The sequence below is a fragment of the Bos mutus genome, chromosome 26 (genome assembly GCF_027580195.1).
Source record: "Bos mutus isolate GX-2022 chromosome 26, NWIPB_WYAK_1.1, whole genome shotgun sequence".
Taxonomy (NCBI): domain Eukaryota; kingdom Metazoa; phylum Chordata; class Mammalia; order Artiodactyla; family Bovidae; genus Bos; species Bos mutus.
Window position 1 is genome coordinate 10,466,967 of NC_091642.1, and position 142,954 is coordinate 10,609,920.

At 46.7% G+C, this 142,954-nt stretch overlaps 1 protein-coding gene across 12 annotated transcripts; it reads left to right on the forward strand.

Annotated features, from left to right (window-relative positions):
- Positions 1–6,472: 6,472 nt before the first annotated feature.
- Positions 6,473–113,811, forward strand: FGFR2 (fibroblast growth factor receptor 2). Of its 12 annotated transcripts, none has more exons than XM_070363274.1 (18): positions 6,473–6,926; positions 10,705–10,994; positions 34,683–34,949; positions 35,827–35,904; positions 45,920–46,089; positions 58,484–58,607; positions 75,404–75,594; positions 78,298–78,442; positions 80,472–80,674; positions 90,150–90,301; positions 93,143–93,264; positions 95,300–95,410; positions 96,753–96,943; positions 105,212–105,334; positions 105,894–105,964; positions 107,245–107,382; positions 109,043–109,148; positions 112,126–113,811. In XM_070363274.1, exons 2-18 carry the CDS (start codon positions 10,829–10,831, stop codon positions 112,288–112,290), a joined length of 2,523 nt encoding a protein of 840 aa, XP_070219375.1. In that variant the 5' UTR covers positions 6,473–6,926; positions 10,705–10,828; the 3' UTR covers positions 112,291–113,811. The 12 variants fall into 12 exon arrangements, with proteins under 12 accessions (XP_070219375.1, XP_070219378.1, XP_070219372.1 ...); XM_070363277.1 differs by having other exon boundaries at positions 80,472–80,668; XM_070363271.1 differs by lacking the exon at positions 78,298–78,442 and adding an exon at positions 76,709–76,856 and having other exon boundaries at positions 6,474–6,926.
- Positions 113,812–142,954: the final 29,143 nt, after the last annotated feature.

Sequence of the window (142,954 nt, forward strand, 5' to 3'; positions counted from 1 at the left end):
CCCTATGGATTGTAGCCTGCAAAGCTCCTCTGTCCATGGGATTTTCCAAAAATACTGGAGGGGGTTGCCATTTCCTCCTACAGAGGATCTTCCCCACTCAGCGTTCAAACACCGGTCTCCTTCCTGTTCTGCGTTGGCTGGCAGATTCTTCACCACTAAACCACGTGGGAAGCCCTGTTATGATTTAGGGGTCCCCAGTGAACTCTCCTATTTCTGCATTGTTGTCCAAGGTCAAATTCCACAGGGCTTTCTCCTTGGGCACTGCCATCTTGGTTCAGCTGACCTTTCTCCCTCTGGTTCACGGCTCTGGGCACACAGCTGTGAATTCCTGGGGGTTTGGGGGATCTTCAGTCCTCACAGGGAGGGACTTAGGGCTTGCAGAAACCCGCACTGGGACTGCTTCAAGTGGGTCCTGGAATGAGGCGGTGATGCTGCAGGCCGTTTCCATCCAGCCAACGGTAATACTGTATCTGTGATCAAAGACCATCCTGGCTATCTCTGACACTCTTCCATTCTGAAGAGGACCTGTCCCTAAACCCTGCTGGCAACACAAGACGATGGAATGCATGTGGGAGCTGGGGGGGAGAGGGGCAAAAGCAGCCCCTGGGGACACCCCTGGTTGAGGAGATCTTCTTGGAAGAGGAAGGGGAAGGCAGGGGGCCTCTCCAGTGAAGTCCATCCTGTACAGCATTCTGCCATGGTGACAATTTCCTCTAAAATCTCCACCGTCCAATGTGACACGTGTGGCTATTGAGTACTTGAAACAGGGCTTGTTCTATCAAAGAGCTGAACTTGAGGTCTTATTCAATTTTAACTTGAAATGATCACATTGGCTAGGAGCTACCGTATGGGACTGTACAGCTCTAGGCAGCGATGGGGAGGGGTCTGAAAGAGGCAGGAAGACCTGATGCTTGATCTCATCCTCATTTGCCCTACACCAGCTAAAGCCACCTGTATGCTTTCTCTCCAGTCCGCTGGGAGGCATTGTTGTGGTGGAGGTGGTGGTTGAATGTGGGATGGGAGTGAAAGGAGAGAATGGAGTCTTGCAGCCAAGCAATGGTGGTGGTGGTTTACCAGCTAGCTAAGTCGTGTCTGACGCTATGCAACCTCATGGGCTATAACCCACTAGGCTCCTCTATCCATGGGATTTCCCAGGCAAGAATACTGGAGTGGGTTGCCATTTCCTCCTCCAGGGGCTCTTCCTGACCCAGAGATCCAACCTGTATCTCCTGCATTGCAGGCGGATTTTTTACCAACTGAGCCAAATGCAGCCAAGCAATGGTGTGTGGTATGTGGTATGTTGCCCTTAAGCAGCTATGGACCAGGGCTTAGAGGACTTTTCTGGGAGATACCATCACTAGTAGATAGGGGTGAAAAGTAGGGTTCAAAATACTTCAGAGTGGATGTAGGCTTTCTGTAACCAGTTCGCTCTTCAGTGATAAGTAAATGACAAGTTTCTCTGTTTCTCTAGAGGCTAGGAATGTTCAGAGCTGGGAGGGGGTGGAGATCATAAACAAATTTGTCTTTTCTGCTTGAAAGGTGAAACCTCAATTATGCAGAAGTGGGTGATGCCAAGGATAGTGGTGGGCGTGGGGGAGGGGCAAGGTGCACATTCAGTGACTTTGCCAGAATCACACAGTCAGTCCTTGACAATGTCAGGATAAAAACCCACGTCTTGCTCTGGTGGCTGCTGAAATGAATCCTAGCCTGATGGAGAGACCAGATTTCTGGGTTTCTCAGCCATCAGCCGGCGTGGTGGCCCTGAGTCCATCATTTCCCCTTTCGGCATCCTGATTTCCTCCCCTGTAAAATTCAGGAGTCAGCATGATGGTAAATTTTTTTTTTTCCTTTTCTTTTTCGCTGCACCAAAAAGGCAGCATGTAGGATCCTAATTCTTTGACCAGGGATCAAACACATGCCCCCTGCATTGGAAGGCAGATTCTTAACCACTGGACTGCCAGGGTTTAATATATACTGCCTCATCTTTGGACACTGTCTCCCTAGAAAGACCTATCCATATCCCTCAAGCCATTTGGGAATCTAGTAAACCATCGGAGCAAGGCATAGTGCCAGTTTTTATTCAGATGCTTCTCCCATGTTCAAAGATGCTCTTTTTAAAGCCGTTCTCCAGTGTTAAAAGTGTTTTCTGCTCAGCACCATCCCCTCAACCTCCCTGCCACTCCCAGGGACTGCTTCTGGGCCTTGGGTACCAATGAGTGTTGTGATGCTTTCCAGTTGGATGGCCATTTGTATGACTCAGCCATTTCATCTTGGGCTGGGCCTTGGGTAGACACCACCAGGCCTTTCAGCGGGGGCAGAAGTTGTTGTTGTTGTTCAGTCGCTCAGTTGTGTCCAACTCTTTGCTACCTCACAGACTGCAGCACGTCAGGCTTCCCTGTCCTTTACTATCTTCTGGAGCTTGCTTGGATTCATGTCCATTGAGTCAGTGATGCCATCCAACCATCTCATACTCTATGGTCCCCTTCTCCTCCTACCTTCACTCTTTCTCAGCATCAGGGTCTTTTCCAGTGAGTTGGCTCTTTGCAGCTGCTGCTGCTGCTAAATCACTTCAGTCGTGTCCTACTCTGTGCAGCCCCATAGACGGCAGCCAACCAGGCTTCCTGTCCCTGGGATTCTCCAGGCAAGAATACTGGAGTGGGTTGCCATTTCCTTCTCCAATGCATGAAAGTGAAAAGTGAAAGTGAAGTCACTCAGTCACGTCCGGCTCTTCGAGACCCCATGGACTGCAGCCTACCAGCCTACCAGGCTCCTCCGTCCATAGGATTCTCCAGGCAAGAGTACTGGAGTGGGGTGCCATTGCCTTCTCCGTCTTTGCAGCAGGTGGCCAAAATATTGGAGCTTCAGCATCAGTCCTTCTAGTGTGGCAGAGGTGGGTTGGGGAATCCAGCAATGGTGGCTCCAGACTCTTTGAAATCCAGGTTTTCATATTATTATTTCATAATAATATCCATGTAGTGCTAGTGGGTTCTCAGCTCTTCACTTAATCACTTAACTTTTCCAGTAGTCTCAGGAGGTGGGAATAATAATTAACAGCTAATGATAATCATTGCAAACACACTGCATTTCTCACGTACCAAGAGTTTCTCCAGAACCACGGGCATCTGGATAAAAAGGTCTAAATGCTGTCACACCTTAATTCAGTGAATGCTTTGCATGACCCTATTAAATTACTACAAGATAGTGCTGCCAGTGTAAGAGACATAGGAGACACGGGTTCAATCTCTGGGTTGGGAGGATCCCCTGGAGGAGGGTAAGGCAACCCACTTCAGTATTCTTGCCTGGAGAATCCCATGAACAGAGGAGCCTAGGCTACAGTCCCTAGGGTGACAGAGTCGGACATGACTGAAGCAACTTATCACACACACACACACACAGACACAGACACACACACCATTGTTTTCTAAATTTTATAGCTGAGAACCTGAAAGACTCAGATAACTTAAGTTTTTCTCCAGGGAAGTCTTGGCTTGGAAATTCAAGCCCTGTTCTAAGTTTAGAATTATTGATGATGATCAGTACTGGGACTCATGATTCTGTTTAAATGTCATAAGCTCCCTGAAGACGGGTCCTGTCTCTCCTATCCTCCCACCCATTCTGATCAGCACATCCTAGGATTAACAACTCTTAACCATAGTCTTTGGACTATTGTAGATTTCTCCTTTCAAAAGCTTCTTTTATGCTACAGACATTCTTGAGATGTAGCTTAAAGAATGAAATTCAAAGTTTTGCAAGGTGCTCAGAATCACATTAAAAGGGCTCATTAGCACTTAAATGTCAGTAGCCTTTTTATTCCTCCAGCTTTTCCATCGGGTGAAGGGCCAGCCACCCATTAGAAAACAAATTATTAAAAGAGAAATTATAAATCTTTAAAAGAGAGAGGCCCGTGGCAGCCGGGGTCCCCCCACCCCACTGTCTTCTTCCCGGAACGAATGGGTGAGCAGCAGTTTGTTCTTTGAAACTTGTGGGGCATCAGAGTTCTGGTGTCCTCATTTTCCTTCCTTCCATTGATGTATCATTACTAGAGTGAAAAAAGAAGGACGTCTCGAGGGCTTTTGAAAAAAAAAAAAATGGGTGACTACTCAAGACATTTTGTAAAGGGGGGAAAATTGCTAGGAAAAGGGACCTCGGTGGGGGGTGAAGGGCTGTGAATGCGCCCTTGTCCAGAGGCTCTCTCAGCTGAAACCTGGTGCAGGCGTTGGTTGTCCAGTTCAAACTGTCATCTTTAGTTCTCGCTGGCTTTTCTGCCCTCGGCCCTGAACCTCAACAGATTGGGGCTTATTTACCTATTCACACTCGGCCGTGGAAGCTCATTAATAAGCTTATTAGCTACACCATTCACAGGAGGCCATTGACAAAAGGGGTTCCAGCCACTTGAAGAGGGAAGAGAAAAAAACTGTAAAGAGATTATTTTCTCATTCAGAAGCCTCACTGGTGTGAAAGCTTTCCTAGACCCTCTGAGGTCACTTGAAGCCTAAATATGATGACAGGATTGTTTTTTTTTTTTTTTTAAATTCCAAACATGGTTTTGCTTTTCTCTAAACCAAAGAGTTTGCTGTTGTGGGCTTGTGGGCTTCACTCACTTAAAAATGGACACTCTTAAGGGAATAAGGGGCTTTTGATGGATGGGTGTCTTTTTATTCCTATAAAGAATAAATTCTGCAGACTGCATCTGGACACTGAAGTAGGTGTTCTTATTTGTCATTATCAGCAGAAGGCTTCCTTTTCATTCAGGGTACACAGAGCCACTGATGAACGATGGGTAGGGATGGCAGCTTCCTGCACCAGTAATTTATGTGAGAACGTGTTAACAGCATTTTCAATGGCTGATGGATTCCTTGCAGGATGGGAAAGGAATCTGTCCTGAGAGACGTGAGTTCCCCATTGGTGGGGAATATAAAGTTGTAAGTGCCAGCCTCCAAGCAGGCAGACACTCAGCCTGGTCTGAGACATTGAAAAGCACTGATGTGGTCAGAACAACTCGGGTGTGGTAGATGGCTGAGGTCACCTGGCTAAGGTGTCTAAGTGAATTAAATGATTCTGGGACTGATCCAGGTTAAAAGACTTGACCAAAAACCATAGCCTGCCCCTAAGCATGGGAACTTATTATTTTATTTTGCTTGAGACTCAGACTATTACTTTTGCTGTCACATTTCCAGAACAGAATTTCAGAGCCATTTGCCTGAAGCATTTCAATGGATCTGTACTCCTGGTGTTTCGGTAATTTTACATAAAAGTTCTCTGAGAGGTATTGTGAAGAAGAATGATTTTCTAATGATGTGGCACCATGAAAAAATATTTTCGTAAATGTTGTGAAGTGTGCAGTGTCAATGACCCATAAGCAACTGCCTTTCTAAATGCAGGAAAAGTCGATTTCCCAGGTCAATTTGGTACTGCTGCGCCATCCATCTTTAGGACTCCAAAGCACTTCTGGGTTTAATGACCTTTTCTAAGGAAAAATAATTAAGGTTTTTATCTATATTGTATTGGACTTAAGGCACCACTTCTTGGGAGCTGGATGAGTGGGGAAGGAGAGCAAATATGTTAAAGAATAAATTATCCTGTAGACACAGCCTAGTGGAAAAGGTAAATGGAAGATATGAACTTTAACCAGTTACAGCTTGGCATTTAGTTGAAGAATCTTAAGATTCAGAGAGGAAATGCTTTGCTCAAGGTCATACAGCTATTTATAGCAGAGTTGAGTCCTTAGAATCTTCCGAATTTATTAATCCAAAATTTTTCCCCCTCAGTTTTGAACTTTTCCCTAAGAGAGCCAGATTCAAAGTCAGGCTCAGCTGCTGCCATTACTCAGCTGGTTAACCCTGGACAAATAACATCTCTCACCCTGTTTCCTTAGCAGAAACTGGGAATATTACTCTGCAGGGTGGCTGTGCGGTTGAAAAAGAAGACTCTATTCCGTGTGCCCTGCCTATAGCAGAACCTCCGTAAATACTCGCTTCTTTGCTCATCGTTATCGTTTTGATGGACAGGCAGGCATGCCCCAGGTTACTTTCTCTCGTCTCAAAGTTTCAGTTGCGTTCTATTTCTCCCCCACGCGCCCCAATACCACGCAGATGCATTTTAAAGTCTCGTGGCCGGGGTGGGGGTGGGTAGAGAGCAGGCTTTCTGTCATTTGTTTTGACTTGAATCGAGACAACGTAACGTAACCACCCGGCAAACCGTGGATCAGGCGAACTGCCCAGGGAAGGAAGGGGGCGCGGGCCCCGGCCGCATCCACGGAGGATGCTGCCTGCTGCCCCTCTGCGTCCCGGTGCTGCCCGGGCCCCCTCGCCCTCCCCGCCGGGGTCTCGGGCCGCTTGCAGGCGTCGAGAGCCGCGCCGAGTCGGGGCGGCGGGGCGCGCGGCGCTGATTGGCAGAGCGGGCGCCGCCGTCCAGGAAACGGCTCGGGTTTCAGCGGGGGCGTGACCCGCCGGGAGGGGGCGGCGGCGGCGGCGGCGGCAGCGGAGAACGCCGCGGAGAGCCGAGCCGGCGGGCGGGCGAGCAAAGGAGCGAGCGCGGCCGCCACAAAGCTCGGGCGCCGCGGGGTCTGCGCGCGGCGTAGCTGGCCCGGCGCAGCGACTCCTTTCCAGGCTGGCGGGGCCCGGGCGCCCCGAGGCCGCGGCTTTCCTCCGCGCTCCAAGCGTTCGCAAGTTGCGAGCGAAGTTTGGTGGAGGAAACGCCAAGCCCGACTCCTTTCTTCCTCCCGCTCCCCAAATCCGAGCGCAGCCCGCGGGCGTCATGCCCGCGCGCCTCCGCAGCCTGGGGTGCGCGTGAAGCCTCGAACTTTGGCGCCGGCGAGTACCACATTTTTTTTTTTTTTTTTTTGCGGGGAGTTGGTCGTTTGCTCCATCCCGACCCACGCTGGGCGCGGGGACAGACCCGATCGCCGGGGATCGTTGCCATTCAAGGTAATCGCCGAGTCGGGCGCCTCGGGGGAGCTTCGCGGGGCGGGACAGTGGGCGCGGTGGAAGCCCGAGACGCCCGGTGCACGGACTCCCGAACGGAGGGCTGGCACTGTGGAGGCGGCTCCCTGTGCCTCCTCTTTGGCTGCATAGGCGATGGGGGAGCTGGGTGCCTGCTGACGGCTGGCGTTTGGGAAGTTCTGCCGCTACCACCCCCATCCAGATGCTGACATCTGCCTCTGGCGTTGACACCCCCCCCGCCCCCGCCCGCCTCCCTGTCAAACTCTGGCTGGCGCACTCCCGCTGGCCGGGCGCGATCCTCCGACCCCGGAGCTGGCGGGCGAGCGGCGGGGCAGCCTCGCTGGTGGCACAGCCCGGTAGGTCCCGGACTCGGAGGGGGCATCTTCGAAGGTGCCTCGTTCCGAGGCCCGGGGAGCCCCCATTCCGTCTCATCCAGGCCCGGGCCGGGGACCCTTCCCCGGGAGGGGTCCGCTGAGGTGGGGCTGGCAACACCTCTGTAGGGTAGGCGAGGGCTCGGGGCGGGGGGTGGCGCTCTGGGAAGGGGGCTGCTCCGGTTTCCCGATTGCAGTGCCCTTCGGCCTCCCTGGCCCGCAGCCGCCGTCTCGGCTGGAGGGAGCGCGGCTCGCCTGGGGCTAGGGGGCGAACTGGACCGACTTTTTCTAGTTCGCTGCCTGCTCTACCGGCAGCAGCTCGGAGATGTCGAAAGCACAGGCGAGTTCTAACTTGCGCGCTCATTCTTTCAGCGCCGGGGCCGCGCCGGGGAGTCAGCCGAGGGCCGGGCCAGGCGCTGGCTCCGACCCTCGCGGCCACGGGGCCAGGCGCAGGGGTCCGGCCCGGGGCCGTGGAGCCTCAGTCCCCCTCGCCTCCCGCTCCTTTGCAAACTCTTCTCCGGACCTTCCTTTCTCTCGCCCAATTCAATGAAACCACCCTTAAAGGCAAACCTTCTTTCACCCATTATGTGTTTGGTGTGAAACGCTATCAACATTTAAAACCCCATTGTCCCCTGGGTCCCAAATCCCTGTAAATCTTCCACCGGCCTCGACTCATTTTCATCTGAAAAGGCTGTTTAGTTTGAATAGAAAAGCAATCGGGCGCCCCTCTCTCTCGCCCTGGAATGTCAATTAAAATGCAGATTTCCCTGAGCTCTTTAGCGCCCCGAGAAGGGGGAGAAAATCACTATATTTCTAGCACACAAACAACTGAAACCGGGTTGGTGGTGTTGAGTTCTCCCGGAGCTGCTGCAAGTCCTCGTTGGCTTGCTGGGGGTTAACGGGGCATAGAAGTGGTCCTGGGTCAGCCTGTATTTTGTCTTGAGATTTCAGTGTGTTGAGGAATTCCCACCCCCACCACATCTGACCCCTTGAGAGCCCCCTGCTCAGTTCAGGCCTGGGGGCCCTAGGGAGGCTTGGAGCCTAGAAGGTGGGTCTGTCCCCTGGGGGCCTGGGCACCCCTCACCTTGCCTGGCACTTTCGACTGATGGGAAATCTGCCGGGAACAAAGCTCCCAAGTGCTTGGGTAGAGACTCAGTTTAGGTGGGTGCTATATTGACTTGTCTTCTTGAAGGGTGGAGGGTTTGGGAATGTACTGTTAAACTGCATAGATCTGGTATAGGGACCACTCCCCAGCCAAGCCCTCTCGCTTGTCACTTTGCCTGTCTTTGGGGGCAGGCTTGTGCTGAGGTGAAAATGGACAGGGGGGTTGGGGAACGGGTGGCCAGGAAGAGCCATCCATCACTGGGAGGGTGACAACTCCTCCCGCGCCCAAGCAGAGAAGAGAGTTCCCTTTCAAGGGGAAAAATAAACACGCTGGGGCTTTCACTGAGGCTCAGACTCCAGGAAGGATTATGGTATTGAAGGCAGGAAGCTGGGATTGTGGCCGCCAGAGGCACGCTGGGCCTGTGTTCCCAACACTGAGCCTGGGGACCTCATTATCCCGCCCAGGAGGTCCCTCTGTACCTTTGTCCACTCGGGTGAGGAGTTGTGCAGACCTGCCACCCTCCACCTCCACTTTCCAGAGATTTGGGAAGGAAGGGGGGCGGCTGCGGAGCCTGGATCTGGAAATGGCTACATAAGTCAGTTGCTGGTGCAAGCTGATGGGGTGAAGGGATGGCTTGAGATTTTGCTGAGGTCACTCACTGTCCGCCTCTACCTGCAAAGGAAGCTCCTTAAGGCTGGGACAGGTGGGTGAGTCGGGCTGGGGAAGCAGTCTGGGGCCCACTCTCTTGCTGGGGTTTTCCTGGAGTTGTGTTAGAGGCAAAAAAATTCCCATGCATTCTGGAAATGCTTCGTAAATCAGTGAGAATGTTTGTGTGTTCTCCTCCCATGTGTATGTAGAAATAGATACGGAGTTATCTTTTGAGGCTCTTACCTCGAAGAGGAAAGAAAAACCGGCCAAAGAAATCCTTCAAGCAGTCTGAAAGCACGGGGTGGACGCACGCGCTCTTCTTTTGCTGTGAATCACATGGTTTCACGTGTGCTTTCTTTTGAAGAAGAGGTTTTCTTTTTTCCTTCTCTGAAAGTGGAGCAGCGTCCTCTTTTCCCCTTACCCACTCTAATCCTTAGTCAAGGCTGAAAGTTTTTTTCTGATGTAGCTTTGGGGACGCTCGAGCAGTATTGAAATCCTACGTCATAATCTGAAACATGAGGTCCGCAAGCAGAAAGCATGGGGTTTCGAGATTTGTATATTAAAGGTCTCACCTCCACCCTAAATCCTATAAAATGTGGTTCTTTCATATATAATTCACAGAATCTGATTGGATCAAATTCTCTGAAGCTTGTGCATTTTGGTTCTTATTCTTAGTAATTGATACCGAACAAATGTAAAGTCTTGGATTATCTTAAGCTTGGAAATTTCTCTTTGCTTTTGAATTAAATGGGTGAGCAGACCCATTGAACACCCCCTGGTAACTTCTGAAATTTTAGCCAATAAGTTAGCATATTGAAAGTTATTGGCCCAATCACCTACCCTGAGAATAATTTACATATCATCGTCACCATCATCATCATTAATGAACACCCGTGTTATTCAAGGAGCTTGCATCTGCTCCGTTTCTCTCTCTAGTTTGAAGACCTCCACTAGGCCTGGGCTGCCGTTCGTCACAGTGGAATGGGATTCAAGCTTTGAATCTCTTTTTGGATCAGCTGCTTTGAATGTATCACAGTCTCGTTCATTCTTTGTAAGTGGCTGCTTGGCGAAAAGATTGAAATACATTTCTGCATTTGAAAATGAATCTTGACAAGTGTAAACTGGTGGGAATTTTTGGTCGCCTTCCTGGGGTTCTTTTTATTTTGCTGGTCTCCCTTCCTCCCGAGGGCTCCAGAGAGGGTGGAGCAAGCCACTTAGCTCCAGCCCCCAGAAGCAGACGCCTCTGAAGCCCAGTTGGCGTGAAAGAAATTAACGAGAGGCTGGCAATGCCAGCCGGAGCATCGTTAACTTGGCTTTTGTAGTTGCCCTTGAAACTAAGGTCACGTAGCTTTGGCTTTTGGAGGGCGGGAGAGGTGACAGTGGGTAGGAGGAGAGAGTCCACTTGCCCAGCTGAAGTGGCTGCACGTATCTGGGTCCTATAGCTACTCTTTTTATCTCTGTTTCCTAAGAGTAGGCTTTCTCAACCATCAGCCTAACACGTTTTTGTGGACCGGTCTGGTGGAAACCCCTGGGACTCAGGTGTGGATGGAAGGTATTTTCAGATGATGAAAGAGAACTGGGTTGAACTAAATTGGTGTTGGGGAAGATTTCACTGACTCGCAGTGTCTCTCTCCTCTAGAGGCTGCAGCAGCAGCAGCAGCGGCAAGGCCAGCGAGCGGCCGCCGCAGCACCTTGGTTCCTGAGCCCACCGCCGGCTGAAGGCATTGCTGCAGGCAGTCCATGCTCGTAGAGGAAGGGTGCAGATGGGATTAACGTCCACATGGAGATATGGAAGAGGACAGGGGATCGGCACTGTAACCATGGTCAGCTGGGGTCGCTTCCTCTGCCTGGTTGTGGTCACCATGGCAACCTTGTCCCTGGCCCGGCCCTCCTTCAATTTAGTTGACGATACCACGGTTGAGCCGGAAGGTAAGTTATCTCATTTCGCTCTCGGGGTACCAAGTTTGTTTGGGGATTTGTCTGGGGGAAGTGGCACTGAGGTCAAGGCCTGTTTGAGAATCAGCTGCCCCTTGTGTTGTAAAGGAGACCTCCAAGAGCGGAGCTTGTGGCTCTCTGCCCCCTGCAAGCCAGGGATTATAAGAGAAGGTTCTCAGCTGTCACACTGTGGGCCGGGTGGTGTAGTTGGTGGTTTCTTGGCGTGTGCGTTTTTCTCTGTGCTGGGTAAGGGAGGCAGCTGGCAGTTCATCCAGTGCCAGGAGAGCCGTGGCAGGCAGCTCAGAGTTGAATACCATCTACCCTTACTTACCCGAGAGAGTTTTGCTCACAATGTAAAGGATTGCAATTTGCCGGCAAAAGGAGTCACGCAGGGAAATTGCCAACCTCTGAAATGCTGACATTTTATTTTCATTGTCTAAGGAGAGAAAGCTTCTGAACTTCAGAGTGGAGAGGGTTGAGACATTACATTCTTTTTAGCCCTTGTAATTCATAATACTTAAGCCACACGTCACAGAGCGGCAGATTCTATTTTAGGTCAATTTGAAATGTACCTGGGCCTTTCCTGAATCTCTGAGAACTTCCAGATCTAACAGGGCGTGCGTTGGTGTTTCAGCTATGGAAATTGTATGCAGGCAACACATTATGCCTTTTGGAACATGCAGAAAGGCATGAGGCCAGTTGTGAGCACAAAACTCACAAGGGCTGAATTTTCCCGCCAGGCAGACTTGGAACCTCTTCTCCCGGGTCCTTCCGCGATGTCGGTAGCCCAGCCTCGACTTGGTGCCGCACGAGATCTGTCATCAGTAGGGAATATTGGTAGCTGAGTTATTTTTCGAGTGGTAATCCGAGAATAAAACGGCAGATCCTAGCACTCATCGCCACTTAATGAACCTGTTTGCTGAGAGCCCACCTGGTGCCTGCTGAGCTCAGGGGGCCTGCGTGGGCTGGGGTCAGTCAGCTGTTCTGGAAAAGACACCCTGCTCGGAAGAAGACCGCAAGCCCATCCAGGATCAGACGGGGAGGGGAGGGCTGTGTCCCCAACCAGGGGGGCTCCCACTGAGACCCCGAGTCATGCAAGGATAAAGCCGTATCTTTTTTTTTCTAAAACGGAGGTGCTTCTTACCAAAAGCAGCTCAGCAGTCGCTAGTGGAGGCTTGTGCCCTTTTTCTTACCCCGAGTTACGGAGGTTTGTAGTAACCAGGTGTAGTGACGCTGCAGTGGCTTTCAGGCTTCCGGTAGGGAACGCGGTAGGAGTTTGTGTCTGAAGCGTTCACAGGCTCCGGCTCCAGGGATTATGGAACTGCCTGCTGGTGACGTGGGCGCCAGTGTCACTTGCGATGGGGATGCATGTTTAAAGGGCTTAACGTGAGGGAAAAGGTTCCTGGTTTCTGAAAGTCATGCCTGCACGTCTTTAATTTTGCTAATAATTAAAATGGATGTTTCTCTAATTGCCGGTTTTCCCTGGGGTGCATGGCTCAGTACACACACCGAGGCTGCTGAACGGGGGTGTTTCCTGCAGTGTGAGCCCAGGCATGGCCCAGGTTAGGAAGAAAATGTCATTTTTCATTTCGACTTTCAGGGCAGCGTGATTGGGAGTTTATTTCAACATAAAGTGTAAAATGGTCCTGGAGGACTTCTTTTTATCGTCTTTAATTATTGAAGGGAATTTAAAAATCTGTGTGCACATACTGGTAGGAAGAGGTGAGACAGAGATGGGGAGGGGGGTGGAGATGGACAAGGATGCAGTACCCTCGGCAGTTCTTTGTGTAGAAATGTGCATCCAACAATGTGAGTATTGTTGGAGGCTGGTCTTCCCAGCCTGGCATCTGTGAATGCACTTGGGGGTTGAGGGGAGGTGCCTGAATTCCCTGAAATGGTAGGTCATATTTTGGGGTTCACAGCTCCTATGAGGTTTGCGTCCAGAGTTGTGAGAGGTTTTTTCAAACAAAGGTTTAGTGGAAGCTGTGCAAAACCCTGCAAAGAGGTGGCGGCTTTGGAAAAAGCACACAGTCCCCTGAACCTCAGTCTCCTTTTCTGTCATCTGAGGGCTGGATTAGATCATCTTTAGGGTCTCTTTATTAATGTTAAATGAATACTAATATCTTCAGAAGCCTTCTGATGACCGCCTCAAGAAGGTTGCTGGGAGATTTAAGTGGGTCTGGATGCAAAACGCAGTTAGCACAGGTCCTGGTGTCTAATGAGTACCTGGGACAAGTTGTTGTCGTTCTTGGCGAGTTGGGCACGCCCATCTTCCCAGTCCCATGGGCTGGCTGTTCAGTTGCCAACACATCAGGAGACATCTAGGCTTTTGGAGACAGTTGAGAGGAAAGTTGCTCCCTGATGGAGGAGCAGCTGTGTTGGCTTTCTGTAGGGTCTGCACTTCCCCTGTCGACTGATGTGAGCCCTAAGATGAGTTCTTCCGGTGCAGGAGTTTCGCTTTGGTGTCAGAGGCTATTAGGAAGGTAATCTAATTATAGATGAGAAAGAAGAATTTTTAGCAACTGGAAGCAGACTGAGTTGGGCAGCTCCAGTTTAGGCTGTGGTCCTGGCGAATTGGAGAGAGACCGACAGAGTCCCCCATCCATGTGTGTCCATCAGTCGCTGTCTGTCCTCCATGGTGTGTTTTAACTGTAGCTTTGGATAAAGTAAGTTCAGCCTTGACTTTCTATCCTACAGGGCTTTATCTTGGAAGACTTTTTAGCTTGCTAATGTGGAAGCTCAGTTTAGATAAATGTGGCCAGAGAAAAATGTGACTAAGTTCCAGGAAGGGGCCCGAGCCCTCCCTCTAGAGGATCCTTTTCCAATTGTCTCAGCTTTGTACAGTATCATCTCATTGATCATCATCCCATCCCATCCATCATCTATCATCCTGTCATGTGTCAACATCATCTCATCTACCATGTATCATGATCATATATCCCGTCACCTGTCATGTATCATTTGTCTTCTGGACACGTTCTGAAGTGGTAGCTGTAGGTTTGGGTCTACTCAACTGACTTAAGAAAATAATCTCTAGAAGATTTTAGTTGTTAATATTCCAGACTAAAAAAATGAATATTTTCAGTTGGTCAGTCATTCTTGTCGGGGACCAGCTGTGCAGGGTTTAAACTCAGTTACTGACTCAAGGCGGCCAGTCCTCAATGCCAAGTACTGTTCTGTTGATTAAGGTTCTAATTATTTATAGTCAAGCTTGATTACCCTGTAGCAGAGAGGACTCTTGCTTTCAAATTCTTCCTGACATTGTCACCTACTCTGGTTAATTAAGTCGTTGTTGACTTTAACGACATCTTTGTTTACACCAGCCCAGTAGGAGTTAAAATAAAAGGCCTTTTCCAACCCCAAACCTTTAATTACTTTCCCACCCTCCAGAAAGTGTGATGCTGGGAAGTAACAACCTGGGAAGAAAGTAGTTTGCTTTTTTTTTGCAGTCAGTTTTGGGGCAACCTTCTGAGGTCATGCTGTCCTTAACTGATGTGAATTGGTCCAAAGTTCAATAGCAGAGAGATGGAGCAGGGGATCTACATGGAGACCTCACCACTGTCAGAGTTTTCCAGTGTGGGTTAGGTCTTTTGTTAGAAGTATTGTAAATGCCATAATATCAGCCATACGCATTTAATTGCAAGTTAAAAGGAAAGAAAAAAAAGAATATATCCGCATACCAAGAATGAATGATTTAAAATAATCTTCTGTTTTGTATTATCTGCATCTTTGTTCCTCAATATGAGTGTTAATATTTAAGAGTTGACTGTAACTTGATAGTTAGCATAGGAACAAGGACTTATTCTTAGTAAATTAAACCAAATGCAGGCTTGTGCAGTTAAATACACAATGAAGTACACATTCTTTATTAGTATATAAAGTATTTCACAATTCATAGACAAAGAGCTGTGTTTAATATTATTTCTAGAGCAAAAATTTAGCAAGCCCAGAGCATTGGTATTTGTATACTTTCTCTACTGGTCCGCTCTCATGCAGATTTGAAGTATGTGTGTGTTTTGCTTTTTATTTTAACCAATTAAAGCACTGAGTGGCGCTAGTGGTAAAGAACCCTCCTCCAATGCAGGGAACATGATGAGACTCCGGTTCGATCCCTCGGTTGGGAAGATCCCCAAGAGCAGGGCCTGGCAACCCACTCCCGTATTCTTGCCTGGAGAATCCCATGAACAGGAGAGCCTGGCGGGCTACAGTCCACAGGGTTGCAAAGAGTCAGACACGACTGAAGCGATTTAGCAGGCGCACACCTGCTAGGTGACTAGCTCCCACTAGGCCATCACTGAAGACTTGTTGCTTTCAAGTCTTTCCCATTAAGTTGAGGGTGAGAATTCATAGAACTAGAGCAAACCCTATGAGATGTTTTCAATATCAAGCTTAATGAATAATTACATGGTTATGAAATAACTGGGGTAGTGTTTAAACAGGAAGAGCTTTGTTTAATGTTTACATTCTCAATAAAATGTGTCCAGGAGCCTTCCCGTTTGCAGTCTCTTGTTTGGGTGTTTACTTATCCAGTATAATTGTTAAAAGGCTACTCCCCCTGGCACACCCCTCCCCCCAGAGTTTGGCTTAATTGTACATTTCCATTAAAAATCCTGTCTTATTTTAGTCTTTAAAGGAAAACATGGGAAATGGAGTTTGGGATTTTAGGTTCCATAGGAAATACAACTTGTGTGTTACTTTCTGCTGTGCTGGTTAAGATTTGTAGCAGGGTGACTTGCCTAGGTAGGCAATTCAGAAGTGATTGTTTGGAAGTTTTTCAGGCTATGCCACAAATGGTTTTCTGATCCAGTGCATTTTATGAGGCTGTGCAAAAGACGCATGGTCTTTATTATTATTTCGTTTTTCTGGAGAGATGACTTTAGCCTTCGATTTTGCATCCTTTTTGTGCTTTTGCTGTATCCAAGTGAGATTTAGCAATGGCTCTTGGTCCAGCTTCCCTGGCGTTGCAGGGCCTGGTGTGGTTAACCATGTCACACTCTCCCCATGTCCTCCTCTGACTCTGCTGTCTTTAGTAGTAGTTTCTTTAAACTGACGGCGACCGTGTTGAAGGCTGTATGTGCCGAATCATGGACCTAAAGCAAGGGTGGAATGTTTGACCTTAAGCCGAAGAGGAGAGGGGTTTCTGATCATTAAATCCACGATGAACAAACCCTGAAGAACTCAGCTCTGACTTGCTAGAGGCTCTTGAACTTGAGTTTATAAAGTTCTATGCAGCTCGTATTCCATTTTGGGGACAGTGTTTATCTTTATGGGAAGCCTGAAGGCTTTCTGGCAGCCTGAGAATCTGTACACACTGGCCACTTCCTCCTGGTCACTCAGGTGGAACTGGAGTGACCCCACTAGATTCAGTTCTGGTTTTCCTGGATCAGGGAACGCGAGGAGGTGGGGAAGGGAGGGAAGGCCGGTTCTGTAAAGAAGTCTGGTTGAACAAGTTGCTGGCCTTTTCATCGTGATGGTCCCCCATGTCCTGGAGATATTTCTTTCCGAAATTAATAGAGGTCACGCTCTTCCCAAGTTTTTTTTTCTCACTCGTTCTGATTGTTACCATCCCATTTTAGGGCATGATAGGAAATCCAAGATGGTAGCCACATCCGTGGTAGGTGGCGGGTGCCGGCTTTCACTGGCCTCTGTTTGTATAACTTCAAGCTTTTACCATTTATAGATTCATGCAAAAGGGTATGTAATGACCAGTTTAGACCACGGTCGTCCTTAAAGAGTGTCAAGCAAAATAGGCATGCTTTAGAGCTTCAGTAATTTGTGTTTTAGGAACTTTGTACACTGATGGAGTTTTAAGATGTTGGGTGTGAGTTGTTGTCACTTATTCCACTTCAGAATACCATAAGTAGTTACGTCCCATCCTGGACTTTTGCCATGTTCATGTGGATATTAAAAATGTCAGCTTCTTCTTGACTGTACTGAGTCAGGGAGCTAAGGTGTGGCCTTCTCTTTCCTTTAACCCCTGTCCAACTAAAGCATGGTAAATTCCAAGTCGTGTCTGAATGGAATGCGCATAATATAGAATGTCGAGTCGTGGTGAACATGTTTTATGAGGAGGTAAAAAAAATAGCTTATAAGGAAAATACCGATAGATTCAGAATTGAGGACAAGGGACGTATATATTTTGTGATTTATATGCAGCACTTTACTTGAAAGAAAGAGCCCAGTTCTGAGCTCTGACATTAGTACAATAAACTCTGTATAAACTGTGATGATTATTTTCTATGCGAGAACTCCTTCTAAGTTACTATGTGTGACCTCTTTTTAAAGGCCAATTTACTCTTAAGTTTTTCCATACGTGACCAGTTGTAATGTTTTAAAGATATCAAGACGTTGAAAAAGCCAGCGTTGTGTGTTGAGGGGAGTGGGAGGCGGGGAGGTGCTGTAAGGTGCATAGGAAGATCTTTGTGGGGGTGAGTTGAGGGTTTAAACTCTTTGAAAATCCTTAAACTTCAGATCGTGAATAGATGATGAGATTGCCACAAAGGAGTGTGACTGCCTTCAAGTCGCCACCTTCCCTTGGGAACTCCCAGGTAGTCCAGTGGTTAGGACACAGCCCTTTCATTGCCATGGGCCCGGGTTCAATCCCTGGTCAGAGAACTAAGATCCTGCGTGCCACACGGGTAGCCCCTTACCCTCCAAAGAAGCCACCTCCCTCCCATCCCTCTAAGCCTCCTGACCTTGATTGAAACATGTTGCCTTCTTAGCTGACCCAGGTGGGCACACAATTAATTATAGATCCTAAATATTATAAAGGTTTCCGATTGAAAATCACTCACTCACATCTGTAAAAGACCAGGAATCCTCCACATAATTAGCCTAAATTCTACATTTGCTTTTTTTTTTCATAGAAATGAATAAAATCATTTTAAATGGTATGTGATGTGCTTTCTGGGGACAGAAACTCTCCAAAAGAACTTGGCCTTGAGAGCTAGACAAGGCAGGTTTGACTCTATGATCTACTGGTGCTGTGACCTTGGATTTGTTAGACAACCTCTCTGAGCCTCCCTTTCTTTATCAAAAAGTCTATCTGATAATAAATATCTTGTAAGGGGTACCTTAAGGATTAAATGCAAATGGATGTAAAGCCATCACTGTAGTTCCTGGCAGATACTAGGTGCTCAGTAAGTGCTTGTTTCCTTCCCGCCCTACCCAACTTCCTCCTTGAAGTAAAAACCTGAGATAGGATGTCCGGTCAATATTTCAGGGATGTTTACCCTACCATATAGGATGACAAGTCTTCTGATGAGAGGTTTTTACATTAATTAAAATAGAAAGGGAGCTCTTGGCCCTGGTTTTAGCCAACCCTTTTTATTATCTGGGGCGTTTACAAATCTGGACTTTAGAAATTGGATCCTCTTGATGCTTGCGGTCCAAATAGTTCAGGGTTGACTTTTTTTTCCCTGTCGAAAGAAGTCATTCGCAGCTATGTAATAATAGCGGGATGTGCGCTTGACAAAGAGCAATGTATTTTCTCAGGGAGTTCTGTGTTTGCGGGCTTCCAGATGAAGCATTGTCAAAAGGCCCTATGAAGAAGAACGGGGGGAGACCTCCCTGGCAGTCCAGCAGCTAGGACTTCATTCTTCCACTGCAAGGGGCATGGGTTCGATCTCTGGTTGGGGAACCAAGGTCCTGCCTGCTGTGTGGTTTGGCCAAAGAGAAAGAAGGATGGAGAGAGGGTTATGGGATTGGCTGGTGGGAAGGAGGGGTGTTGCATTCTCTGCCTGGGTCCTGGCCCTTGAGGGGTGTACAAAGCATGTTAAGACGGGCTTGCCAGGTTGGTATGTGGTGGCTTCTTCCAGGCGGCCTGCTGGGCCTTCCTCAGTGCACAGGTGTCTGGACTTCCAGTCTTCATGGCAGGGAGCTGGTTATGGTATCCTTGGTACTGGGGGTGGAGGGGAGCTGAGTGGTTATTTGTATGTTACAGCCCGTGGGGGTTCCCTGACAGGACAGGTGGGGCGGGGGTACGAAGGATGAGGGTGTGAGTAGGGGTAGGCAGTGTGGGTGGGGTCATCGTCTTTTTAGCCCATTCATTCCTTGAGAGGATGAGAATGCAGATTGTTATCACATCTATTAAGTGCCTGCTGTGTGTTGGACCTTGTGCGAGGTACCTTGACATATTATCTCTAATCTTTTTTCCCTGGTTTTATTGAGATATAATAGACAGCACTGTTTAAGATGTACAGTGTTATGATTTGACTTATATGTATTGTGAAATGAGGACCACAGTAAGTTTAGCTAACATCCAGCACTTCATATAGACACACACAAAAAAAGAAAAAGCAAGTTTTTTCCCCTTGTAATGAACACACTCAGGATTTACTCTCAACAGCATTCATGTATACCGACTATACGGCAGTATTAACTGCAGTCCTCGTGTTTACGTTTTATCCCTGGGACTTCTTTCTCTCGTAACTGGAAATCTGTTCCTTTTGACCCACTTTCCTGTAGATCCTCCTCCCCACACCGTCTCTAATCTTAATAATGCAGCAGACCCCAGCTATTCACATTCCCTTTTATACGGACGAGACTCTTGACCTAGACTCTTGGAGATGAAATGATTCCTCCAAGACTCCATAGTTAGTGAGCATGGGCCCAGGCCTTGGGATCAGTTTATTGGTGCAGCAAAGATTCCCCAATGCATGCCTCTTTCCTGAGCAGGAGGGTCTTCTGTGGGATCTTTTGGGGGCCTGCTTATTCCTAAATCTGTCATCTGACTCTCAAACATGTAAGGACACTGCTGGTTAATGCTGTTTCTTTTCATCTGTCCACATCTATTCCCCTAAAGCTATTTGAAGAAAAGTCATGGCAGTAAAACCATTCCAGTAATTACTGCCTTGGGATTCTTCTGGAACGGCCTCTGGTGGTATGTCGCTTATCGGTAAGAAGCTAACCCTTTCTGCTGCCCAGGAGATCAGAGGGTGGCTGCTCTGAGTCCCAGTTAGTGTCCCAGGCTGAGTCACGTGGCAGGGAGTCAGGACGGCAGGACTTTGCCCCCAACACAGCAGCTCCAGGCCATCCTGTTCTTTTTGTCCCGAGTGCCTTGGGTGGTCTGCCCTGGGACCTGCTCAGTGTTCAGTGTTGGTTCTCCGTTTGACGTTGTATTAAGCTTTTCTTGAGCATCTTCTGATTTGAGATTGGGTCAAGGCCGACCTATGAGACTGCTGGTATACCCAGGGCTCCTGCAACCTGCGGTCGTGGACATGATGCATGCTGGGCCTGCTAATGTCAGAGACCAGGAAAGCAAAAACAAAGTACAAAGTAAAAATAAAAGGGGGGAAAAATTCCAAGAATGAAAGGGCAGAAGCTCCAACACCTACACTTCCTGCGGCCTTGGCCGGGAAGAATGTCCTAGGGGAAAAAAAGAGGCTGAGGAACAGAGCCCATTTTTAAAGCAAATGGAGTTCAGTTTGATGATTTTTTTTTTTTTTTTTAAATGCTCTCTGAGTGGTTCCAGCTAGACGTGGGGGTGAATCAGGGCTGGTTCAGTTAGCCATACTTTGCACCGATCACCTGCTCGGTGGATGCAGAGGACACCAGTGTTCAGCAGGTGTCTCTGTGTGGGGGAGAAGTTGTATGATGCGTGGCGGGGAGGCAGCACCACAGCGTGTCCCCTCTGAACCTCAAAGCCCTGATGTAGCCGCAGCTTCCAGACCCTAGTGCTGTGGCGTGGCTGTGGCACAGCTTTCACGTTGCAGCGTAATCGCTGTGGGTGCGTAGTTTGCCCCTCAATTAAGTTGAGACCCTACTGCTTCCTACTCTGTGCCAGGCTCAGTGGGGATAAGAGTGGCAAGCAAAAAGTCTCAAGTCCTGTGGAGTGGGGGATGGGGAGATGGGCTTTTGTCAAATAATTGCAAAAAACAAGGGGCCCCTTCCAGCCATTCTGAGGTGAAGGTCCTCAGAAGTAAAAGCGTGGCGTGTCTCGAAGGGATTTGGGGAGCCCCGAGGGGACCGGTGTGCTGGAGAGAAGACTACAGAAGGAGGCCAGGCCACGTGGGGTAGAGGCAGCCTACGTGCCATGTCAAGGATTTTTCTGGGTCCCCCAGCTGTGCAGCTTCCTGAAGCTGGTCTTTGAAGGCAGTGGGTACCCCCTTGACTCACTGGCAAACCCACCACATTGGCACTCTAGTCAGCCCCAGCCAGACATGCCGGCCAGGTTACTCTGTGCCCAGTTTGGGTATTGTCCTGGCCTCTCTGCCCATCAGGTGAGAGGTTTTGTTGTAGTTGCTATTTAGTTGCTAAGTTTTGTCCAACTCTTTGCGACCCTGTGGACCATAGCCCACCAGGCTTCTCTGTCCATGGGATTTCCCAGGCAAGGATACTGGAGTGGATTGCCATTTTCTCCTCCAGGGGATCTTCCTGACCCAGGGATCAAACCTGCGTCTCCTGCACTGGCAGGCCAGATTCTTTACCACTGAGCCACCTGTGCCCACAGTTAAAGTTATGGCGAGTGAGGAGGTCAGGGGCAGCCTGCAGTTGGCACTTGTATAGGTCGTTTCTTCTTTCCCCTTGTCTATGTGGAGCTGCAGTTTCTTGCTTGACCCATGTGGAAGGAGGGAGATTGCCCAGGAAGCCAGGGCCTGGACTGGGTAATGAACATGATTCTGCTCCCATCTTTGTGGCCTTGCCTGGGGACTCAGAGGTTTGAATAAGGCTCCCTCCTCATGCCCTGGAGAGGGGTGAATAGTCTCCACTTAAGAAAGGACCTGGTATGCCCTTGTCCACATTTCGGGAAGCTAAGATACTGGGGAGCCTTGCACAGCCCTTTCCAGATCAGATGCTCTTGAGGGTTTTGAAAGGCGCTCTGTTGGGAGGTGGATTTCCCCAGTGGCTCAGCGGTCAAGAATCTGTCTGCAGTGTAGGGGATGCTGGAGACTCAGGTTCAATCCCTGGGTTGGGAAGATTCCCCTGGAGGAGGAAATGGTAACCCACTTACCATTCTTGCTGGAAAGTCCCATGGACAGAGGAGCCTTGTGGGCTACAGTCTGTGGGGTCCCAAAGAGTTGGACAGAACTGAGTGACTGAGCACTCGCTCGTGGTGGGGAGGTAGAGACTCTTCAAAGTTTGTTTGTTTTCTTGAAGCCTTCACCTCCATGCAAATAGGCGGCTCAGAGTTGGGGAGAAAGGTTAACCACGGTGGCGCCTATCTTAATTTGGAATTTCCTGAATGAATGTGGTTTCAGTCCTCCAGCCCAGGATCCCCCTAGAGAGACTTTTCTCCGCAAATCACCGGAGAAAAGTGATCCCTGTCCCTTGTCTGGCCTCCCTGGGTCCTGCGGGGGCCCAGCCAGCTGGGGATGGGCCCCGCCCACTGCAGAGGCTCCCCGCCCCCTCTGACTTTAGGGGTACCTCTCCCAGGGGTCCTTCTGATCCAGCTGCCCGTTGGAGACCCTGCGGGCTGTGAATCTGTGCTTTTGCCCAAACGCAGTTGCTTCTATGGCCGGGCCTGAACTTGCAGGGCCAGGGCTGCCAGATCAAACCCATGCAAATGAGGAAGCCCATCTGTTTCCTAGTATCCAGCTGCTGTCCCTTCATTTGCAAATGGCTGGGATGCTGTTGGGGGAGGGAACCCGTCTAGGGATACATCTGCAGGCTCCTAACCGGTGTTGGAACTGGGGTCCTGCTGAGAGAAGAAAGGACAAGCCCTTTAAGTAAACTTGCTGAACAATACCCCCAAAAGGTCCCCAGTTACAGATGCAGGAGGCAGTCTTTCCCTCTGGGAAGAACTCTTCACCTTCCCTTCCCTTCCCTCTTGCCTCCCCCGCCTCCGCCCCCATTTGTCACTGGGGTCACTTTCAAAGTATTCGTGTATTCAGAATGTACTCACTGAGGGAGGGGCTGGGGAAAATGTCACATTTGGACAGTGATCTGACCATTAAGGGACTTCCTGGTGGCTCAGATGGTAAAGAATCTGCCTGCAATGCAGGAGACTGGAGTTCAATCCCTGGGTCAGGAAGATCCCCTGGAGAAGGGAATGGCAACCCATTCCAGTATTCTTGCCTGGGAAATTCCATGGACAGAAGAGCCTGGCAGGCTACAGTCCATTGGGTCACAAAGAGTCGGACATGACTGAAGCGACTAACACTTACACTTTAAGGGACTTAGAGGGCAAATGTATCCACTTGAATTGGCACTGGTTATTCACTTTATGTTAGTAATGGGCCCTGTGAGCCACAGATAATGCTAAGGTGGTAAGCTGACCAACCGCCCCTGAAAACTTGTTTCTGGAATGCAGTCAGATTGCTGGCTTTGGAGCGTGCTCTCTGGAATGCTGGCCAATTACCCTACTCGCTGGAACCCAGGGCCTCAGGCATTCAGGATTTTTTTGTGGCCCGCCATGGGGTTGCCATTAGTCATCCATGGGTCGAGCTGGGATCCTCTTTCTTAGGGAGTTCTGTGGGGGTTACTGTGTCCCCCCCATTACAAGTAACTCAGATTTGTTGGATGAATGAATAGTAAATGGTATTTTCATAAGCCACAGGCCTCTTCCTTTACGAAAGGAATCAAACGGGTGTTGTACACGGCTGTTGATAACGGTGACTCTTACAAGATCCTTGAATGTTTAGGAACATTCCCGAAATCCCTGCTGCAGTAACTTATATACATATTATGTGGTAGATTTGTTCTTTTGAAAGAAAACTCTGTTTTAAAGTCAGACAAATGCAAATTGAGGTTCCCTCGTGATTTTTTTGTTGTTCAGTCACTCAGTTGTGTCCGACTCTTTGTGACCCCATGGACTGCAGCATGCCAGGCTTCCCTGTCCTTCACCATCTTCCAGAGCTTGCTCAAACTCATGTCCATTGAGTCAGTGATGCCATCCAACCGTCTCATCTTCTGTTGTCCCCTTCTCCTCCTGCCTTCAATCCCACATGATTGGAAAAATATTAAGAAAATCTGCTGATCAGTCATATCAAGCTATAGCCCACAAGAGGAAGCCTGTCCTGTGCTTGAGGGTGGGCAGGGAACCTCTGCTGGGGTGGGGGACTTCTCTCAGAGGTACCCCCACTTGCCAAAGGCCTTCCCAGGCAGCCTCTGGTTTTGTCCCCATGGTGACCCTGACCCATCCCAGAGGTAGCCAGTTCTACCAAGCAGGACTCTGAGGCTCGGAGCTGTGAAGGGGCTGCCCAAGTGGACTGGGTTCATCACCGCTACAGCAGGCCTCCAGCTTGTCCTGGGATCCTGGAGCTGGGCTTCTCATGAGATGGCCCTTGGACCAGGAACATCAGCATTACCTGGGAACTTGCAAGAAATCCAGAATCTCAGACCCTACCTCAGGTCTCCTGGCCTAGGAACTTTGGAAGTGGGGCCCTGGAAGCTGTGTCTGGATGGTGTTTATGCAACGTCTTTATGCAGCGTGCCCGCCCCAAACTCTCACTTGGAATGGGTGGTGGATGGAGACAGACTGTATTCTGTAGGAATAGACTAGATGGAGAAACAAAGACCTGATGAATTGGAGATGGGAGCCATGCAGTCTGTCTTAATGGGAATCAGAAGAGTTTTCACAGATGAGATATTTGAGCTGGGCTTTGAAGGCTGAATAGGAGTTTGCCATGCAGGGTATTGGGACTGGGGTTGTAGGTAGAGGGAACAGTGCCCATATGAACAGACAAGCCTAAGCTGTGAGTGGGCGGGGAGAGGCATCTAGGGCCAGGAGCAACCAGGGCCTTAGCCTGGGTGATGTTCTTTGCGTTTTATCTTGTCAAAGTGTGGAGTGGTCTGTGCCCTCTGCCTTTTTTTTTTTTAAATTAGAGGTAAGATTTGCTTTTCAAAAGATTACTCTAGTGGCTCATGATGAACATGGGGCCTACCACAGATGGTGAGAACTGCAGAGATCTTTCAGAGAGATGGCAGAGGCACTACAGAGATCTTCCGGAGAGATGGCAGAGGTCTGCAGCAGTGGGCCCGTGGGGGTGACATCCGCCTTTGCTTTCTTTCCAGAGCTGTGAGTCGGGGCACAGCTCTGCAGAGGCAGAGTGAATAGGGGGCGGAGCTTTGGAGATGAGAGGTGAGAGGGAGCATAGGGGCTTTAGGGCAGACGTGGGGCTTGAGTTGATGTCACGTGGAGACTCTATTCAGCAAGAAGCCAGCGGAGGAGGACAAGGTGGAAGGTTACCTGCCTGTTTTGGAGAGGACCTCGGTTGGCATCCAGGTAATGTGTTCCCTCAGGCAGGTGGAAATAGGAGCCTGCAAGCAGGGACTTGAGGGGCACTGGCCTGTGGGGGTGGGAAGCGCTGCAGAGATGGAGATCAGAAAGTAGGCAGAAGGACCGGAGGAGCCGGGGATGGAGTTCAGGGCGCATCCACAGGTATGGGGGTAGAGAAGGGGCTTCCAGAAGGGCAGGAAGGCTTCAGTTCGTGTTCCTGTTCTTGAGAACATGTGTGTGCACACAGACGCACATACAGGCTGATAGAAAATAGAATGCAGCTATAGATAAACGTGCACTAAATTGTGTGTTAGGGGCTCTCTTTCTATCATCCCCACCCTTCCAAGTTGGGACAATCTGGTTTAGGGGGTGTTTCCTCCTTTCAGGGTTAGCCAACTGCAGCCGAGGGATAAGGATTTCAACGGCAAGGTCTTCCCCACAGCTGGTACCTCTGAGTTCTCGCTAAGCGCTGGCCATTGTGTGCGGAACTTTCCATGCTCTGTCTCATGGTCATTCCTGACCTGCAGGGGCAGAACGCTGAGTGATGAGGAACCCGAGGGCCCTGTCGCGGGTCCCACGCTTTCTAAGTGGCAGAGCTGAGATTCAGGCCTGTTCTAAGTCTGGTCTTTTTAACATCCCAGCCCATTCTCGCCTTTTCTGAAGAGTCACCAGAGAGGGGACAGGAGTGAGACCTAATGCTTGGGCTCAGGGAACAGCTCTGGGAGCTGGAGGAGCATCGGATGAGGAAGATGCCCCCCGCCAACTTTGTACAGGGAAGAGGGCTGCCTGGGGCCAAGGGCTGTCACCAGGATTCGGGGAGGAATGTGTTTTTTTGGGGGTGCAGAGGGTTCTGTTTTCAGGACTGGAGATGATGTGTGTTCATTTTACAGGTGAAGTGTCGGCAAGGCCACCCTTGACCTTAAAGAGGGGGCCGACAAGGCTCGGGCCAAGCCCCTTCGTTCCTTTATCCGTATACCTCCTCATCAGTTCCCCTCCCGCTCCCCTCGTCCCTCTTCCTGCTTGCGGTGACACAAGTACAAAGCCTTCCACTGAGAAAACGAGGGAGATTTTCCAGTGGTCTCGGTCAGTAGGCAGGGCCAGCTTTTTGATGATGTGGTTTTCCCTGGAACAGCGTGCCCGAGGAAGCCCAGGTTTTGAGAAGGGCCAGCCTCCTCTGCTGTGTCTGGCAGACGTGTCTCCAGAAGGCAGGAGGCTTGGGGCCTGGACGGCCAGGTGGCCGAGCACATAGGCTCCCCGTCTGTCCAACCTGGGCCGGGGGAGCCCCTCCGACATGACATAGCGCCCGTTTCGGCTTCCTGGGCACTAGATCATCTAATGGCTTATCTCTCTGGGAAATGGTTTTTGAAGAGAGGGCTCAGGTTTGAAGTTCTTGCTCAACCAAAGCTGCCAGTATCTGGAGACTTTCTGCAGATGGTTCTGTTTTGATACTCACCTCTTGGTGGTCCAGTGGGGATCTCCGGAATGTTTTTTTGCTCTAATGTTTGATGCACATTTTGTGTCCAGGAGCAAAAATATCTTTTTGTGTTGTTCTTTCTCCCTATTGGAGAGCACTATAATGAATAGTGTAAAACACTGGATCAAGGGATGCTGACAAATTAGGGAGTGGATATTTCTACATTTTGGGTCCAAATATTAGGCGATAATGGTGACTCTTAAATGGTGCTTTTTTTAAGGCACTTGGACTATTTATGCATTTATTTTCTCATAGGCAGCAACAAATATCCTTTCTTTTCAGACTCAGAGAGCTGTTTGCCCTGTTTCTCAAAGAGAGACCTAAATTATAGGAGGGGTGTGCCTAAATATATAATTTTTAATGGTTACCATATTGGAAGCATTAGCCATCATCCCGCCTGATCAGGGGGAATGCGAGCCAGGCTAGAGTTTCTGGAACAGTCAAGCTTCTGTGGCAGAGGCAGCTATTTATTAGTGGTCGTTCTGGCCCCCACGATACCCACAGGGAGAGTGTTAAGTCCTTACGTGAGTCTAGAAGACACCCCGACCATGGGCTGGAAAGAGGAGACTGCAGCCTGTTTACTTCTCCCGTGTTCCAGGGCTTTGCATTCCTTGAGGCCCCCATTTTTATGTTGGCAGTATTTCTTGAGGTAGAGAACTTTCATCTTTATATTGTGCAGAGTATTTGTGTCTCCCTTCCCACCCCGAAGGAACAAGTAGTACCCAGGCCTTATAAGGCCTCCGTTTGATGTCCGGATTTTGTCTTCTGCAAGCCCGTTCTTGTAAAGGCGAAGCTTCAAGGCTGTCTGAGCTGAAAACAGCCAGCTCTGCCGCTGCTCTCTGGCTGTCTGCAGGGCCCCCGTGCTGGGGAACACAAGGGTGGTCATTTCTGACTCCATGAGGGGGATCCCGGGACCTTTAGATCTTTGTGAAGCTAACTTTGGATGCCACCTAGATGGAAACCGTGCTTTAGAAAATGGGGGCTATGCTCTTCCAAAGTCCCTGTGTTCTAAGACACCACGGGTCACTGAAAAGTGATGCCAGGTGTCTGTCTGTCTGGACCCCATCCAGCTGGTGAAAAGCACTTTGGCAGTGCTGTGTATGTGAGGCGGTTCTGTATTCCGTTCCTATGGACAGAACGCAGGGTATTGGCCAGTTCAAACTTCTTGCCAGGACCGGGGTGTGGCCGCTGTGGGCCATAGTAAAGACCAGAGGGCGAGTCTGGAACAGACACTTGCCTGCTGTGTGCCCGTGGATTGCCACGTTCCGGGGGCACGTGCAGCTCATCCTGGGTATCTCTTCTGTCAAGACAGTGGCAGCCCCACCGCACGGATGTTTGTTCCTCTTGTGCAAGGTGGCAGAAGGGAACCAAGGCTGGGTTACTATTCTCGCCCCAAACGCCGGTGTTATAGTTCCCAAGGGAGCCCCCGCCGTCCACACCCCCTTGTAGGACATCCCGTCCTCTCTCTCCCTTCCCTCCTTGTCTCACAGAGGGATCTGTTTAGGCATTTCTTTCTGTTTCTTTCTCCCTTTCGTCCACTTTTTTGGAGGAATGTGTTAACAGTTTGGATGCCTCTGACTTTCTGAGATGGAGAGACCTCTTGGGGGACCCCTCCGCCCGCCCCACATCCTTGAAGCTGGAGTTTCCCTTCTTAGCTGTGATCATCCTGACCTTTGAAAAGACACCGGTCCCAAGGAAACCCCAGAAAAGGGTGCATTTGTGAAGTGACGTGGTTTGTTGTCCCTGTGGCATACGCCGTTTCTTCCTTAACAGTTTAAACCTGTCATCCATTCCGCGCGAAGCGATTGGACAGGGCAAGACGCGGGGTTCCCATCTGTTCCCTGTTTGCATTTGGGCGCCATTTCAAAAACCACACGGGCAAAGTTTATAGGCAAACATTATAAAAAGTGACAGTCTGAAGTGCTGCTATGGCTGGTTTGGCAGCGTCAAGTGTTACCTGAAATAGCTCCCCGTTCCAAACGCACTCGCTGCTTCAATTGTCTCAAGACGGCCTCCTGATGACACCGGGGAAGAATTCAGCCGGGCGAAGAATTCAGCAGCGAAGTCCCAGAAACCACAGCCTGTTCTGCCTTTTGCAAGACTTCCCCGCCACTCCCTGGACCCTGATCGCCTCCAGCAAGGACTCCTGTCCCCTTGTGGATTTCCTGAGAGGTAGAGCTGGTGACGTCAGCCCTCTGCCCTGTTGACGTCACACCTCTTCCCTTTGCAGTCAGCCGCCCCTCAGTTCTAAATTCCAGTAGCTCTCGTAGATCAGGGCTCTGGAGTTTCTTAGGGGCGGGAAGGAGATGGAGCTCCAGCAGGAATCACACGTTGACCATAAGCTGAGGCAGCTGTTATTCACCCTGTTCACTTTTTGCCAAGCTGTACGGGTGCCCATCTCTCTCATTTTTTCATATCAGATTACTCCATTTATTGGAAAGCAGCTGCGTGATAAGATGCCGCTGGCGCTTCTCAAGTGTTTGAAACTCATGGGGAGAAAGTTCAGATGATGCAACCTAAGACGCGCACAACTGAGCTGTCCCGGCTGGTTGTGCGCTCAGCAAGTAGGAACAAGTGCCTCTTCATCCTCCCAGAAGGTAAACTCGGCGCCTTGTTTGTCGGGCGCTTTTAGCTGCGGTGACGAAGAACGTCCAGCGCTGGTGCGAGGGTACCAGCCTTGTCGCTTCGTTGTGGATTGTCGTTTACATTACGAAAGGCGTGAAGAGACGTTTTCTGTCTATGGAAGCTTCTGGAAGAGCACTTGCTGTGTAGTAAAATGGCTTCTGGAACCTTCTCCCGTTGTGTTTTGTCGAGAACAGAGGAGGGACGTGTTGGACTACGTGCTCCCTGTGATTTCTCCCCTCCTCTGTGAAAAAGAGTAAAAAGTATGCTCCATCACCAGAAAAAAAAAAATGCAGGAACTGGTAATATTGCCATAAAAGATATCGTTTAAATCTTCCAGGGAATACTCTGCGCATGTCAACCGTCCTGTGTTATAGAGCAGGCGGTGCGGCTTGGTGATGTGACTTTGGAAGGTGGTCGCATCCAAAGGCAGAGGGGTTGGTAGGGCCCCGCAGGTGCAGCATTGGTGCTCTGGGGGATCTGGTCCATTGTCCCCTCTGAGCACGAGGAGGGCACTCCCACTGTGGTGGTGTCCGCGGAGCACTGCGGAGCATCTGGTGGGTAGTCACCTGGAGATGGCAGCCCCAGAAGGGAAGCAAGCCCCTGGGGCCACGTGGGAGGGGCAGGGTGAGAACTGCCTCCGCTGAGCCAGTCTGGGTCCCTGCTAATAAGTATAGGTGTTCTTGGCATCTTGGCCTGGGATGGCTTTGACGCAGGACCACGCAAACTGGGCCACAGGAGCTATTGGGTGGCCTGGGAGGGGCTGGGTGTGTCATTCCACCCCTTCCCACCGTAGACCCCACTCGCCCGCCCTCCCTGACTCATTAACCCCTTCTTCCCTCTTCTCCTTTCTAGTCATCCACCCATCCTCCCCAAAATGTGTCCTCCTACATTATGCGGGAGTATCACAAGATTCTGCTGGGGTTCCCCAAAGATGCCCCAGACCCTCAGATGAGCTTGTTGTGAAGTAATCAGCTGGGGAAGGAGGAACACACACTTTCTGAATTCCCCATGGGAGTAGTTAATGGTCTCAGGTCTTGAAGGTGGATGGCCCTATTTTATAAATGAACATCTTCACCCTATTGATGTATATTGGGGAATTATTTTACTATCCTTGAAGCTGATCATCTCAATGGAAAGCTGGGTGATAGTTTTCACGGAAATTAAAATCACTCTTAATAGCTCGTCACCTTATCAGGCCTTTTGAGCTAGGAGCCCATCATTAGTAACATCATTTTACATCCATGGGATGTAGCTCAGTTGGTAAAGAATCCACCTGCAATGCAGGAGACCTGGTTCAATTCCTGGGTTGGGAAGATCTGCTGGAGAAGGGATAGGCTACCCACTCCACTATTCTGGCCTGGAGAATTCCATGGACTACAGTCCATGGGATCGCAAAGAGTTGGACACCACTGAGCGACTTTCACTTTCATAAATCCAGGTAGTCTCTTGATTATCCTCTGAAAAGAGTGGTACTTGTGATCTTGGTAGTATCTTCAGCCTTGAAGAGTGATAGTGATGGTGACTGGCCCCATAAATTATAGTTGGAAGATCAGGTTCATATTGGATGGCTTGCTGGATTCTCAAAATAATATTGTGTTTGGGGGCATTCCTGAGCTTAAGCAGGAGCAGAGTGCACTTGGGACTCAGGGTGTCATCTTTTCTCATACAGGTTGTTGTTGTTCAGGCTCTAAGTCATGTCCACTCTTTGCAACCCCATGGGCTGTAGCATATCAGACTCCTCTGTCCTCCACCAGCACCCCTTCCACTAGCATCTCCTGTGTGTCCGGCCTGAATAGGATGTGACCCTCCTCCTGCAGCAGCAGGTAGTGATGTCTTTTTGGTGATATTGGTCCAGCATCTTAGATACCTAGGTTTCAGCAAGATTTTGTGGTTTGCCTGTTTTAGGTGAAGGAGAGGATTCTTAGTGAAAATGCTTTTCTTTGAGAAATCATAATTCTCCCTTTTATCTGGGAGAGAGATTTTTCTGCATCATAACTGCAAGTGTCTTGCCTTTTTTTTTCTTCTTAAAAACAAAAAACTGTCTTAGAGTCTTCCTGTGCCTCCATGAAGTAGTCACATGGCTTTCCCTTTTCTGAGGGCCAGGGGGACAGAACAGAGCAGAATGGGCCACGTGGGTCCCGGGCTGTCCGCTAAGGGAGGGAAGTGTTGCTGCTCTGTCCAGCTGTTTCCTTGCTGGGCCATCTCTTGATGACCAGTTCTGGCTCAGAGGAAAGCAAATTCCACAACATTCTTGGTGACATGCTGATCATGCAATGTTGGTCCTAATAAATAGCGATTATTTTATAACTCAGGCTGAGGCAGTGTCAATTCATTCTAACATTGTGGATGCTGTTTCTGTAATCAGTTGTGGGAGACCCAGGACTCAGATGACATCTGATCCTGGCTTTGACCAGCTGTAAAAGGGGGTGGGCCAGGTGGCTTTGAGAGGCTTGTCAATTGCAACATTGTGTGGCCCTGACTTTAGGATGCAGGTCTGAGATTTGGGGCCAAACTGACTTCTTTGTTCTCCTCCTCTTCCCCTCTACCCTGCATTTCTCTTCCCATACCTTTTCTGCTCAGGATCCAGAGTTCAGTACCTTTTTATTAGTCATTGAATTTAGCAGCATTATGACTTGAACAACCTCAGGAGGCCCCATTTGAGGACCTTCCAACTAAGTTCATTGCAGTATCTTTTAGGCATCATTTTGCCCTTCCCTTCTCTCTAAAGAAGCCTTCTCTGATGATCCTACACAACAGAAGCTGGCGAATTTTCTGTAAAGGGCAAGACTGTTAATATTTTAGGCTCTGCAGGTCACCAGGTCTCTGTTTCAACCACAGGCCTGTCAACTGTCATATCACAGCAGCCCCGGACATTATGTAAGCGATGAGCATGGCTATGCACCTGTAAACTTTGTTTACAAAAACAGGCCATGGGCTGGGTTTGGCCCCAGGGGCTTGTGGTTTGCCAACTCCTGTTCTGGAGTCCAGAGCCTGCCTCTCTGGATGTGCCCCTAACATGCTATATTTCTTCCTCCTAACACTTGGGACCACTCCACAGACTTTATAGTTTTGTAGATTTTGTATTTGTTATCTGTCACCCCTCGGTAATTAATCACCCACAAGTGCAGGGAGTATTTTTGTTTCTGTTTGTTTTATCTGTTTATTTTTGTATCTGTTCTGTTTATCCAGGATAAAAGCATGTGGCCCATAGTAGGTGTTCAGTAAAATAATTGTTGATTGCGAAAAAACAAGCATTCAAAATGTAACCTGCTTGTCAGTTGGGACTTTCTGCCCTTGTCTTGGGGTGTAAGTTTTTCCAAGTTAAATATGACTTCTATTTTCTTCCTTTTGCTGTGATTACCCCTTTATGTTCCCATCCTGTTCAGTGTCTGGGCCCTTGCTGGTGTGGTTGCCCTGGGGGGTGCCCCTCTGGGGAGCCCTGGGCCTCCACAGCGGGTGGTGGTCGGGGGTGGGGGGGGCATGGATTTCTAGAACCTGATGCGTGTGGCCCTTGCTTGTTCTTGGACCCTGGCACTGAAACATGAAGTAACTGTATTTCAGTCTTATGTGGGACCCTTGTCCAGACCACACTTAAGGACAAAACAATTGCCTTTTGATGCTGCCCAGATTGCTAGCCATCCCAGAGCTGGGAAGCTTTATGCTTTCTGGGCCTGGGCCTCCGGGTACCATTCATAGTGCTCTCTGTGAAGGCCAAAAGCCAGCTCATGGACTCTCGTGGGTCCCAGCCGGCGGCTCTGGCTGTTCTCCTTAAAGACGCGTGGTTCCTTCTCACTCGGTTAGCAGAGGCTAGGTCCTCCCGGGCCTGTTTTGCCCTGCATGTTTGTGGACCGTGTGCATGCTCAGTCTTGTCTGACTCTTTGCGGCCCCATGGACTGTAGCCCAGCAGGCTCCTCTGTCCGTGGGATTCTCCAGGCAAGAATACTGGAGTGAGTTGCCATGCCCTCCTCCAGGGCATCTTCCCAACCCAGACACACGTCTCCTGTGTGTCTCCAGCACTGCAGGTGGATTCTTTACCTCTTGAGTCACTGGGACCGTTATCCAATTTGTAACAGTCGCCTTCTGTGTGCCTGCCTGGGGCAGGGGAGGAGCTCGCAAAGAACCAGAGACATCAGCCCTCCCTCTAGCATCTTGGGCATCTCCTCGGGGGACGGGACAAGTCCGTCACGAATGTGGCCCATCCCCAGGAGCTGGTGAAGACGAGAGACCCACTTCGCTCTGGGCTGGGGTGGCTGGTGGCAGGCTCTCATCCAGGAGAGCGTGCATGATCGGGGGGGCGTGAAGGATGGGGGGGTTCAGTGGGGAGGCGAGGGAGAAAGGAAAAGCTCTAAAGGAGACAAGGCAGAAGAAGGCTGAGGAGACTGGAAGCTGGGCTGTGTGGTGGGGGCTGGGGAGCAGGGAGTAGCCCAGCTCTCCAGGTGGAGTGCCAGGCCTGCAGGCCTCCGCACCTTCCTTTGGATCCATTTAAGTGCGATCTAAGATCCATTTAAGTGGGCTTCCCTGGTGGCTCAAACGGTAAAGAGTCTTCCCACAATGCGGGAGACCTGGGTTCAATTCCTGGGTTGGGAAGGTCCCCTGGAGAAGGAAATGGCACCCCACTCCAGTATTCTCGCCTGGAAAATCCCATGGACAGAGGAGCCTGGCGGGCTACAGTCTAGGGGGTCGCAAAGACTCGGACACGACTGAGAGCCTACCACACAAGTGCGATGGGGACCGCCTCTCAGCTCCCTGGGGCGGCTTTTCTCTTTTGGGCTTTGACGTGAAGGCCTCCAGGCTTTTATCATTTTAAGGAAAACAGTGTGTCCGAGCTCAGCCAGCACAGACGTCAGTCTCCCAGACCAGCAGTTTTCTGATCTGAGCCTGAGAAACTGAGGCATTTCTTTTTAAGAAGCTCAGATTTGTGATAACAGGGGACGTCAGCACACACAAATAGGGAGAGGTATGTGTGTATGTGAGTGTGTGTACACAGCGCAGTCACGTGGAATGAAACCATTTGTGAAAACACACATTTTTACAAATTAAAAATGCCACAACGCTGGACTTCTTCGGGTGTTGGTGGTAAGCAGGCTTTGGATCAACAGTCGACTTTAAACTTGCACAGTGTCCTTGCCAGTCGGGTTTTGGGTTTGTGTTGGATGCTGTAAGGTTTGTTGGAGACTCAGTGGGGCAGCTTTCGCCGGGTGCTTCCTCTGGTTGGTTTCGGACACTCCTCTGCTCCTTGGTGAGGGCAGCTTCCTGGGGTACAAGGAGAGGCAGACAGACACCCCTGGGGCCATTTGCGAAAAGAGAAAAAAACCATGAACTGCTCTCCCGGGAGTCAAGGGGCCTCCACTGACCTTTGTTGGACGTTCTCTCCTTTTCCTCTTTTCCCATCTGTCTCCGTCTTCTCTCTCCCGCCTTTCTGCAGAGCCACCAACCAAATACCAAATCTCCCAACCAGAAGTTTACGTGGCTGCGCCCCGGGAGTCGCTAGAGTTGCGCTGCCTGTTGCGAGATGCCGCCATGATCAGTTGGACTAAGGATGGGGTACACTTGGGGCCCAACAATAGGACAGTGCTTATTGGGGAGTATTTGCAGATAAAAGGTGCCACGCCTAGAGACTCCGGCCTCTATGCTTGTACTGCTGCTAGGAACGTAGACAGTGAGACTGTCTACTTCATGGTCAATGTCACAGGTGAGTCAGCCTGCCAGCCCTCTGCTTTCTCTTCCCCGTAGTCGTTTTTCTGGGTAAAGTGTTATCAGACCAGTGAAGTCCACGGTGGGGTCTGCTAATTGGATGCTGGGCACAGAGCTTCACAGTTGGTGATTGATCTGTTTTTGAAGTTCTTCTATGGGACCTGGTATATGAGAGAGGCTGGTCATTAAAATTATGACAGGGTTCTCATGTGCAACATTACATTTTTAAGACCGCACACTTTCCTATAAGTAAAAAACACATCTTTTTTTTTTTCTTTTTTAAACTCCTGTACCACTGGCATCCTTGGCATTTAGAACATAGGATTGAAATTTGGATGCCAAAGATTTCTGCTTCCTTTTGTTAAAATTTGAGTTTCTCTCCTTGACTTTTCTTCCACGGGGCAACCAGGTCCCCTTTTGTGGCTGTGTTTAAAATTATTTTTTCAGATTATTAGTAAACAGTCAGAAGACCACAGGGTTAAGTTTTTCTAGGGACTAATTCCTTTCTTGAAGGAGACCCTGAGCGCTGAAAGATTGCGTTGGAAAGAATCTTCAGATATTATACAATCAGTAAATTTGTTGGGGACTTGAATACCATTTGAAGCTTAAAATCCCTTTTCAGTATATCCCATTTTATAGCATGTTTAAATAATGTGAAAGCAGAACACATGAAGAATCATAATATAGACCAACTGTCATCACGGAGAGAAAATTTAAGCCATTAAAACCATCTTAACTAAACACGATCTCAGACTTTTTTTTTTTGCCTGGGTTCCTGGGTTGTTGAATTCCCTTTCCAGGAGGACTGAGTTGTAGATGATTTCAACCTTTTGCTTTGCAAAAACACAACCATGGCTGTGTTCTTTTGAATACAGATGCCATCTCATCCGGAGATGATGAGGACGACGCAGATGGCTCGGAGGATTTTGTCAGTGAGAACAGTAACAGCAAGAGTAAGTAATTGCCGTCTCCGAACGTCCCCGAGAGAGGAGAGCTCGGTGGGAAGTCCTGACTCGTAGCTGTCTCCCTGGCGACTCCTTGGGATGCTGTTGACTGCAGTCCCCACTTCTCCACTGTGTCTTCTCTTCCTGACTTTCAAATCTGAGAATAAAGCAGTGTTACTGTACACCCTTCTGTACTGCTTGTCCTTTCTTATTGTGTCAGTAGCCACTTTCTTTTGAAAGCACTCACGACTTTTCTTTCCTTGGTTTGCTTTTCCCCTCTGGTTCCTCGCTATCTGGAGATGTAAAGCCAGCTGAATCATACGACATCCTGTCTTCTTCCTGTCGATGTTGCTTGGCCTGACCCAGTGGCTCTCTGCCTGGGGGGATTCTCCTCCTTCCCCCTCCCCTGGGGGACACGGGGCAATGCTTGGTTGTTTCACCGAAGGAGTGGGGTGATGCTAGTGGCATCAGAGAGCCCAGGGATGCTGCTCATAAACATCTTTTCAATACACAGGACAGCCCCGTAACAAAGAATTTCTTCTCCAGAAGGTCGATAGTGCAGAGGTTGCGAAATCTTGGCCTGCTAAGATAGTATTGCTTGCTGAGCAGAAATAAGGGAAGTGTGCCTTATATTGCCAATAGAAAAGGGGGACACCAAATGCTGTTTGCATGTTTAGGGACAGTCAGCACTGCTTTAACTGACCCTAGGACGCCTTTACTTGGTGAGTGAGAATATGGGCCTCTCAGAGCTGGGCAGCCTCGGTTCAAATCTTGCTCCAACACTGCTGAATTGGGCAAGTAATTTAACTTCTGTGCCTCAGTTTCTTCATCTGTAAAATGGAAATAATAACAATATCTTTGGGGGCTGTTATGAAGGTTAGTGAGTGCATATTTGCACACTGCTCAGAAAAACATTTCTGAGTGCTTATTCAATAAAAGATTAAATACAGCAAGTTGTATTTTCCAGTACCATGGCTGGAATATTTCCAAAGTGACCTTACGTCGGTCATTGGCATTCTTGGATGTTATAGTCTTAGATATTATAGTCTTCATTTTCTCAAAAGGATATTAGTCAGTTTAGTAAATTTAAACAAGACCTAAATAATGGGACAATTAGTTATTAAAATAGATCCAAGGCTTTTTCAAGGAAGAAGAGACAATCAATGTGGTTCAGCACCTGGGATAATGTTTTGCTTCAGTGGGGAACTGGATTTGTCTCTGAGTCTCCTAGCAGCATAGGCAAAAAAGGGAAATATTTTGGCTTATATTAGTTTTCACTGTCTGACAAGAGAAAGCTTGCAGTCTGGACCACTAGCATCATCATTATTTAAGACCTTACTAAAAATGAAGATTCTCAGGGCCCACCCGGGACCTCCTGCTGAATTAGAAACTTTGGAAGTCACTCTGATGCACAGTAAGTGTGAGAACCACTGGCTTAGGGATTCACACACACAGGTCTGCCTCCAATAGGAGTTTACTGTTAGAAGGCTTGTTGGTAAAACAGAGGGTGGCAGGATGAGGGAAAGTGTCTTCAACTATCATTTGTACCAGCCTTTTAACGAGGTTGTTCTTGTTATTGTGACTTTGTAATAACACTGGTAGATTAGAACATGTCACTCACTTCTTACTGTTGGCTCTGGCACGAGAGGCTGTGAGCCTGATGGTGATGAAAAGGGGCTGCTCGGGGCAGGCTCTGCTCTGACTGCTGGTTCCATCCGTGCCCCCAGCAACCTCTTAAGGTGGAGAGAGGAGTTGTTTTTGTGTTTTATTGATTGAGAATCTGTGACTCAATGAACACAAAGCAGAGCTGCAATTTCAGTTGTAGGCTTGTTGCCTGTCTAATCGCCGTGCCCCTCTGCCAGTTCCCAGGGTGATGATGCAGGTGGGAGGAGGATGTTCGCATAGCTGTGGGCAGCTCTAATGTGGTACCCACGTGTGGTAGCCATTGCTATTGACTGGGACATCAGACTCAGCGAGGTTCTGTTGGCGTGCCGGAGAACTTGTTCTGGTGATCAGCCCCCTGCCTGACAGCATGTTACCCAGAATATGCAGGAAGTAATAAAATGTAACTGAAGGTATAGGTGATGTAACAAGTAGGCTGAATGAACTACTTCTCTGTCTGATCTCCCTCTCTGATGACTCTCTTTGCATCCCGAACACTAGTGCTGACTGCCCAGTGCCCAGGTAGTGGGTTGTTCCATTTAATGAATGCCAGCCCACGTTGAATGAATCGCCGTGCCCTCACCTTGCAACCAGGGTTCTTCGTAATTAGCTCTCGAATGACACCAGCTTCGCCCTGAAGTGGGTACTCTGGGGTGATTAAGGACTGGTGTTAGCTGTACCAGGGAGATACTGCTGTCGGGAACTGCCTCTGTTTGGGGCCCGTGAAACATTAGACGCGATTTAAAGTGATAGCAGTTCTTAGCTGGCTGCGTGGCCTCTGCCATCTGTTACTGTGATTAGGCTGGTGTGATTCACAGGTGCGGCCTGGGGCGGCTGAGATTAAGCAGCTGTGGCCGGCGTGGACAGAGGAATGCCACGGCCAGGGTAATTGGCAAAGCGGGGAAGGGGATGTTGCCATTAAAACAATTTTTTGCCACCTCAAGTGTCAAATGCTTGACCTGATTAATAGGGAATACTGTAGAAGCACCAAATTCTTTGCATTTTCAGCCACCTGGAAACCACTCATGCATCCAAATGGATTCCTTCGGTGTCTTCTGATTGTCTGGAAATGCCCCTGGGGTGTGTTTGAAAGTTCCCCTTTAGTGAAGTTAACAAACGATGCTTCAGTGACCCTGTGCTGACAGTGATATTTCTGAGCTTCTCCAAGAAGAGTTTTTTGGGGCTTGGTCCACGTTAGTTGTCCATCATCTGACTTGAAAAATAGATGGCAGGTTACTCTGGTTGCTGATATTCTCGTTTATCTAATTCTGGCAGTGCACTCTAAGAAGGCAAGCTTATCTGCCTGGTAGAGTTCTTTTTTGGAGAAGGCAATGGCACCCCACTCCAGTACTCTTGCCTGGAAAATCCCATGGACAGAGGAGCCTGGTGGGCTGCAGTCCATGGGGTTGCTAAGAGTTGGACACATCTGAGTGACTTCACTTTTCACTTTCATGCATTGGAGAAGGAAATGGCAACCCACTCCAGTGTTCTTGCCTGGAGAATCCCAGGGACGGGGGAGCCTCGTGGGCTGCCGTCTATGGGGTTGCAGAGTTGGACACAACTGAAGCGACTTAGCAGCAGTAGCTGAGTTCTTTTTAGATTCTGTACAGAGTACAGAAAACATTGTAGCCAAATATAATGGTAAAAATAACAGTCAAAAATTAAGGCAGATTTGTTGCATTTTGGCCATGAAACTGCTATCCATTAACCTCCAGGTCTAGTTTGATTTTTATGGTAATGTTCTGCAGTGTTCAGGTATATCTGAACTTCTACTTAATCCTATGAGACCTAACTCAAAAGTGGGCTCCTCTGTAGATTTCCTTGTTTATACTGGCCGATTGAGTGGCTTTGAGTGTTTGCATGTTCCATCGTACAACGTATGGTATCATGTTCAGTATCAGGTAGCCTCTCGGACCTGCCTTTCCCCTTAGATTACTTCTGAAGGGCAATGACTAGCCCAGATGTTGAATGAATATTTTGTGGTATCACCGTCCTCCCAGAATCTCTTTTACAGATCCCATTAAAAACAGAGCAGTGTTCAGGTTTGGTCTGTACATGAAGAGAATAAGTCGGTCTTTCTCAAAGAATATCCTTGGGAACCCTGGTTCCAAATAATCCTCTGCCAAAAATCAGTTGTATTTTAAAATGAATTTGGAGAATATCTCATACCATAACCCTTTCTCAAAGACTTATGGTGTCTATCAGCCTAATACAAGCTCTGAGAAGTTCTGTAGTAAAACATCTGTTTCTTTTTGTCCATTCCCAGGGTTTTCCAAACTGATTGACCATAAGACCCTTTTTTAAAATATAGCATCTATTAACATCCTGCTGCACGTGCTTTGAAAATCCCTCCAGTGAGCTGATTTGATTGATCTAACCCCCACCCCGCCCCCCGCTTTTAAGTCAGGTCCTTCCATCACAGATGTGAAGGGCATTCTCCGGTCATATTTTAGCAGCTGACTTGCTGATGACATCACACTTTACCAGTGCTAGACGGTTCCCTGAGCAGAACAATCTTGTGATGTCATTACAAGCCTGGCTGCCAGGAAATAATGCTGTTACATATGCCCTTTGGTGAAAGAGACTTTCTCTGGACAGAAAGTTGCGATTTCAAATGCTAATTTTTGAAGTGCATCCAGGTTGAGGATTTTGAAAGGTTCAAGCTTTATCTTTTAGCTTAGAAAAGCATAACTTAACTAGTCCTTGCCTTCCCTAGGTACTCGATATCTTAATGGATTATCTGGCAGCAAATAAGTTTACACATCTGTCCGGTTTTTCAAGGTACTTTTATTACTGTCAGCTTGTGTTTAAGTGATGATTGTCTCCGAAGAGCTTGAGACTGACTTCTTGGGAAGAACATGATTGACAGAAGGTTCAGGTTGACTGCTTAACTAGAGGGAGTTGATAGTAAGACGGGTGTATCAAGTGGAGTGTGGTTCTTACTACTGAGTGAAGAGAGAGAAGATAATTTTCTATTTTGGTTTTATTCTCCTTGAGACCTGCAGCTGCCCATCTTCCATACTAGGGAGAAAGGGGGATTTTTTTTTTTTTTTTTTTTTTGGAAGTAACGGGAAAATGAAGGTTCTTGACCTGAGATTCTGAGACCTACTGATGGTAGCAGATCACAGTCACATTTGCTCTAATTGCGATTGTTCCTTCGTAGAGATGGTCTCTAAGATGGTTTCTTAGTTGTGTTGAAGTTTCCAGGAGTTGAAGAAAATGCATTTTTGAAAAAAACACATAAGCTGCCTAAAGTTTTTGAAATGCCTTTTCAGCGAAACCTCATCACATGGTTTGGGTGTTTCATCACAGAAGCCAGTGATGATGTTCCATCTACTCAGCCAGGCTGAATATCTTTTCTTTCTCAGCCTTCCTCTGGTCCAGCAGCGGTCCCCTTTTAAGGCAGAGCCTGGGGACCTCCGTGGGCAACTGGCCTCCCAGTACGGCTCACTCTGCCTGGTTTGTTTTACAGTGTATCTTACTGAATGCCTTGCTGATCAGCAAGTTGCCGTTTTTAATGAAACTTCTCAAATAAAGCCCTCCTGCCCCCTGCAGTCACACCTTCACTGACATCTTCATATTTTGTTGTTTGTTTTCTCTTTCTCTATGCAAAACTAAAGTCAGAGGAAGTGCAGTCTGTGGCGAGGATAGGGGAGAGCTCTCAGACACATACCCCTTCCCTCATCAAGGGTCAAAGCATTGAAATGTCCTGATTAGTGATATTTTTAAAGGCCCTAATTATAGACTTAAGACAGAGGCCTTAGTGGGGCTTTAGAGAGTTTGTGAGGCTTAATCTAGGAGCTGAAGCAGGCTGTGTTTTTTTTTTATTATTTTTACATCAATAAAAATACAGTTGGCAGTCATCAGCGGCCACAGCTCACATAAATCTTGAACTTTTGACTTAATTACCATGGGAGAGTTCAAAGGGCAGCATGGAGTGGTTGAAAGAGCACTGCTCAGGGAGTTGGAGACTTGGATCTAGCCTCGGCCCAGCCTCTGGCCGTGTGACCTTGATCAAATCACTTAACCTTTCGGAATGACATTGATCATACCAGCCGTTGGGCCAGATGGTCAGTGAGGTCTCTTTTGGTACGGTGGTAATATGAGTTCATGTTTTTCCTTTAAACCCCCAGGCTGTATTCTCTCTATTTGGTTTGAGAAAGAGAGAGAACACCATAAACCTTAGATGTTAGAGTGGAGATACATGAGTTTTTGTGGGAGCAGGCTCAGCAGTCCATGTTTTCTCCTTAGGTTTAAGTCACAGGGTCAAAACAAAGTCTCTGATCCCACCATTTGGTGACAGATTCAGTATCTGTGTAGGATATAGACGGATACCTGAAAAGAATGTTAGAACCGGGAAGGGCCTTATCAGAACTTTCAGTTCAACGCCCTCATTTTATAGCTCAAGCTTTGAACAGTTGTCCATCTGGTGTCCATCCATCCATTTATCCATCCATCCATTCAGTAAACACTGGAGTGTCTGCTCCATCGTCTGAAGATGACTTAAGCTGTAACCTCCAGGTGATCTACTCTTGCTGGTCAGCAGACATTGAAAGGGATATATTTCAGTATAGAAATGCCCTGGGCATGGAAACATGCACATAACTGAGACAATGGGGGCCCAGAGCAGGAGGAGGGCGTCTTTATTGGTGGGATGAAGGGGGTTAAGAAAGGCTGTGTGGAGGGAACTTTGAGGGACATTTCTGTGGGGTTATGAGTCTGCTTCACCAGACACATGTGAAGAGGCTTCTCTGTGTTAAAGTTGTACTTCCTTGGCATCGTTACTAACATACAATATCTGTTTCAGTGTAGAAGATGATAATGAGTAGTGTGCCTTGAGGATGAGATTGTACTTATTTATTTTGGCTGGGTCTGACTGTCCCTTTAAGTTGATCATCATTAGTTTTTAATGGCTAAAAGAATGTCATACTTTTGCTACATACTACATCAGAAGATTTGAGCATGTCAGAGCAGAAAGGGCCATACCTATGTCTAGGTCAACTTCTTTACTTCTGATTTAGATATGATCCATGTTTATGTCATCAGGGGTTTGTACCACAATTCCTTCTCCACTAAATAGATCGCTAAGATTATTCCAGGGAAGGTTTACAAAGTGGAGACCATACACTTCTTTCAGGCAACATGTTGTGGCCTTGGCCATCGATATTGAGTGCCCACCGAGTGCTAGAGTTGTCTCTGCCTTTGTAGATCATTAATTCGTTAACTGAATTCCTCCCGTGAATGGAAGTTGTTCATGCTGTTCACCGCCTTGGATGGAAGAAGGCCTCCTTAGGGAGAGGAGGTTTTTCATGGGCCGGTCCCTGTTTCTCTCCAGCTGCGTTGTAGTTTATGGAGTGGGGGCCCTGGCATGTCCACGTGTCCGACACTGCACACACAGTGGGAAACACTGAAGACAGGAAGAGTTTGCAGAGGACACTGATGCTGGAAGCACAGCAGAGCTATTCCTGTAATTATTTTTCTAGACCTTCCAGATTCTTCAAGTTTTGCAAAGTTAGTTTGTTTCAGAAAGAGCCGTTGTAAAACACTAAAATAGCCCCTCCCCTCCAGCATCACACCCTTAATAAAATCTGTGAGCTGGACACCTTGAAGGAAGGCCTCTTCACAAAAGCACATCATGCCTGTGTGATGTTATCACCCAGAGTGGGGTTGGATGGGGGTTGGTGGTGACCCATTGCTGCTACTCAGGGAACCTCGAAACCTTGGCTGTTTCTGTTGAGTCAAGTTTTACAGTTCCTCAGGGAGAGCAGATGTCGTGAATTCAGGTTTCCAGTGGTGGTCATGTAGGCGGTTGGCTTCTACTTTGTTGATTAGATTTCATGGTGCCCCACTCACCTGTGATCTCTGAGCCTTTAGAAGAGAAACACGGCCATGTCTGTTTTGCACGAGCAGGTTTTATAGGTGCAGTTTTGATGACTGAAATTTCACCCCAGGAAAGTGGCTACCTGCCAGAAGTTCCAGCAAAATTCTTTCACTCTTGTCCTTAAATCATTACTCCGGCGCCAAGTGGAAGGTGCTCATTGCCAATGTACTGTTGCCACAGGCTACAACCATAGGTGCCCATGTGGTGTGGGTGATCCCCGCCCCGGGCAGGTTGCAGACTCACCCACAGCTTAGCCCTGTGAGAGAGGAACAGAGCAATTTTCCTAGTGCCTAAAGCTCAGTCTGCTTTTTAACCCAGGGAACAGGGAAACCGTGCCTAATGGTACACAGCACGTATCTGTTGATTTCTTTTATATAAAAAAAAGAAAAGACATTCCATAGGATCAGGGCAGCTGTAATTGATGGTATCTGAAAGAGTGACTCCATTAATATTTAGCTAATTCATATGAATAGGCTATTGTGTTTACTTAAACAGATGACACGAATGCAGACACCTGACAGCAGGAGGTATGCCTTTCATTTAGGTCAGCTTTGTAAAAGTCTTTGTGTGGCGACAAAGCTCATTATTTATTTTGTGCTCTTAACGCTTTCTTTTTCAGTGGCTGTGGATGGACTTTGCCAAGTAGAAGCTTTTCCAATGAAAGATGATTGAAATTGTTTCGGGATATGCCAGGCCCTGGGAGACCTGTGATAAATAGAAATTGAGTACTCCCTGGGGACCCCCTAAAAAGACTCGGTGTGTGTATGGGCGTTTGACATCCCAGGTCAAGTGGCTACCAAGTTGCCTGCTCATTACAGAGGCAACTGGATGCAGAGGCGAGAACGCGGCTCTGGTCCTTCTGCCCGGGTTCCCCATCCACCCTCCCCTGGGCCTTCTCTCTCTGAACACAGACCGACCAGTTCTGCCTCACTTAGCTGTGCCTTAGCATCATGTCCATACCAGCCATACCTCCCCACGCCGCCACCCTCCACCTTGACACTTAGATAAGCAGATGGATAAAGAAGACACAGCACATTAAGAAACCCTCACTCCACCTTTTATAGCAGGTTTCAAGAGCAAGGTTGAGGCAAAGAGGGGTGGGTGTTCTGAATGCAGTTGTTCCACTTCCTCTTTCTACCACGACAGCCTGGCTGTTAAGTGAAGGGCACTGGTGCCCTGCCAGGAATGTGCTGCGCCATCCACAGAATAGGAGAGGAAATTTCTAAATCATACTGGAGACAAAGCCCCTTCTCCCCAACACTGCCTCTGGTTTGTGGGGGGTGTGAATTGTTGCTCAGTCTAACCCTTGTAAGCAGTTATGGATCAGTCTTCTAGAATTTCAGTGTTCTAGAATGTTCTTGGGTGTTCCAGGCCCTGTTGATGGACGCTGTAGGCAGAGGGATATGGGGGTTTTGGTTACATGTTTGCTGGGACAGAAACATGCATGTGAAGAGTTAATCGCCACAAAGGATGTTGTCACTGGAAATCCTGAGCAGTGATAAAGGAGGCAGCATGCCTCCAGTTGAGGCTGTCTGTCTCGGATGCTAGTCCTGCGTGTCAGAGAGGTTAAAGGTATGGATTCCAGTGCTTTGAGAGTGGGTCGGGGAGGCAGACAGTGGGCCCTAGAATCAAACTGCCTTGGCTCAAATCCTGGTTTCACCTCTTCCTAGCTCTGTGGCTTCGGGTAGGTTATTGCTCTGTGACTCAGTTTCCCCATCTGTAAACAGGGGTTATAATTGAATTGTTGTCAGGATTAATAAATTAAATGTGTGAGAACTTTTGGGCCCATGTCTGCAAATAAAAGGGCTACCTAGCTGGCTCAGTGGTAAAGAATCTGCCTGCCAATGCAGGAGACACAAGAAACTCAGGTTTGATTCCTTGGTTGGGAAGATCCCTTGGAGAAGGAAATGGAAACCCACTCCAGTATTCTTGCCTGGAAAATCCCATGGACAGAGGAGCCTGGCGGGCTACAGTCCATGGGGTCTCAAAGAATCAAGACATGACTGAACATGCACAGGTTGAGATGCTAAGCTATACTATTGATCACCCGTTAAAGCGCCAGCGGATGAGTTGATGTGGCTTTTGAACACAATTTGTTTATTTGTACGTGTGATCATTTCACAGGTGCGGCGATCTAAAATGATTTATTTTGGGGGGTGGGGGGAGCTCAGCTGTTCTTACTGTATGTATTGTCGCTTTGTGTCTAAAGTAGCATTTTAAAACATTCATGAATTTACATTCTGGCAGCAAGTACAAGGGAAAGAAAAGTTCCCTGTTAATAAACTCTAGGCAGCCCATCTCCAGGGACCTTCTGGGAGGCCAGCTGGATCAGACTTCAGAAAATGTTTCTCTAATGTATTGATAAATATTACCCCAAAGTTTTGGAAGTGTCGGATCATTCACATACAAACCTGTTAGGGGTTTATTGATGGAGATGCAGCTGTCCATCTATGTACATTATAATGTCGTTTTCCAAAACAGGAGCACCATACTGGACCAACACAGAAAAGATGGAAAAACGGCTGCACGCGGTCCCAGCAGCCAACACTGTCAAGTTCCGCTGTCCAGCTGGGGGGAATCCAACACCAACCATGAGGTGGCTGAAAAACGGGAAGGAATTTAAGCAGGAGCATCGCATTGGAGGCTATAAGGTAGAATGAAGCTTGTAAAATACTTACATGTTTAAAAATACTTAATACTATTACTTAAATTTTTTTTTCTTCATTTTTTAAGTAGTCAGAAGTTAGCAGGAAATAATAGAAGGAATATTCTCTTTTTAAAAAAGTCAGTAATTATCATAATTGATCGTTACCACGTTTGATATTTTAAAAAAGTTGCCTCGGACTTGCATGTGATTTTAAATCATAATCCCCGTTTGTGTTGTTCTTTATATGAAGAGAGTTTAATAAAAGAAGGGTCGAAAGTTGAGAGTCTGTTTTCTATATGTTTTATGGTCTGTAAAACTGGAGCAGAATTTGAGACGTACAGTTGCCCTGTTTGAGCAGGATTGTGTGAATAGTGGATGGACTTGGATGAGAGACTGGGGTATGAAATATTACTTATTAAGAGAGAATGCTTCCAAGATGACAGAGGCAATCTGTCTGTCCTCCATCCTCAAAGATTCTGAAGAGCCCGTTACAGGAGGTGGTGAAATTCAGTCTCATCACTCACTGGAGAGGTTGAAATTGACAACGTCTCCCCCAAGATGCCCCTTCAGGCCTCTGTTCATCCATTCAGCAGACATGGATCCAGTGCCCTCTGTGGCAGGCACCGTCCTAGGCTCTGAGCAAAACACAGCCTTTAGCTCATCAGGGTTCCTTGTCCAGCAGGAAGGCAGATAAAGATCTGGCCATCAGGACACCCATACGGTGAGATTAGAGGAGTGTACTCTCCGGTGGATGTTCAGTGACGTTGGCTCCTTGAGACACGAACATAAAGGAGATCAGAAAAGGATTCTGGGCCAAGCTGGAAGGAAGATTGTCTCAGAAAGAGTCGGATCTCCAGATCAGTTAGCCTGGAAAGGGAGAGCTTTGTCAATTTAGTATGTGAGGAAGACTTAAGGAACTTTACTGTGAAATTCTTTGGTGCATTTGGAACATGAGTGGGTGTATCAGTAACCCATTGCTGCGTAACAAATTACCCCGAGACCTGGTAGCTTTAACAACATTTATCCACTCACAGCTTCCATGGGCCGGGTATCCAGGTGTGGCTTTGCTGGCCTTCTGTCTCAAGGCTTCTTGCTGCTGCTGCTGCTGCTAAGTCGCGTCAGTCGTGTCCGATTCTGTGCAACCCCATAGACGGAAGCCCACCAGGCTCCTCTGTCCCTGGGATTCTCCAGGCAAGAACACAGGGACTGTAATTACGGTTTCAGTTAAGGCTGGGCTCTTATCTGAAGGATCAACAGGGAAGAATCTGCTTCCAGACTCACTCACGTTGTTGTTGTCAGGGTTTAGTTCCTTGCAGGTTGTTGGATTAGGGCCTCACTTCCTCACTGGCCATGGGCTGGAGGCCACCCTTAGTTCTTTGCCATGTGGGCCTCTCTGTAGGGCAGCTCACAGCATGGCAGCTGGCCTCCTGGGGGAGAACAGACAAGACAGAGGAGAGCATGAGGAAGACCAAGGTCAAAGCCTTTGCAAACTAATTGTGGACAAGCCATTCCACCACTGATAGCTGTTTTCTGCATTAAGCAAGTCACCAAGGGAGGTGGTGACTCAGGGCATGAATATCAGGAGACATGAGCATCACGGGACCATTGGAGGAACCTGCGCAGTGGGTAATACAGAGTGTGCACAGACTGAGAGGCCAGGTCCTTAAGAATCACGTGGGAGAGGATTCCTTGGTGGCAGCAAGGTGGTACCTAGGGGACCCTCCCTGGTGCCCTTCTCACTGTGTCAACACACCAGCATCACTCTGGATGACGCACGAGTCCCTGTGTCACCACGTCTGTGGTCAGGTAGGGCTTCTCTCCACCCAAGGTGCCCCGGAGCCCTTTCCTGGAATACCATCCCCACTGACTCATCTTGAAAGGGGTTTAGTGTTTTCATCTCTAAGAGTTTATGGCTTTTAACACTGAAAGAGGACTTTCTAGAAGCCAAAAGCCCAGAGGATAATTGGGAAAGCCTCCGAGTGCATTTCTGAGTGCACGTGTGGGCAGTTCCTGTGTGGAGTGCATCAGCTGGAAGGCGGATGCCTTTGAAGCCGTGGAGTGGACGCACTCCGCTTGTCTTCCACAACTTGCTCTTTGGGGGAAGCCATAGCAGAAGGGCGGTTTGTCTCTTTGTTCCATCCTTAGATGGGAAAAGTGAGGTTGGAGTTGGCTTTTTTTTAAAAAAAGGAATGAACAGACACAGATTTCATTAGGCAGTGCTGGTTGTAAAGAAAGGGTTAAACCACTAAAATTGGGCCCTTGGGCTTGTTCTTGGGCTTCCTGGCTGACACCAGTGGTAAAGACTTCACCTGCAATGCAGGAGACTCGGGTTCAATCCCTGGGTCGGGAAGATCTCCCGGAGGAGGGCCCAGTCTAGTATTCTTGCTTGGGGTATTCCATGGACAAAGGACAGGCTTTGTAACCTGGTGGGCTGCAGTCCATGGGGTCACAAAGCATTGGACAGGACTTAGCGACTGACCACACACACATGCAGGCTTGTTCTTACCACCAGACGTTCTCTGGAAATATAATGGATGCAGTTCCAATTATTATTAAAAAATTTTTTTTCATTCTTTCAAAGCATTTATTGGATTTGTTACCATATCCCTTCTGTTTTATGTTCTGGTTTTTTGACTGCATGGCATGTGGGATCATAGCTCCTCAACCAGGGATCGAACCTTCATCTCCTGCATTGGAAGGCAAAGTCTTAACCACTGGACCACCAGGGAAGTCCCTCAATGATTTATTTAAATATAGCTTAAGTATCAGAAAGGTAGTCAAAATCCTGGTGGTTAGCTCACTTCCTTCCTAGGAGATAAGAGTACAAAGGGTCGATGAGCCTCTGGAAATTCCAGTTCTCAAAATAAATAGGACCAACATCATTATTCTGCCTGAGGAGTGTTTTTGCAAGTCTGAATTAGTGATTATAAACACGCTGGAAGCCTGAGGGTGCCTGATGAGGAAGCGCTGCTTGATTTTCACCGGGTGCTGTTTGGTTTTGATTATTGATGATAACATCCCGCTAAATGAAGAGCTGCTGCTGCTGCTGCTAAGTCGCTTCAGTCGTGTCCGACTCTGTGCGACCCCATAGACGGCAGCCCACTAGGCTCCCCCGTCCCTGGGATTCTCCAGGCAAGAACACTGGAGTGGGTTACCATTTCTTTCTCCAATGCATGAAAGTGAAAAGTGAAAATGAAGTCGCTCTGTCGTGCCCAACTCTTAGCAACCCCATGGACTGCAGCCTTCCAGTCTCCTCTGTCCATGGGATTTTCCTTGGAGTGGGGTGCCATTGCCTTCTCCGAAATGAAGAGCAGCTACGTTCTAAAAGCAAAATGAGCAACCTTTAGCCTCTTCTCGTAGAGGCAGAGGTGTCCCAAGTATTTTGGTTGTTTGATGTTGGAGTCATTTCTGGAGTGAAAGAGGAGTGGAATTTGAGTGTATGGGGACGAAAGTCTAAAATCTGTTTTGCTTTTCTACAGAAAGGGGGAAAGGCAGAGAGTACCACACCTTTGGGCTTCTCTGGTGGCTCAGTGGTAAAGAATCCATCTGCCAGTGGAGGAGACTCAGGTTTGATCCTGGGGTCGGGAAGATTCCCTGGGGAAGGAAATGGCAACCTGCTCCAGTATTCTTGCCTGGGAAATCCCATGGACAGAGGAACCTGGTGGGCTACAGTCATTGGGGTCACAAAAGAGTCAGACAAGACTTAGTGATTAAAACACCACCACCACCACCTTTGGAACATGGGTGCTGGCTGGCTCTGATGAGGGTGTATCTCTTACCTGGATGGGTTTTCTCTTTGGAGAAAGGGGCTGGGACAGTGGCTTTGACTGGCCTTGGAGATTGCCGCATTATTGCAAGGGTAGTCAGCCTGGATTCACTAAGGGATTTTCCCAACAGTTAATGAATTGGTCATTCATTCTAGAAAATACTGGGCACTCCTAGAAATTCTATTGAGCTTCATGGGCTTCTGGGACTTGAAAAGACAGAGCTCTCTCATCTCCTGGGAAAATGTAGTTCCCTAAAGTCTAAGCCTTGCTAATGCTATATTAGACCCATCCCAGGTCTGTGGGCCTCCAGATTGTGAAGTCACTAAAGGTTACAGAGCTGACCTTCCCCTGAGGGCCACTCCCACTGGTCTGAGCTCCAGACCCATGGGGCTGAACAGGGCAGAGTGGGGAGCAGGGTCATGATGGTGGTCTTTCCCTCTGATGTTCTTTTTGTTGCCTGCATACACTTGGAAAGAACTGTGCCTCTGGGATTCCCTGGCAGTCCATTGTTTAAGATTTCACCTTCCACTGCAGAGGGTGTGGGTTTGAACCCTGGTCGGGAAGCTAAGATCTCGCATACCTGGTCTAAATGACCTCTCCTCTCATTCCCACCCATTAGCTCTTTTATTTAATGAAGAAACAAAGTATCAACTTTTCCAAGATATCTTTTTCTAGAAAGCAACTTGAAATTTTCTGCAAATGCAATTGTGTTATTTCTGCGATTTTTTTTTTTCCCTCCTTCATAAATCTCATTCCATAAACCACAGCTGTGCTCCTGTGGCTAACCTGTCTGTCTAGCTCTTCCCACCTGTTGATGGGTCAGGTGCTTTGGCCCTGATCTACTGCGTTAAGCCTATGTGTCCACTGAAGGGAAAAGGAACACAAAAAACCAAAGCAAAGTCGGAGAAAATTATGAAACAGGACAGAAAGCTCATTTTAATTAAAATGGCCCGTGAAACTCCTGGTATTCTGTGTTTCAGTCTTATTTATCAAAGAACTCATGCTGAGCCATTCTTAGGTGATTAAGAGTCAAATTATTGTTTTTCTTAGTATGTGGGCAAAGGCTGGTTGGATGTTATTAATTTATTTATAATGACAAAGCATACTTGAAGCAAAACCACATCTCCCTGATTGTGCTGACGCCTGGGCTTTTTTTTAACATCAGCTGAAAAGTTGGCTAAGCTCTGTACTTCACGTCATCTGTCCTTAAGATGGGAAGTTGGGATAGAAAATCTCCCGCGTTGGATCCTTTCCAGCCCTAAAACTTGTGATTTAGTAGCATAGCCATGATGTAGCATCAGGCATTTTTCATGTTAAATAACTGCACAAATTTTTTATAAGGAGATGGCTTTTTAAAAAATATGTAATTAATTAATTTGGCTGAGCTGGATCTTTGTTGCGGCACTTGGGATCTTTGTTGCGGCTTGTGAGATGTAGTTCCCCTGACTAGATATCGAATACCTGACCCCCTTCCTTGGGAGCATGGAGTCTTAGCCGCTGGACCACCGGGGAAGTCCCAGGAGATTGCCTTTAAGGCCAGATGTTTAGTAGGGCTCTGGACAGTTGTCACAGGTAAACGTAGGAAAATGAGAAGATGGCTGAGATAATAGGCCGTCTCCATCCCTAATTCATTCCTAGGTAATGATTTAGGCATAGAGGAGAAAAACGTTCTCGAAAACCATCTTTTGAGTCACCAACTGCATAAAACCCATGGAGAGACCATGGGATAAATCTCTCCCTCAACATGACCATGGAATTGGCACAAGAGTCCATGACATTCAAGAGGTTAGAATTTCCACGGAACCACTTGGCAGAGAGAAGCATTGTACAGCATAGACTATTAGTTTCCAAGTATATTTCAGGTCCAAGAAAAGACAACTTAAAAAAAAAATCATTTTCTTATGATCATAACTGAACTGGTTGTTTCGATGGGTAGATTAGATTTACATTTTCTAGGTTATTAAATGTTATGCTTAACCCCAAAGTATGTTTATTTGGAAAAGTCACGACTAATGTGACTTTGTAATATATTTATATACTTTGCTGAGGTTTTTTTTTCAACTAAGATGTTTCTGCTTTCATCTCAGATCAGGCTGTCTGTGATGAGAAGCAGGTGTAGTTGGTATCTGCTGGCATGTGTGGTCTGTTCACTTGTGTCTCGACTGTTCTGGATGCCCCTTGTGTGCATCACTCTCTGGCCCAAAGAGGTGAGCTGTTCTGCCCCTTTTACAGATGAGGCTTGTCACATGGCTCCTCGGTGGCAGAGCTGCCATTTGGATCCGGGCAATTTTTGCTCCAAAGTTCATGCTCTTATTAAACTGCTTTTTTCAAACATGGTTCCATGTCTTGTTAAAAAAAATGAAATAAAAACCACTGTTATGATAAATGAAAAACAGAGATGGTAATAACTTCCCCGGAGCACATAAATACCAGATGAATCAAAGCGTACTGTTGAGAGCAAAGCCATGGGTCGGGGGTGCTTAGGGGATGATATGATGCTGTTCTTCCAGTTTCCATGACCTGGGAAGTTTTTTTTTTTTTTGGTGTGTGTGTGGTAAAAGCGTGGCATAAAATTTGTCATTTCTTTTCCAAAACTTTTTCATCCCCTAGAATAGAAACTCTGTATCCATTAAGTATTAATTCCCTGTTCCTCCTTTCCCCAGGCCCTGGTAACTTCTCACCTACTTTCTATTTCTGAATTCGCCTGTCTAGGTATCTCATATGAGTGGAATCATAGGAAATTTGTCCTTTCGTGTCTGGTTTATTTCACTTTTGTGTTCAGGGTTCATCCATGTTGTAGCGTGAATCATGACTTCATTCTTTTATAAGGACAGCTGGATAATACTCCATTATATGGATAAGACCACGTTTTGTTTATTCGTTCATCTGTTAATGGGCACTTGGGTTGTCTCCATCTTTTGGCTATTGCTGCTGCTGCTGCTGCTGTGAACATCAGGGTACTAGTGTCTGTTTGAGCCCTTGCTTTGAATTCCTTTGGGTGCATACCTGGGAATGGAATTGCTGGATCATATGGTGATTCTGTGTTTAGCTTTTCAAGGAGGGCCTTGAAATTTTTAAAGAGTTAAGTTCAAAAGGCAGTGGATACCCCACTGGCAGTCTGTCCTCAGAGCACCTTTCTGGGCATTTTTAGGGAATAGACATCTAAGAGAACAGGCTTGCATGTTATATTCCCTTCCTGTCTCCTCCAAAGAGATCCATTGCTTACTGAGTAGAGGGAAGAGTTTCTGCCACAGGTCCCAGAAGATCAGCGCCCGCCCAGCCTGTTCTCTGGACACCACCTGAAAAGCAAACTTGGTGTTTAAGCATTAAACAGGTGTTGGCTCTCACGTCTGCCCAGTGATAGGCAGCAGTACGTGCCCCAGCGCTTGGCACAGGTAAGCTCAGTTCATATATACACATCCCAGAGAGATGATTTGAAATACCCCAGGAACCAGCTGAAAATGGGAGTCTGGCAGGGGATAGTAAGATTTTGTGCGTCCTAATGACAGCTGGCCTGTGTTGAATTACAGTTCATGGGGCACCTTATGACGGCCAGAGTTAAAAGGGAGGGCTGTCCTTCTCTATAATTTGAACCCGTTTGAACCCTGATGCTGGTGGAAGGAAGTTGTGAGAATATTTATCGTCATATGGACACTGCATTCCTCAACTTGGCACAGAGCTCAACTTTCCGTCCAGCTTCTGGGTGTTTATTCTGCTTGTTATTGAACACCTGGGTATTTAGAAATGTCCAGAGTTTTTTGCAATGTGGAAGGCACACATCCAGGTGACAGCTGGATCTTTGACCTTTCACCCAGGTGTTTTGGTGTCCTCCCAACTCAATGGACATTCCCGGTTGTCAGCTGCAGGCTAGGGGTTTAACAGGCAACTCAGAGGCTTTAGGTAACAGAGGAATTTCGAAAAGAAAAAAAAAACCTGCCTGGGCCACCTTTTGTCTTTGCGATGACAGGGTATGGAATGTTTGTGGGTCTAGTTTTTGGATGGCGAGTCAGAGAGTGTAGGCTGTTAGCTAAGTCGACTTGGTTCTAGTATTGAAATGTTATTTTTAAAAGTCTTTAGTGAACATTAACTCTGAAACCCCATGCTCTCTCCTTTTGTTCCTTGGCAGATGAAAAATACTGATGAATTCCACAAAGATTTAGCCACAGGCAGGAATGAAAAGAAGGAATTGTGCATGTACTGGTTGATGCAGGATTTCGATTCTCCCGGGCTCTTGAGGTCGGTCTGCGAGAGAGCCACTCGTGCAGTGGATCTGCCGCAGGGCAACTCCTCGCCTAGAGTTTTCGTTCACATTTTCTGTTGTGTGCATGGGGGATTTATGTTTAAATTTAAAAAGTGAGAATGAGAAAAGTGTAAACACTTTTAATCCCATTGCTTTAATTATATATATATTACTAACAATTTAGTATATTTTCTTTCTTATTTTACCTTGTATATAAGTCATGCTTACAGATTCAGGCCTATATGCACCTAGAAGGGTGTCTGTGGTGTGTGTGTGTGTCTGTATTTTTTACAAAAGGGAGTCATAAATAGACATTTGCATTCAGCCTGCTGCTGCTGCTAAGTCACTTCAGTCGTGTCTGACTCTGTGTGACCCCATAGACGGCAGCCCACTAGGCTCCCCTGTCCCTGGGATTCTCCAGGCAAGAACACTGGAGTGGGTTGCCATTTCCTTCTCCAATGCATAAAAGTGAAAAGTGAACGTGAAATCGCTCAGTCGTGCCCGACTCTCAGCGACCCCATGGACTGCAGCCTACCAGTCTTCTCCGTCCATGGGATTTTCCAGGCAAGAGCACTGGAGTGGGGTGCCATTGCTACTTGTTTTCATTCATCAATAACTATTAATGATATTTTACCAGCACTGGACAAAAGAAGGCTTCATATTTTTTAGTGGCTGTATGCTAGTCTTCTGGAATAAACTACTCATTATGAATGAGTCTGCTCCTCGTGGGTTCCAAGTTTTTTTTCTGTTACAAGCTGTGCTTGAAGCAATGATTTTGTCATGTGCTTTGAAGTAATTCTGCTCTTTTTTGTGTAGACAAGGTTTCTAGAAGTGGAATTAAGTAGGGTCCCCCCCAAAAATGTCTGTTTTAATAGGTGTGAGTAAATTATTTTACAGAAATATTTTTCTCAACTTTCATTCCTGTTATGAGTCGGTTTCCCTCCACCCTCACCAAGTGCTCAATGACACTGATCTTTCTAATTTTTGTTAATCAACTGGTGAGTAACCGTGTCTCATTATTGTTTTAATTTGCATTTCCCTGCTCCTTAATGAGGTTAACATCTTTTCATATGTTTATTAGATGTTCACATTCCTCTTCTGGGAATGCAAAGATGGTTTATGTGCATATGACCTAATTGGCAGAAACGCTGGAGCGTTCAAAACCTGGGGAATTGAGAAAAACATATTGAAGATAACATCTTATACATTTTTGTAGTTTCTTTAGGTTTACTCAGATTCTTGGTATGGAAATGGTGTGTGTCATGGCCTTCTAGCTAAGATCAAGTTTAATACGGTGGCTTCCCTGTTGGCTCAGTGGTAAAGAATCCGCCTGCCAATGTAGGCAACACAGGAGATGCAGGTTTGATCCCTGGGTTGAGAAGATCCCCTGGTAGCCTGCTCCAGTGCTCTTGCCTGAAAAATTCCTTGGACAGAGAAGCCTGGTGGGTTACTGTCCATGGACTCGCAAAGAGTCAGACATGACTAAGCGACTGAGGACATTGTTTAAAAAGCACAGAAACCTTTCTGCCTCTTCCCTATTTTTGTACAGTTACTCTGTATAGGCTCTTGGCTTGTCATTAAGCAACTAATAGTTAATGGTAGGATGTCCTCTACAAACGTGTCAAATTGTCTCCCTGTTGGTGGTTTCCAAGGGCATCCATTTGGAAAATGCCATAGCTCATAACATTTGGGACTGGTGGCAAGTCAAGGAATCAAATATTGGAGCCATGGTGTAAGAAAATAAATATTAGCAGCATCGTATGGGGTAATATTGATTGAGTACCAAGGTCTCTGGAAGGGCAGAAACACCCTGTTTGGTAAATGTGTTTCTCATTGTGAAAGCATTTTATAAATGTTAACTTATTAACATTATTGTCGTGCACCTCTAGGAAGTAAATATCCATGGGAGAACATGCCCTTGTAGAGGGATCTTACGTGCACTGCCATAGCCCTGAGGAAAGATTGCGGCTGACCATGTGCCTGGGGGTTAAAAAAAAAAAAAAGAAAAAGGCAGTGGCATGCCGAGCTGCATATGCCAAGATTTAACGTCTGGGCCGAGGCAGACCATGCCCTCTCTGCACAGTCCAGGTTCAGCTCCATTTGGAATCCGCTCTGTGCCAAATCTGGGTCCAGGCACAAGAAAGACATTGACAGTTTGGACGGGGTCCAGAGACAGGCACTAGCCATGATTAAGGGCTTAGGCCCATGACATTTGAGCGGGGGCTCAAAGAACTGAATATTTACAGCAGGGCTAAACGCTGGATTACGTGGCTTGGTGACGTCAGGGCCTGAGTTACTCTGCATGTGACCAGTTCCTCAGAGGCCAGGCAAGTCCCATTCCTGATATTCCTGAGAGCTGGGGGTGAGGGAGGGTCTCACTGTGGGCTTATCTGGCCTAAGTTAAATCAAGCAGTTTCCATGCTTAGAGCCTGCAGCCGCAGGGGAGTCCCTGAGGCCCAGGATTCTGGTAGAGAATTCTCCTTGCACTGAAAATTTTAGCATCTACATCTTGTCCTCTTTCTGAGCATCCCTTTAATGCATGCTTCAGAGAAGGTGCTTATCCCTTCTAAGAGGAGGCATAGCCTCTTGTTCTGGGTCTCCCGAAAGCCTGTGGTCCAGCCAAGGGCAGAAAATGTATCTTCTCCCAACACAGAGAATGGACTGTCTCCACTGTGGTCTGATGCCTGCAAGTTCATTTACTGCCAGACTTCTTGCCTGTGACAGTGAGACCAGCGCCCTATCACCAGCTCTAGGACCTTAGACTCTGAAACGACCTCCATGGTTGTACAGGGGGGGTCGTCTTCAGGCAGTAGCTGAAACAAAGTGACTGCTCAGAGCTCAGTCTTGATGCAGGGCTTGTAGTCTGTTAAGAAGTAGAGTCCAGCGTTCACCCCATGATGCTTCCTAAGACTGTTAGTGATGAATGACCAGCTCTCTTGTTTTTGGACTCAGGATCAGTCACTGCACTCTGCCGTGGTGGCTTGTGCTGCACATGAAGAGAGTTGTACTACAGCGTGTTCGTCTAATCTCTTACCTCTGTTGGCTCTGCTTTTCGAAGTGGACAGCTGCTCTGCCCTCCTGTTATGTATAATGGAGCATTCATGAGATGATTTTCTTTCTTCGCTAATTTAGTTCCTTGAATCACTCATGTGCTTGCAGAGGCTCTGCTGGTATTATCGGTTTTTATGTGATTAAGGCAGAAAACACTTGCTGCGCTCAGGGAATCATTCAGAAGGTCAGTTGGAATTCCTGAAACAATAGTTAACATGAGTAGGCCCTGGCTTTTTATTTTTTTCTTTCCACTTCCCCAGAATGCCTTGTCCAAAATGCCTTTAAAGAATGATATGGATTTGGAGAGAACTATTAAAGCTGTGAGCCTGAATGATGCAATCTGCATTTTGTTCTTAATATGGGGGAAAAAATCATAGTTGCTTGAAAACCTGAGTCTGTTGAAATATTTTAAAAGCAAAGTGGGCACATTAGAATCTAGCCTGTTTGCATGTTGACAGAACTCGGGTAAGAATCATAGTAACTTATTTTCTCACGTGCTGCTTAACTTTGAAAAGTCTCAAGGATTTTGTAAACAGATGGATACACACCTTAAGTTGCCTAAGGATTCATTGCTCCTATATTTGGAATTCTGAGTATATATCTCAGGGACATATAGCATCTTATTCAGCCACCCCCAGTGATGGGGCAGGGCGCAGATCTGAGTTTCTAGCTGAAACTTCTTGATGTCCCAATAGCATCTAAGGGCTGCACGGAAAGTGCTGGGAGGTCTTCAAACCAGAAGGCTCCAGGAACAGTAACAGTAGCTACCTTGTGGGTTCCTTGGAGGAGTTAAGGTTAAACTTGCTGAGGTTGAAAGGAGTGCTCAGGGAAATATTGGGTTAGCAATAAAGTTCGTTCGGGTTTTCCCGTAACATCTTTCAGAGTGAACTTTTTGCCCAGTGTAATACCTGGTATCCAGTACATGTTCACATCCCTGGCATTGGCTCTGTGTGGTTCCTTGGTGCCATAAAGTCTAAGGGTTCCCAGTGGATGACCAGTCTGAGGCTCACCTGCCCAGGAACATTGACACTGGGGTTAGTGTTGCGTTCCCTGGCCACTTGGCAGCTTCTGGAGGAACCCTCAAGCCCATGACATGACCGACCTCCTCCACACCCTCTCAAATCTGAACATGTCAATGCCGGCTTGCCAGATGCTCACTGTGATGATGATCATGGTTGTCCTTTGTCACCTGGTCTGAGTCCTTATTATGAGGAAACTTCAGAATTCGGGTGATTCTTCTTTACCTTCCTTGTCTCCCTCACCTTCTTTTCAAATCACGAAAGCACAGCACCTGGTATTCTGTACTAAACTTGTCCAGTAACTGCCTTTCCTCTTTGCAGGTACGAAACCAGCATTGGAGCCTTATTATGGAAAGCGTGGTCCCGTCTGACAAAGGAAATTATACCTGCGTGGTGGAGAACGATTACGGGTCCATCAATCATACGTACCACCTCGACGTTGTTGGTGAGTTTACTTCTCCCTGAGTGCCAGCCATGTGCCATCCTGCTGCAGCTTGGCTCATTTGAAGCTGTGAAAGTGAGCGCTGTTTCTCCCTGTACTTTCAGGAGGGTTGGTTTGTTTTCCTTCTTTCTAAATACAGGCTGTCATTGAGAAGGATGCTTCTGTCGTTTGACATGTGTTCTGTTTCCTGATTAGCTGAGTTACGTGCATTTATTGTGGTCCCCTTGGTTCCCAAGCATCCTCTTGTGTGACGTGGATGTGATGCGAAATGTGCTGATGTTCTGGAAGCTGAGATTTCTCTGGAAAAAAAAAAAAAAAAGTTAGCATGTGTAGGGAATGGGTCCAGTTAGGCCATGGGGGAACATTGTTTTTGAAAGAAGGTCAACTGTATAATGCTGGCTGAAGAGTAAAGGAAAAGGTATTTTAATGACTGAGCTTATAGCTGGTTGGAGGAAGGGTAATATCAAGGAGCCATTCAGTTCCATCAGAAGAAAGTCGTTAGACACCACAAGTTCAACATCCATTCCTAGAACCTATTTCTTCTGTGAAAAGAGAACTATTTTAATGGGCTGATGGAATACTTTAATGCTTAGAGAATTAAGCTATTTTTAATGAAATATCTTAAGACCACATAGCTTGTTGTCCTGGAAACTCAGATTTCTTCTCAAGTCTGGTCTGTTATGCTGGGTTTTATTGTAACTGATGAAGAAAGGGGGTTTCGCTGCGTTGTTAGAGGATAGATAAACTTACACCAAGGACGTGTCTTGTTTTGCGATGGTGGGTTGAGGTCTTTTCTTTGTAGAAGCCGTCTTTGCTCATTGCCATCTCCCTTGACTCTCAAAGTGGCCACTTGTCCGTGAGTCCTTGCTGTGGATTACCTAATCAGTTTGCACATATATGCCAGGTTGCTCCTGCTAAGGTCTCAGGCGCAAAGCTCACCTTGGTTCAGTTTGCCTTGATGTGACCCTCTGTAACCCCACAAACTCATGCCCACCCACTGTGTATCCACAAACAAAGGCCTTCCTCCGTCATTTCCTGGGCATGAGACCCTAGTATTATTTTACATGTGGGCATTTCTTCTCCTTCAATAAAACATAAACTCCTTGAAGAGAGAGACCGCATAGATAAATATATATATATTTTTAATATTTTGGCCATGCTTTATGTATGGCATGTAGGATCTTAGTTCCCTGATCAGGGATTGAATCCACACACCCTGCTTTGGCAGTGTGGAGTGTTAACCACTGGACCACCAGGGGAATTTCCCCCCTACTCCGCCACCCATAGATATTTGAATTGCCCAAAGAGCCATTAAGGAACCTTGCAAAAGTTTGATTAACCAAATTACATAGATTTGGTTACTTGAAGTTTTAGGTTAATTGAAAATTAAATAGAAAACCATTTTAATTTTCTAGCAGGTTAAATTAAATTCTTAAGAAACCCTGCTTTAGAAAGTATGATACAGTCTTTTTAAAATTTCCATTTGTGAGTATTCAGTGGAAAAAAAGTAACATTTTATTATTCAGAATCCTTAATGTGAAATTTGAAAGGATTTTGCATAATGTGAATTCTATAGATATTCATAAAAGCCTGAGTTTTATACTCTCTTTTCTTACAAAGATATTTGTGGAATGTTTCTTAGTGGGAATCACTGTGTACAGGTATTTCACCAAAGAAACACAAAGAGAAGTAACACCCAAATACCAGAAAAAAGTAGTTAGCATTTATCTTGGCACTGATGTGCCATAAGTCTGTTGATCAAAGAACATACAACTTGTATTTCACTTTGGGTCTGACTCATCCTGAATTTGACATGCAAGTGTTTCTATTTCAGGAAAGAAAGGTTTGAGGCTGAAAGTTCTAAATACTTAATTTTGAAAATAAGTAATTTATTATGGGAATAAAATCATCGTGCTATAGCAGTCTTTGGGGATCCTGGCTTTGCAGAGGTCTACAAATTGTTCATTAAGATTGGTTGGGGCCATTCCAGGAATTAGGAGTCATATCTCGGCCACTTCAGCCACGGGGCTCTTGCTTATATAGTAGGTTTTAGGTTGAGTTGTTATGTAAAACATTCAAAAGCCCCTCACCCCACCCCCCCTTTCAGCTTTCTGGCAGCTCATCTCTGTGAAGCCCTGAAATCTCTCTTAGCATTTAGGGTTGGATTTGAATTGGGCTGCTGAATAATGGAATTGTGCTGTCTAATGTTAATCCCCTGGCAATCAGTCTTGTTGAAAAGAGCGTATGATTCAGTGGTGTAATGTGGAGAGAGCGTAGAGTGTATGGAGTAATGCAGAGAAAGGCCTGATTATGTCACAAATTTGGGAGTTCGCCCAGCTAAACGTGGGCCAATAATGACACAATGCTGGTTGGGAATATCCATGAAAGCTCAACCCCAATAATTTTCCAAGCCTTGAACCTTCTTTATAAATAGAAGCCAAAAGTCAGTGGAGTCTAAGACATTTTCAGGAAAGATGGAGGTGTGAAATACTCTCATTTTTGCTCAAAAACCCTAGTAATTGCTCTGAGAAGTGGTAATAAAATAAGAATTGAGTCAGTTGAAGGGTCTCAGGCAGTCTTACAGGGCTGGCAGACGAATCGTTCTGAACATCTCGGCACGTGGAAACAAAAAGGATTCAGGCACAAACACTGAATTTCTGGTGGCCCGCAGGTCCAGGCTTAATATACTGCTGCTTCATAGCAGCCTCTCGGCTACATCTCCGTTTCACAGAAGTTCAGAGACGCTTTCCCAGAGAAAGTGAAGTCCTGTCCTAGAGCACGTTCTCTGAGGCTTTATTTTTGTTGCTTTGAGACATAGGCTTGCAGTTTAGATATGACGATGCATCAAACCGGGTGAGATCTTTTTATTGAAATTCTTCCTTGGAAAGGCATTCCCATAAGCATTTTCATGTAGAAGCCGTGTAATTTAAGTGACATTCTTGTGTTCTGGAATTAAACAGCAAGCCATTGTTGTGTGTGAGGGAGATGCTTTGGTTTACGGGAGCCCTTTTAAGAACCTTGCTTGATCCTCATTAAAATTGACACCATTACTTTTCAGCCATTTACTTGCAAGGGAAAATTAGTGTGAAGCTCCACATCTCGGTAATTGTGCTGATAATAAAACGGGCTCTCTTTAAAAGACCTGGCTCCAGGAGTTGGCAAGCGTTTGCCATCGTTCATCTGTGAATGAGGCTGGAGTGCTGGATCCTGCCCGGGGCCCTGCCACCAAGAAAGAAGCTGCAACCTGGGAGAAGTCATTTAATTTTTGGTCTCACCCTTCTTGTGTCTGAGAATGAATGTGCTGAGACCCACTTTAGATAAATGCAGCCTGGTGTTGTGAGCATAGCAGGTCTGCCCGCCCACACGCTGGGGACTGAGCGACCTGGGACAAGTGATGTAGCTGTTCTGAGCCGCTCGGAGGTGATGCCTGCCTCATCCCTGTGTTGGTTATCAGTTTCCAGGGTGCCACTGTAACATGTCATAGCCTGGATGGCTTAGGTACACAAGGTACATATGTGTGTGATCTGTCCTGTCCAGTCAGACTCTTTGTGACCCCAGGCTGCTCTGTCCATGGGATTCTCCAGGCAAGAATGCTGGAGTGGGTTCCCATTTCCTCCTCCAGGGGATCTTCCTGACCCAGAGATCAAGCTCTGATACTTAAGTTGTATTTAAATAAATCCTTGAGGGACTTCCCTGGCGGTCCAGTCGTTAACACTTCACCTTCCAATGCAGGGCATGAACATGTGGTCCCTGGTTGGGGAACTAAGATCCCACATGCCTTGCAGGCAAAAAACCAAAGCATAAAACAACAGAAGCGATGTTGTAACAAATTCAATGAATACTTTGAAAGAATAAAAAAAAAGCTTAATAAATAATTGGAACTGCCTCCATTATATTTTCAAAGAATGTTTGGGGGTTAGAATAAGCCTGTGTGTGTGTGGTCAGTCACTCAGTCGTGTCTGATTGTTTGCAACCCCGTCAACTGTAGCCCATCAGGCTTCTCTGTCCATAGGATTCTCTAGGCAAGAACACTGGAGTGGGTCGCCATGCCTTCCTCCAGGGGATCTTCCCAACACAGGGCTTGAACCTGTGTCTCCTGCATTGGCAGGTGGATTCTTTACTACTGAGCTACCTGGGAAGCCCCCAGATGGCTTAAAACAATAGGAATTTATTCTCTTGTAGATTCTGAAGTCAGGGTGTCCCCAGGGTTGGTTCCTTCTGGAGACCCCAAGGGTGAGTTCACTCATATCTCTGTCCCAGCTTCTGGTGGCTGTGGGAGTCCTTGGCTTGGGGACATATCACTCCACTTCTGACTCTGTCTTCCCTTCCTTTCTGTGTTTTCTCAAATCTCCTTCTGCCTTTTCTCTCTTAAGGATGCCAGTCAATGCATTTGGGGCTCATCTTCAATCCATGGTGATCTCCTCTTGAGATACTTAACTTAATCACAAAGACCTTATTTCCAAATAAGGTCACCTTCACAGATTCCTGGGGTTAAGATGTGGGCTTATCTTTTCTGGGGCCACAGTTCAACCCAGTTTGGTGGTTTGAGAAATTCGTTGGCCTAACAGATGAAAACACCCAGTGGGTACCTAGGTGGCTAGCAACAAATACTGCTACTGCTTTCTTTTTTTGCCAAACCAGAAACTCCTTTGAGAATCAGAAGACATCCTAAATGGCTTTTATTGACTCAATCGGAAGTCTTATTGACCAAACTGGATGGCACGTTGGGACCGATGAAACTGGCCAATGGCTGGCAGTCACTTATTCTGCTGAGGTGTCCACCTTTGGTTAAAGATGTTGTTGAGGCTGCCCCAGGAATGAGATAGTTGCTTGAACTTGCAGAAGAAGGTTGTAGAGTTTTGAGAGCTTTGAGTTCGTCGAATTGGTCTCGTTACTTCCACTTCCACCTCTCACCCCATTTTATAGTCGGGGAAATCCCAGTTCCAAGTGGGTAAGTCATTTTGCCAACATCTCAAAGGGGCTCCAGAGCTGGGTCTTCTCAAATTCTAGAGTAACGCTGCCTGCACCCTCTCTGATGTCTCTGTTTTAGGATTACTGTAGTGTAGACCAGCAGCTGCTGCAGCCAGGCTCGAGAAAGGTGAACCCCATGTTCAGCTCTTTGTTGCCAAAACCCCCAAAAAGTGAGAGAGAGAGGGAGCAAGGGAAGTGTTCAGAAGACCAGTTGCTCCTTCTTACTCATAAAGACCCTTTCTTTGGCTTTGATTTATGAGCTTGGTGTCCGTTCCCTGTCCAGTTTTGCATTCCCAGAGACCAGCGGGTAACTTGTGAGCTTTGCACCTGGCCTTGGGTATTTGGCGGCGGGGGTTGGTAACTTGTAGCAGTGTTAGTCTCTCAGTCATGATTGACTCTTTGCAACCCATGGACTGCAGTCCCCCAGGCTCCTCTGTCCATGGAATTTCTGGGCAAGAATACTGGAGTGAGTTGCCATTCCCTTCTCCAGGGGATCTTCCTGACCCAGGGATCAAACCCAGGTCTCCTGCATTGCAGGCAGATTCTTTGCTGTCTGAGCCACCAGGGAAGCCCACAGACAGCAGAGGTGGGAACATGTCCTCTGGATTTGCAGAGGCCAGCCGTGCCTCCTGTGAATTGGCTTACCAGAGACTCATCCTCCCCGGGCAAGAGCCGTAAGCAGACGACAGTGTCTTGGGGGACTGTTGGGAGCCATTCAGGGGCCAGGTGCCCCTTCTGGCTGTGAGGGATCACTCAGTCCCCTTCGCCAGTCCCGATGTGCTCAGTGGCAGATCACGATGGCGCTGGCCACTGGCCCTTGACATCAGTCCACTGTAACTCAGCCTGAAAGCAGGAAGGACTCCATCGCAGTGCTGCCTGTCCCTCAGGTGTGTGTTGGGAAGGAATGAAGTCTGTTACTCTGAACGCTGACTGATAGGCCTGCCTAAGGGGCTGACACCTGGTGTGCAGCACTTGGCAGCCTGTCGTCATGGAGAAGTTGTGTCAGTTGTTTATTGCTTGGGGCAGCCCCGTCCTAGGAAGACAGAGGACCCTGTGTGATCCCTGGGCCATAGGGAGGAGACTGGGACAAGTCAGGGCCCCTGCAACCACACTTCTGCAGGGCAGTGGGCCTTTCTTTTGGTGGGGAGAGGGGGCTATTGGAACAAAGTAGGCTTTAAGAAAAAAGAAGAAATGGTGTAGTTTGTTAATTAACTGGCTGGATCAGGTTTCCCTGATAGTTCAGTTGGAAAGAATCCGCCTGCAATGCAGGAGACTCTGGTTCGATTCCTGGGTCGAGATGATCAGCTGGAGAAAGGGATAGGCTACCCACTCCAGTATTCTGGCCTGGAGAATTCCACGGTTTATACAGTCCATGGGGCCATGAAGAGTCAGACATGACTGAGCAACTTTCACTTTTTGGCTTATTACTGAGGCTCTCAAAATTAGGATCACTCCCAGCCACTTGCTCCTTACAGAAACCCTTCTGTGTCCTGGCTTCCATCATGCGGTGGCTCCTGGATGCTGCTTTTGTTTTTCTGTGTGATGAGGGCAGCCACGGCCCAGGTAGCATGAAACAGCGCAGCACCGTGTATCTGGAGATTTAAATGCTCCTGACACCTGACTCTCGCCTTCCAACTTACAGCTCTTGTGCATTTCCCTGGCACTCGCCAACCCTCGGCTCCACAGAGCCCCTTGGGGTTCTTAACTTGAAGCATCTTGACCTAGAAGCTTCCTGGCCAGACCTCATTTGATTTTCCATATTCATGATTTTGCTGCCAATGAATTCTTTTCCATTTCTTGTTCTAAGTTTAAGACTTGGTGTTTCTCCTGATGCTGGTTTTGTGTGCCAGCTCAACGTTGTGAAATCCAGCTGGAGGGGGGCAGAAGGCCCCTCTATTGACGATGGATGAAGGTGCCGTGCCAGGGAATAGGTCACAGTGGTGCATTCCTAAGTGGGCCTGTTAACACTGACATGGAATCTTGGAGCTCCAGTGGGGATTGAGTAGGAAGCAGAGTCTCACTGCTTTTGTGGCTTCAGCAGCCAATTCCTCTTCCTCTTCCTAACCTTGCTGTCACATCAACCCTCAGGGGTCTCCACTCCTTCGGGGTAGCACTTCTGGAGGTTCTTGTGGGAATTACATGAGTGAGTGATTCAAATTCTGTTTGCCTCCTTTGCTAGCTCTGTGGCCTTGAAAGTCATGGAACTTCTGAGCCTCGGTTTTCTCATCTGTAAAATGGGGGTGATGATATGCTTTTCCTGTAGCACCACTGGGAAAGTGCAGTAGGTGAGTGGTGCTTTTAAATAATGGGACCCATGTGATTGCTAGTCTTGTCATTAGGGGGTCCCACACCTTCTCTCACAGCTCTAAGCTGAGACATGCACACTCAGCCCAGCCCTGGCTAAAGGAGTGGTTGGTCCTCTCCTTTCCTTCAGGACAGAGATTTCAAAACTTCCTTCAGCAGCTACTGTTTAACGAGCTTTCTGGTTGCTACAGAGCGGGTTTTCATACCTATTTCATAACAGGTATTCCAGGGGCAAAAGCTGCTCAGTGGGTGGCTACATTAGCCCGGGATATACTGACCAGCAGAAAGTGCTTCCTGCAGGACTAACACCAGCTCGAGGTGACTCCTTCCAGGCATTGAGAGCAGGTGGTACCCATGGCTGCCAGCTCCTGGGGTTGGAGCAGGCACATGCTGGCCTGGATGGGGCATGTTAGAACTTTGCCATATCAGCCTATTTGTCATGTTCTCTGCAACCCATCAGTTGCCCTCTGCCCCAGAGTTGAAAAAGGAAGCGTTATTGATTGTTTTTTATTCTGGCAGGGGGCCTAGCTTAGAGGTGGCTGGGGAGAGGGCTAATATTTGATCTCCTGTTTATTCTTTGGCATTGACTCTGTGATGTGGGCAAAGAGGATGTAGACGTGTTAAGGATAAGTGTATGACTTACAGCATTTTGTAAGAGGGTCTCTTCACCATAGCTGGAAATGATTCAGGTGGGGGCAGAGGGCAGAGAGAAAGCTTGCTGCTATCAGGGTGTGGGCAAGTAAGCATGGCATGAAGATGTAAATTCATCAGTGGTAGTCAGGGTGCCTAGTAATTGAACTAGAACTTAGCAAGATTTTGATCAGTATGTGCTGAACTGAAATAATAAGAAACAGTTGGAGTTACTTATATTTGAGAGTTTGTGATTCTTAACATTGCATGTGTGCATGCTTAGTTGTGTCCAACTCTTCGCGACCCCGTGGACTGTAGCCCACCAGGGTTCTGTGTCCGTGGAATTGTCCCGGCAAGAATACTGAACTGCAAATTCTAATGTAAGGAATCTTCCTGCTGCTGCTGCTGCTAAGTCGCCTCAGTCGTGTCTGACTGTGCGACCCCATAGACGGCAGCCCACCAGGCTACCCCGTCCCTGGGATTCTCCAGGCAAGAACACTGGAGTGGGTTGCCATTTACTTCTCCAATGCATGAAAGTGAAAAGTGAAAGTGAAGTCGCTCAGTCGCGTCTGACTCTTAGCGACCCCATGGACTGCAGCCCACCAGGTTCCTCCATCCATGGAATTTTCCAGGCTAGAGTACTGGAGTGGGGTGCCATTGCCTTCTCTGAAGCAATCTTCCTAGTTTCTCTCTAAGCTCACACAGCTTCAATTACCGATCACCTTTTTAAACAAAAGACCTTTGTTGGGTTGTATTATGCCTATTCTCATTAAGATGAATGTAGAAACACCAACAAATCCTTCCCCTTTGAAACAGTAGTTCCACCAGAATTAGTTTGTGAATTCCCCCACCCTTAGAACACCCTGCTGTGCATTGGGGTCTTGCGTTTGGTTTCTTTTCATAGTCAGGAAGCTAGGACAGAAATGACCTGTCGTAATAAAGATGTGCTCCCAACTTCAAGAGCAGGTTTGAATTGGAAATGTGGCATCTTGGGGTACCGACACTCTTTCACCATGAGGAGATCAGATGCAGGTGGGAAGTGGAGAAGAAAAGGCTGAAGGGAGGGTGTTAGTGTTTCTGTGGGGAAGTTTTTCTGTTCCTCCTTCTGAGAAGAGAGAGATGTGGAGGTAAGAACATTATTGCCTTGGTCTGGAGGGAAAGATCATTCCACAGGGGTCATGTCTATTGATTGTACTATAATGATTAATCCTCTATCTGTGGGGCATCTGGTGCTTGGCCTAGAGGGTGTTTGGGACAATCGGTTGAATGGAACACGTGCTTTGGCCTCTTGGGGCCGTCAGGTCAGTTCACAGTGCAAACCCCCCCAAACTGCCACAGTGAGGTGATTAAATAGAAATGGAGCTTCCTGGATCTTAATAGAACTCTTTTTTCTTTCTCCCAGAGCCTCCCACTTAAGAGAATTCTCTCAAACAAAGCCTACAGGAATTCTGTCCATCCCAAATCAGTGTGCAAATCACAGGTCAGAAGGTGCCCCAGACATTCTCTATCGTCTGTGCATGAAAGTGCTCTTTTTAAAGATAAGCATTGGATGTTGTTTTGGAGGAGTCTTTTTGGAAGTTGTGCTTTACTGAGAAAAGGAATTCCTCATTTTGTTTGGTTCAGTATACATTCTGGACTATAACTGAAAGATGAAGGATTTAGTCCTTTAAATTTTTACATTTTGGCCAAACGAAACAAAACCACCCTGAGTGTCGACCATTACTGAGTGATCGGTGGGCAGTGGGCAGGGCTGGCCTGAGGTCTCTCATCTGGCTTGGTTGGTGAAAAGAGAAGGATTCAGATTGGAGCCTTTTGTGACCTGGGTGACTATTTTGAAGCTTCTCTTTAGATGCTGCTGCTTATGAGCAAGCAACTATTCTCTAGAATCACTTTTATTTTCGGGGCCTGAGTTTGCCTCTAAAAAAACAAATGAGGTTTTAATGTCCAACTTCTCCTGTGGTTCGTTACCAAAGAGAGGCATTTCTTGTTTGCTCAGATGGGCTGAAAGCTTTTGCTTCTGCTTGAACAGCCCCAGGAGTCAGGCATCTGAGAGATGAGCATGATAGGTTTTTCTGGACTTCCTCTTGAAGTCAGGTTTTTTAATGGTGAAAGTTGATAAAACCATCAACATTATTACTGTGGACATCTTTCCATGTCTGTGCGTAGCTTTTTGCTTCAGTCTTTCTAGTGGTCTGTATATTGTCTGTTGTGGACGTAACTTATATAATCGTCCCCTTTTGCTGAGTATTTAGCTTATGTTCATCTTTTGCTTTCCAGTTACAAGAGAGGCTCCACTGACAAACTTTGCTCACACCTGTTTGTTGGCCACCTAGGTTAATTAATATTTTTCTAGGACCTATTTCTAGACGTAGATTCACTGGATCTTTTTGGATACCAACATCTTCATCCTAAACAGCTTCATTCTGAGCACTGCTGTGTTTGGGGACTCCCCCATGGTTTGGTTTTTTTTTTTTTTTTTTTTAGCTTTTTTGCAAATCATTTGGGGGAAAAAAAAAATCTAAATCAGAGTTCCACCTGTGTATTAAGAGAGTATATTTCGGTCCTGGATTTTAACATTTCCAACATCCTCTTCCCATGAAGGGGAGCCAGCTCTGCAGACACCAGCTGATAACCTTGTATTCCTGAAAGATGTTGCATGGACTCTAGCAAGTGGCAGGGTGCTGAGGCTCAGTGATGGAGCTCCCCAGCATGACTGTGCTCAGCTGTGTTTACCCCAGCTCCTCAGGAGGGAGACTGACGTCTGAGTTTTGCATCAGCCTGAAAACCAAGCACAATACAGGCAGGGACCTTGTGCCTGGTGAGAGGAAAGCCTTCATTTAGTCAACTGGACAAGATAAACATGCTTAACTAATGGAGAAGGCGGCTTTTCCAGGATCCCTGGGACTAGATCTCACCCTGAGATTGCCACCTCTGCCACGATTCTTTAAAAAAAAAAAAAAAAAAGAATTAAGGTAATATATACATAACATAAAGTGTGCCATTTTAGCCGTTTCTGAGGATACAGTACAGCATCATTAAATACAGTCGTTACTGTACCACTCTCCATCTCGGAACTTTTTCATCGTCCCAAAGCCTTTTCACAAAAGAAAGGGCATGTTTGAACCTAAAGTTGGCATACCTTTGTGGCTGCCAAAGCAGTTTCACATCCAGTTTAACTTTTTGAAGACACAGAAATCAGGGTATCATAAACATTTTGGGTGTAAATAGCACACGGCCCCGCTCCCGTAATTTGCCCAAGAAGACTTAAATTGACACCCAGCTGGTAGAAGCCACTCAACTCCCAGCCAAATAATACCGTCTATGACATTAATTAGGGAAGGCACCATGCCTCCGCCTGCTTTGGGCTTCCCAGTGCATCCAGCCTCAGCCAGCGCTTCACCCTGCATCTCCACCTCATCGAGCAAGCACAAAGGAATTAGTGGTGTTTTGCTTCTAGCATTTCACATAGCACAGCCTCCCTAAGTCACTGAGGAACCTCAGTGCTGGGGAGAACATTTTGGCTTTTCCCAAACCAGCTTGCTCCCTAGACTTTGCTCTCTGCAGAGACACACGTATGTTTTGGAGGAAGTTGGCTCTCCAGGCCACTTTGTCTAGAACCCCCAGAATCAGATATCCAAGCAGGAGGAAGATGAGGGTACATGTAGAATGGAAAGAGAGCAGCAAACTAGTCACCTTCCACCAAAGTGCGTTTTTCCTTTTTTTTTTTTAAAGTAATTTCTGATACCCATCATCCCCCAGTCCTTTCTGGAAGATGACAAGCAAAGTCCTGGCTACAGATGCGTTGACTATTTCTGAGACACCAGCAATCCTTCTCATCCTATGTCCTAACTGTCCCTTTTCCTCCAGATTACTTTTTGGTTCTGACCTCCTTTCGTGCCAGTCTCTAGATGCTGGAGGAAGCTTAGGGAAAAGAAAACCCAGAACCTAGTTAGATGTAGCCTGGCTGGTTAGAGGGCATTCAGCAGAGTCTTGACAAGGCAATGAACTCATTCTACTAATTGTAATTCACGTGAGGTCTTTAGCAGGTTCTTGGGCTCCTCAAACATCAGAGGCTTTTGATCGGCTCTCCTAATAACCAGGCCTCATGCTAACTGGTTTAATGCGGGTTTTTTTGTTTTGTTTTTGTTTTTTATGCAACAAAAGCCACCACTGCCTACTCTTGAGAAAAAAAGCAAGGCTAGGCTTTAGGAGCAAGAATTCTCAGTTGTTTTCACGTGTCCTCCAAGTTGCAGAATGTTCTTTCCCTATTCAGCCCCTTGGAGTTGCTAAGAAACTGCCATTTCAGAGGAGGGGTAATTCAATTTTGATTTTAATTTAAAGACAGGGCAGGCAGGGTTCTTCACGTTCCTGAAATGAATGGGTGCCCGAGAAGGAGGAGGCTCACTCTTTCCAGATCGGTCCTGGGCATGCACCGTGATTGGAGTCTCTCGGTGTTTTGCCGCCAGAGAGTGTGGCTTTGAAATGGTTCTTTGTGGCAAGCGCTGCTGAACTTTGTGGAGAAATACTTAGAAGACCAGTGTGTGCTGGGAAACCGGCGACTCCGGGCTTGATTAATTTATAGGTGTAATTTAAGAAGCTGGTTCTCCTCCTGATCCTGGGGATGTGTATTTACGGAGCCCATGGACAGGAGGCCTCTCTGCCCAGTGGACGTTCTTTATGGCCTTTGCTATGTTAAAGCAAAAGTTGTAGATCTCTTACAAGCAAACCTATTATTATGTCCAGAGGAGGGACGGGCATGTTATAAAGTTTCAAATGGTCAATTAACAAAGATTTATTCTTTGTCACTCAGGTATTTTCTCTCTCTCCTTCTCAATAATTACCCCTTGGAATGAAACAGGCTGTTTTCTTCCTGCAGCCTTGGTCCCAGCTCCAGAGTAGGATTTGAGAGAGCCTGTCTCAAAATTTAGACTCTCAGCAGCTGGGCCTTCTGCTTTGGTAAAGTCGACTCTTGGCGTACTTGACAAAGGGAGAATACGGGGGAGAGAATGTGTGTTTTAAAGCACTCCAGGCTGTGCTTACTACACGTTTATTTGGTGGAACCTCATTCCAGCAAGGCAGCCAACTGTCCCATCGGCCGCAGCCGCACCCTTTGGACTGCCTTCCGTTCTGTCTAAATTTGGAGCTTACGCAGGGACCTCAGGATCTCTACTGTAAGGGTGCTCATCTTCTTTCCAGCCCATGCACTGTGCATCAGCAACCTGCTGAACTCAGAATATGTATTTTTAAACATTTCAGTAAAAACACAGATATGAGATGCCTGTTGGCTTTTCTGTACATGTATATTGCTCCCCTTATAAAGAGCAAAATCTGGTTTCTATAATATCTGAGCGTTAAACATGCTGTGAGAGACCCCTTGCCTAAAAGGAAATCCTTCCTGGTAGAGGAGATATGACTTCTGTGATTACAAAAGAACAGGAGATGGGCCAGCTCTGGGTTTTATTCTTTCATCCAAAGATAATTCATTGACTGATTCTTTTTATGGGCTTCCCTGGTGGCTCGGTGGTAAAGAATTCTGCCTGCCAATGCAGGACACGTGGGTTCGATCCCTGGTCCAGGCAGATCCCCGGGAGGAGGAAATGACAACCCACTCCACTATCTTGCCTGGGAAATCCCATGGACAGAGGAGCCTGGTGGACCACACAGTCCATGGGGTTGCAGAGTCGGACACGATTTAGCAGCTGAACAACAACAAATTCTTTTCATATCAGCTTGCTGCCCCCAAAAGTTGCAGACCCAAGGGCATTGGAGTACCCCCAAGGCTGAGGAGAGCACGTTCGCTCTTGGAGGGGCTTCATGCCCACTGTCCTGGCCCTGGCCCTGTCTCGCTTTCCCAGTGCCTGCTGGCCTGGGCCTCGGAGGGACTGCCCGCTTCCTGGGGGCTGCCCCCCAGCCTGCTCTCCTGCCGGCCATCTGCACCCTGCGTTCACCTCAGTTTTTCAGAAGTTAGAACGGGAGTCCAGGTGCTGTCATCCTCTCACTGGTGATCCCCGTTCTTGGGGGTCTGATGGACACAGGGAAGAGTGGTTGCTGAAGGATCTGAGAAAGGGGAACGCCGTTCTTGGCAGAGCCTGGCATCCTGGGATCTCTTCCAAGATGCTTCAGGCCTCGTTCTCCGACTTGTTTAAGGGCAGAGAATAAGGTTGCAAAGGAAATCAAAGCCTGATGTGGAGAAACGAAACATGAGGCCTACTGACTTTTTAAAAACATTTTAAATAACATTCTCTAAGGTTTCATTTTATACTGAAGGCAGCTGTAATAAGTTTTGGAAGGCGGTATAAGGTTTCGATTACAGAGCGATCCAGCTTGCAGTTTTTGTACCTAAAGTGAGAAAGGGCCGAGGGGGAGAGGGGGTGGCTCAGAGGTTATTTTGTATAAGGTGAGAAAATTTGAAAGGATGAATTCACCACTGTAAGCGGTAACATTTGGTATGCTGTAATTTGCAAATGCAATAACATGAAACCATTGCGAAGATGGTGCTTTTTTCTTTTCTTTTTTTTGGGTGAACATAGTCCGGATAGCAATGGAATGACTTAATAACTGGAGCACAGCAGCACGTTGACCACAAGTAAAACAAGACTGCAGCTCCATCGTGGGCCCTGCCAGTGTTGCCCCAGTGATGAAGTTCTCTGCTGAAGCCTGGCGCAGACCAGGGCTGCGGTGCCGTATGAAAGCCCTCATTGTTCACGGCATCATTATTTGGTATTACATGCACAATGTTTGCTTGTGAAACGATTTATGAGAAACAAGCATGTTGAAGAAAGGGGACTTGGTTTGAAATTCAGTTGATCTGGCTTATGACATTTAAGATTTTATAGTACCTTTGTTTCTAAGAATAAATATTTAGGTCCACTGTAAATATTTATCTTTAGAACACGCAAACACACGCGTGCAAAACTGGAAAACTGAGCCAGAGAAGGAACTGATACCTAACATTCAATTCTCTGTGGGAAGGAGTAAAGCGCCTCAGTATTTGATAGGTGCAAAGGAGCGTGTTTTGTGAGCTTGGCCGGCAGTGTCCAGCCTGCGGGACCAGTGCCCCTTGGGCTGTTAAGTCTCTTAGGAGGAGGCCTGGTGGGGAGAGTGTGTGTGGACTTAACTCTGTTCTTTTCACGTGCATGGGGTAAGCTGGGGTTGAACCAGAGCGCTGTCCCTATTGGCCTCTGGCAGGTCCCTCTGCATCCACCTGGCCACCAGGCCTGACCAGGAGGCTCACAGTGGCGCATCACTGGGATGGCGTCTTAGCCAAGCAGTGAGTGTTTCTAGTGATGCTTGAAAGGATTCCAGCTTTGGGATTTTCTGCCCCCACGACTAGGAGCCTCGACTTCCGGGCTCTTTGCTTTGCCCATGTGGGTGAAACCATGGCAAATGAATGCCTTCTTTGGGCTCTGCAACCCTGTCTTTTTAATGCAAAAATAAAGGTGTTTGTGAAGTGATGGAAGATTCTAGAATGAAATGTGCTAAAGAGTAACTGCTGGCACTTTTTCTTTTCTTTTTTTTTAAGTTTTTAAAGGCTAGCCACAGGCTTACGCAGTAAAATCAATTTGCACATGGTCTGGCTCCTGTCCAACAAATTCCACTAAATGACATTTTAATCTGAAAGCCCCAATATAGAAAGGCTTAGATAGCTGTCGTTTTAATTTGCTGTTTCCAGTGCGATGCTTAAGGATGCTCAGGCGTGGTGTGGAGACATCTTCGGTTTATCGAGCTGGTTGGGATGTCCTCATTTCCCTTGGTGATGTTTTAGGCTGGAGGTTAAAGGCAGCAGTACCCACAGTGTGGGGAGGGAGACAGGAGCAGGTACGTGCAGGTAGGTGGGCATGGGGTGATATTGGTGCATGGACTCTCTTTCTGTGTGTGACTCTTGACCAAGCTGCTGTGTAGCGAGGCTCTGGTCCATTTGTGATTCTGTGGACTATCTTTGTAGACAAGGTCATGCAGCAGGCTGGTCTGTTACTTGATTCTTGAGGAACCTTATGTAGTCGTTCCTGCATCTTGATGCAGTTGCCTCTGCAGGGTTTCTGCAAAGACCACCCCTGAACTGGAAAGTTTCCCTAGAGAGACGCAGACAAGCGAGGGTGGAAAGTAATTGCTGGCTTACCCACTGTGGGGCCTCCTTTAAGACGGTCTGAGACGGTGCCGGGATTTGTGAACCAGTGTTGCTTTGTGTTTCTTTTGGTGCCACATCTGAGTAAGCTGAGGAGCGTCTGCCTGTGCGTCTAGCATGGGACAGACAGTGACCCGGAGTACTTACAGGGAGGTGAACGGGGCGTGGGACAAAGAATGACCAAATGGAGTGAATTCCACAGCAAAGGGATGAAACCAGTTGTTCGTTACTTTGGGCTTTAGATTTTAATTTATTTTCCTTTCAAAACAAGGGCTGTAAATCTTCCCCAGAGCATCTTAGAAAGGTGCGGGGAGACACTGCCTATAGATGCCATTTTGGAATTCAGGGTGACCTCAAAAGTTAGTCCCTGAGATGTTAAGCTGATGATCAAGGTGAGTTTCTGAAATGGTCCCAAATGAAATAAGTGAAGAGGCACTCTTTCCCTCACCATTTGTCTTTTAGATCCTCAAAATAAAATCTTATTCTTGTTCATTAGGTGGCCATGGACAACAATGACTCGAGAATGTAGTTAGGTTCTTTTCTCAGCTCTCTAAATAAGTACTCTTTTTACAAGGGTCGCGCTCCAGCCGTCTCCTTTGAAGTCGTTTTTTGTTATGCATCGGGCCATGGTGTTATTTCAAAAGAGTCAGCCAGCAGACTCAAGGCCTTTTTGGCTTGAGTTCACTAGCAGCCTTCTGGACAACACGACTTATTTGTTCATCTCTCCGTGTCCCGTCCCCGCTCCCCCTTCCTTCTGTGTCTCCACCAGAGCGATCACCACACCGGCCCATCCTCCAAGCCGGGCTGCCGGCAAATGCCTCCACTGTGGTTGGAGGCGATGTGGAGTTTGTCTGCAAAGTGTACAGCGATGCCCAGCCCCATATCCAGTGGATCAAACACGTGGAAAAGAACGGCAGTAAATATGGGCCCGACGGGCTGCCCTATCTCAAGGTTCTGAAGGTGAGCAAGTTCTGAATCCAAAGATACCCACGACTGGGTTTCCCCTGATGAGTTTGGCCGCAGGTTCATTGATTTCCTTTTGAGTTTGAGAAGATGACTCTTGTATGTGTTCAGCACAGAGTGTGTTTGAGAATTAGCAGATCATTAGGCTTGCTAATAAAATCTCAGGAGGGAGCCATGGGGCAGTGGGAGGACTACTAAAGTTGGAGTCAGAATAGTTGAGCTGTTTATCAGCCCAGAGATCTTAGATGAGATGTTTAGGCTTAGCTGCACATCTATAAAAGTGGGGATCGTGATAGTATCTCCCCCACAGGGCGCTGTGCAGATCAGTGGATTGGAGTAGCTGGAAAGAGCATTATAAACTCTAGGTGTTGTCGCAACGTTTATTGTTCCACTGACGTTGTTTTTTCTTAATATGATGTTAGGATCAGATTTTAGTAGCCACCTTTTAGAAACAATTTAGATTTTCCTTTTAAAAGAAATCCCGTAACCTTTGAAGTTCTTTCACACGTGGTTTAGATGATAAACTTGAGAAGGTATTTCTGCACACGTGAAATGTAGAACAAGGAAACCTTTTTCCCCATGGAGTTCTTCTTTGGTTCCTTGCAAGACCCAGTTTTAATAGCACCAGCCTCTTTATTTTTTAGATCTGTCTTGCTCTTCAAGATGGTGATAGCAACCGGTAGCTGAGTCTGCATAAATACTTCTGAGCACACTGCCTGACACATCTCCCACATTGAGCTGCTCATAGAGAATGTCCTTAAGAAGAACAGTCTTCCAGTAGAACCATAGGTAGCTTAGCTCAAAACATTAAACCACCAAAGTGTGCTCTCCAGCTACAAACACCCAGGATCCAAAAAGCTGGAAAGAGATGCTCCGCTTGGGGAACTGTGGGCCCTTTCTTCAAGGGAATTGATCACACCCTCCCTCCCCTCTCCACTGGGTCACTTCCACTGTCCACCAGTTGACTTATTTTTCTTCCTTCTAAACCCACAGCCCTTTGATGCTGCTGTTTAGATGAGATGGAGGTGGTTTTTTGGTGGTGTGTTGGTGGTGGGACCTTGTGAAGTCCTTCCGGGTTGGCCGTTATATTGTTCTCCTGTGTCTATTCCAGCACTCGGGGATAAATAGTTCCAATGCAGAAGTGCTGGCTCTGTTCAATGTGACTGAGGCGGATGCTGGGGAGTATATTTGTAAGGTCTCCAATTATATAGGGCAGGCCAACCAGTCTGCCTGGCTCACTGTCCTGCCAAAACAGCAAGGTAACAACGTTTTTGTTTGTTTTTTTTTTTTTGGTTTTTTTTTTTTAAAAGAAGGCTGGATATAGAAGCTGAAAAGACCTGGTGCTTTGGGAGATTGCAAGCAGCTTATAGGGTGATTCTGTGGTCTTGGTATATTCATCATAATCTTTCTTCCGTGATGCAGCTGGTAGGATGCCAGCAGCCATGGAAAAATACCCACACATGTTCAAAGCGCTTGCTCTAATTTCTTTTGAAGATTGCCCTTCGCCCCCCACCCAGTTTTGAAGTTGTTCCTTCTGGTTTTTCTTGTTCAGGCTGCACATCTCCCATCATTGTTGCACATCAGCACTGTTGCAGACACACACCAGTGTGCCTGTTGCGCGTGGCATTTGCATAACAGCAGAATTTGATACCTTCCCAACCGCAGATTTTTAGAGAAATATCATTGGTTCAACAGAGCACCGTTTTCTCTGTTACCTAATTGATACTTACAGAATACTGTCCTTGACCTTGTTATCCCAAGTTCAAGGATATCCCATCTCCGTGAATAAATGTACTGCTGACTGGCTATTAAAGACAGTAGATTGCTTTTCTCAGTTTTTCATATGAAAGGGACATGAGTCAGTCATGTCTGACTCTTTGCGACACCATGGACTGTAGTCCACCAGGCTCCTCTGTGGAATTATCCAGGCAAGAATACTGGAGTGGTTAGCCATTCCCTTCTCCAGGGGATCTTCCTAACCCAGGGATCGAACCCGGGTCTCCTACATTGCAGGCAGATTCTTTACTGTCTGAGCCACCAATTTGTCATGATTTACATGCAAATGTTTTTGTTGCAAAAAGAAAAAAAAAGAGCCCAGTTTCTTTGCTATCAATATCATGTTTTCTTCCATTTTCTTTTAATGCAATGTATGTCAAGGTGGTTGTACAGGAGTAAAAGTAACCAGAGCCTAGTAACCAACACAGAACCCCACCCTGGTGGTTCTCACAGGCCTGGAAGGATATGCCAAGTATCCACTTGGACTAACCTGCAGTGTGCTGTCTTGCAATACAACAATTTAGACAGAGCCATCCTTTTTTCAAGGTGGGAGTCTGCAGCCAACAGGACCAGAACCCAGCTTGGACTTCTGGGTGCCCTACTTTTGGAAAATCACTCCTCCATCCAAAGCAAGCAAGCAAAGACCCAGAGAATGGATCTCTGTGGGTTGATTTTTCCATGCCTTTGATCGCATGCATGTATGTCTAGGTGGTGAAGCCGGTGTGGTGACGGGCCTGTGGAGGTGAGCTGCTCCGTGTTGCTCAGTGTCTCTTGGTTGTGGGCTTTGTGGATGGGCTGCGATTGGAATCTTCCGGTGGCCGGTACCCGCTGGAGGTCCCGGTGCAATGCCTCGTGGTTCCATGGCCCCCTCCACAATCATTCCTGTGTCGTCTAGCCTTTTCTCTTGCTTTCCTTGTTTTCTAGGCCGCCGGTGTTAATACCACGGACAAAGAAATTGAGGTTCTCTATATTCGGAATGTAACTTTTGAGGATGCTGGGGAATATACGTGCTTGGCGGGTAATTCTATTGGGATATCCTTTCACTCTGCATGGTTGACAGTTCTGCCAGGTATATACTGCTCTTTCTCTCCATGGTTTTTTCCCTCTTCTTGGTTGATTGCTATGAAATTAACACAGCTTCTGTTCTCAGGAATGGTCCCTTTTCCCCTCACATAAAGATTTTTCAAAATGTTTAAAATTACCCCCCTGGGAGAAGAAAGTTGCCTTGGAAATTCACTTGCAATGAGATCCCACCCGCGCATTTATTTATGATCAAGTGAAATTTTACCCTTCAAACCCCGAGAGATCTTATGTTTTTAGTGAGTTATTGAGTCAATGTGTAAATTCACCCATCCTGGTTTCTTTTAAGGAAGAAGTTGAAATCACTCTGTAAAATTCAAAGTGATTTTTCTCATTTCAAATTCCATTTTGTTAAAATCCCATATGTACTTAAAAAAATTTTTTTTGTTCCACTTCCTGTTTTTAATGAGATGTAAATAGATGGGTGTATGTTGAGGCTCCTGGGCAGAAATACCTCTGTGTGTAGGGTGTTCAGAAGCAGTGTGTTATCTACTTGGGGATCGGTGGCTTGCTGCATGATGTAATGGAACAGACTCTTAGGCTTTTACTGCAAAGCATGCTCTTGCCATCTTGGGCTTGATGTTATTTCTACCCTACAGAGAAATCAACATCACTGAAGCCCTCTTGCCTAAACACTGCCGCTGTCTAAATCTTTTAACTGACATCTCTACCCTAGTCAAGTTTTAACTACTATCTTCTTTAATACATCTGTCTCTTTGTCATTTCCTTTGTGAAACTGCATAGACTATGGTTTGCCAGCTCATAATGTTCCACTCCAGTTATTAATTCCTTATTTTTAGAGTTTGGTGCCTACCTGCATGCTTATATCTAGCAAAAATAAATTGATCATTTCATTTTGTGCTGTGCTGCTAAGAGTTTTGACTATCTTGCGAATAGTTTTCTGACTCAAATGTATAAGCTTTAAATAATGCCATTGCATTCATTTTTCCTTTTGTTGTGAATCCGCTCTGAGTATTTGCTTTGCGACAGTGAGATGCCTCGTGTATTGAGCTTGCTTTTACTTGCAGTATTGCATTTTACAAGTGCCCGACTGGCACTTCTTAACCGATTTGCCTGACAGTACGAGCACATTAATTAAGAATGCAGTTTGAGAAAAGTACTATTTGGAAATACACTGCTTGTCGATTGATCATTGAGGACCAAGGAGGGAGCAGATTATTGGAAGTTAGTGTAAGAGTTTCTAACTTAAGCAGTTTTATGTGCCCTCACATGTGACATCATCTCTGTTTTTTCTTTAAAAGTTGTGACATGTGTATAACCAGATACACAAAAATTTAAATGGTTATTAAAGAATGTTACATACTTTTTATTGTATAGACATAATGATTCTGTACTATAACCAATTCAGTCTTTATTATTAAAAGCATTTGTTTAGTTAAATAATCTACTGGACTATATTTAGAAATATGAACCTTTTCCAACCAGCCCAGTAGATGAATAATTTTTTTGTTTGCTTTGAAACTGTGTTCTGGGCAAATGACTTGGTCACATCTTCCTTTGGAAGAGCTCACCCAAATAAGACAGAGGCATTCTTCCTTTAGAGACAAAAGTGGGCACGTTCATATTTAAGAATTTTTAAATGGTTTGCATCAGAGACCATCAAGGGAGAAGGCAGCCTTTTTGTCGTGGGTGTGGGTGACTGTCCTACCCTACCCATATGTCTTAACGGAATGTGACCTTGTAACCTGACCCTCGTATCTTGGAGTCAGCCAATCCATCATGATCTGGATTCTGGAGGTCCGTTGAGGTAGTGATAAGACACTACCTGGGCCCCAGTGGTAAAACAAGGAGCCCAGAGTTATTCACTTTTGTTTAGAAGAGGTGCACGGCAGGCCCACAGCCCATGCCTCTTGCAGCGCTGAGCTGTTGGGAGGCCCATCTTGCCTTGGGAATGATTGTCACTTTTTGATTTCCTGTAGTTACGCCAGGAAGCATCAGTGCAGTCTCCTAACTCTGTGGCCTGCTTATCTGTTCCTCTCCTGTGATCTGCAATCTAGCTCCTGTAAGAGAAAAGGAGATCCCAGCTTCCCCAGACTACCTGGAAATAGCCATTTACTGCATAGGGGTGTTCTTCATCGCCTGCATGGTGGTGACGGTCATCTTGTGCCGGATGAGGAACACAACCAAGAAGCCGGACTTCAGCAGCCAGCCGGCTGTGCACAAGCTGACCAAGCGCATCCCCCTGCGGAGACAGGTAACAGAAAGTAGATAAAGAGTTTGAAGAACTTTACCACTCCCCAAGCCCAGCCAGCTCTTGGGTCTCTTCCTCTGCTTCTGTGCTTCTATTTTGGGGAGCATCCCTGTGCTAGTGGTTCTGACCGGTCTCTTCGTGGGCGTCTGTCCAATCAGTGTCTGGAGCTTGGAAGGTCAAGTCCTGGTGCATTGGTAAGGTCAGCTGAGTCTAGTTCTGAGGGTGAGAAAGCCCAGTGGTGCGAGACTCTGAGCTCATCTGCAGGACTGGAAATAACCCAAGAGGTAACACCCTGCTGTGTTTGGTGGGACTCAAGTGCAGTGGCATAAGCCCTCGTTGTCCCTGTGATCAAATGCTTTTTTTGGCGATAGACTGATGCCTGTTGGAAAGGAAGGGATTCTGGTTTTCTTGGACTTACTTTTTTTGAAGTCAAGGTCAGAAACCTGTACCTGGAGGTGTCTGAACTACTACCCCATGAGGTCTGTCTTAACTGGATTTGGCTTCCACCTCTGATTCTTAAAATAGAATCCTGTAGTCCCCCCAGTGGCTCAGTGGTACAGAATCTGTCTGCAGTGCAGGAGATGCAGGTTCCATCCCTGAGTCAGGAAGATTCCCCGGAGGAGGAAATGGCACCCCACTCCAGTATTCCTGCCAGGAAAATCCCACGGACAGAGGAACCTGGCAGGCTGCAGTCCATGGGGTCGCATGACTGAGCACGCACACACACACATGCCTATAATATGTTCTGATTAGGTGTTCCCATGAGCGTGACTGTGGATTTGGTGGCAGAATGATTTGTATATTGAACGGGCAACTAGTTGTTGTTACCCTCGAGCTTGTTAACCTCAGTTTTGTTGGTTGCTTTTTGATCGTCTGTGCCTCCCGGTGGGTTTACTTTTGCTTCAGGCAAATGGGACAAGTTGGAGCCAACACCTCTGCCTTAAACCAAAGCCTGGCACAGCTGGTGGGGCTGGAAGTGCTCGCGAAGGTGGAAGGGGAAGGCAGGTGTGAAGGCAGTGTTTCCAAAAGTATTTAGTACTTGATTCCAATAAGGACATGAGTTTTGAAACAGTGAGGAAAATGGCTAACTCACAGGCTCTAACTCGGTGTGTACAGCACGCTTGTTAAAATGGCAGATTCCTTACTTGTAGCCCCAGAGATTCTGGTTGAGTAGGTTTTGAAGAGGACCAGGAATCTGCATCTGAAGTAAGTCCTCAGATGATTCTGAAATGCACTCTGAGAAACTCTGGATTAATCCCAGCCTGACTGCAGGTGGCAATGATATTTTCTGGACAAGGCATTAGGAAACATTAGGAACCAGTTGGTCAGCAGTGGTTTTGGCACAGATATGGCTGTTCTCAGCCCAGCTCCGAACTCTGGGCTGAATGGGTCCTTGTTGACTTCGTTGAATCTATGTTTCAAGCAGGTCTTTCTAAATGGAGGCTAAAAAAAAAAAAAAAAAAAAAGTGGAGGCTGAGGGTAGCATTTGGAGTGTGTCAAGTATAGGGCAGTGCCCACATGGTCTTAAGAGTGGCAGCAGGGTGAGGCAGGGGAGAAAGTTGTCATTGGTTCCCCCTGCCTCCAAGAATGCTGTTTTATTAAAGTGGCACATTGTCTCTCGGGGCTTCCCTGGTGACTCATCGGTAAAGAATTCGCCTGCAACGCAGGAGATGCAGGTTTGATCCCTGGGTTGGAAAGATCCCCTGGAGGAGGGCATGGCAGTCCATTCCAGTGTTCTTGCCTGGAGAATTCCATGGACAGAGGAGCCTGGTGGGCTACAGTCCATGGGGTCTCTGAGAGTCGGACACAACTGAAGCGACTGAGCATATCTTTCTTGGGGCCAGGGAATTGATGATGAGGCCACTTGCCTGACTCTGGGAGAGTTCAGTCTTAAGATGACTCTTATAACATGGTACCTTCAGTGACTTTCAGGTGGTGTGGCCGCCCCTCCCCGACCCTCAGGACCATTTTTTACAGCCATTTGGACCATTTTTACAGCTACTATCTTGAGATCCTGACTCTAGGGACTTGAAAGAGGGAGTGGTATTCCCATCTCTATTATTTTTTTTTTCTAATAGGGAAAAATGCTACCTTCTGGAAGAAACCTTTAATTTGGTGTAGCTAGACCATTGTCCTGTAATTATTTCATCATACTTTTTTTTTCTGCAGCTGTTATAGTGCTCTTCTTTTTATTTCATATAGAAGAAGCAGATGCCTTTAAAATCCCCTTGACTCAGCTCTGGTCTTTGTGCTTTTTCTCCCTGGCTGACTGGTGTTCTTCATTGTCCATCTCAGTCTAAGTTGCTCCTTTCTCCTCTCCTTCCCTGTGTGTAACTGAAGGCAGCATTCTAGTTCTTCCTCTTTGTTTATCCCTCCCGCCCCTCCTTTCTTCTTAATTTTCTGAGTGCTTAGTCTAACACAGGTTTCATGCAAGACATGGCCTGTGGCCTTTGCCAATGGCTCCAAAGTTATTTGGGGGCCTTCATTTGAGATGCAATGGCCTTGTGTTTCAGTAGGGTCAAATAGTGTAAGAGAAGCAGTAGAAAGTGGGCAGGTACCAGTCCCCTGGAAAAACAAATCTCTGGGCGTTTATTTGGGGGGATGTTGACACATCTCAGCTGCACATGTGGGACCCACTGATTCTTCACAAAGAGCCATTCGTCCATAATGAGCATGGCCCCTTTGGTGGAAGAATGTTTATCAGATACCTGGATAAAAGAGGGTTATTGGACTGTGGCTGGAATGAAAAGCCCCAGAAAGGCCTGCAGATACGTTGATGACAGAGAGCATACCACAGGGATGCCAGGCATGCCTTTACCTGGCGACAGGTAAGCTGTAATTAGATGTCTTGGGGATGGACTGTTCCTCAGTATTTCCTAGGCACTTGCCGTCCTGCATGTGCCTGGAATTTCATCTTCTTGGCCCTGATCCTTGCCCCTCCCAAGACATGCAGAGACCACATCTCACTAGATCCATCGTTGCTCCCTTTTTAGAACAAGAGCAGGTTTTAAAAAAATTGTTTTATCCTTTTGTGGATTTTTTTTGTTGACATTTACTAACATGTACTGGACTTACCAGTGTAAGACCAACATACGAGTTTGTTATTTGTTTTTGACACAAAAATATTTTTCTCTGGTACCAAAGAAGAAATTCCTTGTGATCATTTCCTGGTAACCATGAGTTTGTTGAGGCTCTTTATGGATTTTGATGTTTGGGGAAAGAGAAATAGCTTTTTGGTGGGGGAGGTGGGTGATGTAGGGCGTCTCCCCATTTCCTTTGGCAGGGATCCTTCCGTGTTCTGAGCTGGGTCTCAGACAAGGGGACCAGCAAGAGCCAGCCCAGAGAGGGTAGTCTGCCCGAGCCTGTTGGCTATTGTACAGGTCTCCAGGGCTGCTAGTGGATGGTGTGGCCATTGGGAAGTCTTCCTGACACATCCATGAGTTGCCGGGTGGGCTGTACTTTTCGTGTGTTGCACACATTAGTTCTGTGGGGGCAGAGAGGTGTGAAAGGAAGTGAGCTGTTTGTTCAGGAGGTAGGCAGCATTGCTGGGTTTGTTGAGTTGGTTTCTCAGTGAGCACGTCCAGGTCTTTTTCGAGAGCCAGACTCTTCCGTAGGGCGGGATGGAGATACACTTGCATCAGCAGATAACCCCTCACATGCATGCACCTCATGCTGGCTCACCACCAGCATCTCAGGACGGGGCAGCAGGGTTGGTTTTTGGTTTTGTTTTTTTTTTTTCTTTCCCCAGACTTTAATTTCACCCTCTTGATTACTGGTACAGATAGATCAAAAACCAGAGAAAAATCAAGGTCAGACAAGGTCATGTTTTATAACAGTATCTTTGAGGCAAAGGACACATTCCCAGGGACATCGTGAATGGGTCAAAGATGGCATGTGTGGTTTGGGAGCCAGTTCTGGGGGCCGTGTTATGAAACCCACTGAATTCTGTGAAGGGCAGGCCCACATCTAGAAGCGCATTTGCTGCCTAGCAGCTAAACAGCGTGATCTTGGAACAGTCTCTGTATTTTGGTCATTCAGGTGGTCTAATGGAACTGGCTGGTTCCAGCAAGCATGTAGGTAATCGGATGGTCATGGATGGCTTAACTGGAATTTGCCCTTGCATGTGGGCGCCTGGCCCCCACTTGGCTGTTCTCTCCTCTCAGCTTCCAGAAGACACGAAGTTCAGCTAAGATCAGACCTGGGTTTGGGCCGATGAGACCGGTCGGGGTTTGATAGAGTTTCTCTGGGGAGAGGTTTGGGGAGGCAGAGACTTGCTAAAGGAGGAAAGTAAGTGTCAAATTAGCTCCCCTGCCTGTTTACCTAAAATTTGTCATGGAAGGAAAACAAATCCTCCCTTCCCCCCATCCCTTGACCCTTTATCTCATCCACCAGCTCTAGGTGGTGAAGGCACTTTGTTTGCTATTGGGGAGTGATAGGCGGTACTTACAGCATCACTGTGTTAGCTCTGGGGCCTCGTGCTCTGGTTTGAGAATGTGGATCCGTGGACTGAGCGTCAGAGGGTTTCTATACCTCTGCCTGCCCTGTTCTCTGCAGGCCCCCCTCTCATTGATGAATCAAATCTAGTATCAAAGGACAACACAATGTCTTGGTGGCCCTTTAAAAAAAAAAAAAAAAAAAAACCCGCTTCCTTACCTAATCTCCTTTATGTGCTGTGGAAATAGGAGAAAAAACACATTTGGTTAAGAGCTTGATTTATGGCACGAGGAATTTATGGTAAAGAGATTCCGGAGAGAGAGGAAGCTGAGTGGAGACTGTGGCAAAACATGATGGAAAAGAGCCTGCCAGGATTTGGGAGTGGGGAAACAGCTTATTTTAGAGTGTTAGTGTTTATTGTTTTAAGTAACTCAGTGATCACTATCTCTGGGATCTTTTAAAATCAGAGGAAAAGGAAACCTGGAACTGGAGGAGCATATCTGAGAGGGAAGGTTTTGATTTTGTTCCCACCTCCCCCCCAAAAAAAGAGTGATTACCTGTGTTGCAGAAGCAGGATTCAGAATGAAATTCAGTGGAATTCCTTAGAGAATGTGGTCCAAAAGAGAGAAGCTCTAGAAACACGGTGTTCCTCAGAGGAATTGCCTGCAAGGGATTGGGCCAGCCCTGCAAACACGTTAGCGCTCAGAGTAAGATGGAATGAAGAGAAAGCCAGTCATGTTTTACAGTCCCAGAGGGGATTTTAAAAGCATAGTAAAATGCATGGAGGTAAAATTATGATATACCTTCTGTAGACAGAGGGATTGAATTCTGTCGATTCTTCCACTCGGGACATTTTCTTCTCTTTTTTTTCTCTTTGTGTATTTTTTTTTTTAAACAGAAGTATCTTCCAGATCTGTCCATGGAATCTAAACCTCTGCCCTTAATCTGAACAAAGTTTCCATAACCTTCATCCTAGTGACAGCAACAAAGTTGGGGAAGGTTTTCCATTTTCAAAGCTTTCTCATTAAAACCTTGTGGGAGACACTCTGTCTGTGGGGGAAGATGTGTATGGGTGTGAACTCTTGTCACGGGTTTGTGCAAAGATTCCTCTGGGGTCACAGGTTAGCCGCGGAGCAGTTAACTTCTGACTGAATGCTTCGTTTTTCTTTCTGAGGCAGCCACTAAGCCCTATTTGTCATGAGGGCTTTCTTAACTCTCCAGCTCTCCTCCTGCCCTGGGACTGTCCCCTGACTCCTTAATTTCTGAGGCTTGCTCTTCTGCCCACTGGACCCCTCCAGCCCTACCCACCCACCCTGGCTGTGAGCAGAGGGTCTCATCTGTCAAACCATTAAGGCAAATCCTACCCGTAATGCGGTGGAATTGCTTTCTCCCTGCTGCATGCCGTCTGACAGACAGCATCTCACACACAGAACAATGCTAGGCTGCAAGTCTGCAGGCTTCCCCAGAGAGAGGGATCCTCATAAACTCCCATGAATCTGAGCAGCAAATGACTCTAAAAAGATGCTAAGGGACCTCCCTGGCGGTCCAGTGGTTAAGATATCACCTTCCAATGCAGGGGGCATGGGTCCGGTCCCTGGTCAGGGAACTAAGTTCCCATATACCACTGGGGTGCAGGCAAAAAAAGAGAAGATGCTAAGAGAAGCCATTGTGATGTTGGTAGCAAACTGAGCTCTTAGCAGGTGCCAGGCTAAACGCTTTGTGGGTATGACCTCATTTTACCCTCACAGTAATTCAGTGACATGGGAACTGTTCTCAGTTCAGTTCAGTCGCTCAGTCATGTCTAACTCTTTGTGACCCCATGGGCTGCAGCATGCCAGGCTTCCCTGTCCTTCACCAACTCCTGGAGCTTGCTCAAACTCATGTCCATTGAATCGGTGATGCCATCCAACCATCTCATCCTCTATCATCCCCTTCTCCTCCCGCCTTCAATCTTGCCCAGTGTCAGAGTCTTTTCTAATGAGTCAATTCTTCACATCAGGTAGCCAAAGTATTGGAGTTTCAGCTTCAGCATCAGTCCTTCCAGTGAATATTCAGGACTGATTTCCTTTAGGATAGACTGGTTGGATCTCCTTGGACTGGTTGGGTCTCCTTGGATCCTGGTTGGATCTCCTTGTTCTGGCCTCCTTTTAACAGACGAGGAGACTCGAGTTTAGGAAGGTCAAGTGACTAGCTGAAGCTCTCACAGTTAGTGTTAGAATAGGGACCCTACAGCTCACAGTGGGGCACTTGGTCCAGGTGGGACGGCCCCTATCCCCACTCAGGGTCCCACATTGTAAACAGTTTGCAGGGGAAGGGTGCCAGCTAGGATTGGTGGCACCAGCTAGGCTGGGGGAGTCACTGGGGACCCACCTGGAAGGATGCAGAGATGCCCCAACACCCAGCCTGTAGCCCAGGGAAGAGATGAGATCCAAGATCTTGTCATTTTTGACTCATTTTAGACATCAGTATATTTCAAGAATATGCCCCATTTTCCATGCCCCCGACTCCTGCCCATGACATGCCTCAGCCCAGATCCTTCTCATTCTTAAAAATATTTTTGTCATTAAGGAAAAGTTCTTTGTTTTTCTAGAATGTAAAAGAGATACATATGCATGGTAATCAAATGCAAATGCTTTAGAAGGTTCTGGAATAAGATATATTCCACCCCGTCCCTGCTCAACTTCTAACCCGTCTCCCCGGAGGTGACCAGGGCTCAGGCTCTCACAGATCCTTCCTGAGACTTGTTTTCAGTGCCCGTGTCCTCTAACCTCCTGTGGGAAGGCGGCCCCCGCTCACCGTGTCCTGGAAACCTCACCGATACCAGAGAAGGCGGGACGGGCCTCCTCACCCAGAGCCGCTCCCCCCATCACCACCCCAGGGGTTTCTCCGTCTCCAAGTTCCCTGCACACTCTGCACAGGGGTTCTAGGATCCCTGAGGTCCAGCGAGCAGGGCTACGCTACTGGCCTTGGAGAGGGTGTTCTGGCTGTGGACTCTGCCAGACCTCGTCTGGTTGGGGCCTGTCCTGTCTCATTGCCAGACTGACTCTGACTGCTGTTCCCAGTCTTCTGGCCTGTGACCTTCAAGCTGGGTTCCCACCGTGATGAGTGGTGATTTGTGCTTCTTCATGTGGGACACCTTTTCGTCTGCGAACATCCATCTCCTTTGGCATCCATAGCTCATGACCTGATGCAGGGCGTTAGGATTTGGGGAAGTGTTTTTAGCCAAACCTGTTCCTTGAAATCTCTCTGAGTCCTTCCCTGCAGATGGAGCTCAAGACATATATGGGGTCAGTGGAGGCTGTGGAGATGGTGTTACTGGTGGGCCCTGCAGCTGAGGTCAGCGTATTGCGAAGGTGGATTCTGCAGGCTTTTCGTGTTTACCTTTGTCTTTTTTTTTTTTTTTTTTACCTTTTTGTCTTTTTGCTTCTGCTCTTTGCCTCTGTGGCCCAGACACTTAGGTGTGAAGCCTCTTAGAACTTTATCTGTCCATGAGGCCCCTCTTAGCTCCAAAACTAATGACTGCTAACTTCCTTTAAAATATATATGTGTATATATATCATTAAATACACACATAAATATATATATATGTTTACTATGCTCATGGTGAGTAAGCATTGATCATAGAGTCTACATAATAAAATTTAAGCATGATTCCTTTGACAAAAGACTGCTCAGAAGGCTCAGAAATGTTTTCATGTACATTTAAAAAGATGATAGAAATTCTATGTTAAAATTTGCCTTCTTCTTGATATTATAAGTAATACTAATACCAGCTTCCTGTTCCTGAAATGATCCCCCCCCTCCCCGCCCCCAATCTATTCTTGGATATCTCAGGTTTCCTACCTGTTTTTAAGGGCAGTCTGGGTTTAAGGAGAGAGTCAAGTTTTTTTAAGTAGGACGTTCCCAGAGCAATCTTCTGGTTCCCTGTGGGAATGGTCCAGGCTCCGCCTTGAAAGTTCATCCTCATTAAATTTGTTCATCTTGATCCTTGCCATCTTGATTTTAAAAATGTTTGTAAGCACTGCTGGGGAGAAAGGTTGGTGTGAGAGTCATGTAGGGGACAGAGCCACATTTGAGGGGTCACGTCAAACCCGATTCCAGTTCTCTTGGGCCGGTCTTGTTCATGGTTTAGAATAAGGTGATGGTCAGGCAGCCCGTAATGGTACTTTCCTTTACAGAAACCAGCACAGAGAAGATGATATATTTAAGAAATAGCTATTTTTTCAAATGCAGACTATAATGAATGAGCGTAAACTGAGAACACTCTGTAAAGCCTTGCAGGCTGCTGGGGGCGTTGGGGATGGGGAGGGGAGCTTTCCCACAAGATTGTGAATAAAGAGGTATTTTTCTTTCCCTTGACTCTTTGTTCACTAGTTTCTGAAACCAAAGTTGACCTGGTCATCAGCTAGTTCCCAGAAGGAATGGGGGAGAAGTAGACAGTGGTCCGCAGTGCCTGGGTCTCTGGTTACCCTTGAATAAAGGCACTTGTTGCTGCCAGAATGCTTTTCCCATTCAAATTCTAGAGCTAGATCCTTGACATATTCGCCTTTACATTTCAAAAGATAGAGCTGATTGAGGAGCCGATTTTCCAGAAGCTTTTGTGGAATGTCATAAGCGTAGCATTGATTCACCATCTGAGCTGGTATGCCAGGAGGAGATTGCTAATCTGGGGCTCTGATACAAGCCCAGGCAAAAAGGCAAGAATGAAGCCTGTGGGGGTCTAGCTCTGTGTTCTCAGATGATATGTTGACTGTTTAGGGCGGAAACAAGACTTTTTTTTTTTTTTTTTTAATCAAGCAATGTCTAAAAAATGTTTGGACGTCTGGTTTTAGGAACATACAAGCTGGATGAAATCTAGCACATACTGCCTGGATAGGAGGACCGAGGAGTTGGAATCCAGCTCCTAAATGTTTGGTCCTAAATTCATGACTTTGGCCAACCCACCCTCCCCTTGCTTTCTAAGAGCTGACCAATGGCTGGGCTCTGGCCGGCTCCCAGTCTTCTCAGGTGGAGCCAGGATTACATCTGTGTCTTTGCATTTTGTATCCAGGTTTCTGCTGAGTCCAGCTCCTCCATGAACTCCAATACCCCGTTGGTGAGGATTACAACTCGCCTCTCTTCAACTGCAGACACCCCCATGCTGGCGGGGGTCTCCGAGTACGAGCTGCCAGAAGATCCCAAATGGGAGTTTCCAAGAGATAAGTGAGTACTTGAGTGGGGACACTTCTCCCAATGAAGACTTAAGTATAAATGGGGACATTGGGTTGACGTTTTCTGTTTATGATGCTTAATTGCCAAAGTCTTGTTGTGATGACAACAGGAATGGGTAAGATTATATTTTTAAATAATCAACTCCAGGAAAAATAAAGAACTGATTCTGTCATGGGCTCTTTTTTAATAGTTCTTTTAAAGCAGAGCTACTAAGCCGTGGCTAGTCAGCAAACAAAATGGTACCTTGTTAGCATTTTTTTCTTTTTTTTTTTTTTTTTTTTTTTACTTTCTAGATAATTTAGATCCAGTCAAATGGAATATGAGTGGGATTATCCCATTTATAAAACAGAATTGACATTCTAACTTCTGGTTCATGACTGTCCTATGGTTCATTTCTTTAGAGGGATTAGATATAGAATATAAATTGCCTTAAGAATCTTCACCCAACAGTGCTGTTTTTACTAGTTATTAATATAATATTGGGCTGTAAATCTTCAAATATGGTACCTGCCATTGAATTTCTTATGGTCCATAATATTTTCCTTATTGGGTGATATAGAGATGTTCCAATAAGATCAGTCCAAGTGTGGCCACCTGGGCTCTGGTGAAGGCATTGTTGAGAGCTGTATATTTCTTGGTCTGGCATCAAGTTCATGGACTTTGGATTCTCTTGGGCTGGATTTGAATCTTGGCTCTGCCAGCAGTGGCTGGGCAACCCTGTATGAGTTACCTGATTCTTTTTGAACTTCATTTCTATAAAATGAAGATCACGGTACAGACCTCCCCAGACTGAGCACAATTCTTGGCTCCTGTGAATTTCCCTTCATAACCGGTGAGATCTGAACTTCAAATCTCAGCAAGATGGACATCCAGCCAGTGGACAGATCTTGGGCTACCAGCCCTCGATCTTCCAGCCAGGGGCCAGCCCCCAAGTCTACCTTCTGAAGTGAATATGATGGTCATTGAAGGGCTGTCAGCTCATTTCCAGGGTCTCTCTTGTAGTGGTTAGAGTCTAAACAGCTTGAGAGTAATGGAAGGTAGAAATTGCTGACTCTACCTCTGCATCAAATCAACTGGAATAAGCTTTTGACTTGCTTATGTACAGCTACCCTATTGGTCTTGACATTTGCTCTGTCTTCTTGAGATTATGTTGGAGAAGTGTCTAATGACTAGAGAAGGAACTCATGCACAGATTTGGAAATACAAAGATAAGCTTTTCCAGAGATTGGATGGGATGAGGAGCCTTTCTTTGGAAGGAGAGGTAGCTTACATGGCACTTGTAACTTTGACTCACACAACTCCAACCAGTTTTGTTTCCTAACAGCTCATTTAGAGATATTAATATACGCCATAAATTAGAGCCAAATTACTGTACTGGTATCATTTTGTTAGAGTGTTAACGGAAGTGATTTCCAGTTTGTTTGTGTGCTGTTTGTTCATTCATTCAGGACTTGTTTACTTCATTCTTACCAGTGAGGCACCAGAAAAAAACCAAGAATGATTTCTTTACCTGTGGAGTGTGAGAAGGGGGTGTTTCTCACGAGCCTGGGCTTGACTAAACAAGTTGGTGGGTTCTTGTGCACATTCCTATGGATATAGGACTGAGTCAGGGAGCTGTGATCATATTTTAAGAAATTGTAGCTCCCAGGTTCAAGCCATAGCTTTTGCCACTTGTGACACCACCGGCAACAGTGGGAGTCTGTCTGTCAGCTCCCACCCAGAGTACCCTGAGTGCGGAAAATCTGAGTGCTAAGCGTTTCAGAATAGTGTTTAGCACAACCATAGGTGGAGCAGATTTCCAATGAATGAAGGCTATTTAGAAGCAGTTTATTAGATTGGAGGCAGACGTTGTACAAAGAAAGGATTGTTATGTTTGTAGTAGCAGGGCAATAGGACATAAATTAGCCATTTTTCCAATGCAAATGTTTATTTTCTGCCAAGATATTAAATTTAATTTTAGCTCAGGGTAGGAAGGGAATGACCTCAGCATAGCACACGCTACCCTTGGTCTTTGCTTTAACTTTTTCAAACCATTGCGTACTTAGCAAAAGTACTGCTTACTAGTGGCAGTTCAGTACTTTGCTGTGTTACACTTAAATGGAAACCCACATTTGTAAGTATTCCAAACTCGCTTCCATTCTGTTGGTTTTTCAATGTCCAAGGAGTGTATATGGCTATTAGCATGATGCATGTAGCACTTCTGACCTTAGAAACTTAGTTTGTTGTGTTCACTTTGGATTTTCTTCATTATTAATTTTGGGTAGTCATAAGGATTTCTAAACTAATATGTCAGAAAAATCCCCCCTCTCTAGAGTTCTCTTTTTCCTTTAATGAAAAAACAGAGATTCCTTGAAATGTGTTTAAGATTCACATCTTGTAACTTGGCCCAGAATGTGACCATAAAATCCATTGGTATTTAAATAATAGTGATTTTTAAAGACATCACTTCACAGAGACAAAAAAAAAAAACACAACAGGTTTAACGGTTTTCTTTGAGACATTCTAAATTACAAATATTCGATGGGCTCAAGATCAAAGCTTCTCCTCATTAGCACTTAGGAAAGCTGACCACCTGACTCGCAAGGATACCTTCCTTAAAGAAAATAAATCAAGAATACAAATGTGACATTCAATAGTTGTTCCAGCAGTCACTGACATTCCCTAAAGCGTCACTAAGAAAATACTCAGACGCGTGTGTTCCCCAAGTCTCATTAGTTCCATATGATAAATGCTCCATGCTTTTGTAAGCTGCTGAAAGATTTTTATATTGAGTTCTGGAATTTCCCTCGCTGTACCAGATGCCGTGTACTAATCCTCCCTTTACACATTCAGGCTGACGCTGGGCAAACCCCTGGGAGAAGGTTGCTTTGGGCAAGTGGTCATGGCTGAAGCAGTGGGAATTGACAAGGAGAAGCCCAAGGAAGCAGTCACTGTGGCCGTGAAGATGTTGAAAGGTGAGGGGGTGGTGTGGGGAGGGAGGAGAAAGGGGTTGCCTTATCAAGAATGTTCCTTTTGTGTGAACTCTATCATGGTGCGGGGTCAAAGAGCACATAGTTGACCTAGGGGTTGAGAAGTTTTCGGTATAAATCAGCATCTCAGACAGACTATTTATCTTGAGCAGTGTGCACTTATAAAAAAGAAAAGCCAGTTCTGTTAGAAAGTGGTAGCTCATTCCCTTTATATTTGGAAATGCTTAGAAAATATTGACTCACATAGAATTGATTAATTTAGATGAGTGTTGGCACGTTGGATGCAGAACACAAACCTTAGCTTACAAATAAGGGAAGTTGGCCTTTTTAGGGGGAGCCAAGAAGGCTCAGAGAGAGGAGGCCAGTCCTTCTCCTTTGCAGGAGGCACGGAGCGGGAATGGCCCTGGTCTGGGAGAGTTGCTTAGGAAGCTAAGAGGGAGCGCATGGCATTGATGCGGGTGCAGAATTGCTCACATGTTCAGGGACGAGTGAGCAGTGACCCAGAGATGTGAACGTCGAGAGGCGTTCGTGGGAGCCTGAATATTTATGTGTTAACCTTCCAACCCTGCTCATGCCTACAGCCAAAGAGCCTAAAGACCTTTTAACCATTAACTTCATCTTCCCACAGTATTCTTTTATGAGAAGAGTTATAGGAAACGGTTACATTATAAATCCCATTGTGGGCATCTCAGAAAAGACACCCCAAGCAGAGTTTTTCCCACATGTCCTGGCAGACAGGTCTGTTCTCAGAATGTGTGTGCTTGGGCAGTGGTGGGGAGCGTCACGCATTGTGGACACCCAGGGTCAGGCTTTTTCTTTCTTTCATGGGATTTTGAGTCATCGCGTCTCTTCCTGAGCGGAGGGAGCAGGGTAGAAATCGTTGGAAAGGAGTTGGGTGTTTTGTTGGTTGTTTCTCCTTAGCTCTGGATCTGAATGGCTCCCCAGGAAAATGAGGACATTTTGAGCTGCTCCCCACTTTGGGTGTGATGCCTGGGAAGACCACAGACATCAGCCGTGGCCATTTTAATAGCCAGTGGGCATCTCAGAGCTTAGAGAGGACGCCGTGTGTCACTGCAGTGGAGCCTCGCCCTCTGAGGGGCAGGTGTGCGCTTCTCCGTGGGTGTCCGTGTGGATTTTACACTCCAGGCACTGGTGTTGCTCTTCCTTTTGTGAAGCCAAAGAGCTTTATGCAGCATGGCTTCTATCCATGGCCTATCCTCCTTTTGGGGTGAGCTCAGATTTTCCCATATTGAATTAGTTCAATTCAGGTACCTGAGGAAGAATCTTGCCACTTTTTGGAAGCTTAACTGCAAGCCAGGATATGCAGGACCTAAGCTGTTCTTGTTTGAAATTATGGAGCAGAGAGGTTTTAAAAACTTTAATTATCTTAGTATGGGAATCCCAGCCCCTTGGGAAGCCCATAGAAGGCGAGAACCTTCAGCCCCTCAAGATGCAGGAGCGGGCACACACACACACACACACACACACACGCACACTTTTGTCCTTGGTATGGGAACTTTTGTCCTTGTCTGAATCCATCTGTGAGTGCCCTGTGGGCTTTGAGGGCTCAGCTTAGCAGCCTGTGATCCAGAGACAGTCTGAAGTATGTGAAATGCCCCCATCTTCCTCCCCTTCCTCCTCTTCCACAGAAGTCCTCACAGTTGCTTTTAGGTCCCATGAAATTTGATGTGGTTTTCTGAGATACCTGCGATCTGCCAGAGGGTGGAATTATTTCCTGGTAGAGAAGAATGCCCCCATGTCTGTGAGGTTTGCTGGGAAAGAATTGGCCTTAGCGCCCAAGGCATATATAGTTGTCTTGACTTTTGACACTATTGACCCCAAGTTAGCTATTTGACATGGAGGAGGGCAGTTCTCTGGGCATTTCCTTCTTCACCAGTAAGATGAGAGAGGTGATTTGGAAAGTCTTTTCTGGTTCAGAAATTCAATTTCATTCTGTTTCAACCAAATGTTCATCAACCAGCAGTAGCAAAACTGATCTGCAACTTACCTAATGTTCTAGATGATGCCACTGAGAAAGACCTTTCTGATCTGGTGTCCGAGATGGAGATGATGAAGATGATTGGGAAACACAAAAATATCATAAATCTCCTTGGAGCCTGTACTCAGGATGGTGAGTAGGAGGAAAAAAATGCATTCATTCACATAACCCAGGGTTCAGCATCAGCGTCATTTTAGAAGTGTATGGTTGTTTAGATCTTGCTCCTAGAGCCTCCTAAGCACATGTTTAAAGTTTTTTATAAAACCCACCTCAGGAAGGCGCTCCTGATGACCATGCCTGGGGTCTAGGGGGAAAGGTGGATGTTAGGCAACCCTGGATGGGAAGGCCTGTAGCGTCCTGTTGTTTTTTGGACATAACCTAGAGGGTGTTTGGAAAAGGCCATCTCATTATGTTTAGAGAGAGAGAGTTCCCAATGTAAGATCCTGCATTTTGGTTGACAAGTTCTTCCCTTGAAATGGGATTGAGGAACCATGTCTTGCTATGGGTGAGTCCCCAGGAGTGGCCTTAAAGAGGGGACAGGAAGGACATGTTATCTTCCTCCGGGGAGTGAGAACCCTGGCTTCTCTCATAAATGATCTGTGTCACTTTGGGAACCAGTTTGATGATAATTAATAAACTTGGAATGCCTGTTTTTTGCCTCGGCAATTTCCCTTTGAGGTCTCTACCGGGAGTCAGGAGACTGTAAAGGGTTATTGTAAGTATTTTTGGCTTTGTGGCAGCCACCCACCTCTACTGCTGGAGTGAGAAAGCTGCCACAAACAATACAGAAATGAATTGGCCTCGCTGTGTGCCAGTAACATTTACACACGGAAACAGGCTGGTCTGTGCCATAGGGACATTATCGCACGCGTGTGTAAGGAGCCATGCACTGGCTTGCAGAGTTCGTCGCACAACGTTTGCAATGGCCCACACCTGAACACACCCATCGGGGGAGTGGATGAATACAGCACGGTATATTTATATGGTAGAATCTATGTAAGCGTTAAACGGAATGATCTGGATTTATGTTTTATCAGCCTGACTGGCTTTCAGAAAGATCATGTGTGGGGGGAAACTGTTGCAAAGCTGTGTCTTTATTACTTATTGATGTTGCTAAAAATAATACATCGTTTATTGATACACATGTGTTTGTAAAATTGTTAAAATTAAATGAGAGCAGCAAATTTATGGTAGCCGTTGCTTTCTAAGAGGGGACATGACAAGAAAGGGGCACTCACGAAGCATTTCTGTTTTATTAAAGACTGTTGAGTCTACCTTGGCCGGGTGTTCGTTGTCATTTGTGGGGAGATTAGAAGGCAGGTGTTCTGTTTTTGTGTGTGCCGTTCTGTATGTTTAAATTAAAAAAAAATAATAATAAAGCACTGAGTTGTAATAGCTACGAACTCCTTGGCAGAGCTGCCCCAGGGCAGCTCCGGGGTTCGCTGCCTCTCCAGCTCGTGTTTTCCATCCACAGGGCCGCTCTATGTCATCGTTGAATACGCCTCTAAAGGCAACCTTCGGGAATACCTGCGCGCCCGGAGGCCACCCGGGATGGAGTATTCCTACGACATCAACCGCGTTCCCGAGGAGCAGATGGCCTTCAAGGACCTGGTGTCGTGCACCTACCAGCTGGCCCGGGGCATGGAGTACTTGGCTTCCCAGAAAGTGAGTCCTTCCCCTTCTCCTTGGTTGGATGGATTCCAGTGAAAAATATGTGAAGAAAACAGGCCATTTGGATGTGCTCATTTGCCGAATCAAGCCCTGGCCTGTCTTGTACAACCTGGAAAATATGTCTTGCATAATTCATACCGGGGTTTGATGAACTCTTTAACAGCCAGAGTTGCGTCATAGACCTGTAGCAGCGCCGCAGAGGAGAGCAGAGAAGATGTCTCTGCTCAGAGATGGGCTGGCCGGCACCCTTTGGGGAGCCAGCTTTCCAGGTGGATGGCAGCGGGGTTAGGGGGCGCTGCCTTTGGTGCCGATGATCTTTTGGCTTTGTTTTGTGGTTCTTGAGTCTCTGGATGTGGACTTTGGGTGTCGTCTCTGTGGTTTGGAGTTTGAAATCAAGTTAAAGATTCTAGGAACGGAGATCAAATGATGGGGTCTTATGGTGACATCGAGAGCCAGGTATTCTCGGGATTTATTTTGTCTCATTTCGTGAGGTGACCCTCTGCGGTTAAAAGTTGGCCAGGTCCCCTGAGGTGAATCACTTGCATTCCGAGCATGCCGCACGCAGTTGGAACTTGAAACATCTGAATTATTCTGAAAGCAGTTAGACGGGTGCCCAGATGTCCCCTGGGGCATTTTGGATTGGCCCCAGATGCCCTTCCCTGGCCCACACTTCGGGGACGGTCCATAGCTTCTTCCTTGGGCAGAGGTGGGTCAGTTCTTATCTGCTCTGGCATGTCATGAAACATCAGTAATTCCTCGTGTCCCCAAAGAAGTAAGAGCCTCTGGTGGGCATGGACCCTCTGTCCCCCCGCTGGATCTTGGCCATGGCGGTCATTGACGGGGCAAGGTGGCCACTGTCGCATCACACCACGTAGCGATTCAGGAAGGGCCCCGCTGCAGCTCGGCCCCTGCTGTCTGTAGCCAGGTGGGAACACAGCCAGAGTTACCACGTGCTCTGGTTTTTTCTCCTTAGCAAAAGAGTCCAGAGTTGAAGATTTTTCAAAAAAATATTTTTTCCTATAAAATCTCCCAATGTATAGATTTTAAGAAACCAAGACAGAGTGAAGTTGTGTGCATGTGTACGTGTGTGTGTGTTTGCAGCAGACTTTGCCAGCTAACGTGTCAGACAATCAGATCCAGAATGTGGGACATTTGACAAGACATTGCTTCAAAATGTCAGAGTCACAAAAGATTGAAAAAAAAATCCTGCAGAGAGGGTTCCAGATGAAAAGAGGCTTAAGAGTCATGACAACTAAATGTGTGATCCTGGACTAGGTTCCTGTTCTGGGTGGGAGGTAGGGGGACAGCTTTTGTAAAAACCATTTATGAGCATTTAAAATATGTGTATGGACTGTATATTAGATAATGTGACTGTTTCAGTGTTAAATTTGGGGGCAGTGATAAAGGTCTTGTGTTAAGGTAGGAGATACCTGCTAATGAAGTCTGCAACTCATTTTTAAATGGTTCAGCCACAAAAAGTGTGTGTGTGTGTGAGAGAGAGAGATACAGAGAGAGAGAGAGAGAGAGAGAGAGAGAGAGTGGGGGGAGTCTGGGTATAGAGAGAAAGAGAGAGCAAGGAAGCCTAAGAATTGAATCTGGCAAACATGGATATCCATTGTTCTATTTTACCTTTCTGTAACTTGGAAGAATTGCTAAGTAAAACCCTGGGAAGCCATCCTGCCTGCAGGCTCCCCCACATCTGACCCTCCAGTCCTTCTTGCTCTGTCCTCCTGCTCTGGTGTGGAGGGGGGATGATTTTGGGGGCTCAGCAAGGAGCTACTCCTGATAAAAGTGGTAGAAGGCTGGCCTGGTGCTTTTATTAATCCTTCAGCAAATATGCCTGAGTGTTCCTAATTCGGATGCCTGGTGCGCTGGGTCAGGCTCCCTGTGGGTGACTGGAATGGATGCCATCCTCAGCCTCTTGGAGCGGGCACTGTGGGGGACAGCAAGTGAAATCAACAATCAGTTCAGTTCAGTTCAGTTGCTCAGTCGTGTCCGACTCTTTGCAACCCCATCAACTGAAGCACGCCAGGCCTCCCTGTCCATCACCAACTCCCCGAGTTCACCCAAACCCATGTCCATCGAGTCAGTGATGCCATCCAGCCATCTCATCCTCTGTCATCCCCTTCTCCTCCTGCCCCCAAACCCTCCCAGCATCAGGGACTTTTCCAATGAGTCAACTTTTCACATGAGGTGGCCAAAGTATTGGAGTTTCAGCTTTAGTATCAATCCTTCCAATGAATACCCAGGACTGATCTCCTTTAGAATGGACTGGTTGGATCTCCCTGCAGTCCAAGGGACTCTCAAGAGTCTTCTCCAACAGCACAGTTCAAAAGCATCAGTTCTTTGGCGCTCAGCTTTCTTCACAGTCCAACTCTCACATCCACACATGACCACTGGAAAAACCATAGCCTTGACTAGATGAACCTTCTTTGGTAAAGTAATATCTCTTTTTGAATATACTATCTTGGTTGGTCATAACTTTCCTTCAAAGGAGTAAGCATCTTCTAATTTCATGGCTGCAGTCACCATCTGCAGTGATTTTGGAGCCCCCCAAAATAAAGTCTGACACTGTTTCCATTGTTTCCCCATCTATTTCCCATGAAATGATGGGAGCAGATGCCGTGATCTTAGTTTTCTGAATGTTGAGCTTTAAGCCAACTTTTGCACTCTCCTCTTTCACTTTCATCAAGAGGCTTTTTAGTTCCTCTTCACTTTCTGCCATAAGGGTGATGTCATCTGCATATCTGAGGTTATTGATATTTCTCCCGGCAATCTTGATTCCAGCTTGTGCTTCTTCCAGCCCAGCATTTCTCATGATGTACTCTGTGTATAAGTTAAATAAGCAGGGTGACAGTATACAGCCTTGACATACTCCTTTTCCTATTTGGAACCAGTCTGTTGTTCCATGTCCAGTTCTAACTGTTGCTTCCTGACCTGCATATAGGTTTCTCAAGAGGCAGGTCAGGTGGTCTGGTATTCCCATCTCTTTCATAATTTTCCACAGTTTATTGTGATCCACACAGTCAAAGGCTTTGGCATAGTCCATAAAACAGAAATAGATGTTTTTCTGGAACTTTCTTGCTCTTTCCATGATCCAGTGGATGTTGGCAATTTGATCTCTGGTTACTCTGCCTTTTCTAAAACCAAGACTAGCAAGGAGAGATAAGAAAGCCTTCCTCGGCAATCAATGCAAAGAAATAGAGGAAAGAAACAGAATGGGAAAGACTAGAGATCTCTTCAAGAAAATTAGGAATACCAAGGGAACATTTCATGCAAAGATGGGCTCGATAAAGGACAGAAATGGTATGGACCTAACAGAAGCAGAAGATATTAAGAAGAGGTGGCAAGAATACACAGAAGAACTGTACAAAAAAGATCTTCATGACCAAGATAATCACCATGGTGTGACCACTCACCTAGAGCCAGACATCCTGGAATGTGAAGGCAAGTGGGCCTTAGAAAGCATCACTACGAACAAAGCTAGTGGAGGTGATCGAATTCCAGTGGAGCTATTTCAAATCCTGAAAGATGATGCTGTGAAAGTGCTGTACTCAATATGCCAGCAAATTTGGAAAACTCAGCAGTGGCCACAGGACTGGAAAAGGTCAGTTTTCTTTCCAATCCCAAAGAAAGGCAGTGCCAAAGAATGCTCAAACTACCGCACAATTGCACTCATCTCACATGCTAGTAAGGTAATGCTCAAAATTCTCCAAGCCAGGCTTCAGCAATATGTGAACCGTGAACTTCCAGATGTTCAAGCTGGTTTTAGAAATCAACAATAAATGTGGGCACAAAAGTAAGCATGTTGAAAGGCTGAGAATCGTGCTGTGGAGGAAGCCCCTGGCATGGGGGCAGGAATGGGGGGTTGGAGGATTTGGGGACCAAACGTGATGGCTGAGCCCTCCTGCAGAGGGACAGGCTGTGTGGAGGCAGGCCCTGCTCATTCCGAAGCTGACAGCCCCAGGCAAGACTCAGCTCTTGGCGCTGGGGAAGCCTCCAAGGGGCTGCTGCTACTGCTGCTGCTAAGTCGCTTCAGTCGTGTCTGACTCTGTGTGACCCCATAGACGGCAGCCCACCCGGCTCCTCTGTCCCTGGGATTCTCCAAGCAAGAATACTGGAGTAGGTTGCCATCCTTCTCCCCTCCAAGGGGCAGTGATTTGGATCAGGTTCACAGTATAAAGCCGGCTACTTGTGACCATGGTTTTGGCTAAGGTTTATTAGCTCCGACAGATACCAGAGAAGTAGATTGCTTTGGGATATATTTTGCCATCAGGACAGTTAAAGGATGGGGTAGATACGGGAGGGAGAGGAAGAGGGACCAAGGATGACTGCTGGATTTCCACCTTGAGAAACTGGACGGCGGTATGATGGTGGTACAGCTTATCAGGATGAGGAAGATGGGAGGGGCAGGGGCGGTGGCAGGAATTGATTCCGGTGGGAAACCCCAGGTGCATTTCCAGTATGTCCGAGGGTCATTCAAAGGCAGATGTCCGCCAGGAAGCTGAAGGCTGCAGCTCAGCTCTGGGGGGCTAGGTGAGGCACTGGAGCCAGTGAAAAAGGTATAGGTTCAGGGCACAGGAACGGATGAGTTCACCTTGGGCAGGGAGGTTGGGGAGAGGCAGAAACAGAAGCTTGGAGTCAAACCCTGAGAAACCTCTCAAGTCCACAGATTGACTTAAAGCACAGGAAAAGACAGAGGAGACACCCTCAGAGGAGGAGGAGGAAACCCAGAATGTGGTTCAGAGGTCCAGAGAGGAGTCTCGGGAAGGCAGAAGGAGGAGACAGAAGATGGTTGAGTCCTGCCCCACCACCCGCATCGCACCCTGGCCTAGAGGATCAGAGCCTTCCTGCTTTGCTGTGTGGTGTGGTGGAAAGAGAACAGAGGATCAGATGAACTCAGCAAAATGGGGAAAAGAATACATTTTAGAACAAACTGAAAGTACTCTTATTAGGAGTACTGTAATCATAATTACACTACTAATCACTACCACTTTTTGAGAGCTTAATGTCCAGCAGGCCTGGGGCAAACATTTTACATACAGTATTGTCCGCAACCCCAGAATAACTCAGAAACAGGTGTGTTTATAATCCCTGTCCTTTGGGTAAATATGCTGGGGGCTGTTAGGAAACTCCAGGAAACCTTTGAGCCCAGGTGTGTGTATGTCACTGTGCTCATTTCTGAGATGAGGACTCGTCAGTTCAGAGAATAAAGAGGCTGGTCCCAGACCTGGCGTTTTGCTTTTCTACTCAGCTATCTTGCTCTCAGATATTCCTGCCTCTCTGGACCAAGAAGAGGACCGCTGGAGAGGCATTGGGAGTTGAAGTAAGAAAGAACTCAGGAGGAGTGTGTAAAGGATTCTGTGTGTATCACAGGTGTATATAAAGAAGACCAAGAAGATGAGGAGAAACGCCGTGTGCTGGGGCTTCATTTGCCAACCCAGGGTGGAATTGAGGGGACAGAGTCTGTTTCCTAAGGCTTTGCAGTCGTGTTTCCAAAGCTCTTTGCCAAAGGCCACCTGTAATTAAGGACCTAGAACAGGTTTAAGCAGGTTCTAGATGAGGATCTTAAGGATGGTGCCCTGAGTGGAACCTGCTTCTAAAACTGGAGGGCTTATTTGGGGTAGTGGAAAATGGAAAAGCAGGGGACAGGTCAGATCCTAGCTGTGCCACACGGATTCTGTCCCAGTGGAGGGCAATGTGTTCGTTAGAGACCCGAGGAACTGTTGGCTGTGACATCTGGCTCATTGCTGATGGAGTGTAATTAGAAATTCAGCTGAGTGGACATTGATGGGGTCAGGCTCTGTACTGGGCGTGTAGAGATGAACCTGCAGTCCTGCGCTTAAGCTGGAGACACTGGAGATGGACAAGTTAAGAGACACTGTGATGTGTACAGTAACACAGTGAGCGACGTGGTATTTGAGCCTTATCCTAGTTATGCAAGCCTTTCTATTTTTAGTGTAAAGTACACTAATTTTTCTTTTTTATAAAATCTTAAGGACAGTTAAACCTCCAAGGTGTTTAACTTTTAACAGCTGTTTTTATTTTTGCTGGTTTTTTTTTTTTTTAAGCTTAGCTTCCTCATCTTTAAAATGGCTATGATAACACCCATCTCATAAGTTGCCTTGGAAATTTAATGTGATCAGCTGTGCAGAGGCACCCAGCACACTGTCAGGGTCATAGAGGTACTCGTCTTCCTTCCCTTAGGGACCCATTGACCTTCGTTTATTTAAAGAAAAAAAAGGAATACCAAATATCCCAAAGAGCTCTAGTTATATAAAACGGCCAGCTCTTTGCACTGGAGAACAACTCAGATTTCTGCAGATGATGGAAGTTTGGCTTGACGTTGATTATTTTCTTTTTCTTGGGTACTGGTTCCAAGTCTCTTCTTGTTCAGCCCAGAGGGTGGGCTTTGGTGTTTCCCAGCCCCCTGGGACGCAGGAGGCTGGTGATGGATTCTGGCTTTCACAGTGAAAATGGAGGTCGCCATCACGGTGACTTGGAGTTGAGCCCTTATGTGTGGTTGGAGCCCCGTGCACAGGGAGCCAGATTCTTCTGACCACATGGCTTGCCAAACGCACAGAGTCTTGTCGGCGGGGAGCACACCACCGGGAGAGTTTGGCCCAGGACTTGGAAGTTCCATTTGAAGAGGCCTCCAAAACCAGGAACCCGGCTCCTGCCCCGACTGGATCCCCGGGCGGCTTCTGGGAGCTCTCACATTTCCTGCTGCCGTTCTGGCCGGGCACAGCCAGCGTGTGGGCTTCTCTTGCTTTCTCTTCAATGACCTTAGCCCATCCAGGGGGCCACAGATGGGGATTAAAACAAGGACTAGTTGGAGGGTGGGTGGAAAGAAATTATTCCTAATTCATTCTTCAGGGAGAGTTTGGCTTGCTCCTTTTTAAAATGGCCTGTTTCTTGTAGTATCTGTCTAAAATCAGCCCCGTCTCACCCATATCAGAGGGCTTGCCAGGAGCCTCTCCTTCATATGATAGTTTGCGTTTGCCCAGAACCTGTGTAAAAGGCTCTGTTAGGGATGTTTGTTGACTTCTGTCTACCTTACATTTCCCAAAACAGGAGGTGATGATTTGGGACCCCAATTACTATGTATCCTGATGAAATTTTGGTATATTAAAGTACAACTAAAATGCTTTCAACAGCTTACAAAAGCATATCATTTGAGAAAGGAAATATAGAAGTTACAAGAACTAGAGCTTTCTGAGACTGAAGAGATCGCATCAGTACCATGAATCGACTGCCCTGCAGTAAGCATCTCAGTGCCTGGCCCCTGTGTATGTGGCAGATATAGGTTGGGCCCTGTGTGGGGGCCAGATGTTGGGTGAGAACTGGACAGAGAATTTGGATAGACAGGCAGTGATTTTGATATAAGCCCAGAACAGATGTGACCAGCTCCTTCAGAAACGAAATTTGAGGGAAACAGAAAAAAAGATGCAACAGGGCTAAGTCTGGAAGCACAGAGACTGCCGTGCAGACATTGTGGCCTCCTGTGGGGCACGGGGGTGGGCAGTGATGAGACCCTGGACTAAGCTGGTGGCAGTGGGAAGGGAGCTGGGTGGACAGATCGGAGAGGCATTTGGGAGTTGAAATCAAAAAGAACTTGGGAGGAGTGTGTAAAAAAGTCTGGTGTGTATATCACAGGTGTGTATGAAAAAGACCAAGAAGATAAGAGTAGAGACCTTGAACTTAAGGTGCCAAAGGGATGTGGCAATGTCCTGTAGCCTGATAAAAGTGAGAATCTGGATCCCAGGAGAGAGGTCAGGATAGAGATAAGAATTTGAAGATCTTTCCTATGTAGCTAAGAATGGGAGCCATGAGGATGTATGGAAATATACAGAATTAATGGGACAGGTCCTCTGTTTTGAGGGAGAGAGGAGTTAAGCCAAGGAATCTGAAGGGGTGGGGAGAGAGGAGGAGAGTGAGCCAAGAGAAGGGATGGGGTGGAACTCAGCAGGGGGACAGCCTCAAAAATGAACAAGAAAACAGGGTCCTGAACTGCAGAGAGGAAAAAATTCCATTTGAGTCTTCACAATGTGAAGGATGCCAGTCAACTGAAGTTAAAAAGGCATGTGGTTTCTTATCTACCTTTGCTCTTTGAAATAGTTGGGGCCTTAGTCTTTAATTAGAAAAGAAACACCAATTTTTGACTTCACTTGTATTTTCTGTCTACATTGTAAGAAGTACTTGTGTTACCTTTTTATCCTTACAGCATTTTGAAAGAAGTTTTTTTTTTTTTTTTAATTTCAGTGCATTCATCGAGATTTAGCTGCCAGAAATGTTTTGGTAACAGAAAACAACGTGATGAAAATAGCTGACTTTGGACTGGCCAGAGATATCAACAATATAGACTATTACAAAAAGACCACAAATGTGAGTCTACGGTGATGATTTGGTGGGAGGGTGTTGGGGGCACGGAGCATTCCAGGTGAAAGATAACGTTCAGAACTAGAACAACCAATGCCTTTTTATTCCTGCTCGTTGGCTTTACTCCTTACAAACTTCTCAATAAGCAAATTCAGGCTTAACTCTTACTAAGAGTTAAGACTCTCTCAGTAAAAGTGAACCAGTCTTATATACTGAATAATCAGCCTCTAGGATCTTCACAAGGCTCCTCGTCCGGAAATTCCCTAGCAAAGATTGGAGCTTGTGAGTTTCTGGGTTAATTTTCACCTAGAAACGGGCCAGGGTGTGTCAACGTGCTGGGGAAGATGTATGATCACGAGGAAACGACCCTTTATCAACATGTCCGTATCTGTGCATCACCCACACTCTGCATAGTCCCTTTGGAGCGTATTTTTTTCACTAATGACTCTCCAGCAAAAACCATTAGAGTGTCAGCTCTTAAAATAAACAGGGCACAGCCCAGTGGGGGCTGCTAAAGTAAAGTGGTTTTAGTATACTGGGTTTGACATTTCTTCCACGCTCGCAGGGCCGACTTCCGGTCAAGTGGATGGCTCCCGAAGCCCTTTTCGACAGAGTGTACACCCATCAGAGCGATGTGTGAGTAACTCCCTTGTCGCTGCCTTCTCCCTGGGGTTGACTTGCAGAAATCTTGTCCGTTCCTCGCCTTCCTTCCTTCTTTGGTGCCTGCTGCATTTCACACACGCAGAGAAGGTGCAGGAGCCAGCCTTAGAAAGGACGGATTTTCTGCTAGGCTGGTAACCAATGCTCTGTTACTAATCTGCCTGGCTTCAAAGCACACGGGAGGTGGAACCGCTAACCTGCTCCTGCCAGAGCGGAAGCTCCCCCCTTGAACTCACTCACGGATGTGCAAGTACAAAGCTGCCATCTAATTTGCCAAGCTGTTGGCATGTTCTTCGCGCTCTTCAACTTTTCCTTCTTGAGAGCGGTTTGTCGTATTTTCCCCATCCTAGGTTTGTCCTAACAGGGAGGCTGGTTGGGACGAGATCCACTCAGGGGATCTCCACAGAGCCTACTCCCTGTTTATCCTTTGAAAAATGTCCAACCTCGTCTTTGCAGCCTTGATAACATTACAGCAATAGAGTGAAAACTCTACAGTATTTTAATTATGATACACTTAAAAATACCATCAGGGCTAGGCTCCAAGCGGTATTTTAGAATTCTAGCTTTGGAAATCTGCTGGAAAGATGTTACCATTGTGAGAAACTGGGTGAGAGGTACAGAGGATCGCGCTGGTCTATTTTTGTAAGTTCCTGTGAATCTATAATTATTCCAAAAGTTAAAAAGTTAGCTGAGCTACTCTTGTGTGGGCAGGAGGGTTTCTGGCGCAGGCATGGAGCCCGTGCCACGGCCACTGGTTCTCTTCAGCAGTCCTAGAAGGAGAGCCTTGTGGTTTCCAGTTTTGCAGTGAGCTGCTTCTCTTGCTGTATACAAAACTGAAGTCAGTTTCATTTCTGAAACTCACCCTAATAGAATCAGTGAGGGTGTGTTTCCAGCATAGAAGCTCATGTTGATAACACTGCATAAAGACGAAGAGTTTTATTTGAAAGTGGTGGACGGAGGAAGAAAGAACCAAATTTCCATCCCTTGTTTCCCCTTCCCACCCTCCCCCAAGAGTGATGGTTTACCATCACTTATCTGTTGTCTGCTGATGGAAAATTCCATCAGAATATCTCCTCATTGTCATCTGGGGATGCTTTCTGGGGGCAGGAAGGGGCAGGTTGGATGAACTGCAGGAGGGCCCCGGTCATTTGTCTTTGAATGTAAGAAGCACGGGGGAGTTTGTTTTCTTAACTGGGTGTGTTTAGGTTTCTGTGATTCAGATGGGTTACTAATGCTGTTTTCTCCCCTCTTTGCAGCTGGTCCTTCGGGGTGTTAATGTGGGAGATCTTCACGTTAGGGGGCTCGCCCTACCCAGGGATTCCCGTGGAGGAACTTTTTAAGCTGCTTAAGGAAGGACATAGGATGGACAAGCCAGCAAACTGCACCAATGAACTGTAAGGGCTCTTGTCTCTCCTGATGCCCCAAGGGGACCCACCACGCCACTAACGCTTCTCCTGGCTGGTTCCGTTTCCTTAGGCCCCCAGGTTTCTAAATACGTCCTGAGAAAAAGAATAGCGGAGACTTCTGGGCTCAATCCCAGAACTGAGATAGAGAGTTCCATGGACAGGCCTGACTGTCCAAAAGAAAGAGCATCCTCCTGAGGTGGTGTGGCGTGAGCTTTACCCCACTGAGGTGGTGAGTGCTTGTCCGAGGGCTCCCAGCCGTCCACAGTGAGCCCCCGCAGTAATCTTCCTGGGCCACTGTGCTGTCCTCGCTGTGAGTGGAAGATACATCAAGCCTTCCCTCATGCACAAGCCTGAGACCCATGGGGCTGCCTCCATTTCTTATGAGTGGTCTGTGGCCTCTGCACTGTGAGTAGAGAGTAGGTGCTTCTGCAGCCTCTTTGTGACCATTGCTATTATAGATGGATTTTGACCACAGCCCTCAGGGTGAATGAACTAGTGTCTGCTTATCTATATTTTAGCCATATTTCAGTACAGAGGATTAAAAATTTGTCCAGGTGCTAATATAGTCTGACTGTTAATCCTGATCTGACTATAAAACTGGTTTCGAGCAAAACCTACCCTGTACTTTAAGTGGAATTACTTGTGTTGGTGACAAGCGTCTTGTGCAGTAAAATCAGCGCTTTGAAAAGGTGTTTCTCCTCCCAGCTCCCAGTGTCAACTAAGAAGAGGGATTGTTCCAGAGACTGCAGTCTCTTGGGTATTGTTTCATGGGGATTTTATATCAGTAATCCCATGAGTGCTTTTCGGTGCACAGTGGGCATCAGATGAATGGTCACATTTTATAGTATATTATATAAAGGCATTTATTGTGCTCCTTGTCATTCCTGGGGCTTTTTCTACTATAGAGGGTCTGTCGAAACCCATCGTCAAGATAAGGCCTGGGAGCCTAAGCCTGTCCAGGAGTTAATCAGGAAGTGAAGGCATAGCTCAGTGACGACAGATTAATTCATAAGAACCTTGCCTTAATGTTGTGCTTTTCAAACTTCAGTTTTTCAAAACTGAGGAACCTTTGTCCAGAGTGTCAGGCAGATAACAGTAGAGCAGCTTTGGTCCTGGCAGGGGTGTGTGGGGAGGGAAAACTGGATTCCCACCCGCCCCTACCTGGCTCTTCCCACAGTGTCCAGAAGTGTGGAAATGTGATGCCCTGTTATAAGTCACTGCCACAGGGATACTGGAAGTCAACCAGGAAAACAGAAGTGTCTTTTTGGGTTTTTGGCCGTACCACATCGCTTGTGAGATCTTAGTTCCCCAGTTAGGGATTGAAGCCCAGTCCTTGGTGGTGAAAGCGCTGAGTACTAACCACTGGACCACCAGGGAATTCCCAGAAGTGTCTTTTTTGATGGTGTAGATACTGTCCTAAAGCATTTTGCATAAAGTGATGTTTTTGTAAATCAAAGTGCCTTACAGAGAAACTAAGCAGTGTCTCTTTTGGCAGAGTGGATCACCACCTCCTAATTCAGTTGCTAGGGCAGTTCTGATACATTTTCATAACTGAGGACATCTCTCCATACTGACTGTTAAGAGTGGCTTATAGCCACACCCCTAGTCCTCAGGGAAGTAACTCACCAAGGATATCCATCTCTTCCAGGTATATGATGATGAGAGACTGCTGGCATGCGGTACCCTCACAGAGACCCACCTTCAAGCAGTTGGTAGAAGACTTGGATCGAATTCTCACACTCACAACCAATGAGGTAAGAGCCTCCTTCCAGAAGCCAAGGGTCCTTGCTGGGGAACCCCCGTATAGCTTTTGAAATGCAGCCTCCCCAGTGGAAGTCTGGGGTACAGTTTATCATTGTTCCAGGGCTCAGATAGACTGAAACCATGTTTCTCCCAAACCCTGACTTTTCTTGGAACTTCATCTTGAGAGTTGCGACTCACAAAACCAGACACAAAGGGCCCCACCTGAGGCTGCCCCTCACTGTGGCATGTGGGTGGTGGGTCCACGGTGTGTGTGTGTAGGAAGATGGGGAAGGGGAAAAAGATGTCCAAAACTGCAGCATTTAGATTTGAGTGGGAGGGAGCTGGGGTTTCTGTGCTGGTTGGATTCCTTGCCCTGCTCATTAGCGTGAGGGCTGCTGGTCATTACTCTGAGGGCTGCTGGTCATTACTCTGAGGGCTGCTGGTCATTACTCTGAGGGCTGCTGGTGGTCCATTACCAATGAACTTGTTGGGATGAAGTGAAGTTGTGCCATTCCAGCTTCTATATAACGCAGGATGGTCATAGTGTATACATACAGAGTCACTCCTTTAATGAGTGAAAACTTTTGATAAAATATGTATCTTCTATAAAACAGTTATAACCTATAACAACAAAAGAAACCCCCTTCTGTCACTCACTGTCCACACTCAGCCATGTCAGTGGCTACTTCATGCAGAGAGAGTGATCTTTGGTTGTAGAAAGAAAGTGATGTGAGCAGGAAAGGTGATAAACCCATCAAAGCCAGAAAAAAACCCACAATAGAGAGAAATAGTGAATTAATTAGAGATATTTAATGAGGATATAGAACAGTGTTCCCCCAGACAGGGGGAGAAAACCCCCACAATTGTCTTAATAACAACAGAAAAGATTAAAACTGCCTAAACATTTTAGAAGGAAAAGAATACATTTATTTTAAAATAATGTATTTAATAGTTTCAGATTGATTTTTTAAAAATAATTAAATGTTGTGATTTGAAGCCTTAAGCCAGGAATATTATCTGTGTGTCTGACTGTGGCTGATAAAGGGAGAGATTGCATTTAAATGAATACAGCTGACCTTCAGAAGTTGAAAGGAAAGGAACAGTTCAAGGGGAAAAAAAAAAAAAAAACAACCAACTTTCTTCTCCTGCCAAAACTGTTGTTTCTAGTATAAGTTCCTTTAACCCTAGACTTGGAATTCACTGATATCTCTAGGTTTTTTTTTTCCCCTATCAGATCTGAACATTTATGGCTTCAGTTAGAAACTGAAAAAGCACTAAAGTTCCATTTTAATGATCCTGTATCCATGCTCTATGCCATTTATTTATATATTTACATTTAAAGTGAGCCTGTTTTCACCCTGAAACTTACATCTAGCATCCTAAAATTGAAAAAAAAAAAAGCAGAATGCCATATTGTCCAACGGATATAAAAATCGAAGTTCTTTCCTTCTGAAAATCATTACCACATGCTGGAGAAAAATGGTTCCATTTAGGACAGAATTTCATTTTTTATCATTGTAAGCAAAAAAGTTCTCTTTTGATGTGGTGGGCGTGTTTGTTTCCAGTCGTGTGGTTCATGCTGATGTTGTTGGAGCTGACACATCCCCCATTCTTGGATGGGGACTCTTTTTCTTGCCAAACCTGGTGATGAATTATAGGGGTGGGTTGGGTTTTTTTTCCTTTTTTCCTGTCTGTTAAAATGTATAGTTGCCAACATTCTGTGGGCCCTTCTCTGATAACACCAAGGCTGGTTGTGCTGTGGTCTACACCTTTTTATCCCCTTCTCAGCAAAACCACGCATCATGGTATACTCCTTGGCTTTTGGGGGTGTGAGCAGAAGCACCCCAACATGCTAGCCTGGATGAGGCAGTGAGACCCAGTAGGGCCCCAGTTTAAAAATCTTTTCATAGTTTGCAAACCTTTTATGTCAAGGGCCAGACAGTCAATATTTTTAGCTTCATGGGCCTCTTTGTGGATCTCTGTAGCAACAGGCGCAGACAATGTGTAAATGAATAAATAAATGTGTCTACGTTCAGATAAAACTGGATGAACCCTAAAATTTAAATTTTAGGACATTTTACATAGTTTAATACCATGAGATGTTATTCTTCTTTTGATTTTTTTTTTTTTTCCCCTTTTTCCCAACCATTTCATAAAGTTAAAAGCCATTCTTAGCTCACGGGCTGCACAAGAGGAGGTAGAAGATTTTCACCCTGTTTTAAGTCGAAAGAAATATTATCTGGGGGCCATTGGGTGGGTTTTCCGAGAGCAGCACCAGCTTCAGGGAGCAGAAGAGCCCTTTTTGAATTTCAAACCTGCAAAACTTTGAAATGTAGCCTGCGTTTTCCTGAACTGTTCTTTTGCTGTCCATTATGGATGTAACACACATGAGTCTATCCAAGCCTTTTTTGAACCTGTTTACATTTTCAACTCAGAGAGCTTCTGAGAGTAATGAATTGCATCTGTGAAATTACCCGCTGAATGAAGACATATTCCCTTTAAATTATCCTAGAAGCTACAATAGTAAAATGTAATTCGTGACATAAATATTCAGGGTCTCAGCACTGGAAGGAGGTCCTGGACTTCCACAGCTTCTTATATCTTCCCCATTTTGCTTGGCATGGATTTGAACCATGTGGTCTATCAACGAGTCCTGGGGTCTGTGCCCATCGAGGTGACCATTCAGCTGGGTATTAGGGTTCCCCACTTGGCAATAGTTTGTAACTATTGAAGGGTAACCTAGAGGAGATAAAGTCAGGGTCTCAAGGTGGTCTTTGTGGGAGCTAGGCTGGGTGGGTATCTCCCTGCTGGGGGTGCCCCCATCCTGTCCTGACTCCCATATCAACATCCCAAGAGCCTGTGTTTGAAATAAAAGTCTTCTCTTCGCTTCTTTCAGGAATACTTGGACCTCAGTCAGCCTCTCGAACCGTATTCACCTTGTTATCCTGACCCGAGATGAAATAAAACGTCTCTCTTCCCTTCTTTCAGGAATACTTGGACCTCAGTCAGCTTCTTGAACAATATTCACCTAGTTACCCTGACACAAGGAGTTCTTGCTCTTCGGGAGATGATTCTGTTTTCTCTCCGGACCCCATGCCTTACGAACCCTGCCTTCCTCAGTATCCACATAGAAACGGCAGTGTTAAAACATGAATGGGCCTGTCCCCAAACAGGGTGGCATCAGGAACTTAGCTGTACTGAGCAGGGGGGGCCTTGCCTCCAGGAGCCTGTTGGCTTGGCTTGTATATATGGATCAGAGGAGTAAATATTTGGAAAAGTGATCGGCACACGTGTAAAGAATTTATCCAGTTGGAGACTTGTAATCTTCACCAGGAGAACAAGAAGGTTGTGGGGGCAATGGATTGCCATGGGCCGCCACGTGCTTGTGACCCACCGTGGGTACTGGCTGTGGACCAGCTGGACTTGAGGCAAACACCCGTTCTGCCTGCCTTGTGAATTTTGTAATAATTGGAGAAAATATATGTCAGCGCACACTTATAGAGCACAATTGCAGTATATAGGTGCTGGATGTATGTAAATATATTCAAATTATGTATAAATATATATTATATATTTACAAGGAATTATTTTTTGTATTGATTTTAAATGGATGTCCCAGCGCACCTAGAAAATTGGTCTCTCTCTCTTTTTTTAAAAAATAGCTATTTGCTAAATGCTGTTTCTTACATAGAATTTCTTAATTTTCACCGAGCAGAGGTGGAAAAGTACTTTTGCTTTCAGGGAAAAATGATATGACATTAATTTATTAATGAATTGGTAATATACAAAACAATCGTTTTTTGTGTTTTTTTTTTGGTAATTTAAGTGGCATTTCTATGCAGGCAGCACACCAGACTAGTTAATCTCTTGCTTGAACTTAACTAGTTACCAGATCCTCTGAAAAGAGAAATATTTACAAAATGTGACTAATTTGGGGGAAGTGAAGTTTTGGTTTATTTGTATTTCAGCTCTGCTGTCAGATGATTGGTCTTTACCCACCTAACTGCCCGTATGAAAGAGCCCATTGATGAGAAGGTGTGTTGTCTTGGCGCAGCTTGGTCATTGGGCCCATAAACCTTTCACTGGGCTTCCCAAGACAAACGGTACCAGCGTTCTCTTAAAAAGATGCCTTAATCTGTTCCTCAAAGGAGGAACTCTCATCGAGATGCTAAAAGAATGTTCTGTCCAGCCGCTGGCCTTCTGCCCCTCTCCCCGCCAAGTTGCACATTGATCAGATCAGCCTGCATTCTCTTTGGCGAATCTTCATCACAGCTTCCAGATTTACTGGCAACAGAGAAGTCTCTTAGAATCTTCACGCCCTGTCGGAGAAAATGGAAACACTGAGTTGTTCTGCTGATAGTTTGGGGGATCCTTCCATCTTTTTAAGGGATCGCTTCCGCCTCCTCTGGCAGGACCTCACCGAAAGATCCCGCCCTATGCCAATGTCATGTTACTGCCATGGTGTTCGTTCTGTATGAACGTGTTGTGTTTTGCTTTCAAAACACCTTCTCACTCTGCTCTGGCTGTGCAACATGAATGCGGATGACACTGATTTTTAACGTGTTATGAAATTGGAGAAAGTATTTAATAAAACCTGTTAATTTTTATACTGACAATAAAAATGTTTCTACAGATATTAATGTTAACAAGACAAAATAAATGTCATGCGGCTTATTTTTTTAACCCTTGTGTCTTACCAAGTGGTTTCCCATGCTCGGAGGCGCTGACTCAGTGCTGCGTGGTGTGATCGCCCGGAAGGAAGGCAGAGCTGGGGAGGTCTGTGTTTGCTACAAACAGGTGACTTCTCAGAGGTCTTGGCCAGGACCCAGCAGTACCTGGGACAGGTGGATCTAGTGGAAAATCAGAAAAGGCTGTTCAAATCCTGGCTTCATTGCTTCCTAGGACCCCAGAGTAGTCTGTGTTCCTTTCTGGGCCCTCGCTGCTCCCAGAGGAGCAAATGAAGGGCATGGGAGAGAGCTTTGTGGAAGCGCAGCTGTTCTAAGGATGGGAGACCATCAGAGGGGAGATATTTAGAAGCTCTGGATACTGGGCGCCTTGAAACCTTTTAAGCTGTCTTCCTTATGATGTATGGAAACAACACTTTGCTTCAAATTTTCAAAAAGACAACTTGAGCAGATTTTTAAAATAATTGTACTGTTCGCATGCCACCAAGAATCTGAAGAGGGAAACGGCATTTTGCCTGTTAACAAATATGTATCTGTGACTCTTAAGGCCTCATTAGATCAGCTTGCCAGCCTTCACACCAGCAGAAGAAGACAAAAACAATCTGGCATCTGAACTTAAGCCACGGTCTCAGAACCCTCTGGGGCTGTTGGTGGTTAAAAAGTGCCGTCCTTGGCCAGAACTCAACTTTTCAGTTCAGAATAAAATATTTCTCTTGGGAAAAAAAGACAAAGGGGATGCCGTCCTTGGCATCTTTGTTCTGTTTGAGGCCAGTAGTGAAGCGAGGATCTCACCAGCCAATTGAAGAGTGACCTCAGCCCTCGTTCTGCACTTGCCAATCCCCTGCACTATTTGTTATCAGGACAGGGGTATAATACCACCTAAAAGAACGGGATTTAAAAAAACAGGATAATATGGGAATTCCCTGGCATACCAGTGGTTAGAACTCAGCACTTTCACTCCTGTGACCTGGATTCAATCCCCAATCGGGGAACTAACCCACAAGCCACACGGCACAGCCAAAAAAGAAAAAGATAACATTGTAAATCAGCTAAACTTCAATTTAAAAAAAAATTAAAAATAGGTGAAAGCAGCCTTTTTAAGGAAGTCACGTGTATACAGGAAGACTTCTGTAGCCCTCTGGCCATCTTCACCAGTGGGCTGTGCTTGGTTGGCCAGGCTTTAGGAAGGACTCGATGCTCCATGTTCATGCAATTTCATGATATATCTTCTATATTTTTGAGACTGTTTAGGGGCAGTTTATGGCTTTTACAATGTAAATTATATTGTTACTAGACGAAGTAAGTTGTTATCCTATACCAGCTGATAGCTATTTTAGTTTTAGAATTAGATTTCATCATCAAGGGGGCACCCCTCGTGGCATAGACAGTAAAGAATCTGCCTGCAATGCAGGAGATCAGGGTTCAATCCCTGGGTTGGAAAAATCCCCTGGAGAAGGGAATGGCTTCCCATTCCAGTATTGTTGCCTGGAGAATTCCATGCACAGAGGAGCCTGAAGGTTACAGTCTATGGGGTCGAAAAGAATCGGACACAGGAAGGGAAGAGAAGGAAGGTAATGTGGTCCACGGGAAGGATGAGAGGTGCTTTTCTTGAGATGCTTTTTAGACATAATTTTTTTTGAAACCTGCTCCTAATAAACACATAGGTAGGGCTTGATAAGAATCCTAAAGCCTGTGGCTGCCCCCGCCCTCTCACCCTAGGACCGAAGGAAACACTGGGAATTAGTTGAACCGCTGTGTGACTGTCATCGAGACATGAACAAAAGTCAGGCATGCTGGTGAGGAAGGAGGGGTACCTGACCTTGCTGTCTCCAGCCTGGAAGGGGGCAGATTCAAGAGGTTGCCTCAAAGTCCGGCTGGTGGTGGCCTCGGACAGGGTGGGCAGGTGACGAGTGGGGAGGAGAAGTTGGGCCTTCAGTGGATTGCCTGAGAACCAGGTACTCTGTTCCACACTCAGTTTCTCCATCCCTGGTAACCTCAGGTAGCTTCCCTCCACCAGATGCGTGTCTTTGATCCCACGCATAGGAGACTGAAACGTGCAGTTGCGGTAAAACATACGGCATATTTGAACAGCTAAGGATTGACGACCAGCCCCTGTCCTGGGAACCAGACAATGATCTGCTAGCTTGTACTATATAACAAACAGACTCTAGCGGGGCCAGGTACAGAGACCTCCGCTATTACAGATTAGGAATTTGAGGCTCTACTTGAGGTTCCTAGGAAACACAAGCAAGGCAGCAGCCTTCTGCAGTCCAGAAGAAAGACGATGGATGGTGGATTGGGAGGGAACTGGTTTGGTTTATTTCTTAGAGCGGGGTGATGTTGGGCAAGTCATGGATTCTATCTGGACCTTCATTTATTTCCTCAACTTTAAAACTGATTATCACCGGCCTCATGGTCTTACCATAAGGGCTGCCCGTAGGAGCTTAGCTCAGCCCTGGCAATTGCTAAACTATTAATAAACAATTTTCTCTTCCTGAGGATTTGTATATTTGTGATTTTTTGGTTTTGGTAGATAGTCACAAGATGGTGCAACCATTATCACCATCTATAACATTTTCCTCACTCCAAAAATAAGCCCGGTACCATTTGGTGGTCACTCCCTACTTCTCACAGCTCTGGCAAACACCAATGTACTATTTTCTTATTCTAGCTATTTCATATAAATGGAATCATATATTGTGTCTTCGTGTCTATCTTCTTTCACTTACCATAGTGGTTTCTAGGTTCACTCGTGCCGTAGCATGTATCCATACTTCACTCATTTTTTATTGCTGAATCATATTCCGTTGTGTGGATATATACACATTTATTTATCCATTCATCAGTTGGTGGATATTGGGTTATTTCCTCTTTTTGCCTATTAGGAAAAGTGTTGCTATGAACATTTGTGTAAAAGTTTTTGTGTAGTCACATGTTTTTATTTTTCTTGGTAGTCTACCTAAGCAGTGGAATTTCTGGGTCATAGATAATTCTGTGTTTAACCTTTGAGGAACTGCCAGACTGTTTCCCAAAGCAGCTGCAGTATTTTAGATTCCCACTAACAGTGTATGAAGTTTCCAATTTTTCCATATTCTTGCCAACACTTGTTATTGTTCATACTTTTTATTATAGCTATTGGGTGTAAAGTGTCTTCTTCAAGATTTTAAAAGTTGAGGAAATGCTACTTAGATCATGGATCAAAGATACATAATACATAAATACAAAACTGGCTAGCTTTGACATCTATAAAATGGCCAATATAGCAAAGAAGCATCAGTGGAGCTTCCCGGAGTGGAGGGCCTGAGAAATTGATCAATTCCATCTCTCTCCTTTTGACTGAGAAAGGAAGGAAGCACTCACAGATGCAGAGGGATAGAGACACTTTCTGGCTGAAATCCTTGAGTGCATCTTTCCCCAGGTCCCCAGTTTTATAGCAAATAAAGTCTAGTGAGCTTGAGAATCCCCTGGGACCGATTAATGCACCATTACTTATGTATGCACATTGGAGCCTTCCTTATCCAGCCTGCATTTTGATGTTATTTATTTTTTGATGTTTTTGAAGATGAAAGCAGAGTTTATCTTCTCTCACATTTCATTCCTTGGAAGCCTTGAAATGACTCAGCTGGGCAGGGGCTACAGAGCCTTCCACATCTTAAGTGACATTTTGGAATGGGGCCTTTCTGTGTCCTCTTTTCCTCAGGGTTTCCAGGGGGTTTTGAAGAATGCTTCAAAATTGCCTCCAAGTCCTGTCTCAGAGGTCACATGAGGGGCTACAGAAGACGGTAGATGTGAGCACAGTCAGTGCCAACTATCTGGAGCCTCCAGCAGCCCTGGCCATCCTCCCGACACCTTTGAAATAAAAGGCAGTGGATTCCTTTCATTTGCAAAGTTGAATTCTAGGGTATGTAGTTCAATGACGGAATTAGGCTTGAAATACATTTGCAGGTAAGTGATGGTTCTTTCTTCCTGTGACTCAGAACATTGCCTTCTTTTCGAGTTGATTCTTTTGAGTGTGTTTCTCCCCTCAAATTCTTTTCTTTTCCCTTTGATCGGAGTATAATTGCTTTACAGTGTTGTGTTTGTTTCTGCTGTACAACAAAGTGCATCAGCTATTTGTATATGTATATCTGACTTTCCAGGTGGCTCAGTGGGTAAAGAATCCGCCTGCAATGCAGGAGACAGGAGAGGTGGGCTCAGCCCTTGGGTCGGGAAGATCTCCTGGAGGAGGGTATGGCAACCCACTCCAGTATTCTGGCCTGGAGAATCCCATGGAGAGAGGAGCCTGGTGGGCTGCAGTCCAAAGGGTTGCAAAGAGTCATACATGACTGAAGCAACTGAGCACTCACATACATATATCTCCTCTCTTTTGAGCCTCCCTCCCAATACCCAGTCCACCCATCTAGGTCATCACAGAGCGCTGAGCGGAGCCCCTGTGCTGTACAGCAGGTTCCCGCTAGCCATTTATGGTACGCGTGGTAGTGTGTATATGTAGTGTAGTGTGTATATGTAGTGTAGTGTGTATATGTCAGTGTTACTCTCCCAGTTTGTCCCACCCTACCCTGCCCCAAGTCCACATGTCTATGCTCTACATCCACGTATCTGTCCCCTCTAGTTCTTTAGCTGATGACACTTAACTGAATCTTGCCTGCATCCCTTACGAGTCAAAATCCTCAGCAAAATGTCCTTGGAAAGGGACAGATTCATGGATTTATAAATTAAGAATAATGGAGGGAGTGTTTTCTTGGTCTGTAATTGCTGTTGAGTTCCTCAGTCATGTCTGACTCTTTGCGACCCCATGGACTGCAGCACGCCAGGCTTCCCTGTCCTTCCCTATCTCCCAGAGTTTGCTCAAGCTCATGTCCATTGAATCAGAGATACCATCCAACCCTCTCATCCTCTGTCGTCCCCTTCTCCTCCTGCCTTCAATCTTTCCCAGCATCAGGGTCTTTCTGAATGAGTTGGCTCTTTGCATCAGGTGGCCAAAGTATTGGGGCTTCAGCTTCAGCGTTGATGAACATTGACGAGTTGATTTCCTTTAGAATTGACTAGTTTCAGTGGGGTAAATGATCTCCTTCTCAAATAAGAGTTGAATTCAATGAGATTTTACTAAACACAGTGCCTGCTACATAGAGCTCAAATATTAGCTGCTGTTTTATTTATCTATCAATTGATCAAAATGTAGACAGACATAGATATAGAGGCAGATATAAAAAAAAGTGTATGTATGTATTTATAATTGTCATTTTTACTGAAGGAACTTATTCATGAAATTACTAGTTAGCTGTGAATTTCACTAGGACCATGTTTCCCCTACTTTTGTAAATGAAAAAAAATTATGTTTTAAATTAGTGAAAATAATGATCAAAATTTTCTAAAATCATGAAATTGCTTACAATATTCAACCTGTTATGTTCCTCTTTTATTTTTTAAATTGAAGTATAGCTGATTTACATGGTTGTGTTAATTATGTTCTGTTTTAAAACAAGCATTTGCTCTATAAATGCTCCCAGGCAGTTCCCTGGATGAACTTTAAGGGATAAATCAATGCTTTCAGAGCTGTACCAGTCATGCTGAGGAAGGGTTTAAGTACCACAGTTAAGAAAAAAACAGCAGATCAAACCAAAACAATAAATCTCAGGAGGATTTTTGTGAGAGATGCTCCTTTCTGGCTCGGCATGTGATGTTGTTACAAGCAAATCAAAATGGGTTCTGAGACAAAAGGAAATATCACAGGGAAAAGCTAGAAGAGGCCTGAAATGGTGCCCTCCAAGGATTTCAACTGTGAATTGTTCGGAGGCGGTCCCAGTGAATCTTCGGGAGTTGTGAAATTAGTGTAAGTTCCCAGACAGGGTTGAAGGGGTTGGAATAAGCTCTCTCCATTCTGTGGAGGAAGTTTATCAGAGATTTCGGTTGACTCCAGGCATCTTTCCTTGCTGCCAATTCAAGTTTTAAATGGGAGAAGATGCCTGGAGCCTTTATGCAGAACGGGCATTACAAAAGGCATTATGTAAAAAATGCCTTTTTTACATTGCTTTGTGATTTGACCTGCTGCCTCTTCTGGAAAAAAGTCTAACTGTATCTTTGCATACACTAACACAGCAGGAGAGGAAATCAGAAACCTAGCCTCCTTCCTGGCCTGGTCTTGATCCCCCCTGAGACTACCCCTTGGGTTGCTGTGTTGTGCATTTAGATTTAACCAAAATACCCAAGTTTCTGGATCATTGTTGGCCATCACCCAGTAGCAGCCAGAGTTAGGAACGAACAAGGCAAAGGCGAAACGTTAAATCACAAAATGGAAGTGATGTCGCTGGGGGCGTGGTCACTGGAGGGGCTAGTCCTGCTCACGTGCAGAACAGACATGGACGAACTATGGCCCCTAGACTGAATCTGGCATCCCCTACTATTTTGTACCGGTTGCAAGCTACCCAGTTTTGAATGGTTGAAAGAAAATACAGAAGATCAATCTCGTGACATGAAAATTACATAACCCTCATATTTCAGTGCCCATAAAAAAAAGCTTTATTGGAATACAGCCATGCTTATTCGTTTCTCTATTGTGTATGGCCACTTCAGTGCTATATGGGAGAGTTGAGTAGTTTCGACAGAGACCAAATGGCTTGCAAGTAAGAATATTTACTGTCTGTTACCCTTTACAAAGGGGCTTCCCAGGTGGCTCAGTGGTAAAGAATCTGTCTGCTAATGCAGGAGATGCGAGAGACATGGGTTTGATCTCTGGGTTGGGAAGATCCCCTGGAATAGGAAATGGCAACCCACTCCAGTATTCTTGCCCGAAAATTCCCATGGACAGAGGAGCCCTGTGGTCTACAGTCCATGGGGTCGCAAAGAGAAAACACAGCTGATTGAGAACACACAGACACACACACACAGACACACACACTTTACTAAAAAGTTGGCCCACCCCTGGTTTAAGATCGTGAGGTAGTAGGTGGATGCCAGGCCCAGGCAGGTGGCTTATGGTCAAGGAAAGTAGCAAATGGCAAGGTTCTAAAACTAGGGGGTGCTTTCAGGATTGGAGGGGGCTTCCCTGGTGGCTCAGACAGGAAAGAATTCGCCTGCAGCGCTGGAGACCCACGTTCAATCCCTGGGTCGGGAAGATCCCCTGGAGAAGGAAATGGCTACCCACTCCAGTATACTTGCCTGGAGAATTCCATGGACAGAGGAGCCTGGTGGGCTATCATCGATGGGGTCACAAAAGAGTCAGACACGGCTGAGCGACTAACACACTTTCAGGACTGGGGTCCCACTTGAAAGACCTGGCAGACGGGGATGAAAGTCATGAAAAATACCCTTAGGCCAAACGGGATGTTTTCAGATCCTTTGGAGACAGTTAGTGGCCAATGTGATGTGTCGAGACAAGCCTTCCTGGCGCCGTTTCTCCCTTGGAGCCCCGTGTACCAGCCTGCCCAGGACTCTTCCAAACAAGGTTGCCACAGAGATCCTCAAACCAAAGGCTAAATAAATAATGTGGTTCTTCCAGAAGGAGGGAAGGTGAGAGGTTGACGTTCAGATTTGAGTGATGCTTGTTTGGCAGGAAGTTAATATGATCTCTCCCAGCGACAGCACACCTTCGGGCCGTCACACTGTGTATTCCTCAGCAGGGCTGGAACACCGCGTTCAGGGGGCAGGGTGGCCTTCTTTACAGTCTTGTTGGCCGGACTTTATTTTTCCATCGCCCTTGCTGTTCTTGCATGCATTAAGATTTTCATGGATGAAATGGTAGGCACACATTCTGGTCCAAACTCCTCCCTGAACACAAGGGCCATCTCAGGACAGCTGGAGCTGAGTTCACAGGGACCCGTAACTGAGTATAACTTCTATTTGCTTCCCTAAAGCTGGAGTTTATCTCTAAAAGTCAGGTTACTGAAGGCTTGAAATGACAGAGCCGCTTGCTCTGTAAATCGGCAAGCAACTCTCTCACGGATCCAGGAAAAAAAGCAAAAACTACACATGCAATAAATGTATACAGGTAATGGAGACGGGTAATAAAAATGCTTGGATCTGGTTTCAGCTTTCCCCTTGTCTTCTAAATGAGGTTTAAAGCCAATCAAACACTAAGCACTTATGTTTTCTGACCTGAAAGCAGGTGAGTTTAGTCAAGTGCAGGAGATGTGACATGAAGGGGACCCCTGAGCAAGGAAACCCAGGTGAGCGGACCTGCTCTGGGGAAGCTGAGCCTTGGCAGCTTCCCAGGGTGAAAACCTAGACCGGGCCGGGTGCGAGGGACAAGGCCAGGATGTAAGTGGGACCCCTTGAAAGGTACACAGGATGGGTCTGACCTGCCTTACCTGGCACCTGTGGATCCAAAGAGAGCCCGAGAAGGGGCCCCTGGGCAGAAGCCCCGGGGCGGGGGCTTGTGGTTGCCTGAGTGTGCGCATATGCACCATTGTCGATGAGGTTTTCATGGCTTTTCAGAAAAAAACATTCTGAATTCCTCTGGCGGTCCCACGACTAGGGCCTCCGGGTTATTTAAGATCACATGTGACCCAAGCACATCTTAGAAAGAGTTCAGATCAGTTTCAGATTTACAGAGGAGCACACAGGCTATTAAGAAAGAGGTAAGAGGGTGTGGATGGCTCCAGAATTTCTTCACAAAGTCCGGGGAGGGTCTGAAATTGGCATGGAAGGGGTTGGGGGAATCCGGAGGTTGGTCTAGAACTGCTTTTACATTGCAAGCACCCTGCTAGAAAGAAATCAAATGCTTTGGTCTTGATGTTGTTACATTGCAGGGGTTGGAGATGGGACAAAAAGTATTCAAAAGTCCCCACCCCCCTCTCCCCAACACCCACCACTTCCAAGAGTCTAATTAGCCTGAGCAGTTTCACTTCTAAGTCCTTCTCCCCAGAAGTCCACCAGATCAAGTTTCTAAGCACTCCTGACCTTCTACTTCCCCACCCTTGCAGGTAGTGAGGGACATGGGACATCCTTTCCCCACCCTTAAGAAGCTGTGCCGGAGTTGAGCTGGTACAGGGTCTCGCTCCACGTGATGGCCACGGGCAGCGTCTGTCCTGCACAGCTGACACGCTAACAGAGTTTGTGCAAAAGGAGGCTCCACTGGAGGGTTTAACTTCGCTCCCACGAGCCAGAACCAAGGGTGATGGTACATTCTAGGAAAGTGAGGCCATGCCCCATTTCCTGGGGATGAACGGTTATTTGGGTAGAGTTGACATTGGGTAAGGAGAAAAGAGAATGGGACCTGCAGTCAGACGTGGCCCTTCAAGACTGCCCCAAAGCACGTTCGTGACGTTGCTTTTTCAATGCACAACCTCTGGGATGACGTCGAGGCTCATTTTAGCACTTTTCACCAAGCCAGCCAGTCACGAGCCACGTGCTGTGGGCCCAGCACTGTGGGCCCAGGGACGCAGGGTGTATTAGCCTCCATATATTATTCATCATTGATATAGTCCCAGAGTTTCCTTTGCTGCTGTAAGAAATGACCACAAACTTGCTGGCTTACCACAAGCAGAATTTATTCTGCCACCGTTTGAGACCCAAATCAAGATTTCAGCAGGGCTGTGCTCTTTCTGAAGGCTTCAGGGGACAATCTGTCTGCTCCTTCCAGCTTCTGGTAACTCCAGGCATCCCTTGGCTTGTGGCTGCATCACTGCCACCTCTGTCTCCGTCTTCATGTGTCTTTACTTCTTCTCCTCTGTGTGTCGCTGGATCTAGGGACCACCTCCATGATCCAGACTGATTGCATCTTGAAATTCTTAATTTAAAGATATCTGCAAAGACCTTGTTTCTTACAAAGAAGCCTCCCATTCAGAGGTTCCAGGCACTAGGATATGAAACTACTTGGGGGTGAAAGTGAAAGTGTTAGGCACTCAGTCATGTCTGATTCTTTGTGATCCCATGGATTGTAGCCTGCCGGGCTCCTCTGTCCATGTGATTCTCCAGACAAGAACACTGGAGTGGGTTGAAATTCCCTTCTCCAGGGGATCTTCTCAACCCAGGGATCAGACCTAGGTCTTCTGCATTGCAGGCAGGTTCTTTACCATCTGAGCCACCAAGGAAGCCATTTGTGGGTAGGGGGGTTATTAGACAACCTATGAGAGGAGGAGGGTGGCATATTTGAGACTTGGCAGTTTCTCAAATAATTCTACAGTCAGGTTGGTGGAGCACGGGGCTCCCATTCTCTCTGAGGGCCTTCTGGTGTCTGGACAGAGACATTAAGCCCCAGACCCTTCCTGCCCTGGTGAGAAGGGGACTGAAAGGGGGTGCATCTTTCCAGCACCTCCTTTCATGTTCGCACCACTCTCCCGAGATGGATGAGGAGGAGATGGGGCCATGGAGTCACAGTTCCCCAGTTGCCACGTGGGAGCCTGGGGTCTAAACCTGAGCTGGCCTGTTCCCAGATATGGGAGTCTGTCTGCAATACCCATACTTCTGGCAACCGCCCAGCAGTGAGTCCTTACCCGATGGGTCAGCTTCTGGTGAGAAGGTGACCTATACTCGACCTTCTATTGGAGGATAGAACAAACTGAAGAGAAAGGCACACGACCCAGATCAGAGGAAGGTACGAGGGTCATTCTCTGGTGGACAGTGGAACAAAGAGGGAGAAATCTGCCCACGTCAAGGGAAGTTTTTAAGGTAAAATGGTGACCTGGGCTGACTGGGGTAGGTCTCAGCCCAGGTCTCTATGGAATAGGCCTCCTGCAGATGGAAGAGATTCTGGGGCGGGGAGAGGGGTCAGGTGTGGAAACTGAGAGGTGAGCGTGGGGTAGTGTGCCCTGGTGGTGGCTGGCCACGGTGAGATTGTGCTTTCTCCCTCTTCTTTCAGTTTGTGCTGGTCTTAGTCAGCTTGGGAGGCCATAAAAAATTACTACAGGCTGTTAAGTGAACAATAGACATTCACTTCTCTCAACTCTGGAGACTTGACATCCAGTATATGGTTTCAAGTGATTTGATTTCGGGAAGAGCTCTCTGTGGCTTGCTTAGATGGTAAAGAATCTGTCTGCAACGCGGGAGACCTGGGTTTGATCCCTGGGTCAGGAAGATCCCCTGGAGAAGGGAATGGCTACCTACTCCAGTATTCTTGCCCCGAGAATCCCACGAACAGAGAAGCCCAGCAGGCTACAGTCCATGGGTCACAAAGAATCGGACACAACTGAGCGACCAACACTTTTACTTTTCTCCTTGGCTTGCAGGTGGCCACCTTCCTACTGAGTCCTCACAGAGCCTCTCCTCAATGCCTATGGGGAGAGAGAGGACAGGGAGGCAGAGGGCTCTCTTCCTCCTGGTTTAAGACCACCAATCCTGTTGGATTAGGGTCTCACCCTTATGACATCACTCATCTTTAATGACCTCCCTAAAGGCTCTGTCTCCAAATGCAGTCACGTGAGGGAAGCAGTCACAACAACTTCCATGTGAGTTGGGGAGGGACACAGTTCAGTCCACAGCTGTCCTTTTCCCTCTCTTTCCTCTCTCCTTTTCTTCCTGGCCTCATGTCCAGCCCTCAGATATTGTCCCACAGGGATACAGGCTGTATTGCTCCACAGACCACAGCCGGGAGCTGCAGGCATGACATCTTGTCTCTCTGAGACAGGAGGGGTAGCTTTTGTGTAGCCATGGGCTTCAAAGCCAGGACTGGCATCTCCTGTCCACCCTCACCGGAAGCCCCTTGGTTCCAGACCATAGGGAGCCCCCACGGCCTTCATGTCGGGGTGAGAAGGGGGCACAGCAAGGCAGGTGGCCCAACCCAGGGGAGTCCAGAAGCTGGACTTCAAACTCAGCTCTGTCCTCACCAGCTGTATAGTCCCAGGCAAGCCCTTGGTCCCCTGAGAGTCAGGTTTCTCATCTACAACACAGGGGAAGTTGTGAACTCTGCCCCCCTTCCCAACCCCAACACAACTGTTGTCAAGTAACTTTGGGGAAAACCCTGGAAAGAGGCAAAACAGGAACAGGTCTAAAGGTCATTCAAAGCAGGTGAATGTGACTATAAATAAGAAACCTTGAGGTCGGGGCCATGAAGATGTCTCTGCCACTTCCAAGTTCACAGGTGAGCTTTGCACATGAAGGAGTGAGATCGGGTCCTGTGGACGGTGACTCTCTGTTGCTGGTAAAGCGGTGTGAGATTCTCCAGTTCTTTCTGGCTGCATGAGGCATGTGGTTCTGGAGAAAGAGAGATTTGTTCACTCAGTGCGCAGGGGAATGTCTTTCTCTGGGGAGAAAGGCATACTTGCTACATGTCCTCTGATGTCAGGATGTCTTCCAGGATGAGGGTGGCCCAGCAGGCCTGGCCCCTGCACTTGCCAGATAAACACAGTCAGTATCCTGTCTTTTCCCACATCTGGGGTTCTGAAAGAAAATACCATCAAGGAGAAAGGAGAAAAAGCCATTTTTCTTTGCAGGTAATGAATCTGATTTAAAAACAACAACCGTAGAAGGAGGGTCAGCTACTTGGTTAAAGAGTCTTTCAAAATGACAGAAATATGGTCCAGGATGGGGTTGACCTTGTTAAAACAAGCCTAAGGCAGAGCTGCTCATATCTGTCTTTGTGTGGCCAAGGAAGTTGTAGAAACAGCAGAGTGTACAAAGATGCTGAAAATGGCCCATTTTTGAGACACCCTCTCTTCCTGCAGTATTCGGGATTTTATTGCCTAGAAATAGGTGGCCCAGCTATTCCTGACACAGACCAGCCTCAGTTTACTGTGACCTTCTCTTGGCTTTTTCCTTGCTGTGTGACCTTGGGTAAGATGCTTAATGCTTCTGAGCCTCCGGTGCCTCATCTTCAAAATGCAGACGAAAAGATGGACAAGGGCACCTGCCTTCTAGGCTCACTGTGAGGCTGAGGAGGGATGATGTTGCTGAGGGTCTCAGTGAGGAGGCAAACCCCTGCGGGACACACAGGTGGTGGGAACACAGGTGACCATATCACAGGGGTTTCACTGGACCTTCCGTTTATCAGTTCTGTTTCCTTCTGGAGGTTAGGGAGATTCCTCAGGAGAAATCACCTGCAATTTGAGAGGGACTGCCCTCCCCTAAATTCCTGAACCATTAACTCAGGGTCGCCTCTGATTCCCAGAAAACACCTCTTAGGCATTGAATGGTTTCCATCAGCTGAGGGCACAGCATGCCAAGTTGGACGTGGCTGAGTGCTTGGAATTCACCTTGTCCCAGTCCCTCCTCAAAGAGGCCTGGAGAAGGGGTGCTGGAAGCTGGCCCAGTGACATACAGAGGAGTTGGTCAAAGAGTTGGGACAGGAACCCAAGTCTCTTGGCCTCCAGCATCAGGATCGTGCCTAACAAATGAGCCCTCTTTTTCTCTCCTCTTGGCATGTTGAAATCCTGCCTCAATCCTGATTAGCACAGGAGAGCAGGGATCTAAAATGGTGCCAGTGAACTGGGCAGTGTTTGGCCTGTGGTGTGTTTCAGTTTGGGGGGACTTGGTTCTCGGTGTTAAAATTCAGAAGATGTCACATAAACAAGCGTATCCCAAGCCTCTCCTGGAAATTCAGATGTAGGTGACACTGGTGTTGCATGGCTACCGAGCCTAGAGCACATTAGCATTTATCCCCTTTAGACCAGGCACGGGAGCCCTACCTGGCTAGACCCTACCCGACCAGCCTCCCTTCTCAATGCACCTGCCTGGGCTCAGTGGGCCTGAGCCTGTGGCACTCAAGTAGAACAGCTCATCAGAAAACACGTCTGGGCCGCAGGTGGTTCCTGTTTTTCTGCCTCTCCTTCCTCTCAACCAGTTAACCTGGCTTCAGGTGAAAGTGAAGGCAATAAGACATCCCATTCCATAATGGTTATTTTCCTAACATCCCATTTGAAAACTGCAAACTTTCCAGAAGAAACCCTTGTTTTCTTTCCCAGTTGACCTAGTTGCAAAGGAAAAAAATCTCATTTTCTTAAAGAGCCACGACATTGCTGGTGTGGTGTGTGGACAGGCTGGTCAACCTTTCCATTAGGAACACTTTCCTGGGCTTTAAAAACTCAGCCATAAAGATGTGTTTTGGAATGAAGTTGGTCCTCCCCAGTGGAACCTGGGAATCTTTATTTCAAGGACTCTTTCAAAACATCTTTCTCTCTTGAAGTGCAAATATGTGTGGTTTGCGGAGTCCTCGACCATGTTTGGGGTTTGGGATTTTGCTGCATGACTCTTTTCCAACCTTTAATTTTGAAGCCATCATCTTCTCTATTTATTTCCATGGTTAAAATTGGTATTTTCTTTTTTTTTTTTTCTATTGGAAGAGGTCTGCATGAAAGGGGTCGTTGTCCAACCTTCCCCTTTGGGGTACGCACAGGCTGGGGACTGTGGCAGAATCCCTAGAGTGGATGTCTCTTAAGCATGTTAATTGATATTACCTGACAACAATCAGTGGCTGCGACTCAGTTTACAAATAATGAGGAGGTTGCCTTCCCAGCAATGCTTTGCTTGTTATTCTTGTTTAGATCCTTGCCTGCCCTTTGCAGGTATGTTTGATGATCTTGATGGCTTTAACAATCAGGAGATAGAGTCGCAGACTTATGATGGTTGTCAGGGAAAATTTGAAAAATCTGTTCTGTACCACTTGTTCTATTTTCCAAGAGTTACTTGACATAGTAAGTATGAAGAGGTGGCCCACAGAAAGTGACCCAATATGGGTCCATTTGCTCCACTCATGCCAACCTCTTCAAGTCTACTCTTCTTAGCTCCCTAACTCGGTCAAGACCATTCGTCAGCCTCCCAAGCCAGAGACTCTAGATGTGGACTTGACTTGTCCCTCCTGTCCTCTCCAGTGTCCAGTAACCACCACTTCCTGCCCACTGTCCTCTCCTGACTCTGTCCCCTTCAGTCCCATCCCTACAACCACGGCTTTGCCTCTGCCATCTCTTCATCTCCTGACTAGCCTGGCCATCACTGTCTCTCCCCAGCCAGGTCACCCCCGACCCTGCTAGCAGTTTTAGTCCTAAAAAAAAGTCATGTCTCATCCCATTTCCTTCTCTTGCTTAAAGAACACTTTTCTGGCCCCTACTGTCTCAGGATAAAATCCAAATTCTGAAGCATGACATATAACCAACTTTTCATGTCTATCATCTACTCCCCCACCCCCCCAGGGACCTTATGTTCCTGTCACTCTGAGCCCATTCTTCCATGGACAACCTGTCCTCAAGCCAACGCTCTGTCCTCTTTACCTAGAATGGCTTTCCCCCGATGCCTTTCTTTTGCAGACTCTTTGAAGGCCTAGGTCAAATGTCACAGCCCTTGAAAGGCTTTCTTGGTCTCTTGCAGGTAGAGTTAGAACTTTTTTCAAAGCTCAGCAATAGTATTTGTCATCATGTATTGTGTGTTCTCTTTCTTTGGGTCTTATCTTCCCCTAGACTGAATACTATGATTATAGTTTTCCGGATCCTCATGGATCTCCGAATTTCTTTCACCTAGCAGAGTGTCTGGACCCATAGGAGATGTGTCATCAATACCTTATGAATTAAATAATCATAACTTATTATAGAGTGCTTGGCATGCATCAGGGTCCATTTCAAACACTTCATACATTTTAATTGTCAAAACCAGCTTTTGAGGCGTCCTTAGCATTCCAATTGCTTTTGAGATGGCCAGAGACATGGAGAGGTTATATGAGTTACCCAAGGTCATACAGCCTGGGTTGCATTCAGCCTGCTTGAGCACAGACCCTGTCTGCTGGCTGAATCCTGACATTAATCTGTTTTCCAGTAAATGAGTCCCATGCCAAATGCCCTGAAGTGTTGAACCTCAGGGACAAAGGCAGAGACACACTGGCCCCTTTATTATTAATTTCATCATCACACTCGTCTTTTAGGGAGTCCCTCTGAGGTCAGCAAATAGACACTGTGCAAGCCTACAAGCCCAAGTGTGATTGAGAGTTTTTTATGTTTGTCCAGGACACAGGTTCATACATGAATGACCCAGCGTGACTCTGGCATGTGGCTGAAGTTTCCCCAGGGACACCAGGCAGGAGAGCCGAGGTAATTACCTCCTTCCTGGAAGAATGTGGATGGGGTTCATTTGTCTGGAATGTTTAGGTACAGTCTTCCCTGGAGGTGGGGACCTGAATGAGGACTCCTCCCGGAGCTAGTCCACTTTGGAGGCAGGTGGACTAGAAAGAACAGAGGACTGGGCCTCGCCAGGGTTCCAGTGCTGATTCTGACACGAGGGGAGGCGTCTGTTGCTTGTCTTTCCAGCATAATTCCATCTTTCAACCCTCCCCAATAACCCCCACTCTCTGTTTTGCTGACCTAAGTGGTCTGGGGGAATGGATTCACCTGCTAGCCCCAGGGATGGCGCGTGAGAAGAGTGAAGGTGAAAGTCCATGTCCAATTCTTTGCAAGTCCATCTGTGTAGCCCACCAGGCTCCTCTGTCCGTGGGATTCTCCAGGCAAGAATACTGGAGTGCGTTGCCATTTCTTTCTCGAGGGGATTTTCCTGACCCAGGGATCAAACCCAAGTCTCCTACATTGCATGTAGATTCGTCACTGTCTGAGCCACCAGGGAAGCCCTGGAGCATTAGAAGGCGAGGATAATCAGCACCTTCAGGCATGGACAGGAGACCCCAGCCAGTCCAATCAGAGGGCAATGAGACTTGCTTCACCCCTGAATATGCCTGAGTAATTCTGTAACCCTGGGGGTTTGTTACAAATGCAAATTCTTAGGTCCTACCCCAGACCTACTGAGTCAGTCTCTGAGTCAGAGCCCAGGAAACAAGCCCTCCAGGTAATTTTGATGAACTATCCAGTTTGAGAAGCTGGGTAGTTTCTCTACTTCATTCAATTTACAGATGGTTAAAAAAACAAAACAAATAGGCACAAAGAAGCAAGGTGATTTGCCCAAATTTATGCAGCCAAGCCAGGTCTCAAAGTAAGCTGTGCTTAACCACATCATTTGAGAGGCATCTCCATGTTTCCATCAAACTGTAAAACAGCAACAGAAATCTCTTCTCACCTTTGAAGATCCTCCCCTCCCCAGTCTCCAGGGATGAAAATAACTTTCACTTGCTCCGAGGTTATGCAAAGTGAAGCCTCACCATTACTCACATGTTTGTGCGCCCTATCTCAGACTTGACGTCGGCTGGCCTCAAGAGACCTTGGAGTCGGTGAGGACCACGTACTGCCTGAGGAGGCAAGTCTACCTTTGACCCCAGCCCTAGGGCATGCTGGGAGAAAGGTGGGTGCCATCCTTTCTGGGGTCAAGGTCCTGTTCTCGTGGCTGGCTCCTTCCAGCTTGATCTGGGCTCCCAGTGTTGGTTCACCACCCGAGGCTCTGCTCCGTGTGTATGTGAGGGTAGGTGGGGGTGGGGGGGCACGGCTGGTTCATGGCCAGAGTCATGGCTCCAGTCTGGAAGTCCAGGCATACCTAAGTCGTCTCTCGTGGCTCCCCAATGCCATATTAGGCTGCCCCCTCTGAAGGGTGGAATCTCTGACTCATCCTCCCCCTCCCCCCACACCCTCACACTCCTGCCAGTTTCGGCCAAGATTAGAATTCAGTCAAATCTGTGGGTTCTAAGGTTTAGTGCTATTTCAGTTTGGCAAATGACTCGTCCTTGCTTCAAGTTAGAAAAAGAAGTTCTTTCCCAAAAGGAGTTTGGGAAGGATTTTCTGGATGACCCAATGGTTTGGGCAACTGAAAAGGTGATGATTTCATTGCACGTGAATTAGAAAGAAGTTGACCACTTCTGAAATACATCCAAGTACACCCAGGGGTTAATAGATGAGAAGCAATGAGACCTTCTCATCAGAATGATAATCTAATCTATCCTCCCTGAGTGTGCTTTAAGTTTCCAGCCCTCTGCTAGGTACTCTCTGGGCATTTTATTAACCCACACCTCAATCCCAACAGGTAGGCAAACTTTCCCCATTTTAGAGATGAAAAAACTGGGGCTCAGAGAAGCCAAGTTCAGAACCTGCAGTCACATAGCTGAGAGGTGGCATTGGGACAGGAGCTCTGGTCTTGCCACTGTGATTGTCCTGATTCTTGGCAAGAGACAGGGGTTTTGCTCTGCTCTCCAAGACAACCAGTTATGTGGTCCCTACCCCTTTGCTTTAGATTTGAAAGATTTGAAAGGTGAATCAGACAGGGTCCTAGGGATATAGACAACAGAACAGGAAACTGAAAATGAGGGTCAGAATCAGGGAAACGTAGACCAGCTTGGGCAGAAGGGCTGGAGTGTGGCTGCTCTGAGAGTTTTGGCAGAGGATGGAAGTTCAAGGATCATTTCCTACTTTTGTTCCTCTGTTCATGATTCAGATTCCACAGAAAAGCTGTGTGGTGGGCTCCATCAGGCTCAGGTGCCATCTCTTGGCTGGGGAGGGCGGGGCATCTTGAATAACCCTCACATCACACAGCTTGCAAATTTCCAAAAGGAAACCAGGATGCCATTCCTGAGACAGAGGAGGAGAGTGGGTGTTGGACTGGCTGCCAGAAAGGCAGAAACACATACCACACCAGGTGTTGGTGGGGAACCAGACAGCCCCCAGCCCTCTGGCTATGGGCTGAGTCATTTTTTTTTTTTTTTAATCCTTTCACTAACATCTCCAGGCCTGGATGCATTTCTAAGTCTGGTAACCTGAAGAAGACACAAGCCCTGCTGGCTCAGGTGGTAGAGTCCCCCTGCAATGCAGGAGACCTGGGTTCAATCCCTGGGTCAGGAAGATCCCCTGGAGGAGGGAATGGCAACCCACTCCAGTATTCTTGCCTGGAGAATCCCATGGACAGAGGAGCCATGGGGTTGCAAAGAGTCGGACACAACTGAGTGACTAACACACGAACCTGAAGGCATTGGGTCCAGGCTGACAGTACATCCTGAAAGGTGGCTTTGAGAGATGGGCCATTTGTGATGATGTTGAGAGATGACAGCCCGACACAGCTCAGGCTCCTCCTTTGGAACACAGCCCCGAACTGGCTAAGCTGTGCCCGAGGGGTCTGTGATGGTGGAGGGGTCGATAGGGTCATGCACACCGATTATAAGAACTCCCTGTCACTCTGCAAACTTTGAAGCTCTGGGGCAGAAAGGGCCGGGAGATACTGAGTGGGGGTGGAACAAAATACTTCCCCCTAGCCTGCCAGGAAACACTCCGAGGATGGACAGGGAGGAAGACAGCTGGAGGGGTGCTTAGAGGTGACTCATGCCAAACCTTTGACTTTCAGAGCGAGACTGAGGCTGGAGAGGGGAAGACAGCACCCAAGGTGGTACCATTGGTGACTCAGGTTCCTCCTCTGCTCTGGCCATGCCCCTCGCATTCCGTCTCCCTGCCACCCTGATCAAGTACTGACTGTGGGCACTCGGTGGATGCACTGGGACTCATGAACCTACTTCTGCCCCCAAGGGAGTTTATTGCCCACAGCGGGGTAAGCAGAGAAGTGGAAAATCACCATGAGGGCGGAGGTGATGGGTTTTACTTCCGGGACTCAGGGGGCACCTTTCTGGCCTCTCTGATGGTCCCCAAACCTTGCATCTTTGTCATAAGAAACATAGTGAAGCTGTGAATAATTGTAAGAGACAGTATCTGTAGAAGAGGGTGGTGGGGAGTTGGTGTGCGTATCTGTGCAAACATGCGTCATGTGACTGAAGTCTGGGTCGTTTCTCTTTCTCTTCCTCCCTGTCAGGTGATGCTGGGAGCTGGGGTTATTAGTTGGGTACTTGCTCCCAGGGTGAGATGGATGATTATCATGCTTTCTGTGGTCTCCTGTGTTCCCATGTTCTTGGATTGGCCAGAGCTTTTCAGAATGAAGAATTTAAAAATTTCCTGGTCTTGTCTGGAAGCTCAATTACTTTTGTCTACATCTGTTCTGCCTTCACCCTGGTCCTCTAAGTCCCAGCTCAAAGGCCTGCTCACGCTTCTCCATCAGAAGCCTTTTCTGCATCCAGTCCCAGGAGCCTACTCTCTGCAGAATCCGGGTGACGTGCTCGGGGCCTGCTCATGCTTTGACTCTTCAGTAGGGCCACCCGCTTGGGCGTCCCAGGCAGCTCAGTGGTTAAAGATTCTTCCTGCCATGCAGGAGGTGCAGGAGATGTGGGCTTGATCCCTGGGTCGGGAAGATTCACTGGAGGGGAGCCTGGCAACCCACTCCAGTGTTCTTGCTTGGAGAAGCCCATGCACAGAGGAGCCTGGAGGGCCACAGTCCATGGGTCACAAAGAGTCAGACACGACTTAAGCAACCGACACAATGAGTGCATGGGGCCATCTGCTTACAGTGAGGATAAATGATTAATTGAACCCTGTCTCAGCTGGACCCCCAGTGCTTGCCCATCTGTCTTCTCTTTATAAGTGCACCCCCAAATAGCTCCTGCCCAGAAATGCTTTACACACTTGCCAAATAAATATCTTGGTTCCATTCTGGGGCCACAAAATCATTCAAAGTAGAAATCATTGCTTTGCTGAAGTGGAATTTGGCAAGTATGTAGTGGCCGTGGCTGCATGGAAGATTTAAATTTGAATTTCAAGCCCCAGATCTCTCACTTAAAGACTGTGTGACACTGGGCCAGCTACTGAACTTCAGTGAGCCTTAGTTTGCATGCATGCATGCTAGTCACTTGAGTCGTGTTTGACTCGTTGTGACCCTATGGACTGTAGCCTACCAGGCTCCTCTGTCCACGGGGATTCTCCAAGGCAAGTATACTGGAGTGGGTGGCCATGCCCTCCTCCAGATGATCTTCCTGACCCAGGGATCAAGCCTGCGTCTCCTACATCTCCTACACTGGCAGGCAGGTTATATACCACTGGTGCCACCTGGAAAGCTCAAGCCTTAATTTACTGATCTGTAAAATGGACAGAATTCTGATGTGTATTTCACCAGAAGTATGTGAGAATCAAGAGTACAAATATTAAAGTGTTAGGTAAACCCTAAACTACTGAGCAAATACTAGGTATTATGATTACATAATCCCTTGCTATGGTAAGAAAAGATAGACTAATTCAAATCTTAGTGCCTGGGCCTAATCTTTATGATAAAAAGAAAAAAGCAAAGAAAGAAATTTAGTAACCTGTGGTCCTTGGTTGTTTTCTCGTGAAAAATAAAGTGAAAATTCAACAAGAAAGGCCTGGGAAACTAGAACTGATTAGATAGGTCTCCACAGAGGTCCCCGGTCCTTTCCCAGGACGGTGGGCAAATGTTATCTCAGGGCTCAAACAAAACATGTGTTGACTTTCCAAGTGGGTATTCCCCCACCCACAGAAAAACCTGGCCTGGAGGCATGTCCTGGCTGATGCTGTCTTCAGGGAGTGCCTGGTACAAAGGAAAGAAGTGGGAACACGATGGCATGCAGAGCAGCGGAGGCAGCCATGTGAAGGCCAGGCTGGGCACGCTGGGAACTTTGCCTTCCTTTAAAGAGGCTCACCCATTCCAGCAGCAGGACGGGGCACTTAAAACACTGTTCTCTTATCTGATTCTTACCCAGAGAACAATGTGGCAATGCTTGCCAATATATGAAAGGGGAATGCCACGAGGAAGGGGTTTATTCCAGTTCCCCCTGGTCTTAGGATGGGGAGACTGAGGGCTCAGTGTGATGAAGTTGTGGTAAGCTGAGCTGACCGCAGAGAGAGAGGTATTGACACAGAGGCTGTAAGTCCCCAGGGAAGATGAGGGGGTACTGCAGAGAGAATCCCCCCATAAAAGGGGATGAAGATGAGATAAAGGGTCATTTAGCCTCGGGTTCTCCAGCTTTGAGATTTGAGGTTAAAATACCAACAGTTCAGTTCAGTTCAGTTTAGTTGCTCAGTCATGTCTGACTCTTTGTGACCCCATGAATTGCAGCACGCCAGGCCTCCTTGTCCATCGCCAGCTACTGGAGCCTATCCAAACCCATGTCCATTGAGTTGGTGATGCCATCAAACCATCCTATCCTCTGTCATCCACTTCTCCTCCTGCTCTCAATCTTTCCCAGCATCAGGGTCTTTTCAAATGAGTCAGCTCTTCCCATCAGATGGCCAAAATATTGGAGTTTCAGCTTCAACATCAGTCCTTCCAATGAACACCCAGGACTGATCTCCTTTAGGGTGGACTGGTTAGACCCCCTTGCCATCCAAGGGACTCTCAAGAGTCTTCTCCAACACCACAGTTCAAAAGCATCAATTCTTCAGTGCTCAGCTTTCTTTATAGTCCAACTCTCACATCTACACATGACTACTGGAAAAACCATAGCCTTGACTAGATGGACCTTTGTTGGCAAAGTAATGTCTCTGCTTTTGAATATGCTATCTAGGTTGGTCACAACTTTCCTTCCAAGGAGCAAGCATCTTTTAATTTCATGGCTGCAGTCACCATCTGCAGTGATTTTGGAGCCCAGAAAAATAAAGTCAGCCACTGTTTCCACTGTTTCTCCATCTATTTGCCATGAAGTAATGGGACTAGATGCCATGATCTTAGTTTTCTGAATGCTGAGTTTTAAGCCAACTTTTTTCACTCTTCTCTTTCACTTTCATCAAGAGGCTCTTTAGTTCTTCTTCACTTTCTGCCATAAGGGTGGTGTCATCTGCATATCTGAGGTTATTGATATTTCTCCTGGAAATCTGATTCCAGCTTGTGCTTCTTCCAGCCCATGTTTCTCATGATGTACTCTGCATGTAAGTTAAATAAGCAGGGTGACAATATACAGCCTTGATGTACTCCTTTTCCTATTTGGAACCAGTCTGTTGTTCCATGATCAATTCTAACTGTTGCTTCCTGACCTGCATACAGATTTCTCTAGAGGCAGGTCAGGTGGTCTGGTATTACTATCTCTTTCAGAATTTTCCACAGTTTATTGTGATCCACAGTCAAAGGATTTGGTATAGTCAATAAAGCAGAAATAGATGTTTTTCTGGAACTCTCTTGCTTTTTCCATGATCCAGGGATGTTGGCAATTTGATCTCTGGTTCCTCTGCCTTTTCTAAAACCAGCTTGAATATCTGGAAGTTCATGGTTCATGTATTGCTGAAGCCTGGCTTGGAGCATTTTGAGCATTACTTTACTAACATGTGAGAAGAGTGCAATTGTGCGGTAGTTTGAGCATTCTTTGGCATTGCCTTTGTTTGGGATTAGAATGAAAACTGACCTTTTCCAGTCCTGTGGCCACTGCTGAGTTTTTCAAATTTGCTAACATATTTAGTGCGGCACGTTCACAGCATCATCTTTTAGGATTTGAAATAGCTCAACTGGAATTCCATCACTTCCACTAGCTTTGTTATAGGGGACTGGAATGCAAAAGTAGGAAGTCAAGATACACCTGGAGTAACAGGCAAATTTGGCCTTGGAGTACAGAATGAAGTAGAGCAAAGGCTAATAGAGTTTTGCCGGGAGAATGCACCAGTCATAGCAAACACCCTCTTCCAACAACTCAAGAGAAGACTCTATACATGGACATCACCAGATGGCCAATACCAAAATCAGACTGATTATATTCTTTGCAGCCAAAGAAGGAGAAGCTCTATACAATCAGCAAAAACAAAACTGGGAGCTGACTGTGGCTCAGATCATAAACTCCTTATTGCCAAATTCAGACTTAAATTGAAGAAAACCACTAGACCAATCAGGTTTGACCTAAATCAAATATCTTACGATTATACAGTGGAAGTGAGAAATAGATTTAAGGGACTAGATCTGATAGAGTGCCTGATGAACTCTGGACGGAGGTTCATGACATTGAACAGGAGACAGGGATCAAGACCCTCCCCAAGAAAAAGAAATACAAAAAAGCAAAATGGCTGTCTGAGGAGGCCTTACAAATAGCTGTGAAAAGAAGAGAAGTGAAAGGCAAAGGAGAAAAGGAAAGATATACCCATTTGAATGCAGAGTTCCAAAGAATAGCAAGGAGAGATAAGAAAGCCTTCCTCAGTGATCAGTGCAAAGAAACAGAGGAAAACAACAGAATGGGAAAGACTAGGGATCTCTTCAAGAAAATCAGAGATACCAAAGGAACATTTCATGCAAAGATGGGCTCGATAAAGGACAGAAATGATATGGATCTAACAGAAGCAGAAGATATTAAGAAGGGGTGGCAAGAATACACAGAAGAACTGTACAAAAAAGAGCTTCATGACCCAGATAATCATGGTGGTGTGATCACTCACCTAGAGCCAGACATCCTGGAATATGAAGTCAAGTGGGCCTTAGGAAAATACCAACAAGCACCCTCTAAAGATGAAATCTATCAGAATGTATGGTCTTCTGCACTGTAGATCCACCAGTGCAGGGAATTAGGCTCTCTGGATCTCTACTGGGTCCTCAGTTCCTCCCATGTAGGCCCTGCACAAGTAGTTATTAGTTGGATGATCAATAAGTGATCAGAGTCTAGTGGTTAAGTGTGTTGGATTCCTTGGATCTAATCATAGCCCTATTTCCTGCTACCTGTATGGCGCTCGCAAATTTTTTAGCCTCTCTGTGCCTTTTAGCCCTCGTTTATGAAATGGGGCTCTAAATGTACTTCATAGGTGGTTGTGGGCTTCAAATGAGATGAGATGTGCAAACTCCTTAGCGTAATGTCCAGCCTGTAGTGAGAATCCAAGGGAAATTGGCATGGAGATTGTCATGAACTTTGGTGGGGCCATAGTACTTGCTCTGGCCAATGAAATATGTGAAGTGATGTGTCAGACTTCATAAGTGAGAACTCTTTACTACGTTCGCTTCCCCTCCCACGGCATCTGTGGAAGTGCACAGTGCATGATCCCTGTGTCCCCCATGAATACAAGGAGCAGGGTTCCCCCATGACCACTGCCTCCCTGCATTAGGCAGTGACGGAGAGAAATAAACTTCTGGGCGGCTAAGCCTCTCAAATAAGGGATGTTTGTTACTGCATCATTGCCTAACTTCTCCTGACTGATACAATCCCTCTTTTCAGTTTTAGAATGCAAATGCCAAGAATAATTCTCTTCATTCAAGAATCACACACTTTATTTTCTGAAAAGAGGCAGTGTGACAGGATGGCCAGAGCCCAAGTTCTGATACAATAGACCTGGGTTTGAATCCTGCCATGTTGCTGTTTGGCTGTGTCTTTTTAGGCAGGCTATTTTATTTCTCAGAGCTTTAGTGCCCACATCACTTCTGCTTGGTTGGCTTGTGGGGGCTCCAGGAGCTGGAGGAGTGCCTGGCACAGGCTGGCAAGTCTCCCACGTTTGGTGCTGACAGGCTGTGATCAAGGTTGCTCATGAGAACTTCTAGTGTAGCTGCAGCTCATCCCCTCCTCCTGGGCTCGAGAGACATCTGTAATCATTGCTCGGAATCCTGCTCTAACCATGTGACAGCGGCTGACATGTACCCTTTGCCCCATGGAACCACTGTCCACCGTCCCCACTTCCCTCTGCCCCAGAAGCTGGCACAAATGGACACAGATGCCAACCACTGGCCTCCACTGGGTGTGGGACCAGAGGAAAGGAAGGGAGAGTTTGGGGTGTTTATTCCTGTATCTTCCACATCTTCTAGCCACCTCCCTGTGAGGTCAGCTCAGGCTGGCATTGCCATTGGAACCTGGGGCCCTGCTTCTCTCAAGGTAGCCTCTCCACACAGGGCTGCCTGGTGTAGGATAACTGCACCTGAAGCTGTTAAGGGCTGTGCTGTTGCTAAGTTGCAGCGCTGTCTCTGGGGGTCTTCTCACTCCACCCACAACCCTTCTGAAATGATCCTATCTTCAGTGCACTGTCCAGTTCTTGCCAAGTCTCGAGGATGTCTCTGTCCTCAGCACTCTCTCCTTTCCTCTCTCACCTCCTGTGTTCTCTCTTGCCAGTGTTGCTTCCTTGGACAGAGCCTTCTCTTCTCATAGCAAACTGGCTTGGCCCCTTCTCTGTGCCTTATCTTTCCAGTTATGTTATGAGCATATTCTTTAAAGGCAGAACCTCTCAGGTCTCTGTTGGGCTCTGCCCAGAGTGACTGGAGGACTCTCCTCTCACCTGAAGCTTGTATAAAAGTACAGATGCCTGGGTTCTGCCCAGACCTATTGTATCCAGATCTCTAGGTGGGGCCTAGGATTGAGATGAGCAGAAACAGGTTGAAAGCAATAGAGGCTGGAGTTCCCTGGTGGCCAACTGGTTAGGAGTCTGGGCTTTCACTGCCATGGCCCAGGTTCAATCCCTGGTAGGGGATTCCACAAGCTGAGTGCCATGGCAACAGAGGAGATGGTCAATAACTGTGATACACCAAGGCCCTGTTGGAGCTTCCCAGGTGGCTGGACGAGAGGAGCCTGGCGAGCTACAGTCCATAGGGTTGCAAAAAGTTGGACACGATTGAACACAAGCGAGTATTAAGTAAGTAAGTGCCTGTTAATTATATTATGATTGTTTGATTTTGGATATTATCGCTTTCATGTATGCAAACTCATTCCATATAGACATGTGTGCCTGGTGTTGTGAGTGTGTATAGAAGCAGGCGGGCTAAATCTGTTAAACATCCCATAGAAACGCTCCTCCAGAGCCTTCGTTCATGCTACTTTATAAATGCTACTCTCTTATAAGAATAGATGAGAAATACCCTTCCTTCTGCTTATGCAAATTCCCCTACCTTTCAAGGCCCACTGGCTTCAGCTGACCATTGCCTGAGGTTTGCAGAGAGGCGGAAGGTCCTCTTTGATATTTGCTGTGATCTCATGCCCAACTGTGCATCAACAATAGTGCTATATACTCACTTTAAAAATGGGAACTCAGCTTTAAACTTTCTTTTTCCTCCTTCTTTGCACTGTTTATTGACTATCTATGCCAGTGACCATAGGTACTTTTCTTATATGTCAAGTCATTAATCTTTGCAACCACCCCATGAAGTAAACATTACTATCACCATTCAACAGATAAAGAAGCCGAGGCTCTGGATGGGTGGGGGGTAAATAACTCATCCAAATGGCAGAAGGTTGGGTTTTCAACAGAGGTCTGTCTAACTCCAGGTTATTTGCTGTTAATCGGACCAAGCTCTTTGGTATCAGGACTCCTTTGCATTCTTAAGAATTATTGAAGATTCCAAAAAAACTGTTAATCTGGGTTATGTCTTTTGATGTACCATATTAGAAAATAAAACCAGAAAAAGCACAAGTATTTACTTCACATAAACTAACAGTAATAATCCCATTATATATTATACATGTAACTTTTTAAGTAAAAATTAGCACTATTTTCCAAAAGAAGAAAGAGTGAAAAGTGATATTTTAAAAAAATATTTGTAAAACTATTGCCTGCCTTAATGGAAGACCTCTGAATCCTTGTACTCGCTTATGCATTAAGTCTATTGCAATACAAATCCTGTAGCTTCTAGGAATCTCCACTGTACACTTTGGAGACAATACAAGAGAAAAGGCAGATAATTTTTAGTATTGTTACAGGAATCATTTGAGACCCATGTAACCCTGAGAAGGTCTTGGAGACCCCTGGGGGTGCACGGGCAGTACTTTGAGAACCATGGCTCTAAGTTGGTAAGTTCTGCCTGCTCTTTGCATTCTTACTGCTTTTTGTTACCTGTCTGCCCTCAGCACAGGTTGGACTCCATGCATACCCATCCATCAATGGGTAATGTGAAGGGAGGAAACAGATGCAGTGAGCAGTGTGCATCCATCCTTCACCACCAGAAATGGGCAGCCCCTGAGCTTGGCTCTGCCACTGGGCTCCTGGAGAGAGGCTTCCATGGTCCAGTGAGCAGCCCAGGTTCTCCAGGCTGGACAGGGCACATGGCAGGTACGGAGTGTTCCTGACCATGTTTCACGAGAATGTGCGAGCTCAGCTTGATGATGAGTCTATGACCGGAATGAATTGCCTCCATTTATTTTCAAGGGAAGAAAGAGAAAAAGATACAAATATCCTTAGTAAGTTAGGGATCAAAACACGTTACTGGGGACTTGCTGGCAGTCCAGTGGTTCAGACTCCATGCCCTCAAAACAAGGAACACGAACTTGATCCCTGGTTGGGGAACTAAGATTCCCTACATGCTATACGGTACGGCCAAAAAGAAAGAAAGAAATTATTCATAAAGTCAAATAGTGTGTTAGTCACTCAGTCACGTCCGACTCTTTGTGACCCCCATGGACAGTAGCCCACCAGGCTCCTATGTCCATGGAATTCTCCAGGTTAAAATACTGGAGTGGGTTGCCATTTCCTTCTCCAGGGTATCTTCCCAACCCAGGGATTGAACACAGGTCTCCTGCATTATCAGCAGATTCTTTACCATCTGAGCCACCAGGAAAGCCCTAGGGCGATGTAAGTAGCAAAAAAAAAATATTCCTGTTAATTTTGTGGGAAAGGAGGGATAGGTGGAGCCGAGGGGGGTTTTTAGGGCAGTAAAATTATTCTGCATGATTCGATAATGGTAGATACAGGTCATCACACATTTGCCCAAGCCCATAGGGTGTACAACACCAAGAGTGAGTCCTAATGTCAACTATGATTTTAGCAAATAATAATGTCAGTGCATCACTTTTAACAAATGAACTACACTAACTCAAGATGCTCGTGATACAAGAGAATGAGGAGAGAGTAGGAGTTTACGTGGGAACTCTCTGTACTTGCCAATCATGTTTCTGTAAACCTAAAACTGCTCTTAACAAAACAAAGGAAAACCAAACATCACTGCCGGTCTGGGTCTTAGTAGAGGATCTTTGTGGGATGGGGCCTGGAGTGGCCCAGAGGAAACCCCCAAACCACTGTCCTGACCATGCCACAGCCTGGGATGGTGTGGCACCAAATGTGCCCATTCACACACTGTGACCCCAGACGAGACGTTCTCTTGGGATCTTTATCCCAACGCCTGTAGCTCCCAAGAGTCTACGGTAGCATCAATTAGGATTTGGAGGGTGTAATTCTGAGGGTGAGACTAGTAATTAGAGGATTGTTTAAAAGACTCCTGGCGTTGTTTAATTACTTGAGAACCATCAGCCCATCATCACAGGGATAATGGCCCCTCTAGAGCACAGTGAAGCAACAACACTGTGTCTATGGCTGGGGAATCTCCTGTGATGGGATCTGGGAGGAAGCCCCAGCACTTCTGCTCAGGCTGCTTGGGACTCGGGCCAGGAATTCAACAGGAAGATGTTTGGTGATCACGGGAGGAGTCAGAAGATGTGACTGGCTGAGATGTAACTGCTGGGAGTTGATCACCAGCTCAGACAGACAAGCTTTGGCTTGCTATACAAAATACCCGCCTTTCCCACTGAGTCTTTAAAGCAAGCCAAGTGGGGAGAATGGAATTTGTTCTCGCCATCTTCAGGGATGTGT

Excerpts from the sequence above, each read along its gene's own strand:
- FGFR2 (XM_070363271.1), top strand. The coding sequence starts at position 10,829 with ATGGGATTAACGTCCACATGGAGATATGGAAGAGGACAGGGGATCGGC. Across the intron at positions 58,608-75,403 it reads GTACCACCTCGACGTTGTTG|AGCGATCACCACACCGGCCC; the intron begins GTGAGTTTACTT and ends TGTCTCCACCAG. Across the intron at positions 80,675-90,149 it reads CCCTGCGGAGACAGGTAACA|GTTTCTGCTGAGTCCAGCTC; the intron begins GAAAGTAGATAA and ends TTTTGTATCCAG.